This window comes from Chelmon rostratus, chromosome 16, assembly GCF_017976325.1.
Source record: "Chelmon rostratus isolate fCheRos1 chromosome 16, fCheRos1.pri, whole genome shotgun sequence".
NCBI lineage: Eukaryota > Metazoa > Chordata > Actinopteri > Chaetodontiformes > Chaetodontidae > Chelmon > Chelmon rostratus.
Genome location: NC_055673.1, coordinates 10,699,694 through 10,843,872, shown reverse-complemented (window position 1 = coordinate 10,843,872; position 144,179 = coordinate 10,699,694). Strand labels below are relative to the sequence as shown.

The window sequence follows — 144,179 nt, the reverse complement described above, 5'->3', positions numbered from 1 at the left end:
ACACCGGCCATATTACTGCACTCAGGCTATGTTTCAGCTTACAGTTTTTACCAAACATTATGATCAAATACTGGCAGATGTGCACATACACACACAAATGCACACATTCACACTCACACAACTCGCTAGACACAATCACTCCTTGTCAGCTTTCAGTCAGTGCTCCACAAAATAAACAGCTAGTCCCATCTCCTCACTCTCTCTCTCTCTCTCACTCACACACACACGCACACACTCAAGTGTGTAATAGATTTCCCCATCACTACTGCAGAAAATTGTCTATGGATGTACAAGCACATCCTTGATACACGATTATTACACAACAAATAGCAGACAGAGAGGTGGTGGAAATTATTTGGTAAGCAACAGAGAGAGGGCTGGAGAGGGAAACAGAGAGAGAGGCAGGGAGAGAGAGAGAGAAATGGAGAAGAGGAGGGAATGACTATGAGGTTGTATTGGCAAATGGATATTGCACAAATCATTCAGTAAATGACAGAAAGTGTAATATTTACCAAATTGTTGAATGAAAGATATACTGAATTATTCAACAAATGGGCTGGAGACGCAGAGTGAAGGAGCAGGGTGATGGGATAAAGACAAGTGAGAGAGAGAGAGAAAGAGAGGGAGAAGACAGAGCAATTTACCAAATGGTCAATGGGACACACGACAGATATTGTTGTCGCCCTGTCAAAACCGAGAGGCAGGAGGACAGGAGAGGACAGGAGAGAGGAGAAGGGGAGGAAGCGAGAGGAGGAGAGAGGGGAGGAGGTGTGGGAAGAGGAGACGAGATGGTAATTGGGCCATCATGACTGTCACTGAAAGCAAATAACCATAGCCATAATCACACCACACACTTAGAGATAAAATGTGTTTGTGTGTGTGTGTGTGTGTGTGTGTGTGTGTGTGTGTGTGTGTGTGTGTGTGCGTGCATACGCACATGCAAGTTTGTGCGTGTGTGTGTCGGTGTTCCTGGATGTGTGTGTGTGAAACATATTATTCACTGCCCATTTATCAATTACAGTTTCTGCTGCATCATCAAAAGAGTCTGGAATGGTTTCTTTGTCCTTTCAACACGTGTGTGTGTGTGTGTGTGTGTGTGTGTGTGTGTGTGTGTGTGTATGTGCATGTATATTTGCAGCTGAGTATCACCTCTCATACTTTCACTACTTATAGTGTCTGTGAAATGGAGTGAACATTTACCTTGAGCAAGAGGTAAGGAACCTTGAGGAAAGCAAAGCCACTAAAACACACACACAAGCATATATGCACGTGACAGACACACTAACACACATACACACACACACACACATATTAAGTGCATTAGAGTTGGCTAACGTGTCTTAATCCCACTATTAACAGAGACCTCTAAATCATGATGAAAAGATTACAGTGCAATTTCATATTGTAAAAGCCAGGCTTTTAACAAGCAGAAACATTATGTTATTTGTTAAATTTCATTCAAGTCAATTTCATTGTCATTATGCTTGGTAAAAGCTTGGTCATTCTTGGCACATGCAGTTACCAACCACTGAGCCCTCCACCATCTACACATTGTGACTTACAAGTGGTGAAGGGCGATGTTTGCAAGATGAATCTTCTGAAATCCATCACATACATAGGTAAAGCTCTGCCTTCGAGATGATTGCAGTGCAACTTCTGTGGCCGACTCCAATGACCAATTTCTCTGAAATTGCATGGACAACATATTTCATGCTGATGGACCATTAGGTGTGTTTCCAGTTATTTTCCGCTCATTTTTTGGGCTATTATCACAACATCTTAAAAAAAGTTTTTATGCATGACTGAGGTGGAAAGGTTAATGTATGGAATGAAAACAGACTTGGAAAATAAATCATGATGTACACGAAACATGTAACTCAAACATCAGCTGAAGCCTCTGTTCCATTGAAGAAATTAAAAATAGCAGCTGCATAAATCGTCAGAGTGTTGAGAAGGCTGTAACACTCATCAAACTAATACACAAAAAACAAACAGAAATTCCATATTTCTGTTGTATTGTTTTACATCATTTTAGGTTTGACTGGCGCTCATTAAACTACATCTCTTTGCACCATCTTCTTCTGCAATGACATAATTATACTGACTGGAGATTGGCGCCACCTACTGCTTATCTCCGTGAACGAACTCCTAAAAATGACGTGGTAGTGGAATGAAAACCGCATTAATTTGCATTTTCTTTTGCGGATTTTCTCAAAATGTTGTTAAAATTTGCTATATATTTTTTATGTTTTGCAGATCCTCACATATGCAGTGAAATTCATTCTCTGCATTTAATGCACCATACGTATTAAAAGCAGTGCGCAGCCACTATGCGGCACCTGGGGACCAACTCCAGTTCCAAGCCAGTGCCTTGGTCAAGGGCAATGACAAGAGAATTTACAAGCCATACATGTTTTTATGGTGGTGGAAACTGGAGGAAACTCAGAGAAAATCCACACAAACAGGGGAAGACAGGCAAACTCCACACAGGGAATCAACCAGACAGGGCCCTCTTGCTGTGAGCCATGGTGCTGCCTAATATTCACAAAATTATCATAACAAACAATCCTTTAAACTTCACATCCATCACATAAAACCATGTGTGCTCGTCTTACAGGCATGCATTTCCTGTGCTCTGTGGAAACGGGCACATAGCCGCTGACTACACTTTGCTAACTCAATCTGCTACTCAGCAGCTTCAACGCTACACACTGACCAGCTACAGCAAGGGTCAAAACTCAAACTCAACCAGGTGGAGATACTGCATGTCAGGATAGGGCAGCACATATACAGTATATTATTCTTATACCATATATATATATACACCATTCTTATAGCTTAATGGTGGTTAAATGCAGCACTTTACTTCGAAAAACACATTTTTTTATTAATTTCTTTATCACTTTTATGTGTAGTCAAATATTCAGGGGCTCTATTCATTTTGGAAAACCATCTCATTTTACTTAAGTTCTTCGTGAGCTGCAACAGCTAAATGCGGCAGTTTATTTCAAAAAGTATTTTTAATTTGCCACTTTTATATGCAGTATAGCAATGATGCTGTAAAAATAAAACTTTGTAAGACCTTTTGGAAATACGGCTCACGACATAAAGTCTCTAAAAGTGTAGCTATTTCCTGTTGTCTAGTAAAAAGCAAACAAAAACCAAAATAAATCAAAACATCGAATCAGAGAAAAGGTGTGAGTGGGATCACTGATGAAAAAGAAGGACCAGTAGAAATGTCCAGTGAAAATCTATATACTCTATGTACCTACACATAATTAATAATTCACATTAAAAATATCTATTATGAATTAAAATAATTAAAAAAGTAGTTTCTTCAAACTCTAACCCCACAGTTAAACCTGTGGAAACAGGCTGGTTTAACATTGTGTTTTAAAGCCCTGATTCTTGTTTACGCAGTGAGTTCTGACATTTTCTGCTACACAATTTTGAAGAAGAAACATCGCACTTACCGCATGCACTCACAAAGCCTCGCTGTTACTAAGTGGAAGCCAGTTCCATAATTATGTTTCCTCTCTGTCTGTCTGATTACCAAAATAACAATTTCAAGATGGAAGCGGTATGCAAATAACGCAGCGTGTGTATCTACGAGTATTTTTTCTGTATTTGTATTTCTGTGTGCGAGAGAGAGATAATCAGATGCCAACTGAGCTATGAAAGTGATTGCCATGGAGCACAGTGTAAGAGAGGGTACAATCAAAGAAACAATACTTATCACACTCACACATCCACACACAACACACAGTGGGACGCGACTAATACAGGAGTTTTGGAATCAAAGATTGCAATTTGGGAAGTAATTATGATTTGCTATTTTTCTAGCTTTCACATGACTATCAGATGTGCTTTTATCCCCTTACAACATATCAACAACGTAATTGCAAAAGTAGGAGACGTAGATCATGAATCACAGCAGCAGCGGCAGCAGCAGTAGCAGCATATCTACACTCCATGTAATCCTTGTGTTTTTAATTTTGACATTTTAATACTGCCAACATTTCTTACTCCCTATACACGCACACATTTGCGGCACATGTTGAAAACTGTAGGTCACTGCATTAACTGTGATTGAAAACAAAAAAATCCCACAGACGAGCAGGCAAAGCACACAGCTCTGCCTTGTAAAGACCAGCTGCTTTGATTTGCCGCCTGCGACTGGAAAACAGAACCTTGCCTGCATGTTTTTCTTCTTCCTCTGTGTTGCTTTGCAGTGATGTGGCTAGCCAATCACAAACAAAACAGGGTTTTGTGATTGAAAGTGCAAGTAAAATTCAATGACAGTTTAACACCTTCACTTGTGGTTTGTGGCGCTTTTCATCTGCAAAGGTTTGAATATACTGTAAATCAAATATAGCTACCATGTGGCTAATTGCGGCACACACACTCTTGTTTTCATACTACATAATTAATTCATAATCCAGCCCTGTCTCTCATTTACCATTCTGCCTCTTTCTCCATAACAGCCTCTTCCCTCTCTTATAGTTTCTATTTTTCCCCTCAATCTTCTGCTTCCCCATTCTTCCACCATGTTTCTTTTCGTTGCTTCTTGTCTCTGCTCTCATTCTGTCTCTCTTAGTGTGACCTCTTGTGTGCTACCTTTGACATGCAGAGATCTGACTTGACCCATGCATAATTGCACATCTGTGTGTCATTATGTGTCACTGTGTGTGAATGTCTAACATGGGTGTCTTTGCATATAAATCTGTGCACATAGCTTCTACATCTTCTTCTTCTGCTCATTCTTTCTGAGTGTGTGTGCATGTGTGTGTGTGAGGGAGAGATCACTCGAAAACACCCCGGGGAGCTACAGTGTCATAGGTCACACCCTCAACACCTCTCCTCTGTTCTGTCTTCCCCTCCTCGTTAAACACCGGTTTAGAGGTCCTCAATTTAGAGGAGATAACGAGCACAGGTCAATTAAGAGGGGAGATAACAAGGCAAAGTGTGATAGAAGGACAACACCTGGGGGCTGCTTTACACAATAATGAGACATCGCAGACAGAGAGCGAGAGAGAGAGAGAGAGGAAGTGGGGGGGGGGGGCGTTTTGGTTACAGATTCAGATCTTTTGCCATACAGTTACTGAGTGTGAAAAGAAGTTTAACAGAGCTTTATTATCTCATCAGTGTCGACTGGTGCCTACCAAACCTCAGTCAGCCAACTCGTGAGCTGTTACAAGAGTGCAAAATATCTTAAGAGTTGATATTTGGTATCTCGCTCTGGACCCGCCATTCCCACGAACACAAAACAAGTACAGCACAGAGGAACTTTGATTCAGAGCCTGCAGGTGGATCTTTTTGTGGAGGTTCGGCGAATGAAATGCTATATGAAAAGCAGCAAGCAACAGCAAGTAGCAGCAGCAAATGATCACAGCACGGACAGAACAGCTTTGAGGTGAGCAGAGCTACTGCAGAGTTCATCAGAGCTTGAAAGATCTAATATACCGCCCTACTGGGAAGACAACATTGTATATACAGGTAGTATGCATAGGGCAGAGTAAGTCGTACGAATATAACACAGCACTTGAGTTGTCAGCCTAAACTAGCGTTGCTTATTACTGGCAGTGGACGGGGATGTACACAAAACGCACACTGACCCTAATAAGAAAGAACAAGTGTAGTCACGCAAAGCTTCATCTCATATTTCCTGTAATTTGTTCAAAAAGGACAAACTTGCAGTGTATTACCACTAAGGTCCTGCTGTAATGCTTTGCCCCACACTTGCACATAGCAGAGGTGGGATCCAACAAATAACTTGTGCTGATGCAGAATTTCTGTATTAAAGCTGCTAGGGCTGCAACAAACAATCATTTTCATTGATTTATCGGTTGATGATTTCTTGGTAAACTGATTAGTTGTTTGGTCTATAAAATGTCAGAAGAACATGGATTCCCGTTCCCCAAAACCCAAGATGACGTCCTCAAATGTCTTGTTTTGTCCACAACTCAAAGATATTCTGTTTACTGTCATAGAGGAGTTAAGAAAGAAGAAAATATTCAAATTTAAGAGGTGGAATCAAAGAATTTAGATTTCTTTTTCTGGTTGGCAACTAATTTAATAGTTGTCAACTAATCAATTCATTGTTGCAGCTCTGAAAGTTGCAGACATTTATTTACTTGAGCCAAATTAGGGTTAGATTATTTTGACGATTAAAAGGATTGTGTTCCCTTAATATTTCAACCTTAATCAGACAGCAAATTACCCAATAATATGATAAAATTACTTAAACTTGTTAAAAAAAACTAAAATGAAACATAAATGCTCAGTGGTCAAGGAAAACCTTTATAGCCCCAGTGGTGGACAACATGATCAGGCTGACGTCTGATAGGGCCAATGTCAGCTCAGTTTAACTTACCGTGTTGTAGAGTGAAGTTGGATCATTACTGAAAGCTGAAAGACAGACAACTGTAGGCAGACTATAGATAAATACGAGGTGTTGCTGCATGGAAAGCACTGTTCTCTTTCTGATTCAATACCATGCACAGATACAGGGAAGGTTCCCATATAATCCGCTCTATATGATGAACAATCCCACAGCAGTAACACGAAAGGAAGCCGTTCTATTGTTCTGTCTTGATGTATGCCACTTTGATCATAAGATCACATGACTTACATATTGCTTCCAAGCTGTCCTCACGCTGACATCGACATCAGTCTTTATCTTTTTGCTTTGCTGAGCAGTCTGCTGGCCATTTCATGCTGGCCTCTGAAGAGCCGTGGACTATTCCTGTGTGTAAAATCGTATTCTTCCCATCTCAAACATCCATGAAAATTGCCACATCTGATGACAAAGATCCAATGTAACAGCCTCTGATGAAGAGTGTCAGTGTCAAGCGACTTTTTTTTCGGAAACATATCAGTCAATCACAGAAAACTGACCTAGATATTCCCTCCAGTCAAGACTGTTTTTTATCGATATAGCTGAATACCACGACACTGCATGACCAATCAGCAGTGCATTTGTTGAGTGGCTGTTAGAGCTGCTTTTCCACTGTGTGCCAAGTTTGAGGAAAAACTGGCAGGATGATTATGTCTAAACTGGTAGTATGCTCTCCAATGCCCCCATATTGTTATGCTGGCCTAAAATGGAGGGTTGGCATATTTACAGCCATGGAGGTAGCAGATTCAGCAACCTCATCTAATACATGTAGTGCAGTAATTGTACAGTAATTTATCCAAACTGAAACAGTGGGTAGTGTTTTTAATTGTGGTTTGTGCACATTTCTGTTCACTAAACCTGCAGTGAAGCAGATGGACAAACTGTATCTTTCACTGTCACTTTTTGTAATTTGCTCGTGATTGTATTTAAACTGAATATACGTTCCAGAAAATCTGGCATGTCCACTTAGAGAAGGGCTGCAACAACTAACAGATCCTAAAAAGAGTTGGCAACAAATTTCATCATTGATTAGTTGGGTCTATGCTATGATGCACTGTGGGAATGTATCCTAATGTGCAGAGGCTAACATTGTTACAGCATAGGAGGCAGAGGCTAATGTTTGAGCAGAGAAAAATGTATTAACCAAGTCATACATTTTGGGAGCACTTTACATCAAAGCCTTCAAAGAAAAGTGCTGGCTGCAGAATGTGCAAAGCTGATCACGCACGGTAGTTTATCACAACATCAGAGTGTGAGCACCAGAAGAGGAAGCATGTTGGAGCCATGTGTGAAGGCGAGTTGCAGTAAATTAGTAGAATGCTAACTGTAAAACCCTTAGCACGGCTACACTGATGCATTGTGTCTGTCTGTCTGTTTTTAGTAATTTTTCAGAGAGTAGCCAGGGTTGACTCGACTGATCTATCATAAAACAGACAGAGAGGGAGCAGACAGAAGGTAGTCTGCAGGAGATGGTAGCTAATGCTAATTAGCAGAAATTAGGCTGAAGAGACACTGGAGAAACTTGTTTCTGATCAGATGTAAATTAGCTACATTTTCTTGTTATTCACAGTGCATGGCTGCATCCCCAATGATCATTTACTCAACTTCATTTCCTTATTGTGGCGGCCTTTTCCGTATGCAATTATGTACTAAATAAACAAGGTACTACATTGTTTCTCTCACTTTAGAAAGAAACAGCCAAAAATAGTGACCACAGCAAGAAGGTGAATATGCTGGTCATGAGGCCACTATCAATGGTGGAGGATGAAGGATTCAGTAAAATGTTTCACATTGTCAATGCTTGTTGCACTCCTCTCTCAAGGACCCATTTCACCAAACTGATGGAGAGGAAGTACAAGGAGATATTCCAGTGAGTGAAGACTGCATAAAAGCCACCAACAGCATTTGTTATTTAAACCTTCGTTCAGCTCCTTTCAAACTACAGACTTAAGCAAGCTTTTGTTTTGAGAACAAATGTAAAGACCTGCTATTTGCTTTATAATTAACCGTACTGCTCCTTTCAAATGAAGACTTAGACAGGTTTTTCTTTGTACTCTTGATGTAGCATAGATTTGCTTTTTTTTATTTGCAAATGACCAGAAGACAAGTTTTGTATTCTCAATAAAATATTGGAAATAATAAAAATCAGCTTTTTTCACCATATCCGATTAATAATCGCTTGTAATGATCAACACATTAACTAAATATCAAAATAGTTGTTAGTTGTAACCCTGCTCAAAAGAACAAACTGCACCAGATGAAAGGTGTCAAGTTTAAATTATTTCGAAACGTTTTTCTAATTTTCAGCATTTCTACTTAGTTTACTTTCATCTTTGACTCTACCTCTTCACTTTCTACCCCCTACCCGAACCAGGGTTTGTATTCCCACCCCGCTTTTATTGGCGCAGTTGGTGAGAGGCAGGGGTAGATGATGATGGATTGGTAGTGTGGCAATCAGCAGTTACATGTGGCATCTAGGCCTGTGGCCTGTGGTAGCATTGTAGTAGCTAACAATAGCTAAAGTGGTGGTAGTATGATAGTATCCTAGCAGTTAGTTAGCAGTTAGCATTAACAGTATAGGTGAATCTAGCTTTATTGTCTTCTTCTGTTCCTCTTAGCCGGTAGCGGTTAGCACTTAACATTAGCTAAATGGTAGCATCGGAACTGTATTGTCTTCTTCTGTTCTTCACATGGGGGCAGTTAGCATTAGCATTAGCAATAGTTAAATGGTAGCATCGGTGCTGGCCACTACCTGGAGCATCTCTGGGTCAGTTGAACGTGGCAGTGCTGTTTGGATTGTGTAGGAGCGTGAACTGGCACTAGGGGGGGTGACTCTGGGACGCCAGAGTTCACCGCCTAGCCTCCTGAAGGTGTAGTGGGACTAAGTAGGCGAAACACTGTTGAAGGGAGGTTTCCACCTGATGACCCCCAGAGAGGTGTTAGGAATCACTGCTCTTTGGCATGTATAGAGGCAGATTGGGGCTCCAAGGTTCTTCACTGAGAATGAATCCTCTTTTTGAGCACAAGTATCTTGTGTTTAAATTAACTTTTTAAGGCTGAAATTGAAAATGCACAAAAAGAAAAAAAACAAAATAATACCTGGATGGAAAGCCATCATCTATGGCCTCTAGAGGATGAATCCTTTTGACCTATTGACTTTTCTTCTAGTCCTACCACGAAGTTGAAGTTTGGGGTAAAATGCTCTCGACAACTTTTGGACAAACTGAAACATGGTACAGACAATAATTTCCCGCCTCAAGATGAACTTTTAATCACCACCATCAGTTCAAAAGGACACAATACTTTGTGTTTAGTGAGAATTAGCAAATGTTAGAGCCACCAGCATGGCTGTAGAAAACAGAAAACAGTGTTATGGGAATGTGATTAAAAACAGTGAAAATAAAGATAATAAAAAATACTTATCCTGAAGATTATATTTTAGTTTGATAGCTCATGGACTAAAGAAATACAAATAATAATACTATGTTGTGAGAAACATTGGTATATTTGTGAAACGAAGGAAGCACTGATGATCCCCACAAACACTTTTCATGTGTTAATATTGTACTCTCAGAAAAAAATAAACGAGACCCACTATTCACACAGGCATGCGTATGTTTAGTGAAAAAGCTTATTGGCGGTCAGGTTTTCAAATGTGCAGCCATAACGCCTGTCTAACTGTCCTCTAAAGCACTTTGGTGTTATCATTTTTATATTTAAATGTTCATACAGAGACCAGCTCGAATTAGACAGCTAATACATCAGAAACAGTGAATTTCAGAACTCATTATCTCGGCTGTTTCAAAAAGGCCATTTCACAGGTCTTCTCATGCCCACTGAACTGTTCTCATATCGCGAATCCCTGAAATAATTAATATTCAGATTTAAGCCTTTTTAATTGCTCTAACAGCTCAATTTCCACTGTTCAGATTTCTAAGCCACAGCCAAAACATCAGGGTGTGGTTTGTAAGACCTTCTGGATTCGTTTATTTCTGGCTTTTTACACTTTTCACACAATTTCATGTGTAATTACCTTGAAACCAGGCTGAACATTTCACAAGCATCCTACTAAGGAAAGTAGGGAACAACAGGGCACTGAGCTGCAGGTCTGAGACTTGCTAAAGGGAAGCCACAGTCAAAGTGTGCGAGTGTGTGTATGTGTGCGCGTACATGTGTTATGGGACTGAGATTTCTGCACTGATCATTAAAAAAACTGTGTGTGTGGAAGTGTGTAACACATTTAAATCTTGATGACATATGTAAGAAAGAGAGAGAGATTGTGTGTGTGCCGATGTGTGTTTGTCATTGTGTGTTATTGCTCCCTGAGATACTTGATATTTAATGAGGGCAGGGAAAGTAGAAAGGAAAGGCCATCTGGGCTCTGAGTGGCTGTTTTCTCTGTGCATTCCTGAGTTTTGTGTGTGAAATGTGTAAGTGGATGTTTTCCCTCCTGTGTGTGTGTGTGCGTGTGTGTGTGTACCTATAATTGTGTCCTATAGTCATGGAGGCTTAGGTAGTTTATTAATCAAGCCCAGTGTGGGATAAGTGATTTTGGGGTGTTACTGTGATAAGTTTTAATATATGCTGCAAATGTCACGTTTTGAGGCAATTCCAGAAAAAAAAACTGACAAACACACACACACACACACATACACACACACACTCACACCTGTTCAGTTACTGACGAGGAGGAACGTGCAGGTCCAGGTGCCAAAAGTAAAGAGACCAGTGAGGACAATCAGACTCAGTCCAGATCAAATCCAAAAGCACGGATAGGACACTTACACTGGCAGCAACGCCCTGCTAATGATCCGCTTATCACCACAGTGCTCCATATCTTGGTTGTGTATTTCATTATTCCGTTCCTGTGTGTGACATCTTTGACTGGTCCATAGACAGCTACCACATGGGCCTTGACAGACCCAGGTCCTACCTACAACATGGGCTCCGTGACAGCCGGGAAAATGCCTCTGCTGCATCCTCCCTGCACATTACTACACGTTTGTGGTGCACTGTCCCAACTGCTGGCCAACCCCCATCTTCCACCTGCTTCACCACTGTTTAGACAAGATAATGACTCTCCAAAGAATACGACTCTCTTTCACCAGAAAATGGCTAAATGCATTGCGTTGTAGCTTATATTGAGGACTCAGCCAGGCCATGAAGTAACATTATTCATGTATGATTTCACATTTGAAATTTCCAGAAAACAAGTGCCTTCATCTTTAAGTATTTTACATGTAAAGTGGTATTTCATATGTGACAAATTCACCTGCCTTTTTCACATCGCAATACACATACACAAAGAGAAACACAGTAAGTTAAAAAAAAAAAAAAAAAAAAAAAAACTTGACCTATATAGCTCCCTACCAGTACGGAGTAAATCCACCGAGTTGGGATCTTTGAAATCAACTTTGCTCGGCTCACTGCATTCAGCTGTCATTCTGGATCACTCATGCATCTGCAAACAAACACACACAGACAAAACGTAGCATGAATAGGTGAAAATCGCCCAATGTAGACATTCATAAAAGTACACAAGTAAACACACTTTACAGTAGATCAAGAGAAAGTTCAATTTGTGAACAGCCATCTTCTTTCCTGTCTTTGCTTTTCTTGTTGTGGTACCATCGCCTGCAGATCAGTGGAATAGTGTGAAACAACTGTATCATGCATGTGCAGCTTTGTGCCTGTGCACAAGTTAAAAAAGATGGGTTCCCACTGATAGACAAACAGCTCCATAGCACCACCACTAACCCTAACCCTAACCCATCTTGATCATTATTTATTTATCATTTAATGAAGACACTGTCTACACAACAAGTATAAAATTTACAACTTGTCTGTGACATGTTCAAAGAAATAAAATATCCTAAGCACCAGAAGATGGCATTTATGATGCAGAACTCAAGAGCCACTGATTTGGTCCAGAGAACCAATAACATATTTCAACGTGTTCACCTTTGGAGAACCTGTGTCTGTTGTCAGCCAGCAAACATAGGGTCAAATCTGTTGTACCGTGGTCAGTCATCTCCTGGGACTCATTAGATCTGATGATTGTTCTAAATGGTTGTGTAACAGCTGAGGAATATGAGGCCATTTTACAAAACCAGGTGCACCCAGTGGAGCAGAAACTCTTGCCATGTCCCAGGATGAAAATGGCCCCATACACACTGCTAAACAAAGCGGCTTCATGATAACCTGGTATACAAGAATTTTAAAATTAAATGAGCACAAGGTCATGACATGCAATAAGGATCTAATGAGTGACAATATACGCAAATGTTTTAAATCCTCAAGAGAGTACAGGGGGAAGACAGTGTGGAAGATACCACAGGCGGTACAGCTAAAATGGCATACTCGGACACTGGTCGCTTCAATAAAGAGGAAAATAGAGAAGGGATACCCTAACGAATAACAAGAGGAAAAGAAAGAAATGTAAAAATCATTCAAGGGCATGGCAGTGCAATTATGGACAATGGCTTTTCAGACCTGAGTGATAGGTACACTTTTGTGCCTCCATTTAGAAATAACATGAGTGACAGAAACCTGTGATTTGTGTTCTAATGCAGGAATGAAATAGCATTGAAAATGGGCATGAGCATTTGCCTTTGTCAAATAGAAAGTCTAATATATCAATGTCTTATCATCGGAGGTGTGTGACAAGACGAGACACAATATCTTAAGACACAATATCCTAAGAGCATGCAATTTTAATGATGAAAAACTTAGTTTAAAATTTGAGCGAGACAAATTATAATGTATATCAACTAATGGCTAACATCTATGACTGAATCTAATTGTACAAAATAAAATTTGGTCTTACATTCAGTTTTATTTCTTTCAGTTTTACCTCTAATGGAACATATGATGTGCTTAAAAATCTGATTCTGATTTACAGTCTAACTAGTTTTTCCTGCAGAGAAAAGACCCCTTTCCAAAACACAGTATACACCATATTCTAAAATCAAAAAATGACATATTTCGATATAGCAATCGAACAGAAGTACGTTTTCACCAACTCAGTTGTCTGTTTGTAAACCCTGAGGGGGACAGATGAAGAATATATGATACATATGTCATTACTAAAACATTATCTGACTGCATTCTGTCTACTATGAGCTGCATGGATGAAAAAGTCCAGGGGCAGTGCAGAGTGGGGATATGCACAGGTGCATCTGTCAAGATTGTCCTTGAGCAATAAAAATGACTTCAAAGTTCAAAGTTCACCAAATAAACACAAACTTATCATCAATTCCAACAGGAGTTTTCAAACAATGTCTGACAGCCTAGCACCAGAACTTTGTATCAGCCTACCCTCCAGTTTTTGCAACTGCAGTCTTTAACATTCTTGTACAATAAAATTTAAATTCACTTCTTAGAACTGTATTCTTGTCAGGTCAGAAGCCTCTGAAGCACTGTTTAGTCCTGCCCCTTCCTTCATTCTTGAGATATATCATACAGCTCCTTGAAGAAAAGGCATCTGATCCGCTCAGCAGTACAAACAGCATGCTGAAGCCTGTCCTTGGAACAGGAGGAGGTGCAGCTATATCAGATAAGTTAGGGGGATGATGAAGGCTTGGAAAAGGGTTGACTGTGAGGACTGATTAACAATGAGCTTCCTCAGTTGCCACTGGAACAACTTTCTGTTCGGTTCCCTTCATGAGTCGTTAAATAATCTCATTTCACAGGAGGGGAATGATGACAGCCTTCAACTGAGGCTTAGATAATTTCACTTTTGATTTTCAATTTTGATTGTGTTTTGATTGTTTTTACGTGTTTTAAACTAATAATTAAAATAAAACGAAACATCACTTTAGTTCAAAAATATTCAATAAAATTCCTAAACTTAAATTAGTGGATACTGGTGAGGTTATGTGAGAAGAGAATCAGTAAATTATTACAATTACACACAACAGGGAGCAGACAAAGCCTGGACATCTCAATATATATATTATAGGGCAATGTATTGCTACTGCAGTGCACAGCTAATCAAATAAAGGGGAAAAAGACACAGTCCTACGAAAACAATTCTCAGTGTTACGAAGTCCATAAAAAGGTAGAGATTAAATTAGTTTCAAAGATCAAAAGAAACAGAATGATTAAAAGATAAAAGAGACTGAATGATAAAAAAGATAGGATCAGCTGGGTCCAGTCGTTATAGAAATCAACACTGAAATTCATCTGGCTTTAAAGAGACTCGTCTCCAGTCATCAAGCTCAGTGTCAAAACACATTTAACGTGGCTCACACATGTCCTCAAGTACGCCTTCACTGGACCAAATATCATCTCACTATATTCTGCAGAAAACCTCAAGGTTATATAGCCCACAAAATATTGCCATAATTACCTATTGTATGTTGATGCCAGTTCATGAAAACCTAATACTGACCTATGGATTACAATCGGATCTGTCTGATTCACGACAATATCAACTTGGTTTGCCAAACCATAATTTAAGATAAGGTAAAAGCAGTGATAATAGCAGGATTCAAATGAGAAAATGCTAAAATTACAGTAAATGAGGAGTATTAAACATAAATCAAATTAACGGCATGAACTTGCAAAACGCTGAAGCAGTGTTGTTTTTGGTGTTTCCCTCGCATACATTTCTTATAGTGTTATCTTTGTCAGGGACAAGACAATAGTCTTCAAAGCTAAAGAAAAACAAAAACAGCCTTGCAGTCTTCCTATCATAGGCTTATTTAGAAGAGGCCACTGAAAGAAACAGATGCACCTGAATGACGAACTGGACCACCTACGCTCAAACAACCTTTCTGACAACATACCCTCACCCCTTTACATAGGCCACCCAGGCCTCTGCTAGCCCCCCAGGTTCATTTCTCTCAGAGCAGGCATTCCAGAGGCCCAGCTGTCCCAGACACCACTGCACCTTCTGTCTAATCGCACACTTTTCTGGATGGCCATGAGCCTAGCCCCACAGGTTTGCACTAAAATGCAGGAAATGCACCGATGACGTATTCTAACCAGGCAGTGGCATGTGCCATTAGAGTATCACACCCAAAAGGAGGAAACGCATCCGGGACAAAGTGTTGGAAGGTACGTATAATACATACCGAAGGTCAACATCTCCCCAGCACTACCTGACCTCTGAGTACTTGGACATCACAGTTGTATACTACGTTCATCGAAAAATAGTCCCACATCAAACCATGTGTCTTCAACAAGGATTAAACAAGCACAATGGTGGGACTGCAGCCACTGTGGGTTCTTCTTATTCCCATTACGAGCTAAAAGATCTTTAAACCCTTGTTTTCAAGCAAAACAATATTGTTAGGTCAGCACTTCTAACCCAGGTGTGGTGTGTGCACGACATCTGTGAACTGTGGCTGGGGCACAGAACCTCAGCAAGGCTCTGCAATTGGTACCTCTTCTTTGTAACCAAGTGTTAGATGACAATCACTAAAGACCAGCTTGTGCTATGTGGCAATTGGTTGAAAACTGAACCTGGGGAGAAATACAAGCACTTTTTCTCCGCTGTGAAAATGTTCTCAGTTGTACAAAATAACCCACCGAGTTGAACTTTGTTCGGGTTGTTGAATTACATTCTCAGTGGCCAGACTCTCCTCCGAGCTTTATCTAACTGGGTCCAATACAGCCCTATGATACAACAGGTTAAGGTGGTGGTGGGGAACCAGATGTATGCTCTGTCATGCTTTTCAGTCTAGATCAACTGTGAGTTTGTACTCATGAACAATTGTCACTTGCCATTTAATTAACATTTTCAATCATCCAGTTAGTTATGTCCTTGTACTTTGGCCATCTGAGAAAGCGTAAAATCAGAGAACATTATTAAATAGAGACATTTCACAATTAAATAATTCTTGGTAGGTCATTGTAAGTTAAGAGATGGCCTCAGAGCTTTTTCACCACATCATGTTAGACTAAAATTTGGGACTGAAATCAATTAATGTCAACAAAGTCGGATGGAGGAACCTAGAACTGAAGCTATTGTATTTCCTGTGATGCACAACCTTTCCTATCTTCCTTGTGGGGAACACCTACTGTCGAAAGCTTTCCATGTCAATCTATTTTGCCCGGAACAAAACTGGCCACAGCCGATGCAGCAATGGTAGTTCCTAGCAAGGTGTTCCACTTTCTGTTGTGTCTGGGCACTCAGTTAAGGTGCTGCCAACCAAAACGTTTGCTGATGGGCAACACGCCATGGCAAGAGTTAATGCTGCCAACACAGTGAGTACTACCTCTCACGAAAATCAATACAGCAGGGGTTGATCGGGTATCAATGTTCATCACAAAGGCAGTGTCAGTCCCCACCTTGCATGTGCCGGAAAGCTTGTTCTTCAAAACCCAACTCTCAGCCCAGTATCAAAAAAAACAAAAGAAGGAGGAAGCATAGAGGAATGCATATTCAGTGACCTGAATATGTCCTTTGCACTTGACCACACATTCTAAATTTCACACCATAAGGATGTGAGAAAGACTCGATAAGCTTTTTGCTCGCAACCTATGCTTGCATCTGACAATGAGTGTGACTGCTGGTAAAAATGGTAGCTTCACTGGTCCCAGCATGGCCTGTGCACTGCAAATACACAACAAACTCTGCTATGCAAATGCTGACAATGTTTTATTCATAACAGTCTTTTTTAAATCTAGAAATTTGGACATATGCTGTATTTACAAAATATGTGGTGTGAAAATCCTTTAAGGTTAAATGGAAGGGCATGTAACCAGAGGCTTGCCCTGGTTGAGTTGCTAATATTGATGTGCCCTTGAGCAGGACAATTAACCCCTTACTGCTTCAGCCATCTGACATTAAAAGACTCTGAGTCTACAGGGAAGCTTTCATAGGGTCAATGTGTGTGGTAAGAAGGTCAACGAGAGTGCTGCTAAAAAAAAGCATGGATGCTTTGATAGCAATCCCTGGATTAATAAATGTTTAAATATAGGCACAACAGGCAGTCTGGGGTTGGCACAAATACATCAAAAATATCTTGTTACAATTACAAAAACTTGCTCATCAAATGTACCAAGATAAAATACAAAATACTGGTATGAGAAAAGTAATTTGTAATTTGAAAATACAAAAATGCCTTCTAACTGTCGGAATATATCAAACTGATATCACACTCTAGGCATTTATTAGCTTCAATATGGGTCTGACCCCTGTACATTGAACCCCTCTGAACTGCCCCGGTGTGTGCCATCCCAAGATTTTCTGTGGCCCCACCTGACCACCTCTATGAAATGTGTCTGGGACTTCCACTGGTGCATGCTGGGTGGTTTTGTCAGTCAAAGCAACCACTGACTGACTGAGTGAAGAGCCAATTGCAGTTGGAGGAAGTGAACAGTCAGGTCCCAGTGATGCACTAGTACTTTCAGATGATATCAACACTGGGCATTTAGCAGATGCCTTTTTCAAGAGCGATAAAGTGCAGTGGAGCAAGTTTATGTCCAAAAGATCTCCAACTGGCAGGCAGTGCAAAAGACACAACGCAGTACCATTACAACAGTACAAAATAGTACTGACAACCTAAAAAAAGGTTTTTTGCCTTCCCTCACAACGCAGTTCTTTTATGACAGATTAAGTTGTTTTTCCGCACAATTAAAATGTTTTTTTTTAATTTCAGCTTTCCGATCTAACCAACACAAAAGTCCACCGGTTACACAAAAGTTGCTCGCTAGTAAGCATAGTTCCCAGCTAATTGCTCCATTTAGGAAGCTTCCACTAGCATGCAATATCTGATCATATTTTGAATGCATACCTTTATCTGAGGGGAAATTTGCACAAAATGTTGAAGCAATTAATAAAGCAAACAATCAAATATGTTTTTTTTTTTGCTCATTTCTGACCAGAGCAGACCCGCAATCCCATTTATTTAGCTTTTGGCTCATATATTCACACACAAAAAACGCTCTTATTAAAACTGTGTGTGTTTAACATGAATTTCTTTGCTCTTGTTGACAGAAGAAGGGAATGAGAAAATAAATACAGAGGACTGACATTTGAGACAAAATGATTCATAACTCAATTCTGCGACCCTTGCTGGGTCCAGACCTTTGAATCCACCAAGTTCAGTTGACTGATTCTATGGAGTCTGGCATCGTGACAAGAAACAGAGGTTTCTCTGCTGAAAAAGCAGATGATCAAGAGGCCGCTGAGGGGGGATGATGATTAGCCAATTAGCACTACGGGCGGGGCTAACATAGCTGTTATGCTGCTGTGCTGCTGACAAGATGTACACCGGAACCAAGGACGAAACTGTCAAACTAGGAAGTGCTAATAAAATATGATTCCAGGCTCTATTTCTTACCTCATTCCTCAAATGTTTACAGAAACATATTTTACTGAACGGTCACTAGTGATTGATAAGGGCAAACTGAATCCCCCTCCCTGACTGAAATTGCTTTGACTGAAGTTGGAAAAGGCGTGTAAAGAGCTGACCATTGTCTGATCAACTGATGGGATGGGAAGATGGGATGCTGCATAAAACATAAATAAAAGAGAATGTGATCATTTGATAATTCTTTTTGACAAATATTCAATTGAAAACAGCACAAAGACAATGTATTTCATGCTTTCCCTTCATCAGCTTCATTGTTTTTTGTAAATATATGCTTATTCTGACTGGGAAGGTACTTTGGTGAGGTATAATGTGAGAGAAAGCTCAAAGTGAATTTTGGGTTCAAGTTTAATACTTATGCCTGCTAACCTCTCTTTTGCTGTTCATGAATTTAACTTCATGTGTTAAAATTGCCAAATGCAAATATTCATACAGTCCCGGTTTACTATACTCTTGGAATCTCCTGCTGCAACAATGCATTCCAGTTGACTGTCTGAAATGATTAAGCAAGAAGCCTTTCTCAGTATGTGCTGAGTGGTGTGAACCATGACATCTTGGATGGGTCACCAGCCAATCACAGAACCAACACAGACTGACACAGATCAACTCACTTTGATGCTAAAGGGCAGTTTGGAGTGTCCAGTTCACTTGACTTGCATGCTTTTGGAATGAATGAGTATTTCCACAAAAACACAGGGAGATCACGCAAACTCAACAGGGAAAGGACCAGAGATCAACAAATGTTGTTGTAAGGTAACAATGTTAGACACTGAAACACTGCTGCTATCACCAAATATTCAAAATGTACCAAGCAGTATATCTAGTTTTTTTTTATTTTTAAAAAGAAAGCTCCACCTTTACCAGCTGCAAAAATTAAAGGAATGTTTTTATTAATAAATAAATAATGAAAATTCAACAATATAACATTCATTATTTGGAAATGGGCCATTCTGCATAGTACTTTTGCTTTTTGTACTGTAAATACATTTTGATGCTAATGTTTTTGTACTCTTAATCTGTTTTCACTCAAATTTTGAATGCAGGATTTTCATTTGTAGCAGAGTATTTCTACACTGTGGTATTGTTACTTTTACTGATCTGATTAGATCTGAGTATGTCTTCCATCACTGAGCTACAATATCTAAGCCTCTGCAGTCATTATTACTAACACCCTAATGTAAAGACATTCACATAAACATATACAACAAGTGAATATCAATGAATGCCAGCAACTGCTCAATTTAATTAATTATTTTACTTAAATTTAAATTTCTAGTAATTTCAATTTATCAGTTAAGTCAATAGTGCAAAATAAACAACCAAATGCATTCAACAAATCACTTAATTGTAGAATATATCTAGGGAGAGGGATATGATTCTGCTCTGCAGGCAGAGTAGATACCCTTTTCTTTCAATGGGCAGTATTCAAAGAAACCCATTCAACCTCCTACAGGGAGAGAAAGATGGCAGGCCAGGAAAGGCAAATGTGTTCGAAAGAGCCATTGCATTTTCCTACAGCAAAAGTAGGAAAAAAAGGAGACCTGGACCCCTGACCGTTACAGTTCACTAAACTTCGCTGGATGATTACTGCTCAAAACATCTCCAGACACACACGCAATAATCACAAAGTCAAAGGCTTATCCACACAATGATACCAAAATATTGAAACTCCACGCCACAAATAATGCTACAGTTACTTAGCCCCAGAGGAGACCAGGTTATCGCTACTGGAGAGAACTTGGAAAGGTGAAAAGAGAAGTTAAGATGAATACACTGACGGACACAGATGAAATACACATCAAAAGCCAATGTTTTCCAAACATTTTCATCAGGTTCAGATTACAGAAGTGAGAGTAAATGCCTACAAATAGGTTCATACGTATTTATGGGTATTTTTGATGACCAAATAATAAATACCCTCATAATAAAGATGAAAGTCCATACTTTTGACTCATAACTGTTGCTATGTATACAATGTGCTGGAGGACAGAAACAAAACAGCCCAAAATGGTGTCACTGTCCAAATACATACTGACCTATCTGTATGAAACCCAAACCACCCTCACACCTGTAGGCTGGCCCAAAACTAAACTTCTTCTTCCAATAATTACAAGGTTTCACACATGGTAGACATGGGGGGTTAATCCCTGGCAACAGTTCATCAGTTCCCTCTATGCATGACCCCAACTAGGCAACACCATGTGGACAGGTCAGGTGACAAGCAATCTCCTTATTAACACAACTAACAAAACAGACACACTCCTTTATACATTCTGTGGTTCCATCACTTTAGATCTGCTGTAATTTAGGTAGAAGGTTAGTCCAGTGGTTTGAGTGACCACACTCACAACCACACATCCCATGGGGGCACAGGGCAATCCTTGATTTGAGTCTGTAGAGATATACACTCAGTGGCCACTTAAGCAGGTACAACAGTACTATCTAACATCAACAACTTCAAAAGTAGAAGTAGAAGTAAAAATCATGGCACAGCTGTTGAATTACATTAGATTGTACAGGTGTACCCAATAAAGTGCCCACTGTTACAACCTCCTTGAGCTGAGGATGTCTCATTTTCCTGGTCCTGTAATTTACTGGCCTCTCTGTCACAGAAGTCCAGGGAGAGACAAAAGGGGAAGACAGAGGTGTGACATGGGACTACAGTATTGGAGATGCAATGAGACAGGAGGGATGAGAATATTGATTATTTTGGAGGATAGAGAGAGTTGTTTCCAACAATTACGTACATACCTTGTTGTTTTTTGGATCCTTTGTAGATAACTGGCTTGCTTGGTCATTAAAGTCGGTCTCCCGTGTACGTTACCCCCGGGATGTGTGGTTTAGAGGCCCATACGTCAGCTCTTCAACGGAAAAATATAATAGATAATTAGCTATCTGCAGTTATACTTTCTTTTTAAACCTACTGTGATCATCCACAGTTACAATGCTGAGCTTTTCACCTATCTCTAATGCACTGTCAAACAAACGATATGTGCAAAGACTGAAGTAACCATGGAGCAACCTTCCTACATACAAGCTAGCCATGTTATCTAGTTGAGCAAGCTACGGTTGAGCATAATCAGGTCTACTAATATGCCCACAACTAAGTGTTGCTAACATTAACAAATCGAATAACTGAAGCTAAACTCTGGATGCCAACAAGATGCCTATAACTGCGATTAATTAGCAGTAAATGTAGGCTACCTCTCATTTGGTTATGGTAGTTGGTGTTGTGTTGCCCACATCCGCTAACTGCAATTAGAATCGTACTAGCTATTGTCAACTACAACAGACAATGTAATTGTTGCAGCTCTCTACAGCAACTGTGCTGGTAAATGCAAGGTTGATGCCGAAAAAGGACAGTAGGACCTTGGCAGAGCAGTGTGTATAATTGTAATACTATTACTAACATCCAACTAGGTGTTATAACTATGTGTCATATTTCTTTGTTACTGCAAAAAGTAAGATATTACTATAATGTGTTAATTTTGCAATGCATTACAGTTATTTATTACCCCAATGTTGAAGTAATGCATTATTTAATGTGTTATGCCCAACACTCCAGACAACATATACAAGGCAACACATTGTGATTCTACTGGGACAGTTCAGTGTGTCAGCTGAAGAGGCTGTCAGGGCAGTTATAGTTTTGTTAACATGTTATGCTGTGTCATGTACTACAGTCTAATGGTCCATTTCTTCCTTTCATCCTCACTCCTCCACGTTTAGATTATTTATTCATGTAAAACGTAGTACTGTTACAGTTCATGTCACCTGTCATAGCAAGTCAAACTTATTTTAAAAGCCCAAACTCAGAGAAACTCAAAAATGAAGGGAAGCAAGAACTGTTTCCAGCTTTAAGGATGATATTAGATGAGTCAGTGTGAGTTAAGAATATAAATATAAGACTTGAGTCACGACTGGGCATCTGACAGATCAACACTGCCATTCTTCGAGTACCACGCTCCAGCAGGACTAAAATAGCTTTAACATGGCTGACAGATTACTTCCTCTGCGAGCACGAGTGTGTGTGAAACATTAATTATGTAACAACCAGAGGTAGATGCATAATCAGGAACTCTGATGCCATGCAATAAATTTTATGCAGAAAGGCAAGAATACAAATGGATACGCATGCATGCACGTGCGCACACAGAGAAATTACAGTAGCCGCTGGCTCTAGCCTCAAAGGGAAAGGATATTTATGACATTGGCCAGAGTAATGGAAAGGGATTTGTAATTTTTGATAGATTATGAGTGAAAAATAATTCAACAAAACCTATTTCAAATCAGAGATATTCTAAAGTAACCTACTGTGTCAATGCTTTAACAATTTATGACTAATATTTTAACAAATAGCAATATCAATACTTTCTAATCAATGACTATCACTATCACAAGCAACACTGGCTATGCCTCATTAACTGCAAGGTTTTCGCTTCCTCATAACTACCCACAAGAACTGACATAATTCCCATACCAATCATGTAGTACATTAAGAAGCTTCAAACACAAAAACATTTTTAAAACATTTTTGTCTCCTACAGCATCCATATCTGCTCTGTAAATCATTATTCTGTGTTCTCATTTCCGAAAAATCAGAAAACCAAATGGGAGAATTTTAGATTTTTTGGTTTCATGATGGTACACCCTATTTTGCATTAAGTCAACAGAATCTAATTTACAAACATGAACACATCTTTTCCCGCACTACTGCTTGTTGAACAAGAGACAAAACAAGTATTCACTGGGGAAAAGTGCACTGCTAACATGTAGGTTATATAGCCAATTAAGTGCTCAGCTGCAGCACATTATACAGCATGTTAACATACTTGTAATTGCAATTTTCACACCGGTCTACTTAAATGCTGTTGTCGTCCTTCCCCTTCAATACCAAACCAGAAAATAATCACATTTACGTTTGGACGAGAGAATTTTGTTTTTGTTTTGTTTTTTTTAATTACGTAATTTTTACGTTTGTTTAATCTATTGACACATTAATTGGCAATTAATTCTCTGGCAATTTTTCTGACTAATTGATTATGTTGCAGTTCTTATCAGCAAGTCTACCCCTTTTCGGTTTGGTTATTAATTCCTAGCTGGGGAAATTCGGGTGGTACAGGCAGCAGACAATAGCATGGAAATAGTAGGAAAATAACACAATACAGGAATACAAAATTCAAAACAAAAGCTGACTGTTTATGTACATTTTATGCAAAGAACTACAAAAAATGTAATATATTGCCACAAGGAACTTTAAAAAATATTGCCATAAAAATATGACACCAAAAACAGCCAAAAAAAAAGCAGTATCAGATCAGATGCCGGCCATCTGAGAGAGCTTCAGGGTCAGATCAGAAGACTCTGCCCTTAACATACAGACATCACAATATATAGCATGGTGTTTTGTCTTACTCCACCCATACCTTTCCTAACTCAAAAAACAGATCATGTTCTGGGCATATGTGCCACTAAGGAATGTTTTCCTTTGCGACAATCTATATCTCTTTGAGAGGTTTACGTCCCAATAGCCCCTCTATAAACTTAACCACCTCTGTTTTTCCTTTTCCTGACCAGACCTTACGTGGCCTCACATACCACAACTAAAAGTTGTCTCCATTCCAGACATCAGTTTACCCCTGATCATGCTTGATCTGACATATATTTGATATTTGGTTGGTCTGATCATATACCTCACTAACATCCTCTTCTCAGGACAGAGCCAGCTCTCCTGACCAGTTTGTTCAGTCTCTTTCTGTCCCTCTCAGAGCTTCCACAGCCCAAACTGACCACTGCGTAAAAAGACTGCAGATGCAGCCACAGAGTCATAAAAGGTTTTCAACAGTCTCCTACATACTCCAAAGGACCTCAGTCTTCTCAGCAGACGGAGACGACTTTGGCCGTCCTGTACAGTTGAGGTGGACACCTAGGTGTTTGTACTCCTCCACCATGTCAATGTCCAAACCCTGGATACTCAACGGTAGAGTCTGCAGCGCTTTCACAGTTCGGAACTCATTCACCACCTCCTGAGTCTTGCAGCCATTGATTTGCATGCTATTTAGTCCACACCAGTCGACAAAGTTAGTGATGACTTCCCTGTATTCCAAAACGTTCCCCTGTGATATACATCCAATAATGGCCGTATCATCTGAAAACTTCTGGAGGTGGCAGCTGTCTGTGTTGTGTCTGAAGTCCGATGTGTACAGTGAGGAAGTGAAAAGGAGAGAGTACAGTACCCCGCGGAGCCCCGGTGATGCAAACTACCACATCCGACACACAGTCGCGAAGCCTCACATATTGTGGTCCGGTCTCCAGATTCAGGGTCCCTGCTGCTGTCACCGCTGTGGCCTGAGATAGTTTTCAGGCCCCTACAAACCTATCTGGCAAACATCTCCGGTGGAGATCTCCAGTCTTTCTGGTGGGAGTACCAGTGGAGCCGTGGCTGAATGGACAATCGCACAATCCACTGAGACTAGCAATGGAAAATATACAAGGAAAACACAAGAAAACACTAAAACAAAGAAAAGAGGTCAGAGGTGCTGTACCAAGCTGCCACTTGTGCCACTTGAACACGATGCAGATAAATGCAGACAGAGGTTGTATACTCAAATCACTACATCATGCTATGCTATATGATTAACCTCAGTACAAAACAGCATCACCACATCAATCTGCACCTACAACAAGCTATGTTAATGCTTAACTGGCACACACCTACAGTATAACTCACTTGTCTGATGTATACAGGCCATTCATTTACTTACCGATTTGTGGGTGATGCTACCAGTCCACCAGTCTCCATGCCCATTTACATTCCAAAGCTATCAGTTCTCTTTTATCAGTTCCCTTTTCCCAGGCTGCTGACAGTTGAGGCAGCAACATGTGTAAGAGTTGACATGGTTGACGCTATGACATGCTGACAGAAACATAAAAAGATGTTTAGATGTGGTCTGGAAGGGAATCAGCAATGCTTGCGTCGCCAAAGCCCAGTTTCTTGTCCCCACCTTCCCAAATGGACCTACTGTACTGGCAGTTCTTCCTTCCTAAGAATACTTCTAGAACATGCACGAGACAAATTCTGTGAGCTGCCACATTAGCAGGCAAGCATGTACCGGCAAGGTCAGTTATTAGCAACAGCATCATTTATAACTATTGATTTGATTCAAATCCATGCCTCCAGCGTGGCAGTAGTGATGGCAGTTTCTGTTGGTAGGTCTAACAGAGTGAATTAAAAAGGACCATACTAATATGCTAAACGTAACATGTTAAACATAGTGTTTGCAAACCAAATGCATGTCATCACATGTCAGCATCCTAATATTAGCATTCGGCTAATAAGGCTGACAAAGTAGTTCTTAGATGGATGAAAGTTGACTGATAGGTCCACTTATGTGGGTGTGACTAGAGTTTCAGTTTTATTTTAGGTTGTTTTTTTTTTTTTTTGCTTTTTTTAAGCTTTACTGTCTTCTGTGTAATTTAAAAAGTCTCTCAACTCTCTCTTAGAGTCAAAAGGCAGCAATTTCTGGAGGGTATAAACTCAAAATTTTGTTTTTGTGTGTGTATGTGTGTGGATCACTGTAAATGTGTGTCTGGATGTTAATTTGCAAACTCAGCAGAAAGAAACAAAAGAGGGAAAAACAAAGGTGGAGATTGGCTTTAGGCAATGTTACAGCATATATGGCCAGTGATCTCCAGCTGCAGCGCTGTGTCTCTGAGAACTTATGTGTATGGGAAGAGTTTTCAGCACCATGCAGGGTCCAGATGTCCCAGCAAGAACAACAAAACTGGAAAAAGGGTACAAATAACTTTTGTTTGTACTTGCACTGCTATCATACTGTTTTAAGTCCAACATATAAACACATATCGGTTGGAAGCAGCCTAATTGCTGTTTGCATGGATGGTCAAGTACACAGCATCTTCTGTCCTGTTGTGCTTTCTGTAGAAATGTGAACTGCTTTGCATTAAAACTGTAAGTTATTTTTGTATATTATAAACAACAATAGCTCATTAGAGGACATTTTATGAGTATGAAACAAGTTACAACAGCACATTATTTCAATAAAGTCTTGCTACTGCAGTATTTATCTCCCTTGATAACTACAGATAGCATTCGCTAATGTCAGTGCCCTTCTGGTAACATTTTTTTGGTCATTCTTTCCCCTCCTGTCGTCTCACCATCCAGTATTCTGAAGCCATTTAAAACAGAACACAGTAGCATAGAACCCAATACAAAAGATCTTGCATCTCTATGCAAGCACTTTTTTGTCTGCTATGCCTACTAAAACAGAAGATCAGCTCTTGCATATGCTTGACATGCAACTATCCTTGGGATGGGTCATAATTTTCGAAATTTTGAATAGTGATTAAGTTATAGAGAATCAAATATTTTATGCAACTATCGCCTTGTCTTTAAAAAAATATATTTTCTCTTGTTCTTTTTTCTGCTTCGCTTGAAATGCCCATCCTTAAACTATACTGAAATCTAGTTTTGTCTCCTGACAAAACAATTTGTGTGTGTGTGTGAGAGATTTTTCTGAAAAATTAGCCAGGAGCTGTCCTTTCAGCACCACATCTCTGCTCAGTTGCTGCCAGTTTACTTTGAAAAAATAGGAATTGGCATCTAGTCAGTGAACAGAAGTCAGAGTCGATATGTACTAGACTGAGAATTCCTCGCAAAATAAGTCCCACTGATGTGTTACAACTGGTGAGAAGTCGGAGTAAGCTGCACTTGGCAGGAGACTGTAGTTCTAAAAAGACTGTTTGAATCACCAGGGTTCAGAAATCATCTAGCATGGCAACATTAGACTGCGCACTGCCTGCTTACTTTTCTTTGTATTTCTCTTTAAACTGCTCAGTTCTTTTGTGCAATAGAGTGTCTTCCCAGTGACCACACACAACACCAGAAATTAATTTAAATAAATCAAGCAGCGGCGCACCATCTCAGTTAGATTTAAACATTGACCAGTGTGTGACTTTTTCTTTAAAAAAAAAAAAGCAAAAACAATGACAACGAGGAAAAAACTTGTCCAGTGGAGCTTTAAAAACAATGTCATCAGCTGTATTTTTGGCATGTCGTTTGAATTTCACCACTGTTCAAAGCACTTGTCAAAACGCCATACATCTCATACGAGGTTTGTGCAGGATTTAGGTGAGCCTTGGTGACGAGCCCCCTGACAGCAGAGCGAATATTCCAATCACGCCCTGCCTGTAATCAATGACAGAAGGTCACACATACACCTCAAAACATTCACGACATATTGATACACAACACATTCACACACACACATGCAGCAAAACAGACTTGTGTCTACTGCCTTGCAAATTTTACACACATACACATACACATGCAAATGCAAAACAGATGCAAAACACACAAGCACACACAGACTCACATTCTTGGATCAATACATTAGGCCATAACCCCAGAGATGAACCATATGGAACATCAATTGGCTCATCAATCACACAATCACCTAAAATGGCAGGGTCACTCAGTGTGTGTGTGTGTGTGTGTGTGTGTGTGTGTGTGTGTGAGAGACAGAGTGAGTTTGTCTGTAGTGTGTCTTGCATGTCAGCTCACATTTAAAGGTTATGAATACATTTCCTAGATCAACCGAATGTATGGGTTGGTTCCAGTGAAACTGTGTGTCACTTTGGCTAGTGTGTGTGTGTGTGTGTGTGTGTGTGATTGGGTGTTTGTGGGTCTGTGCTCAGATCTATAGCAATTGATTACAGGAAGCAGCAGTATGTGTGCCTGTGTGTCCCTGTGTGATAGGCTCATATTTAAAGGTTATGAATAGGTGTCAGATATTGACTGTGTCTAAGTTAGTGTTCTTGCTTGCGCATGTGTGTGTGTGTGTGTGTGTGTATGCGTGAGATATGGACAACCTGTCCACTAAACATCTGAGAGCTGTAAACTTTTATTTTAAACATAAAGACTATAATTAACACTTTGGCCTTTAATTATTCTTTTGACCCCTGAAGCCAGCAGTAAATGACCTTTCTATTAAAGGGACATTGGCCCTAATCAAAACAACACCGCTCTGCAATGAGAAATGAAGATGACTGGTAGCATTTCATTGTGAAAGGTAATTTTGCCTGTGATCTCAGCGGTCATTGGTGAAGAAATAAGGAACTGATGAAGAGCAAAAGGCTATCTTATAAATCACAAATTCTTTAAAAGGTGCATTAAGGAAAACACTTCATTTCTGTAAGAGGCTGATATTATTGGTATTGAATAATAACTTTTGCAAGTGCCTTGGTTTCTGGTTTTCTTTTCTGTCCACATTCCCTCTCCAGGGTCCCATCACCCTCCACCACCCTTGCATTATCACCTGCATTATCATCAAGATGATTCTAAACATAGGCACCAGCATAAAGGACTGGTCCAACCAAATTTAGAAAAAAAGCATATTTTCTGACTTACATCTGGTGGTATCAGCAACGAGCAGTTTTGATAGGGATTATTTATTCTGTGTACAGGAAGTAGTGCTATTGACAATTTTAATGTAAAATTATTCAATGCCATGATCACCATAGACAAACTTCCAGCCGCCTGTAATGCACAGGATTGGTGGCAGAAATCCAAGACAGGTATCTTTTAAAACCTGGAAAGTATATGCAAAGAATCTCTCAACTTCAGATTCCAAAGTCACGGAATATATAAGAGAGATGTAAAAGCTCTTTTGCATCTCAAAACTTACACATTTTTAATCAAAGATTATGATTTGTTCTACTGCATTCCTGTTGAGAAAATTGGTGTATGACATCTTAGGCCCAATTGAACCTCTAATGACAGGAGGATTTTTTCATGAGTCTGAGCCCCTGAGCGATGGTCATTAGCACACTGTAATAATGTAATTTTACCATACAAATATTACTTTACAAAATAAGATTTTTTTGTTTTGCAAACTTGCTTTTTTCTCTGTCACCTGGGTAGATGTAGCTCAGGAGTTAGGGCTGGTCGTCTACTGATCACAGGGTTAATGGTTCAATCCCCACCTTCTCCTGACCACATGATGTTGATGTGTCCAAAGACACTTTGATTCAAAGACACTAATACTTAAAAGATAATTTGATTCAAAGACACTTTGATTCAAAGACACTAATACTTAAAAGACACTTTGATTCAAACACACTTTGATTCAAAGACACTAATACTTAAAAGACACTTTGATTCAAAGACACTAATACTTAAAAGACACTCTGATTCAAAGACACTTTGATTCAAAGTATTCAAAGTATTAGTGTCTTTGATTCAAAGACACTAATACTTAAAAGACACTTTGATTCAAAGACACTAATACTTAAAAGACACTTTGATTCAAAGACACTTTGATTCAAAGACACTAATACTTAAAAGAACTTTGATTCAAAGACACTAATACTTAAAAGACACTCTGATTCAAAGACACTAATACTTAAGACACTCTGATTCAAAGACACTTTGATTCAAAGTATTCAAAGTATTAGTGTCTTTGATTCAAAGACACTAATACTTAAAAGACACTTTGATTCAAAGACACTAATACTTAAAAGACACTCTGATTCAAAGACACTTTGATTCAAAGACACTAATACTTAAAAGACACTAATACTTAAAAGACACTTTTATTCAAAGACACTTTGATTCAAAGACACTAATACTTAAAAGATATGTAATAACATATTACATTATTGGCAAAAAGTTATTACGTTATTGGCTCAAAGGTTTTATTACATTATTGGCAAGTTATTACATTATTGGTTTTATTACATTTAAAATTGCCAAAATTATTACGTTATTGGTAGTTATTACATTATTGGCCGTTATTACGTTTTTGGTTGCTACAAACCCGAACCCTGGGTTACACCCAAGCCACTGGGCATGCAATAGCTAATGCATTCCTAATCGGCAGGATAAATTGGGTGGGTTGCATCAGGAAGGGCAACCGGCATAGAACATTTTAAAAAGCTGCCAGAAGAAGAATGAGCTTTATTTTCAGTCACCGTCTATCTGGCCTCATCTCATGTTGGATGCAGGCAGCGTTTTACACTGCCAAGTGTACCATTACACTATACACTATTCAAGCGTACACACTCAACCACACAAACATGGCTGGCTGTAAACTCAGTCAGTCTACACAGCCACAAAAACACTCGCACACATCAGAGAGGTAACTCTGATTCCCACAGTCTGAAGTGGACAATCTGCTGTTCCTCAGACCTGACACATTCCGTCATTTTTGTCTGTCCTCCTCTTCTTAATGTCTCAATTACTTTTTTCCTCTCCACTTCCTTTATATCACAGAAACTCCAGCCAAAAGCTTAACCATATCACATCAGCCTCGATGTGAAACACAAGCACGCTCCTCATTGATATCTCCTCTGAACAAACAAACACACACCAGCACAGAGTGATCATTCATTTCCCTTTGAGCCCCTTGGCCAAGCTACAGTGTGGGTCGCCATGGTAACTAAGTACTCTTCAAATGATGAGTTGTCTGGTAATACCACTTCCTGGGGTAAAAATCATTGCATGTTTGTGTACGTGTGTGTTTGCGTCCTGATTATGGGCACAGGTGCATCCAAGGGATATGTGCATACTCCCCCTGCTCCAGGCTCCTCAGAAATGATGGCCCCTCCAGTGCCCCCTCTGTCATAGCACTCAAAATCACTGATGACACCACATGGCCATTGATGCGAGATGGGTCGGCCGGCTGTCATCGTCGAGTGCAGACATACAAATTGGAGCTTAATGTGCAGAAAACAATAGAGATTCAGGACTCACACTTTCACAGACACTCGCCTACTCATCCCCTCCTGGATGTTATAGACAGCAGGGTGGCTCAGTTATTAGAGAGACATCACTCAGACGAGGAGACTGTTTTTTTCAGCCCTGTGCCCTGACCTGAATGGTGGTGGAGGGCAGAGGGACCATATGCTGATCAATAAAGCGTCACATTATTATAAAATAATAGGCACAGTGGTGAGGGTGGGAGAGTTGTTCAAGTTCCCAGGCATCATTATCTCCAAAACTTGAAAAATTCTGCCCACCATCCACCAACAACAAAAAAAGGCAACTGAGGGTTTTTTTCTGTCACAACTGAAAACATTACATATGTTATAACTAATACTTATCCAAGTGTACAGATCTGTTTTAGGAGCATCAGCACAATGTCCATCACTGTCTGGTCTGCTCCTGTCTTCTACCAACTCCCAGAAATATCTGCAATGTCATCTGTCCAGCTGCAGGACAGAGAGTGTACGAGAGTCAGTGGCTGTTTGCTTCTCAACGACCTGCATACTGTCAGAAAAGTGTGTCATAGATTGCCATGACCCTTCACACTCAGCCAAAGACTTGTAGAGACAGCACACTTTGGAAGACAGTACTTGTTCTTCACTACTGCTCCTAGAAATGCTTTTTCCTACCTCTTTACAAGCTGCCTTAAGACTGTGCCCCATGTCAGCTTGTCCTCAACTGCCAACATGTCTCTAAAATCACTCAATCGGCTGATTCTGTCATTATGTCAGTGGTTACAACTTTGTTGGTGAAGTAAGCAATTTTTTTACGATGTGGTTCTTTTCTCAACAGCACATTAAGGAACCACTTCTACCATTTAGGAGTCCTGGATAAAGATCTTAGCCCAATTTCCACTGTAAATCGTAGAATGGGTTGCTCCACTGATTATTGATCCTGTCTGCAGTTGGTGTTACTTTATACCCTTAGCCTCCGACCATGGCTGTCAACATTGGGGTTTGAAAATATGGGAAATTTTCCGGTGCCTTCCCTGTGCCATCCCACCACCCTTACCACTGTCCACATACCCCTTATAGACAAGGGGACGCAAAGTGAATCCCAAAGTCACTACTAGGCAACCACTTGCTTTAAACTATCAGAGCAACAAGGATTGGGTGAACTAGTTCCTATATTAAGTGACTACAATTAGGTGGTCAGAATTAGATACCTGGTTGAAAATGAAATGCTGTGAACATCCCTGCATTCTATAAACAAACACACAAAAGGGCAAATTAATTCAGCACTCAGCAGTTTAAATATTCATTAATTCCAGCATATGTACTTACATGTTAGGCTAAAACTGTGATTTTGAGAGAGGCTACTGGCAAGCGAGACAATTGGTAGGAGAGTGACAATAAAAATAGATGGGAGAGATCACGTTTCTGCACTTCTTGGCTGATTTGTCATGTTTGTTTAATGTCACCCCCCCGTGATATGATAAAATATGTGGCATATTTTACAAAAAGTAAGATCTCAACTGACATACATGCAAGGCTCCTCCCATTTGTTGATATACTTAGACAAACCTTTAGCCTTTTTGGCAGGGACCCCATCCCTCTCATGTTCATATTTCTTCTTCTTGTTTTATTGGCGAGTGCCATTTGAGTGAATGACTCTTCATCAACAAATGTTACATCTAAATTTCTACCTACTGCCACCTCCTGTACCAGAGGGGAACAAACAAAACACACCAAATAGAAGGTGTTGCCACCCATTAACATTATGGTATTTTTTATTTTGCAGTTTTTAACTCATCTTTCCTCCCAGCCTCTTTTTCAGCACTGCAAATCCTTACAGTCATGTCAAACCTCCTTTACAGAAATGAAGACCAAAAAGGTGAATACAGTCCTGATTTGATTGTGGAGTATATCATTTGAATTGTTATATACATTGTAAAGTAAACCATAGAAAGACTTTTTATCATCAACATACTGTGAGTTTTTACCGTGATATTCAGTCAGTGCATTGTCACCTGTCACTTATCACAGCTTCATGATAGCAAAACAACTTTTTGACGCATCATAAATGCAGTATTAAGTCTTTCAGTCACAAAGCCATTCAGTTTGAAAACCTCTGAGGCCCTTTGCTATGAAAAGGGAAATTTTTATGACTCAACACAAAGTCAACACATTAAAGATTAATTGCTGCAGTATATGTAAAACATGGGTATGATTGTTGTGTTTTAAGTGTGTGTGTGTGTGTGTGTGTGTGTGTGTGTGTGTGTATGTGTGTGTGTGTGTGTGCTTGTATTCTGCAGCACCATGCTGCTGTGTGAGCAATAATTTAAACAGCTAGATTTTATGCTCGGGCTAAATTGTCCCTCCAAGATACAAACGCGCACATGCGCACACACACAGAAGATAACATATTGTGTTATCATATTTATTTAAAGGCCATTTGGCTGAGAAGTGGCACGATCCACTTTACACAGAGGACCACAAAGAAAGCAGTCAGTAAGGGTTTGAGACAGCTCACGGTCATAAAGCTATAACAATACCTGATACAAGCCCTATGCAGACAGGTAATACCACAAGCAACAACGCAGCAACATACTGTTCAGACAACACAAATAACAGCAAAGCCACTGTTTGTGTGTGAGAGACTGAGTACGAGAAGTGCTTTGGGAAAGAAGGGATAAGTAAGAGTGAACATAGCATCCTGGGCTATTTGTGTTGTGTTGTGGTTACAGGGAAAATTGCAGAACATGCTGCAAACAATAATGACAATCAAAAGTTATTCAGTGGAACAGACCAGCAGGGACTGACTCAGTGTGTTGAGATGAGGCAGGAAATGAGCATTATGCCAGCAGCAAAGAACATTGTAGAGAAGAAAACAAGGGTGGAGCACTACAGAGGTGACCTGAGGTTGAATATCGAGCCTAGCTGGATAGAAAGCAACTTACCGCATGTCTACATATAACTCTATTTATCTGCTGTCTTCTTTGACATTGTTCAGCCAATCTCTATCTTTCTTTCCATCCTCCTCTTCTCATCCTGTCTTTCGCTGGTTGCCTCTTCATTTATCTCTCTGGAATTGCTTCACTGATATTCAAATACGCACTTATGCACACACACACACACACACACACCCTGACACACGCACACAGGCATTCACAGTTTGAGTTAGCTGCAGGTGGGACTAATTGTCCCAGCATGGGTGCACTTCTCCTCTTGTTCATCCTCATTTTGCCCCTCTTCTCTCTCCAGCTCCTATCTGGTCTTCACACTTCACCTGTTGTGAACTCATCCTTCCTCCCGGCCTCTTTTTTTCCTCTCCTCCCGCTAATCTGCTCTCCTCTCTAACTAGTTTCACGTCTTTCCTCTATCCTTTTCATCCTGTCGGTCAGACCATCTACAACCAAGCCTGGCTTTGCTGAGGACACACATACACACCTCAGACTTGGAAGCTGCACTGCAGACAGCAAACTCATTCATTTTTTTAATGAGAGATTATGGTTAAATCGGACACTGCTGAGTCTGACTGCAAAGCAGCAGGAGATGAACGAGTAGTTGGTTTTAACAGTTCCAAATTTTAACCATCCTTTGCAACAGATTGTCAGACCAGATGTTTGGTGGATTGGATGGTCAGTGTTCTTTTCTCTGGTTTATCTAATGTTCATATTGCAAATCATCAGCTCCCACAAAATGCTGCTCCCAAACTTTCAATCAACAAAAAAACTGACTGCAGCTCTAGTCACACAAGATGTCACGAAAGGCCCACACAAATGTGTTAAAAAAGTTCCAGGAGTGTTAAACTGTCAACTCATCTTAAAATTACCTATAGTTTTTTTAATTTGTATATTTAGTCATTTTATAATAAATGCTCTTTGTGTAGCAGGTCTCCAGCAATTTTTAGTGCTTTAAAATACAAACATCAAGATCAGAGTAGTTCATTTAAGGACAGGTGCTTCTGTCAGTCTGGAAAATGTAGAAAAATAGTATTATGATAGACCATGATATGATCATGTTTTATGATAGACCTAAGACAATCAAAACATCATGTAAAAGTGGGTACTTACTATCATTTTTTATGTTGTTTCAGTTGTACGTACAGCATGCTAAAAAAGGATATTTTTCTGGGTTCTTTATTTGTCTAAAGGTATCTAAGGTGACTGTCTCAAACTGAGGTACCATGTCGGTGGATTGGAGGGCAGCAGAGCCTCAGCGGGCAACAAAACAATAATCTCCTCTGTGATATGGTCACTGTTGTGATTAAAGACCTCTGACACCTCACACAGCGGCATCAGTGGTGAGCACCGAACAGCTGACTGAAGCAGCAACAACTCGCAGCAACCCTTTTCTATGCAGTAAACAATGGCAGTGGTGGTGCAGGCTATGATCTAAAATTACACAATATTTTGACATTGAGCAAAAAATGGCCTTGGTAAAGAATAGAAATAAACACACTACTACTTGCCAAAGATATAAAAGGTCCTTTAACATGTATATTGTTGTTTAAAATGCTGGAAATAAAATAAGTGCAGTTGTTTGTCTATTCTCTGAACTCCTTTTCTCTAAATCTCTTGCTATAGCAGAATAGACAAACTTAATTTCCTGCCTTGACAGAAGTTGTAAATAAATTGGTATTTGGTACTATTTAGTTAGAAAATGAGCAACAATGTTTTGCTGCTGTATTTCTCAATCCAACTAAATTTATCCTCTAGTGTTTAAAGTGGTGGCATCGTTTAAGGCCAATTCTCCTAATCAGTTAAAAGATAATCCAACCCATTCTGGGCTTCTTTCTTGCGCTCCTTCAACTCATACGGCAAGCAGCATGTTGTAAACATACCTTCTCACAAGTTCTCTCAAATGTTAAACAGCTGATTTGCAGCTTGTTAGAAAATACTTAAAATTCCCATCTGCTACATTGTACTTGGAGTGTCTGGGTGTCATCTTTCACTTCTGTGTACACTGTTGGAAAACTGCTGCAAATAGATATGTTCACATCTATTTCCCTCTAAAAATGTGACTAATGAAACTATACAGGTGATATATAATTGATTTGTATTTGGTAATTTCTGAATAAATTAATTAATAGAGTCAAACTATGCTTAGTCACCTCTCACAGGCAGAAATCTTCCTCTATTTGGAAATCACAGCAGACTGTGATTGCATTGTTGGCTCCCACAGTGATGGATGGTTTAGATGTCTGGTGGTCGGTTTTTGGTGGAAGAAGGAAATGAAACGTGACACAGAAACGTGACATAAGGTAAACTTATTCAGAGCTTAGCGGTGAGCAGCAAAAATGGTGGACCACGCTGCTGAGCAGCCCCAGTCAGTAAAGAAACATTTTTTAATAATTTTCTTTTAATTAGTCTCACCTTAGATAACAAAAGACATTGTCACTGTTTGCTTTAGATAACTGAGTGCTTTGATTACAGTTATTAGTAGTAGTAGGATTATAGTATTAAATGCAATGTGTTAATAATTTAACTTTCAAATTATTGGCAAAATACAAAGATCCTTTGCACAGCCTAATACTAAACAAGTCCCCTAAAAAGCAAATGAATACCAGTGACAGCTTACGTCCTCTTTGACTAAAAGTCTTGGTGTCATTTTGGACCAAAACAGCTGATTTGAAAACTCCAGCTGATTCAGAAATCTGCCATCAGACTTTTAATAACTAAGAAAAGAAAACACACTACTCCTGTTTTTAGCTACCCTTCACTGGCTCCCTATTTCTTTCAGAATTGATTTTAAGATCCTTTTACTCGCAAACAAAGCTCTCTGATATAGCACCTTCTTACATTTCAGGCCTTTTCACTCCTTATCAACTAACGATGCTGGTCCTCTGATGCTGGTATTTTAATTGTTCCTAAAGTAGCCCACAAAATGAGTGGAGAAACTGCTTTTAGCTACTACGCTCCAAGACTGTGGAACAGCCTGCCAAGTTGCATTAGATATGCTAGCTCTGATGACATTTTAAAAATCAACTCAAGACCTTCTCATTCAGGCATTTTGTTAATGCAGCACGTTGTTAACTCTTTCTTACTACTATTGTTTCTCTGCCTTTTTATTGGAACTTTTATTAACTTATTTATCCTTTTAGTATTTTTTCTATTGTGTTTTGTTTTTAATGCCATACTGTAAAGCATTTTCAGCTGTATTTTACATATTTGCTGCCTTTTTATTGGATTTTTTATTCTGTTTTAATGAAGTTATTTATCTTTTTTATGTTTTTTTCCATTGTGCTTTGTTTAAATGCTTTACTGTAAAGCACTTGTGTGCTATATAAAAAATTATTATTAACATTATCATTAGGATCACTTCGAGCCAACGCCCTTCGGAACGTGTTTTAGCCTGTATGTGAAACAAATGGAAGAAAGTTTGGTTTTACTGAGGCCATTAAAGTTGTCAACAGCCACAGTACAAGAAATGGCAGTTTACCTTGAGCATAGTTTGATAAACACACCTTGACACTTCTTGACATAATGTGCCTTTGTGGTGTTGGATGTTGTTCCCCAGATCAGCCACTGCCACAAATCCTTTTGTATTTCATCTCTAACATTGTCAGATTTGTATTTTTAGATTGTTCTTTTATGTGTCCAAATGAATTGTTTATGTGTGCTTGTGTCTGCAAACTCTCTTGCCTCAAATATGCTCCTTGTGGGACGAATAAAGTATTTTGAATTGAACTGAATACCATACATCAGAGCTCCAGGGGAGTTTAAAAGGCTTTTATACTGAAGAATGGAAGAATTTTGCAACCTGACAATCCACATGACACATAGAGTATGTTACCAGCTCAAAACTGCATCTTTTTTCCCTTTTATTTTGTCTTTTTTTTCACCTGGTACACCCTGCTCTTTGAAATTGGACTTTATGTTTGTGAGACAAAATGTATTACTGGCTAAACTAGCAGGAAATTAATGTCTAAAAACAAAGACGAAAAGGGAAGCAGGAAGGCAGAAAAAGAAACTGAAGGGAGAGATAAAAAAATGAATAGTCGGCCATCAAGACAGGTAAGGCAGGAGAAAAGAAGCCCTTGAACGATGGGATGACAGTGAGTGATAAAGTATTAGAAAATGAGGAGAGAAGAGAGGCAGGGAAAGTAAGACCTCCACCTTTCTATCTGTGTTGTCATCTTGTCCTCACCATTCATTTCCCACTGTTACCCATTTCTCTGACTCTCCCCTAATCTGTCATTCACCCTATCTCCACCTTGCTCCTTCCTAATGCTCTCCCCCTTAACTCCTCAAGGATCATTATCATTCCCTGCTTTCTCTTGCTGCTTCATTTATTCACTCTTTAACTCCCTCTGATGCATTTGTTCCCTATTTCTCTTGCCCGGCCTCTCTTTCCCTGCCTCATTCACCATCTCTCTCCGTCTCATTCACTCATTCTCTCTCCCCCCCTCCCCTCTTTGCTCACTTCACTCATCAGCTCTCTGCTGTATCTCCCTCGCTTGTCTAAAATGCCTTTAGTGCTGGAGAGAATCTACGGTCAATTTATATCACTTGGTGGGCGCTTTCATTTTCTTTACAATTCATGTCCCTCGCTCTCTGTCATGCAAGCTATTCCATTCGCTCCATAATTTATGTTCCTCCTTTGTCTTTCTCGGTCTCTCTCATCCCACCTCTTCATTTTCCAGACCTCCTCTGCTTTTCAGTTGTCGTGCTAAATTGTCTTTTCCTTAATTACCCAAGTATTCCATTTTAATCGCTCATTCACTCCACAATTGCTGTCTCCCCAGTTTTACCTCACCTTACAATACCTCTCTGACACTCTCAGTGTGTTTTATCCGGCCAACTTTTTTCATTAACTTAAGAATTTAAATATTTTATCACACAGCCTCCATTCTCTTAAAATGTAATCATTCAAGCTTCTTTCAGTCAGTTGATAAAAAGTTTTCTCCCTCTAAAAAGCCTTTTCACACAACACAAATGTTATACATATGTATTTATGTCATGACTGCCCCTCAACCTCAGTGTCCTGTTTAATGACTTTCAATATCATACTGAGATCATCAGTGCTCTCATTACCTGCCCTTAAAGTAAGTTGTTAGAGTGTGACACAGGGATGTCAATTGTGAACCATTAATCGGTCAACCACCAAGAATATTTTTGACCTGTTACACGCATCAGCTGCAAACACAAGGAGGGATTGCATTGCAGCCCTTCTGCGGCTGATGGCTGCACCGTTGATTCAAAGATAATCAGTCAGCTACCACTTAGTGAAGAGATTAATTGTTTGATTTTTGAATCAAGCAAAATGGCAAAGTACTAGTTCTACGTACTCAAATGTGATGTTCTGCCGCTTTTGTATCATTTACATGATTTGAAATTTATTAAGGTCGAGTTTTGAACAGCTGGTTGATCAAAAATACATTTGAAGAGGTCAATTGTGATGGGCATAATTTTTAAACAATACATTGATTAGTCAAGATCATAATGGACAGATAAATCTATGAACCAAAGCTATAGTTACCGTTGTTGTAGCCCTGGCTGTCCCTGTATAAGCATCTAATCTAATAACTGATGAAATTACGCTCTCACATTAATGAACAAGTGGTGATGACAAGTGGTGATCTCTATACCAACATGTCCTTTGGTTTTGTTGTTTTTATACAGCATTTCTGTGTTTAATCATACAATGAAAGAATCTAGCTCAGGTATTTTACCTCTACAGAATAATCATATAGTAAACCCTGAGGGGGGGGGGGGGGGCTAGAAGAAAACTTGTCCTAAGATGTCCTGATCCAAGGACGCTTGGGGCATTTCTATTTGATGCAAATGAAATCCGTAAGACCACATAAATAATAGAGACTACCTCAAGGCAACGCACAACAATTATTCCACTTTGCTTTGGTTGCTATGGCAACATGTGCCATGGCATGGCGTAAAGGTAACAGAAATCCAACTGCCACAAACTGGATGGTGTGTTTAAGCGTTTTAACAACCTGAACCACAAAACTTTACAAAGCAGCCTCGTATTGTCCATCAACCCAACAAGAAGCAGAGTGGGAAGTTTTGGCTAGCAGCCGATGGCGTATGAATACACCTGAGGCACCAAATCCTTTGAACACAACGTTATAACCGGCAACTTTCACGCAAAGCCAGCGCTATTAAATGTCAGACCTTCGCGCAAAACTACAGTTGTAACAGGAAAATACGTGTAGGCTACACTAGCACTGCCTATTTATAATTCAATTAGGAAGACTCACCTGTTAATGGTGCCCAGGAAGTCGCCATGTCCTGTATTTGCATGTTGTACAATCTCGATTAGCAACCCAGTTTGTTCTGTATCCACGTCTGGCTGAACGTGTCCTCATTCGTCCGTACTTGGAAAAAAAAGCTCCTTTGAATTTTTGTGGTGAAATATCAAGCCCAAAGTGAAAGTATTTTCCTGCGGTGGTCCTTGCGTTGTATCAATAGTGACAGACGCCCGTCTCTCAACTCCAACCTGTATCAGCTAATTAGGCTAATCAGGCTAACGAGCCACTGCTGTCCAGAGAGCGGTGTTTGAGCCTCTTCTTTCCGTGATGAAACAAGGACCTTTATCCAGCTGTCAAAGCTGACTGCTGTTCACACACAAATAAGACACAAGAGTAAAAAAAAAATAAGGAAATGAAGGAGCAATAAACAATAAGGAGCTCATGCCAACACAATTTACTCCTGTTTAGGCTGGTAATAAAAGAAAGGTGAATTGTACTTTTCACACCACTATATTTATTTTGACAGCTTTATTTACTAGCTACTTTGCAGCTAGATTATTAATGCAAAATAGGCATCACCTAATAAATTATGTTGTATTATTATAGATTAACATTCATCAAAATAAAGCAGTCTAAATAGAATTGGCTCCACCTTTTAGTGGATGTGATGAACACATGAATTCCAAAATAGCTATACTTCAATAATATAATAACCTATGAATTATTCTGAAAAGAGCCATACTGCATAACTAGTATTTGACAATATCAATCAATCATTGATAGAGTAAATACATTTCTGGCGTTTATGTCGTTAATGTTACTAATTAGCAGAAGATTCTGTCCTACCCCTGGTTTCAGGTTATATTTTTGTGATATATTCAGCAGTCCTACCACCTGGTTGCAGATTCATTCGGTGTTCTTTGGGGAAAAAAAGATGGTGAAACAAATAAAAAATGAAATAGGGTTAGAGGGCAAGAGTGTTGTGTGTGCTTGTGTTTATGTATGCAGGGGCTTTACATAGGTCCTGCATACTGTATGGCATACTGTATGTGCATAATGCTTGCAAGTATACCCCTTATAGCAGAGTGTGAGTCAGGACATGCCAGCAAAAGTCCCAATTTTCTCCCAAAATGAAATTCCATTTTTATCTGTTATGGATATTCAGTAAATAGTTCTATAAATGTACATTAGATTATATTAGAGAAATTGTTTGGTATGTTTGCACCAATCATGAGTTTTCAGCCGTGTTCTAGAGGAACACAGTGACTATGTGATAATCGGATGTATTAAAGCATTTCTTGAAGAAAGCAAATGTTTAAAATTCAGGAAGTATTTGCTGAGGTGGAGAATTGATGAAAATGAGAGAAAGTAGGGTCAAACAGGACATGTGAAAGTGAGAAATGAGGATTTGAAATGGGAGCCACAGTGACACTAGACTGCAGAATAAGGCTGAAATTTAGCTGTCCTTCTACTTTATATTTTACAAGTACAAGTACTGTAACTTGAATTCAGTCTTGGCAGTCAACTCTGCACTTGTGAATAGAAGGCAGGAGGAGCCTCCATCTAAAGCGACACAAATCTTTTTGAAAAGATGCACAGTTGCCATGACTTTTACCTGGGAAAGAAAATCAACACTGGAGGCTGTTGTAAGGAAGCAAGGGGTATAATCGGTCACGCACGTACACACACACGCGCACGTAAATGCCAATACTGACTTTAAAAGGAATTTACGAATTAAACTCAAAAAAGCTGCTTATGAATAAAACCTGACATTTACAATTTGTAGGTGGCCCTCTTCCGTGCTTGTGCTCCTGCAAAAAAAAATGGCATCAAGCCCTGCATGTGTGCATCAAGAGAGGAGAAGAAGTAGAGAAGAGAGAGAAGAGCAAGTGACAAAAAACTTTTCTTTACTATCAGGAACTTCTACCCTTCAAAAATCTATGTGCATACGCCTATAATTAAAACCCTAAAAAAAAAAAAAGAAAAAAAAACATCAATAAAATTCTGACATTTTACAGCTAGGTCTCTCCTCCCTGAGGTCATTTCTGGGGAATATGAAAGGGTGACAGAGAAATGGAGAGAGGAAGATACAGAGAGGGGAACAAGGAGTGGGAGATACAGTATGGAGGAGAAGGGGGAGACGTCAAGAAGACACTGAGAGTTTGACCTGAAGGTATACTGAATAATGGATGGGTGAAGTGGAGGGTGGGGAGGAGAGGTGGGAGCCGCCATCACCTCATTCTGCCTTTCTGCTTCTCTTTGTCTAAACTCACTTTCTTACTTCTTCTTCGTCTTCTTGTTCTTCTTGTTTTTCTTCTCCACTCTCCTCTTTTGTTGACACTACATAAACAGTTGCTCACTCACACTGGGATCATTTACATGCACACATTTATTAAAATGATCCGGTTAAGGCACTTTTTTCTCATTTTTGAGCATATAATCAGTGTAAGGTCATAATCAGATGAAACAGATGATAAAATATGAATATTTTTCTCATTCTATTCATAAAGAATTGCTTTATCAAAAAGTGAAAGGTCAGTGTACTTTGACCCATGTGTTGTACTTAAGCAAATCACATGCTGCAGTGCACCACAGTCATGAGCAGTACACCAATTAGTAAATGGATCCAGGTTAACCGAGCTGTTGGAGAAATTGTACTACTTTGACCCATGTAAACACTGTAATCGAAATACTGCCTGAAGCTGATAATTCTATAGTAATCGAGATATTGCTTAACATACTCAATTAGCGGAACACAAGAATAAGCTTAAACTCCTGCATTACAAAGATTAAAAGCAGGCAACACTGTGAACGCAAGGGTCAGGGCAGCAATGCTTTGACAGAGAAAGAGACAGACGTGGGGTTCTTGGAAAGTAGCCACTAGCAGCTTTGTTAGAGCTTTCGAACATTTTCGTGTCTTTGTGCTTTTTCAGGTGGCCGAGGGAAAGACTGGGCTAGTTAACGAAGAGAAGTAAGAATGTTTTTGCAGCAACTGGTAGCAGAAGAAGATGTTTTAAGATTTGAGCTCAGCATGGTTCTCAGTGGCTTATCCTAATACCTAGCAATACATCACTGGTCCTGTATTTATACTGACTGTAACATATGAATTACAGTCAAGCTAGTCTGAGCATATCGTAGCTGCAGTTTGTTCCAGAGTGACTGGTTATGACTCACCTTTTCTGGAAAATACCAGTTCTGTTCACTTTATTTCACTTGTGAAAAACACTCATTTTAAATCCTGCTTTCTAGGGTACTTATATTAAAAACAATTAATTACCTTTGTATCTACAGAGGGAGCAGGTCCTCTTCCACACAGTCTGCCATGTTGTACCACCATGTTTTTACAGTAGGCCAGAATGGACAAATGAAAGACTGGCTCTCGAGAGCCTCTTTCACTGTTTCATAAATAGGGAGGTGTGAGGCGAGGGGTATTCAATCTGCAACCTCACCACTAGATGCCACTAATCCCCCACAATGGTCATTAAATACACATCTCTACGTTAGCTTTGATCAAGTGTACTCACTTCCTATCTGTGTTTTGCCCAGTTTATTCCCAGCTGTTTCCAGAGAGCGCCACCACAATACTGCAGTGAGGGTTTCCAGGATATGTGGGGCCCACCCGTCCAAAGCTGTGCTTGAGCCTGCGAAAGTTTAACATGCTATCCACACAGGGCATGCACGATATTGTACCACAAAGTTAGGTTATTGTTCCCAACTTGAGAGTCAAGTTGTTGAGATGACTGACATAGACTGTAGGAAAGCCTAAAGATCTAATCTTTGCTTTGTGCTTGTGGATTACTAGATAATTTTACCTCTTCAGGGCCCTCAGAATTACTCAAACCTTTGTGACAAGGAAACATTACTCACTGATAGAATGGGTCGCAGACTACTGATGTACATTTTCAACCTGTGATGGCATAACAACTTCATTTTTGACCTAATTATGAAAAAAATTAATGGAAAGCAAGTCACACCAAATAAGCTTAAAATGTTATGGTGTTTGCTGTTGTTTATGCAGTGGAGAATGATCCAGCTCTGTGGTAGTTCTTGATGCAATTGTAAGTCTTTTTAAACAAAACATGGTGTTGCAGAAGAGAGTTCATGCTACCTGTCAGGGGAGCTGCAGGGGCCAAGTGGATTTTAAATCTTGAAAACTTTAAGTAGGACTTTACTCGATCTTATCTTTCAGCGCGGCGTTGCTGGTGCGTAGGGCTGGACCATGGCCTGGAGCTGGATGACCCCTTCACACCCTTATTCATAAGCACCATCCCCCTGTAAATTTCTCCAAGCTAAGCCACCCCAGGAGGGAATGCATTAATAAAAATGAATTTTTCCTTCTTTAGTTTAGTTTTTTTACTTATCAATAAGAAGCTCTTCACTATCCCCGAGGAGCTATACATTTCCAAGCTTCATATTCCTCACTTATTGAGCTTGAATATATTTAAAGGACTTGCTGTATTAGTGGTTGTTGATGTGAAATGTCAGTAGCCTAAAGACAAGTGAAGATGTATATGAACTATTAGAATCACCGTCAAGGAAATTAGTGAGCCATGAAGAGAAAAAGTAAAATTGCCATCGGCTGTGATTTTTAAACCGGCACATTTTTCCTGTAGGCGCAGTAAGAAGTCTGATAAGCATGAGGAGAAGATTAAATCACCCCAAAATGTCGATCATTACAATATTTTGTAGGGCTCTCATAGCGCTGTGGAATAAACACATTCTCCACTGTTGTTAGAGGAAAGGTTTATCTTATTCATGCGGCCACAGTGAAAAACACTAAGAAGACTTTTGTCTTCTCATTTTTCGTAATTAACAGGTTAAATTCTTATGTGTGGTCATACATGGGTCCAAGGCAAGTTTTATTGAAGCCAAATACTAAATTAATCAATGTGTAGCATCTTCTTTATTAAAGTGAAACCAGGCTGTGCCCAAACCCTCATCCGTAAACACAAAATTAGGTTTAATCTCTCCAGTAAGTTACAGCTACACTAATAAAAAATGGCAATATGCTGCATAAAGATGCTTATTAACATTTCATCTATAATTTGCCTCAGACGATACTTTTTCATTTCTGTGTTTCATCATGCAGCGGTTTAGTCTTTGTGTGCTTCTTGCTTTTTTAATGATATATGAGATGTTTTAGGGCACCTGAATGCTTCTTTAGCTCATATCTCTACAGCTCCACTTCCCCAGCAGTGAGGACTGTAACTGCTGCCTTTGCAAACGGTAAAAGTTGGTTGCTTATAACTATGGTGATACAACATTTTAGTTGTATTTTCCTATTTGGTTTGCGCTTGTTCTTCCTTGTAAATGTGCAGTGTTACTGCAGACGGGGCATCAAAGAATCCGGGAAAGGCGACAGTAATCGTTTGTCTCGAATGCATGATGCATCCTGTTTTTGACTTGGGATTGTAGCACTGTTTTGCCTAATCACTTCAATTTCGAGGATGCCAGAATGCAGCGGTGAAACACATCAGTCTCCCAAATTTGATCAAATTCCAATTGTTGGGGAGACATTGCCCTATGAGCAGACTGATGATTGGACAGGCAGAGACTGTGGGAGATAATAAAGCAGAGAGGAGCAGAAGCATTGATGCTGCGTGAGTGTACATCACAGCTCTGAGGGCACAAATCCAATGTGAAGAGTTTGACAGGAAGGTGCTTCTTTCCAGACTGTTAGAAGAAAAAACAGAGTTTTTCTAAGCCTCGCAGCCTGAACACTCCCATCACAAACAAAATTGCAAATAAACAATAAAGAAATAAATGAAAAAATTGTCTTTCCAGAACAATTATAGTATAGTCTCCCTCCTGCTTAATTCTGCTTCTGGTGATAGCTGAAGAGAAAAAAAAAATTAATTAATGCTTAAACTGCACATGCAAACACAAACACAAACACACACACACACACACACACACAGACAGCCTTTCTCACATACAAAAAACACAACGCAGATAAACACTCTCTCACACACATGAAGAACTCGATTAAAGTTTAATGTACAATGCAGAATCAAAAGTAGAAGTCGCACAGTCTGAAAAGCAGAACGGGGGGGCAAGGATAAAGAGGATAAAGACAGCAACTAGTAAAAAGAGATGAAAAACAAATCTAGCATCTAGCAGAAACAGAATGGAAAAGGTTTTTATTGTCAGCTGGTCTGACTGCTTGCCCTGATGTCCTCTCATGTGCTGCGGAGAGAATTAGAATTAAAATGCATTTTATTAGAAAAAAGGGGGGGGGGGGGTGTATAACAAGGGAGTGGTGAGTTGCAGGTGTGGAAACTGAGCAAAAGCTTATCAGAGAAATTGAAATAGTCTTTCCACACACACACACACACACACAAAGGCACATACCATTATCAGTGTTATTGTGAAGATGTTATTAACGGAATTATTATTAAAGAAATTCTGAGCCCTAATGTGAAGGACAGGCCAAGGAAAAGCTATGTGCGGGTGACCGTGTGTGCATTTGAGTGTGTGTGTGTGTGTGTGTGCATGCATACATTTTCTGTATATATGAATAAATGTGTGTATTCTACTTCTGCAGCAAAACACTGTGTATTTGCATACTGTTGGTGTGCATATATACACAACCTTCTGTGTGTGTGTGTGCACTGGTATCTGTGTGTAGTATTCTGATAAGGCCTACTCTGCTCATAGATGTCTGATATGACGGAAAATGGAGGACAACCTTCTGTCTTTTCAGACCTGACTGAGAGAAGAGGCTTTTTAAATGGAAAAGTCTGGTGGTTCTCTACATTTTCCATCATTACCATCATATCTTTGTCACATTGCTGTCCTGTGAGAACCAAATATCTCTCAAGTCTAAAGTCAAAAGAAGCCCTGTTTTCAGCTTTGTGACAATGCATTTTCCAGCTAATGCATGAGAGTTTCTGTATACTGTAACTAGTTTAAGAAGTAGGAGAATTTTCTCAATGCATGAACGAACATCTGGGAAAAAAAATTTAAAGCAAAATTTAAGCAGTCGGACAAAAGTATGGGAGTAAAAATACAATATTTGCCTGTGAGATATAGTGAAAGCACAAACATAAAGTTGCATAAAATGCAAATATGCAAGTAAAGTACAAGCACCTTAAATTTGTGCATAAGTATGGTACATAAGTATGGAGGGATTTGATCATAACAACAAAACTACACAATATGGCCAGACTTTTCTTTACCTTTCTCTCATGCTGCAGTATGGTTACATTTGAACGCTGGTGACCGTTCCCATTCAAAGCTTCTTTGTACGGTAATGTAAACCACACCCATTTCAGCAGCGGTCCTCTCCTGCCATGCCAATGATGCATGCAATTTGAGTTAAAAAAAAAAAAAGAATAAAGGAGACAAGAAATAAAGTGTAAAGTAACTAGAGAGGAAATAAAAGGCAGGAAGATTACACATCAAATCCCTCTGCAGTGGACCTCACTGTGAAGCTGATGATACTCAGTCGACATACTGAGGCGATGTAGAGCTGTAATTATACCTTCAGCAGCGGCTGGGCTTGGTTAGACGCAGAGATCCAGCACATATTACAGGGGCTCATTTTGTTATAAATGATTGATCTAATGAATCTCAACCTCTCCTTCTCTATCACTTCCTCTCTCTCTCTGTCTCTCTCCCTCTTGCTATCTTCCTATCTATCTATCTATCTATCTATCTATCTCTCTATCCTGTTTGAGGGCTTTATATCCCAATATGAATATGGAATCAGCTCACAGACCTCACAGCAGTCAGTGTTGGAGTCATTCAATATTCAATACGCCTTGAAGCTAGATCATCTCTCTCTCTCTCTCTCTCTCTCTCTCTCCTTCTCCTGTTGTCTACCTCCACACTTCTCTCTCACACTGTCGCTCCCTTCTTCTGTACACGCTTGTAGACTATCAAACTTCACAGCTGTCAACATGAAACACATTCATAATTCAAAGAGATCTATCTATCTATCTATCTATCTATCTATCTATCTATCTATCTATCTATCTATCTATCTATAACAGCCGTGAAAGCACATCTCAATCGTCCCACATGAAGACATGACAACAACATCACTGCTTCATACACAAGTACCTGCAGACCTTCACTCTTATACCTTCTTGTTCAGTTGCTGTCTCACACACAGGCGCACAGAGTCAAACCCTCTGTCAACAGTGTAGGTAACTCATACATAAACATGAATTACAATAAACAGAAATGATGCTTGCAAGATGTTTAAACAGCGAGACAGGCAGGCTGACAGACAGACAGGCAAGGGCACACGACGCATACTGAGAAGTTATGCAAGGGTGACGCTGAAAGCCAGAAGATTTCTGCGTGTGCAGCCATACATGTGCCACCAGATGAGTTCGACCCTTTTTAGCATACATAGTATGTAAACGTGTCCACGAATTACTGCATGCTGTTTTCACTTCCATTCTATTTGCTTTGCCTTTTATTCATTTGACGGATTTTTCTCTTTTGCCTTGAACAGGTTCATAATTATGTGCAGCTGCATGTGTCTGTGTGGTGACCTCTCCAGTAGACACCAGGGTGTTTAATATTCTAGTCTGACACTGACTTTCTGTGGCCAATCATCACACCAGTCACAACACACACACACACACACACACACACACACACACACACACACACACACACACACACACACACACACACACACACACACACACACACAAACACACAGTTGTGTTTCCATCACTTTTGGGGACATTACATAGACTTGCATTAAATTCCTGGAGACTCACCCTTACCATAACCACAACGACTGCTTAACTAAACCCAAACCCTAGCCCTGACCTTTACCTTAACCATAACCCAAGTCTTCACACTAAAGTTGAATGATTAACATCATGGGGACTTGTGTTTTGTCCCCAGAACAAAGACGACAAGTCCCCACAATGTGACTGAGTAAACAGATTTATGTCCCCACAACATACTGTAAGTAATACACACAAAAAACTCTCATTTAAATGATGCCCTGCTGTGACAGATTTCCACTGCAGGCTCTGAAGCAGAGTTAATCAACTCAAATCAATGTTCATATTCTAAACGCAAAGATAACCTGATAATGCTGGACATAATAGAGACCAAAGATTAGCAGCCTTTGTCTTCTGACAAATAACGCTGCTGACTTAAGTTCCTGTCAAAGTTCCTGACCCAAAGGAGAGTTACGGGTAGATTAGAATGTGTGTCTCAGAGTGTTTCTGCATGGTGTGTGGTGGTGAGAAATTAATCTGGTCAAGTTTAGTTCAGTCAGTGAGATGTTGATACTGTAAATAGTGAAGGTTCAATATGCTGTTCATTATACCCCAGAACTGCCATTTGAATCTTAACATTTCTAAGAAAGCAAGTCTGTCTGGAGGGGAAGGCCTTAGCAAAGATGACGGGGTCAGTAAAATCAACATCATTCATCACTCATCATTTTAGTGATCAACAACATGACAACATGTAAAGCTGACATTTTGACCCAGCAGTGGCTGAGAAAGAAAGCTCAAATATTGTCCACAGACTTCAATAATTGTTGTCTGGGAATTGAAATCCTGGCTTGGTGACAGCCTCAAAGGAAAGGTCAGAGGGGTCACAAACAAAATTACAATTTCATCCTCTAACAGCTATGAATGTTCAGAGCAAATGTCATTAGCTTACAAGCTCCCCTGTCAAGGAACAAAGTGCTGATCATGCAGGAAGTTTGAGCTTAGCATGGCACTAGATGAATGGTCACAGGGTCGCAGAAACCATATGGAATCATCCACTGGGAACCATTAACGGCTCGACAAAATTTCACGGCTATCTCACCAGCTCAAAAGTTCAGACAGAAAGAATGATTAAGGTTCATTCACACATTTTATTCAGAGCCAGTTTGATTTGGAGAGTATGTATATTACATAAGTGACAAATAAATCATATATATACTACCTACTAGTATCAGCAGGAAAAGCAAGCGAGTAAAATAGTAAAAGCAGGCAGGCGGCAGTGAAGAACAGAAATATATGATGGCTGTGGAGCTCCTGGCTGCATTCAGAGAGCACAGCAGGAGGCATGTTTGCAGGATCCACTTTTTTATATTGCAAATCTCTTCTGAAAAACCACACCTGACTCAGTATGAAAGCTTTATGTTAAAAATTGCATCTGTCCGGCCCACAGCCACCACATTTGAGGCTTTGTGATCCCAAAAAGTCTGCAGTTTGTCTCAGAAAGAACCTACTTGTCTCACATCTGAAGATGGTGGCTTTACATACTATAGCAGCCTGTGTTGTTGACTGAAGGCTCACAGAACAAAGCCTTTCTTCTTGTGTCATTGTCGCAATAAATCACTCATGAACCAAACATCAGTTGTCCATTTTCGGTATGTTTGTTATTACTTTTATTAATTATTATCATCATCATCATCAACATTATTCTTCAAGTTTAGCTGTGTAACAAACTTTTTCTTGGCTGTCAAAATATGCTGTTGAAATATCATTTTTGCATGAAATAAACCTAAAACAATAACGTACAGAAAGGTAGCAGAATAAAATACAACATGAGAAAGAAAAAAAAAACTAAAAAAATTCCACTTTTTTCTATAAAAGCCATTCAACTGAATAGAGTCAAAATTCTACTAAAATATATTGGTTAAATGTACACAGTTGATGTTTGTGTGTGAGTGTGTGTATGCATGTGTGTGTGTGTGTGTGTGTGTCTGACCATTTATAAACTGGCCTTTAGCTCCCTTGTCTCCCATTGTTAACACTGTACAACCCATAATGTACACTCAATCCGTACCACTGCTGCTGTGTCTTTGTGTGTGTGCGTGTGTGTGTGTATGTGTGTGTTGTCCCTTCCTTGGCAATAAGAACATAATAAATGGAGTGCAAGCAACAGCATCATTTTCTATAACACATTCTGACAGAGACAAAAATTAAAACACTTGTTAAGGCTCCCCGATGTAAACGCTGATGTGAAATGCCATCAAACCTAAAACATACACTCATTATTGAAGGAAAACAAGGTCAAGTCATGTGTGTCCTGCAGAACCTTATTTCTTACCAAAATCGCCTATTTTGAAGTATAACTGACAGCTGAATTGCTCTCCCAAAATCCCTATCAGCATTAATATCTATGGTTTATGGTTTAGATGTACAGTATCCTTGACTCCTAGGAGGAAATATTACACCGGCAAATACACCAAAGAAGGCATTTAGATAGGAAAGGGTTCTGCAGAGCACTTACAGTACAAACAAAAGTGTGCATGAGCAACATTTTTTATTTTGAAGGCGGTGTTCTTTTTTTTACTTTCAACTCAGTAAGTACAGGGGAACAGATTTTCTTTCAAAAGCTAAACTACTGAAACATTTTGGCATCAGAATTTGTCTCCAGCTCACTGAGAAATCCTTGTGGTTCATCAAGATGAGATGTGCACCCAGATTGAACAAAAAGAAAAGGAGAAAAAAGCAAAAACTATTTGATCCTTCTTTTTTTTTAAAACATACTCTTTGTCGTACTGTTTCCTAGAAATCCCATGAAAATCTGTACCAAAGGACTTCACATCTTTTAAAAGATGAAAATTTGTGTTGAATTTCCTTATCAAATGTGAGTCCCGTTGGCAAAAGAATAAACCCAAATCTGAGAAAATCCACCCTTTGCTTCAAGCATGCATTTGAAATTTCTACTGCTGGTAACAACCTAAGCAGCTCCTGTCAGTTCTGGGTTAACTGAGTCGACCTCAGCTCAACTCGATGTGGCATGACACAATCGCCTAACTCCCATTTAAAGCCCTGCGACCTGTCTACCAGCTGAGATTACCTTTAACAAAAGAAGGGATTCGGGAAAGAGGAGGAATCCAGAAGTGATGAGTGGCAGAGGGCAGCTGTGACGGGTGGAGGGATGAGAGGAAAGAGAGGTGGACAGGTATGTGTCAAATTAGACAACATAGGGGAGAGATACAATGTTGAAGGGAGGGACGAACAGGAGAGGCGATGAATGGACGCACAAACTAAACCCCTTTATCAGAAGCGTCATTCGATCCCATATATTCTTCAAAGGCACCCATCTATCCATCTCAGCAGGTATCCCTCACTCCTTCCTTTTGTTCTCTTTTAACAAAGATCCTTTTTTTGCTACATATGCAAATGTAAACATTTTTATTTTGCTAGCAGCCCCTTAAGAGATGCCCATAACTAAAAAAAAACAAAAACAAAACAAAACGTAAATTCTAAAAACTTTACACATTAGCGCAAGATATTTTCCTAGAATAAAGCCAAAGAAAACATTTTGTTTTTTGAATTAGCTTCATCGCGCCTCGCAAAGCGTGATGGAACCTATTCAGCAAATCGAAGGGCAAAGTTCAGAATGAAAGTATTTTCAAACCATGTTACCGCATGCAGGTCATAAGCCTTTAATTGACAGGTGTGATATGGATAGTGGAGCCATACATGGTAAAGGTGTTAAGCAAACTCTTCAGGGGCCCTGCACTTGACACCAGAGTGAGACGTATGCCAGACACCAGGGTGGCAATATGTGCCATCCTAAATAGTTTGATTTCATTGCATTTATATGGCAGCAGTGAGAAGTCTTGACTGTGATAAGCCAGACTTCCAACGCTGATGTAAATATATTGCACCAATAGTTTGAAAGGTTTCTTAGTGTTTTTATGTGACACTCAGTACTGTGTGCAGTGCTGGGTAGATGGCCTTTTTTTGGCTGTTAAGGAGTAAAGGCATAATGGAAATGCACTTCAACACCTTCAGCATTTTGCTCCTATTGTCATGATCAATTTTTCAAAAATTGCAAAATCTACACGATATGCCTCGACATACAGAGTATACAGTACTCGGTCCTCCTGTGTAAAAGAATGCTTTCAGGTCTAATGTCTGTTTTAGAGCTATTATCCTGCAAGCAGCACTCCACAACACACTGATTGCTCAGGTGAAAAGTTCAGTTATTTCATTTTGTTCTGACTAGAGTCAAGAATTTGCCAGATTTTATATTTTGTTGTTTTGCAGTCTTAAGGAAGAAATCTAATCTCACTGCTCTTTAGCACAATCACACCTTGACCATGATATGGCGACATGACCGCATGCCATAATTAAAGGCCCTCATACAAACGTTACAGAGGCACATGTCTCAACATCTCTACAAAGTCGTGTACGTACATGCAAAAATGAAAGGTGGTTAACTCGTGACTGACAGATAGCATAGCAAGCTTCATTCGTTAAAAGCACATGTGGGTCTTTCTCATGGGCTGAAACCACCAAGTGTGAACAACTATCTGACTAATCAGACAGCGAGACTGAAATCAAGAATCACAGTGGATGACTCTGATAACTTGGTACATGGGAATTCATATAGAAGTCTGTTTGCCTGACTCATAACTTACATAACTTTTTGACACAGATAAACACACCTTTTAGAAAATCTGTACAGGTTATCAGGCACTAGGCGGAATAGTTTCCATTCATTTCTTTTGGATAAGCATAGAAAAATAACTTTTTCTCATTCTTCCTTCCTTCCTTCCTGTCTTTTATTGTCTTTCGACCTATTATTACTTCCTTCAAAGGAGTCCCTTGGTGGTTTGTTTTGTTTTCTAGCAACTAAGGCAGCAAGGCTGGAGAAGTGATTCTCTCTTTATAAAAATAAACACGATGGCCACTGTGTTGCTCCATTCTGACGCACAGGAGGGCCTGACTGTCACCACTCTTTCACTGACCAAAAATAAATGATGAGAGCTGTAAAATTTGGTTTAAAGAGAGACTCGGTTACGGTGTCAGGTGGGTCTTTCTCTGAAGTGTGTTTACAAGACTGATTTAGAACCCAAAAGAGGGCATCGAATGGTAGAAAAGCAGGATGAGTTAGCTGGACATGATCATTTCACTTCATTGCATTATAAAATGTAACTTAACATTGTCATCTTCTTTCTGTAATATTTAGGTCTAACATGTAACAGTTCCCATCCATACAAAAGGCGACTTATTTTGCAGATTTTATACGATGCTAACATGCTACGCAGATGTAACCTACCAAACTCTCAGAAATATGATAGGCTGAATGAAACACTGTAGGCAAGAAGCTCTGTAGACTCCGTACAGAGTTGATACAGTTAACCCAAGTAATTGATCCTTATGATAAAATTCAGGGTTTATCTCCCTAAGTTCCTAAGTCTCTCTATAAAACCATGTAACCTAACATGTGAAAGACATACAGAAAAAAAAGTTACATAATAAGACCATTTTGACCTGTTAACAAATAAAGAACATGATACGAACATATATATCTATATATATATATATATATAAGAGAAAATCATGTAACATGCTAAAACCATTAGACCATTTAACATGTAAAAATGATGTGTCACATGCTATGAAACAGGTGGGTTGGTGTGCAACACGTGTGACCCCTGAGGACTGAAACACCGAGCGCAAGCCTTCATTATTTTACATCATCGTTTGGGGACGGACACATCCTTTGATCCTTACACACAAAAAAGCAATTACACAAATGCACACATACACACAACCCCCTCTTCTGCTGTACCATTTCTGTTAGACGGCTGTTATCAATGTAACAAGTGTCCGTAAGAACACAAACAAATAGCCCGAAAGAAAAAGAAAAAACTCAAAAAGACTAATTTTTATAGTACCATTTCCTGCAAAAAAGCATTGTTTGTCTTTACAAAATAACATATTATATATAGGAAAGTGTAGCAAATTGCATGTTTTGTACTATAACATCATCATAATTATTATTACCATTATTATTATTAATATAAATGTTAAGCAGGTTAATAGATGGTTGTTCTATTAGGCAGGCAGCCAGGCACGTAGCTAGTATCATGGCACGGAGGAAGATAGAAAATAATGTCACTTGTTTCGATCCAAATGGATGAAGAGAACACTTCGGTCCGGAGTCACTCCGGTTTAACCAGCTGAAACTGGTTTTAAGCAGTTCAAAAAGTCCCCGTCGAATCAAACCCAACCAGTCTCTCATTGTGGGCCACATTGCAGCGGTGGTGATTTTGCATTGACAGTTTCAGAGAGGGCACGGGTGAACGAAACCAACTGATCCTTTAGTACCAAGGTAACACCGGCCGAGCCGGAACAAACTGGTTTAACACTGACCAGTTTCAAAGAGCCGAAACAAGTTTTGGTTTTGGATCCATTTGCACAGCGGTGAAACAGTCACAAACATGCTCTGGACCAGAACAAAGCAGTTATAACCAGATCGGATCTGGTTGTACCAAGATAAAACAGTTTGAGTGGTGCATCAGGCTGGGTTGGACCAGCCGGGGTTCAGTTTAGCATGGTGCAGACCAGCTCAGTTCAGTTAAAGTGTTTCGCTTGTAGCATTTTTTTTTTTTTTTGCTCTGCTGTATGGTGGCTGTGCAAGTGCTGAGCTCCTCAAACTCGTTCTAAATGAGACCAGTCCAACTTTCAGTCCAGCTTCCAATCCTCTTGTTTGGAAAGCACATGAAGTGGCTGTTTATTAAAGGTGATTTCAGCTGCATGCCCGGACTGTTGTTGAATACTTGCCACAGAGCTGTCAAGTGACCGTCACTCAACACAGGATTCAGGCTATTTCTCCAAAGTGTCCCCGCAGCAGTTCAGCGGGATCCTACATTGATTTTTGACCATTTTGACAGCCGAGTGCTTCCAGCATAAGGATGTGTTCCATTTAGTGCCCAGGATAGGCCCATTTTGACATGAGCTAGCCTCCAGAAACGTGGAGACATAACAGCTTATTCATCCAATAAAACACGTTCTTCAAGGTTTGTGTGAGTCACAGGCATCCGATTAATTACTCTCTGTGTTCTCATCTAAGTTTTGAGACTCAGTTGTGACCTCTGTGGTTTCTGTGATGGCATCACTACTATCTGACACCATCTTGTCTCCCAATTCCTGGTGTGTTACCTCATCACCCTCTCCTGTTACCTCCTTTTCAACTCCGCCCTTATTGTCAGCAGCATCATTGCCTGCAATTTCCTTTGCTTGGTTGTCATGACAAACTCCTGCGACATCATTGCTTTCGTCTGTGACCTCACTGTGGTCACCTTTTTCCTCTGGCGTCGCGTTATGACGCTCGCGCTCTGACATTGTTGTGATTATGCCGTCTTGCGTGTGACCCCTGTTTTGTGACGTTTTGTCTGTGTACCTGTGCAGCCCCCTCTGTATGTGTGTGGTGAAATCGTAGCGGTCCGCACACACGTGGAGGCAAAAACTGCATTGGTATGGTCCCCGGTCGCCGTGGCAACTCATGTGCAGGGCATACATGACCTCGTCTAGGAAGTAGATCCCACAGTGGATGCAACGGTTGGTCAGGTCATCCTGCGTGGCCACTTCCACCATTGCGCGAGTCGATGGGATGCTCGACCGACTTTTTGTCAAATGATCCTTCTCTTCCTTTCCCACCTCCTCCTTCTGGTTCCCTCCATCTGTCCTCTCCCCCTCCTCTTTCTCCCCTTTCCAGTTGTCTCTCAACCTCTCGGCCAGGGGCGACTCTTGCCTTCTCCTCTCCGCGCCATTTGTCGACACGTGTGCATTAGCGCTTGTATCTCTCTGTCTTATTGCAAGATCCAAAGGAGCGTCGTTTTCTAATGATGACGATGAGGAGGTTTGGGAATGAAGAGGAGGAGGGGGATAGTGAGGAGGAGCTGGAGGAGGAGGAAGAGGAGAGTAGGGAGAGGCGCAGTAAGGCACCGTGTAGCTTTGCTGAGGATGCTGGACCGGAGTGACCATTGCACCAAGATAATGAGCGTTATTTCCAAGGCTACCAGGGCTGCTTAGATTACTGATGCTACCAGGAACCCCAGAGGCGGCTGCCATCTTATACTTGGTCCAGAATCTGAGCCAGTCTGACTCAGGGGTCAAATCAGGTGAGAGGGTTAATGGTAGGGGCAAGGAGAAAAGGGGATATTGATATTTTTCAATGGGCGAACCAGGAGGCGAATAACTAGATGGTTTGGATGGACGCATGTACTTTTCAATCGGACTGCCTCTCTCTGATCCCCCTCCTCCTTTACCTCCCTCTATTTTTGATATGATTCCCCCTTCGGCGATGCCCCCGTTGCCCTCTGCTACCAATGAGGAGGGGGGATGTGAAGGGAGGAGCAGAGGAGGCATGCGTCGGTGGATCTCCAATGTTTGATTGGCTAGGAAGGCTTGAGTGGATCGGGGCGAGCGCGAGCGAGGGGACGGCTGCTGGTTTTTGATGGATGCGCAGCTTCTGTCGGACTCCTCGCCATTGATTCGCTCCTCACTGGTGATGCGCTGTTGCTTGGGGGCGGGGGTTTCAGATGACAGCGAATCGGGGTTGAGGCGTTTTCGGGTTCGCCGTCGGATAATTTGTTCACCGTTGTTCTGCTTTATGATGTTTAGAGGTCTGGGTGTCTACGAGACAAAGGAAACAAAGGGTTAGAAAACATTTTGGAATAAATGTGAGCATCAGTTTTCCTCCACTGACATGAATTTTTCCATAAATTATTATTTCATGTGATCTGACCACTAATGGCAAGCATACATTGGCCCACATTATTTGACCATGATGAAATGAAATTCATCATACTACAAAAAAGAAATTGTAAGGTTGAGTCAACACAAAGTATTTATTTGAGCTTATGACCAATTAATTGCCTGATATTTGGTGATTTTTCAGGAAGGTTGCACTAATGCTGAAGATCGACAGCTATGGCTACTGTTTCTAACAATAAATGCATTGTAGGACTGTCAAATAACATGAACTTGCAAAAAGTCTCAGTTTATATGGTTTTCGCCCACATATAATGAACTAACATGCTAAAAATATTCAGCACTCCTAACCCTGTGGTTTTTGCCCTTGCCACAAGGGGGAGTGCTTACATCTGATGTAAATAGAGTTTGTTTTGAAGATTCAACTTTTACTTCATTGAAGTAAAAAACATGTGAACATATGGCTCCATTAATGTCTTATCCACTTGATCATCAAGTAATCACTCCCACTAAAAGTATAACAAACTATTCAATCAAAAAAACAGGTTTTATGAGCCTGAGAGAAACTCAGAGCAAATTACAAAGAATTAAAGCTGCTCAGTAACATCTACAACAGAGTTTGTGAAGCTCTTTCCCACTGGGATTTCTAAAGTAAGCTGCTTGATGATTGAGGAAACTTTATTGATGTTTCATTCCTAATAAATGCCAAAGAAAATCAAAACAGTCAAAAGCATTTCCAGACAAATTAGCAAAATGTTTTCTTTCCTGGAAGTATAATAAACTGTACAGTTTAAAGTGTCTTTTAAAGTGTTCACACTTCAACTCAAAACTAATGACTTTTCTATCCTTTCACTATTGAAGAACCGGCTTCATTGAAGCCTCCTCTCTAAAAACACATTGTGAAAAGTGACCTCCACACAGCATTAAGTGACAACAAAGTCAAATTCAAGTGGCAAAAAGGAAAGAGCTTTTCAAGCATCAAGAAAACTTTGTTTCAGGCAATGAAAGGAGCCTCGTTCTGGGCGTGTATGTAACTCCTGTATGCCACTAGAAACCCCCTCCTGTGTCTGTACTGTATGTCTGTGAGTGATGTCGGGCTCTTGACACACACGGTGGCAGATGAAAAAATGCACAGAGAAGGACCATATAGGTGGGAAATGATGATGGCGGAAAATGGATAAATGAAAGAGGCGTTTAAGTGGATGGGAGGAAAAAAGTAATGCCCATGCTTTTGTCATGTATTCTGTGTCCATGCTGGGATCCCCTTAGCGTGATTTATCCCTCTGTGTATGTGTGGATCGCTCCATGTCTGCGACTGAGAATGTGCACCTCGAAAGGTCTTTGCATAATAGCATGCTCGTGTATGTGTGTGACATGGTCAAAGGCAGTGTGATCCTCTGTGTGGGGTGTATCAGTCATTGTCGAGCTGACTATTTAAGGAGGGAAGAGTCATTTATAGCAACAAACCAGCGCCCATTTGAGACACCTGGATCATTCCACACCTCTACAGCCTCCACATTAACAACATAATGTCAGCCATCATGTCAGTCGTCACAATATCGAGCTCCTTTGTCAGCTGACATTTCTCTTCTTCTTTTCCGGTTCTGTGTTTCCAGCTAAAGAGGACTGAGGGCAATAAGAGAGCAGGAGGCAAAGACAAGAGTGGAAGGGGGGACAGTCGCGAAGGAGGTGAGATAAATGAGGAGGGGGAGGGAGTAATATATGGTGAGCAGAGGAGGAAGAGGTGGCGGGAGGGGGCATGGAAACAAATAGGTGAAGGAGGGAGGGAGTGAAGCAGGGAGGGAAGACGGGAGGAGGATGGCTGAGGAAAAGAGCGAAGAAACAGCGACCCCCTTGGTGGAACCAGTCCAAAGCTGTGCCCCAATTCCACCAGTAAATACCACTTCAAGGCAGGATTTGATCCATTCACATGAAGTGGAGTCAGTATGACAACTATAACTATAGTTGAACTATATACTTGATTTCTGAGTGTGCTACTATAATAACTACTACCTTCTTGAAAAGGCATGCTCTGTATATTTAAGTGTACTTGGTGGTGCCTTTGCAGTTTGTATGTGCTATGGGATTGCATGCATGTGTCTTCTCTCTTTCAGCCTGCTACACTTCCCCTGTCTTTTACTGATGCTTTGGAGAGAAGTTTTAAAATGCTTCGCTCGAGCCTCTGCCTCGTTGCTCTTCCTCCCCGTCTGCCTCTGAACGTCCTCCTCCTCTTTACCTCGCTAGTTTACATTCAAGTGACTCGGTCAGGGTGTGTAACTGCGTGATGTCTGATGTGTTTTGCTGTGGGAAATGCATCGCTGGTCTCTAGATGAGTCCGTTATTTATTCTTTCATTTCATTTATACCGTATGTTTTGCAGTTAGCCTAATTGATTGGACGTGTACATAAAAAGGGAGATGCTCACCATTTATAGCATTTCTGTATCTACAACCCTGCGTCACACACAAACACACACAGACACACACACACGATATCTGTGATGCTGTATACCTTTATGGTTGTGGGGTTGGTTTGATTGAATGCTTGGGCTGAGTTACTGCTGGTACACATAATTCTCCCTCCCTCTATCTATCTATCTGTCTTTTCATCTCTTTCCTTCCCTTCGTGGATGTCCCCTCTGCATCCTCCCCTAATCTCTGAGTCTCCCCTCCATCTCTCACTCCTTCCCTTCATTATCTCTGTCCTCAGTGTTTACCTTAATCTCCCCTTTCTTTGTCTTCGTCCCTTTTCTCTCTCTTTGTTTTCCGCCCCCCCATCCCCTCCCTTGACGTCTACCTTTTTCCTCCCTCTTTGTTCATAACTCTGCCTTACCCTCGCTCACTCTGGAGTGTTTTACTAGCTGCTATCCTCTCTAATAATGTGTGTAGAGCGTATAAAACTTTTATTATGGGATATAAAATACGGTTGTCGTGAAGATTGTCAAGAGAAGAGGGGGCTAGAACGTGATTGGAGCAGCAGATGAGTTGAACGGGTTGAACCAAGGACTACTGCAGGGGCAGGAAGGAGTAAACTGCCACAGCTTGTCATCCTCTAAAAGGTCTTTAAAGATCCATTCGATAATTGCAGCACAGTGCTCTGGGTTGTAACACAGTCAAGCCCCTGATGCATTTATTACCACTGTGATTTACGACACTGAAACAATTTTGTGCACTTAAAAATCCAATATGTGAACATGAATCTGGCATATCATATATACAGTATATATGTCAGGCCTTGAAGGCTTGTTTCACACTCATAATATTTGTAAACCCTTGAGTTAAATAGGTATATTCAAGTGTGAAATTAGCGTAAGCTCCGTAAAAACATATCTGAGGTGAGAAAGCGCAATATTCTGAAGTCAACTAAATTCCAGGCAGCTTTATCTCATCTGTAATTCATGCAGTCTAATTAAATTTGGGATTTCCATAGACTTTCCTCAGGCTTAGATGGTAAAGTTGATTCATTCCATCATATTTCTCACTCCATGGAACTGGCTCGCTGTGACTGCTGAAATGGTCTGTAACTCCCAGCACCCACCAAATCAAATATACTTTATCCACAATATTACTTTCACAGTGGGATTCACAGAATATATACAAGAATTTTACTGCAGTGCGCTCCATTTAATTTACCTCATATGCTAATCGGCCAACAGGAGGAATGATAATTAGTGGTCAAAACCACCCATGGATGTACTGAAACACAGCACAGAGTATATAAAATAGCCTCAAGTACTGGGTTCCTGGTCCTTTATGGAGTGAGCACATGTAGGCCTCCTATGACTGGATATGAGTCCCGCACTGCAAATTAACTTTCGTATGATGATACACCTGATTTTCACATCACTTGCAGGTATTAGTTTCCTCGCTGTCTCTCTACATTTAATAAATTGGTTTTGAAATTTTAAGCTTCTTTCTTGTCTCACTTCTAATTAGTTTGAAAGGAAATGATAATAAAGGGGATCACAGGCACTGAAACTAGTTTGGCTCAAGTTTTGGACCAAGTGAAAAAAAGACCCATTGTTGCATTTTAGTTGTGAACCATGAAGTAATGCAGACTGACAGGGAACTCTGTGATTGGACAGTTTGGTGATTGTCATCCAGCATCAATGGGACCCACGTGGGGAAATTCAAATTATGGTGATTGACCCCAGTTTATGCAGCACTTTAATGCTTGTGATGTGCTTATATATTTTTTATGGTGTAACTAATTACAAGAATTATTATATATATATCATTATTTTATATTATTATAGTACAAATCGACCACATGTGATGAATAATGACCAACAGGTAGAGACAGGAAGAAAAGCAGACATCTTGCAGGTCTACACTCAATACACAGGAGTTTTAACAACTTACGACCTATCAATGAGGGAAAATATCCGCGTTTACGTGCACATGTGTTACCATGGCTACCACGTTTGTCTTTAATATATCTATGGCTTATACAGATCAGTTATAGAATCGCTTCCTGAACAGATTTCATGTTTAGCAGATGGATTTTTTAGTAGTTTAGCTTCTGAAATCCTGCTAAAATCACATGTCTGCTATCAGAAATCCTGTGGTTTGCTGTCTCACTTGAACACCACAAACAAACCACACCAGAGTCGGTTTGAAAGTGGACTGTAACCCACCTTTTCAACTGGTCTTGCTCTGATTGGTTGGTTCACATGAGGGTTAGACTGACCGTGCAAACGCACCAGGGTCTATTTTAACCGAACTGAACAGGTCAGGTGTGAGTACTGTTGATGAACTACATCTGGTACAACTTTTTCTATCTACCTCAGTACAATTTGTGTAGAATAATGTACAGTATACTACACAGCTGATGTTTGCATGCACCTGCACATGTCTGTGTGTGACCTACCGAATGCAGTTTTTGGTATAAACCACATGCGTTGCAGACGTAGCCTCCATTAGCGTTCTTCCTCCACAACGACGTCTTGGTGGTCAGACAGTTTGCACAGAAGACCCCGCTGCCTCTGCGCCGCTGCGGATGCAGAAAGACAGAAAAGATTTGAGAGCAGAGTACATATATGGACTGGTAAAGAAAATCTGGGGGGGATAAGATAGATGCAAAGTTATAGAGAGAGAAGCAAAAAAAGAGGAAAAAAGACAGAAAATGTCGACTGACGTTTTGATACCTATTTAATTTTCACACCACTCAAGAACAACGACTTGGTAGTCAGGTTAGGAGAGAGAGAGAGAAAACAGATTGGCTTGGTGGCACAGAGATGATGTGCTCTCATTTATCATGCCTAATAGGAAATCCTACTGAGAACACTGTTCTCCTCTACGCTGATTTTCTCAGAGAAGAACAAGGTTAATAAAAACACCAAAATATACTTCATTGAAAAGAAAATGATCTGGTCGAGCTGAATAAACTGTGTGTTTTTAAACATGGAGCCTCTGAGAGAGATCTCTCGTAATGGAGGTGTGAGATACTGCGGTAATTCTGCCAAGTGCTCCTTGACAGATGTGGAAGGAGATGAGTTATGCTTTCACCTTGTAGCATAAAGTGTTTTAGTGTTTATCTGAACTACAGGAGGTACTTTACAGGCAAGTGTTTGACTTTAACTGTATTAGTGTGCGCTTTCACACACACACACACACATACACACACACTTCTGCAGTTCAAGGAAAGTTGTGTGTGCAAGGAAGGGTGGGGGGGGGGGGTGAAAAGGCCAATTGTCGTGGCAACGTGCTCCATCACAGTAATGAGCCAATCACAACGTTTCTCCATCCCATTAAGTCTCTGGCCCCATTCACCACCTTTATGACCCTGAGAGGACAGCATACCTCATCTTTCTCCACCATGACTGTCTGCTCCTCTCTCTCTCCGCCCGTCTAGTCAACCACTTCCTTCTCTCTCTCTCTCTCGCTCTCTCTCTCTCTCTCTCTCTCTATCTCTTCTTTAAGTTTCATCTCAGCCTCGTTGCTCGTCCGATCTTCATTTTCTCCTCCTATCGTTCCAATCCTGTCCCGTCTTTGCGTCTCGGTTTTGGTTCACTTTTGCTTTACATTTCTTTCAGTGTGTTTTATGGATATAAATATCCGAAAAACGAGCATGTTATTCTTCTTTTTTTTTTATCCCTCACTGACCTGTGTGTTATGTGCATATCTTTCTCTGGCTCCTTACAGTGGCACCATCACACCTCACTGATTCTCTCACTATGGTTGTGAATGTCTGGACCTATGGCTATGGTTTACTAAAATCCATAACACACGTCCTGTGTATCTGCCATCTTTCCCCCTTCTCTCTCTCTCTCTCACTTTTGTTTTCTCACTGTTATCCCAATCTGTTTCTCCCCCTCCCTCCATCATGGACTTTGTGTCCACCGGGGCCTTCTCCTTTCAGTGCTGGCTTCTTGTTGTTTTATGTTCATGACAGTGCTGAGAGCTCAGCATATTTCTTTCGGGCTCAGAGCATCCAGTCCTAGAAGTTTAAAACGTTTCAACTTTTCACAAAACAGCGCTGCACTTCAATCAGGCTTTCCATAGTCTCAGAGGTACAGATGGAGCCACTACCAGCACTTCCACCGAGCATCTGCTTCGTGCTGCCTGCTGAAAGCAGAAGAGCCCAGTGGGCACGGTGCTGCTCGGTGTATTTTTGCAGTCTAGTGTACCAAGAGGATCACAGCACAATTAACCACTTAACATTTGTCTGGGAACATACGCCACACACAGACATGCACACACATTATGGTTGGAGTGACACAATGCAGACACGTTTGAAGAACATCATTTGTCAGATTGCTGCACTTCTGGTAAGAATTAATCAGTCAGCAAGTGTTCAAACACCTTTTAAATGTAATAGCAAAAGTCATATTGAACATTTAAGGCAAGAATCCAAAGTTCATTTGCCGCTCTATGCAAATATACATGGAAGGTCCCCTAAGAGGAGGAAAAAAAAAAAAAGCAAAAAAAAAAAAAATTATGTTAATTATGTGATCAGGAACTACATAAACATCTGTACTAGACATGTTTAAGGATTAAACATCAAATTCTACTGCCAGTGAAACGTGGTTTAATAGCTCTTTTGTTTCGCTGCTGTAATTTTAGCTCATAAACAGACATTTACGATGACATCCTTCATTCTGTCCGAATCAGCCTAAAATATCAAACTTTTAGATTGTTCAAAGATTTAATACAAAGGAACGCCGTACATGTGTTTATTTATACTGGAAAAACTGTGTCTCTCAGTCTCAAAATGTGTGCAATAAAACATCCTGTTTCCTCTGATGTTGTATGCAATAAACACCTGAGCTAATATTAGAGTCTTTATAGTACATGTGTTTTCGTCCATCTGACATCAGACAGCAGAACACTTACATGATCTGATCCTCTCAATGGCACACTGAGCCAGAGTGTGTGTGTGCGCACGTGCATGTGTCTGCCTCTGTGTGTATGTTGAACTCACCATACGGTTACCACATGTAGAGAGACAGAGCCAGGTGATTGATTGATGTACACTTCCTGTGTCTGTGTCTGAGTGTGTGTGTGTGTGTGTGTGTGTGTGGTGTTGCAAGCCAAACACTGCATCTGTCATCAGAATTCAGTTTCCCTCTGAGCGCCCAAATCACTCACATATGGCCCCACAGCTGCCCCTCATTGCAACACACACACACACACACACACACACACACACACACACACACGTGCACAGCTACACACATGCACGCACGCACACACAGACACAGCACATGTACATGTACATATGTACACACACACGCGCGCACACACACACCTGAAAATATTTGCTTCCACTGGCTAATGAAGGCATGCACGATTTGGATGAGAGGCCACAATCCAAGAAGAGTGTGTGTGTGTGTGTGTGTGTGTGTGTGTGTGTGTGTTGGGGGTAACTTGGCTACTCCAAAACCACGGTAAAAGGATAGCACAGACAGTGTGTGTGTGTGTGTGTGTGTGTGTGTGTGTGTGTGTGTGCCTGTGCAAGAGAGAGGTTTAAGTGTCAATTACAAAGAAAAGTGGAGAAATAGCCCCCACCACCTTCCAAAATGCACATGTCCACACACACACACACACACACACACACACACACACACACACACACACACTCTTTTGGCTCATGATCTCTCACTTCCTTTTCAATCATCAGCTGGTTGGCTTGACATGCGTGGAAATGTGGGTGCGCACGCGCATGCGCGCACGCACACACACACACACACACACACACACACACACACACACACACACACATAACTTTAACATAGGTTTTAATGGGAGGACATCTCTTGATGGCCTTTTTGTGACCATGTTTGTGTGCTAGGTGTATTGGTGTGTGTCTACAGAATGTGTGTGTACCGGTGCATGTTTTTTCTGATTGATTACTGATACCTGGCCTCTCCTGCTCACCGCAGCCTATAGAGGGGGGCTGCAGGTAATTAGAGCTCAGGGTCTTAATGGCATCTATTTATCTGCGGCCTATGATACCGTTCAATTAGCACCACCAGCAACGCCCTCTGACATACACACACACATACATGCAGCACAAGCATGCAGAGGCACTTACACACAAACACATTTATTAGTCAGGAAATTAAAGCTTTTTTACAACTTCCTCCTAAACAAGCTAAATCCATGCCAACAAATAAAAATTCAAACTTAATGTTTATTTACAAAGTTAAGGAAGTGCATTTCAGTAGCCAGTGCAAACACTGCTCTATTATCCCCAGGCCTTACTCTGAGTAATTCTCTGAAGCTGACAGGTGTCCAATTTGAATCTTACTATTAAAAAAAACAGGCAGGTGGAATTTTCTAATTCCTGTGTACTCAAACACAGACATAAAAGACATCAGATAATTTCATCTCCTGGTGACAATATCAGTACAAACAATGACTGTACATCAAAAACCTAACAAGGACTAGATATTTGCCGATTTTATCAGGCTCATAGTGCTCATGAAGAGGCCAGCAGACATTAAGAGTACAATCTACTCAGTGGCAGGCTGCACATAAAACAACATTTATTGGTTTAATAACTTTCACAATCAGTGTGGTAAGTCTCTCTGCTCTGATGCACAAACAGCTCTAACAGGGAGCCTTCCTTCCCTTGCGCCAGTAGATTTAATACGAGAAAACATGAAAGAAGCTACATGACCTGACTGTTTGTTTGGGAAAACAGGCTACATTTTATATTTCATGTACGCCTCCCTTCCGTGTCGTTGAACAACTCCAACACTCCAATTTAATTTTGTTTTGAAACTTTTGTGGGTCTGCACTGCGATGCCAGCTTTCCATTAAATGGGTTAAAAGTGATTGCTATCCTTTAAATCCGAGCAGAATTATGAGCTGTTTCTCTCCGACTTTTTCGTGACTCTGCTCATAAACTGTACTAATAAATTATAACTTCATTCTCGAGAATCTGATTTTTATTCAACATCAAAACATATGGTGTAACCACACAGTGGCTGAACCCTTCAGCTGTGGCTTTGAGGTCCACTCTGAGATTCTCCTGAAGCCATAAATTTACAGATGTTGTACAAACTGTTTACACAGCACGGTCTCTCAGATCGTTATGGAAGACTTGGCCGAAACAGATAAGCATCCGCTGGTTTAGGTTTTGTAGCAATACTGAGTCCCTCAAATGTATTTTAGCTTCCATCTGCAACCAATATGTGGTGGCATCTTTAAACTCTGGTGGTGTAGCTTCACTTGAAATGATTTGGTGGGGCAGACTGATGGGCCTACACAAGAGCTGCTGCCTTTCAAAATGCTTTACACCATTTAAAAAAATAACACTCAAGTTAATTCTTGCCTTGTAGCTTATGAAAATATCTTGTTGTCAAGGACTTACTAAGACAACAATCCTTTCTTTGCTTTGTATTTGTGAAGACGCTTTTTTTCTATCAGGGTCGCATTTTTCTTATGGTGCGAATCTCATGTTGCAACAAAACACACTGATTTTTCATTCTGCGTACCGAGAGCGGCGAAAGAAAACCAAACACACCAACATTTCAAAAAGCAAGGTGCTGCTATGCTTGAAGTTGTGTGACAAAACAGAGAGAGATACATATAGATGGAACTGGAGAGAGAGAGAGAGAGAATGTGAGAAAGAGGATAAAGAAACAGACTGAGGTGCCCTGCGGTCTAGAATAAATTTAAAAAGAGGGCTTTCTAAACAAAGTCCTTCAAAATGAAATTACATTTAATTCACTTACGCAGTAAGTCAGCCCTGCTCTTTAAGCACACGCACAGAAAGAGACACACGCTTACACACCTACACACTTACACTGATGCACGCACTGACTTGCATTAAATCAGCGATTATTTAATCAAGCTAGAAGACTAGCTGGAGGAATTAACTAAATTCCATACTGCCAAGTCCAATATCCTATACACTGGATCAGTCCCTCGCTCTCTCTTTCTAATGCACACACACATGCACGCATGCATGCACACACACACACACAAGACGGGAAAAAAAGAGGAAGAAATAGATCTGCACACAGGGATACAGAGGTAGTTTCAGATAAAGATTCACCAAATGCACTCTACCCACACACACACACACACACACACACACACACACACACACACACACACACACACACACACACACACACACACACACACACACACACACATCATCGCTCAGCATCTGGGACCAATCTAACAGAGACCCCCCCCACACATGAGCGTGTGTGCATGTGTGTAGGTCTGCGTACGTGTAAAGCATATGGCTGCAGAAGTCTATCTGTGTGGTTTACTCCAGACTACTGTGTGCATTTAAGTTGCTTCTCCTAATAGAATAATTGGGTTTGAGTTGAATGAATTTAAGTTGAGTTGACTTGAATTTATTCTGCTGGTTTATTCTTATTCAATGTGGAGAAACGAAAACAAACAAACAACGACACTTAGAATAATAATAAATAATGTACAGTATAAGAGTATGTATCGAGACGCTGAGGCACAAATGGTACACAGCCACTTAAATAATTAAACAGGCTAGTTAGAGAATGTTAGAATCAGCAGGGAGGACAAAGATTCAAACAATTTCTGATACTTGGAAAAAAATAATTAGGAACTGAACCTCTGATTCATTTTAAGCCGAGCACAGCTCTGTTTTTCAGTTGGAAAAATGGACACAGTCCAACTGCGACCTGCAATAGAGGCTGCATTTCCTGCTCATTATCTACTCAGATGACATTACCAGTGAGGCGGGGAGAAACGAGTGCAGCAGCAAACTTCCAAAAATGCCCTGCCTATGGTAACTCTGTGAAGGTTTGCAACCAAACGACTAATTATCCCTTCAGGAATCAACAGACATTTTTTAAAAAAGCATAATGATAACATACTGTAGCAAAACAAATCTGCTGTGTTTCTAACCATGCAGAGTCCTCCCACTGAATTCTCACAGATAAAGTTGAATGTCACTATCAGCAACCGATTTTTGCTGCTGAGTATCAACACTGTATTAAAATGGCATCCAGATTTCTGTGGTAGTGAAACTGTAATGCTTCGTGTAAAGAAAGGAGGAAAGCTTGAAAGACATTTGGCACAGAGGAAACTGTTGCTCGACGGGAAATGGCTGGTCTGCGTCCTAACACAGCACCTCATGCCCGAGCACAGGGAGCATGACCTTCAGCTCAGTGTGTGGCTGCTCCGAGCTCCCCTCCTCACACGCCCTGCAGCTCTCCTCTAACGGTCCGCTCCTGCAGCCCTCGCACTCCCGGCACTCCCATATCAGTGCAGCACACTCAGCAGCGTCTCCCCTCTTTATAGGCCGCAGCGGCAAAACTTGAAGAAATCAAATTCCAGGACAAAAAAAAACCCAAAAAAACCTCAGCGATGATGTGAGACTGCTTAAAAAACAAGGCTGGCGGTTAGGGGCAATCACGAACGAGGCTCACTGGATGAGATCTGTCCTCAGACATTAGCTATGCAGAGTGAGCAGCGGCAGAGGAGCTGGAAGGTTCTTGCGCTGAGTTAAGATGCTGGATTTGCAGTCATCTACTGCAGTAACACTGGCACTGGTATTACTCTGAATAAATGCAGTACATATACAGTGATGATGCAACGGTGTTTGAGGCAAAGCCCAGAGCTGACAGCGTTGATACTGGCTGAAAAGTTTTCTTTAAGCAACCATAACTCCCTCTGCACAATGTGAAACAGATCAGGATAATGATCAAACTTATTAACATTTGTCGCCTCGCTGTATGAAAAAACAAATAATTTACAGGCTGTACAAGCCACATCTCTTCATCTCTGCAACGACAATAAGGTGTAACGACCACTTTATCCCTCCTGTCTTAGGCTACTACGTAATGGTATAAGCAGGAGGAAAGAGATCGCTTGTCATTGACTGGTTTTGATGGCAGTGGAGACTTTGAAATCAAAGACAATTCATCTTATCTTGCTGGCCTGAAAGTCTGTATCAACACCTCGAATAGGTGGCTGTCAGCTGTTATGCCTCTCTCAGCTTTATGGAAGTTGCTTTTAATAGCTGCTGCAAAGCCAATTGCCCAGTGGGACAAAATAAAGTTGAAACTGAAACTTGATAAGTGTGTTATATGCTTGGTTGTGATAACAGTTTGTGCAATGAGAATAGTGTAAATACACAGTTGCAACTGCTCCATAAATATAAAAAAAACATAACAAAAAAAAACAAAAAAACAATGATAGTCTCTGCACAGCAGAGGGGCTGGATAAGGGAGCAGAAGACACGACAACCCAGATCCTTTGTTAATAAGATACTACACACACGCGCACGCACAGCTCTTTGTGAGAGTGAAATAGAAGGAGTCAGCTTTCACAACAGCCCTGTCATTCTACCTATGCATGTGTGTGTGCCTGTGTGTATCTGTGTACATGTGCGTGTGCGTGCAGATGAATTAGGAACCAAGAGTGTCAGCTGAGTGCCTAAAGAAAAGCAGCAAAAAACACCGGAAACAAGATGACATCACTATGACACACACACATCCCTACTTGGCACAAAAGGAGAGTGAGGTCAATCTCTTTCTCTCTCACCACACACACACAGACCCACAAACACACAGACACACACACGCACACACAAACAGACAGACAGACAACACGAGCACATGCACACACACATATACACACAGATGTGGCCCACTTCCCTCCTTTCAACCTCCTTTCATTCTTTCACCCTTTGCTATCAGTCCTTTCCGGCCCTTTCTCCCCTCTCTCCACTGCGGTCTTTTCATCCCTACTGTTTTCAGTTCATACAGTAGTTGCTACCTTCTGTTGCAGAGCAGCCAGGGGCTCAGATTCTGTGCGGAAAATGTGCACGCCGACTTCGTACACAAACACAGGCTGGGCTGCACTTAAACAAAATCCTATTTTCATTGATCTAATTTTGATAAACGATTGCAGTTGCATCGACTTCGCAGTTATGCGTTCTGGGTAAAAGCCTGATAACCAGTGAACTCTGTGTGTGTGTGTGTGTGTGTGTGTGTGTGTGTGTGTGTGTTTGTGTGTGTGAGAGAGAGAGTGAGAGAGAGAGAGAGTGCAGGAGAAGCACATTAGCAAACAGAGAAAAAAGGAAATCGTTCCACGTTGATCTAATTTTGATAAACGGCCTCAATGCATGCAGACAGAGTCCATGGACCTGGAGACCATGGTTGTTTATGTGTGTGCTTGTTGATCTGTACCAGCGTGTGTGCAGTAATGTGTATTTAAGTGTCTCTTTTCTGTGTGTTTGTATCTGGACTGCTGATACCCAGTTACGTAAGTTTGTGTTTATCAAGCAACTGATTCTATAAAGCTAAAACGTATCATTTTGATAAGATAGCATAAGATATACAGTGTGTGTGTGTGTGTGTGTGTGTGTGTATTTTTCTTCCTGTAATAGAACTGATTCAACCTTGTACTTTCTTTGTGCAGTTACAGAGCATGTGACACACTGGGAGGAATGAAAAACAGAGGGCAAAGCCTCAGAGCTCATTTCTCCTCATTTCTTTCAAGTTCACATAATTCATATGAAACAGAAACCAATCAGCATTGAAACTGTTTGTGTTCACACCTTCTCAAAAGATAGCAAACTGAAAGCTTCTTTACTTCTGCAATATTCCATGATGTCACCTCCTCAGGTGTTTAAACGAACTACAAATGAATCACAATTTTGTGAAACTGCTCACAGCTCATGTCAAACCTGTGATGGGCGGTCAAAAGTTCACAGTGCTTCATTTTAAGCAGTGACGAGCTCAGAAGTTTCCTCTAGTGCATGTGAGATTCAATATAGAATTAAAGGCAATTAGGCTGAATTTCCATTATGAATAAGAAACGCTTTGCTTCTTCCACTATAATTGATTATAATATATAATAATATAATATATAATTTGTGTATTTTTTATCTGGTTCTATGGAATTCATGTTCTTTATTAAAAGCTACATGTGCATCTCCTTGGTTAGAAGTTATTTCCTTATCTAAAATTATATTTCCTTCCTTCGAAAACTTTTTATATTTGTGTCTGGAGAGCAGTGACCCACTTCACACTGACCAGCAAATCACCATGTCAGTGTGTGTGTGTGTGTGTATGTGCGTGCGTGTGTGTGTGAGTGCGTGCATGCGTGCATGAGCGAGTGAACGAGGGGCGATAAGAATGTGAGTGTGTGTGTTAGCATGCGTGCGTGTCTTCATGGGAAGGCCCTGTAGGTTGACATTAACACACTTTGCTGCTGCAGCACGCACACACACACACATAGACAACTTGCACATAATCTGGTGTGGAAACCAGGACACTGAAATCTTAACTCACCCCACTGCCCAAAGGGAGAGAAAGAGAGAGAGAGGGAGAAAGAGAAAGAGTACGGGGAAAGAGAGAGAGAATTATGATAATGTGCATCCTTAATACCTGTAGTCTTATCCACTGGTATTAAGTATCTTATTAACTGTCTTAGACTGTATTTTATTGTTTATCTGAGAATAGTTCAGTGGGCTGCTTCCCACACCACTCAGACCCACATGACCCATTCAGGTACTCGTGGGCTAGAAGCTAAATCACTAGTATTGCTACACAACGAAACTGTGTGTGCAGTGTTTGAAATCAACACTGCCAGAACACTGAGAGTTGAAATGAAACCCAAAACACCAAACTGTGCCGTCTGATTAGGGAAACGTGCCCTTCCAATCGGAATGCATGATCGGCTGAGGACTCTGACTCTGCGTTTTGTCTCCAAGTAGGGATAACAGGCCACATCCTGGCCAAAATCTAGGACAATCTCCATGCAACTTAAACCAATGCCAGACATACAAGATATCCATATACAGATTTCGTATCATTATCGTCTTCATGTTCTTCCTGGTAAAGGAGGAAGTTCAGTGTTTGAAAAGTGGTCTCTTTAATATCCAATCAGCAAACCTCTGACCACAGGCTCCAAATTTCAGGTATGTATGTCGAAAACCTTGGATGCATTTGCCAAAAGTATGTCTGTGTGTGTAAAGAGCCACCGCTCTAAAGCCGTAGAGTTAAAAGCGACATTCGCCATTAATAAGTAAAATCCTCCCACTTGCATCACTGTAGTAACAAGATAATGACTGTGGGGTTTATGTGAATACATATTTTTCAAAAACAATTAAAAATGGGCGGATAATGGCCTAAAGACTCATGATACAGCAGGGCTTCATATTAGGCAAATACCCTTTTCAAGTAAAACTGAGCATTACGAATGGAAATTGTAAATGACAAGGTTTTGGTTTCTTTGCTGTGTGTGCAGAGCTGCTTGGACTCAGCTGAGGTTTGTAGGAGCATCATTATCATGAAGAGCCTCCTGTTGATACCATCTTTTTCAGTGAAATAAGTCTAACTCTCTCCTGATTAAAACAAAAAGTTAATTACCAAAATGACTCATTAGAAGCAGTAACATCTCTAAAAGTTGTAATCTCAAAGATTTCCCATCTATTTAAGTGTCTATTGGTCATGATCTGTTACCGAATGAGGTAACACAATATTGATTGAGCCAATGGCCCACTGATGAAAGTACTTAAATTTTTATATAACTGCAGTGTTATGAGCTGAGTGTCTGTGGTCCACTTTTATTATGAAGCAGTCACACGAAATGCAAAGCGAGGAACAAGAAGGAGCAGCCACCGTTAGATAAGGAGGTGCAGGCGAGAGGCTGTGCACCTCTAACTTCTCACCGACGTCACAAACCCCTGACTGATGGAAGAGCACAATTAGTGCCTGACTTCTTTATCAACACGACAATATTTTGTTTTGCTGGCTCCAGAATTCTGTGATCTGTAGCATTAAACAGTGCTTGCTGTTACCACCAGTAACCACAGGTGGCACCAAATCAACCAGGACTGAAATCTGCAAAGGCTGCCACTTCAATGATGCTGTTCAAACTATCATGGCGCTAACCTGCAGAGAAGTCTGATTTTGTAATGAGTTGAACCATTGTACTCTGGTGATTACACAATGACCACCAGCAAATTTGCTCTTCAGAGAGGAAGAAATCACACATGCACAAATAAAAATGAGACATTAAATTAGATGCAGTGAACTGAGCTGACAGGCAATAAACTGTATGTTGGTAAACATTTAAAAACGCATCAAATAAGACACAAACCTGCACACATTTCTCTCTGTTAACACTGCCACACACAAAACCTGGTTTCTAATTTCCTAAATTTCCATTCTGGATTGATGGTAACAGCTGTATCGCTGAATGTCTTTAATTGTTGTAATTGAAACAAGGCGAGGATGCGCGCGCGCGCACACACACACACACACACGAAACGGCAATGCATCTTAATTGCCGAACGACCTTGGACAGGAAAGATTTCCCAACTTGAGGAGAGGAAGAGAGAAAGATGGAGAAAGAGACTGTCAGAAAGAGGAGGAAGATGTAAAAAAAAATGACTGAGAGGAAAAGAAGGAAAGAAGAGAGAAATAACAGGAGGAGCAATTCCAACCAAACTGCAGAATGGATGGCACTTTTAAGTACTACACCTCCAAATGACCTCACACACACACGCACACGCACGCACACACGCACACACACACACACACACACACACACACACACACACAAAGCCTTGCTAAATGACTTTATCTCCCCAATTAGCCCTAGTGGGGAAGAGTATGGAGGGGAGAACAGGAGGAGGAGGCGGAAGCCGGGGTGGAGAAGACAGACTGGTGAATCCAGTGGAGAGGGGAATTTTCACAACATCGCCACCATTTTTATTATTAGGAATTCCACACATGTCCTTAAAGGAAGCTCGTCTTGATAGGATTTCATTTCCCGCACAGCAGCGTGAATTATTGTCTGTACTTTTCCATTCACCAATCACTTTGCCTGAATGTCGTTCAGTTGAGCTGTTCCTCCACTGAGCTGTTCCTCATCCACCTGCTGACCTGCCTGTTTGATTCTCTGTGTGCTGTCAATAACTGTATCGACGAGTAAACACAGCATTTTATGGCCATGGCAAAAGACAGCAGGGTTCTTTTTCCAGAGTCTCTCTCAGCCTCACACAGTATCAGTGTCAGAGGTCATGGTAGTGGGAGATGAGCAACTCTGGGTGGGCACAGAGGTCAAGGTGAACACTGAGCAGTGGAAGATATGGGGAAACACACGTTCTATGAAAGCGCGCACACACACACGCAGAGCAGGATGCCTCAAACAGTACAACTGGGGCTGAATTCAGTAATACACACAGACTTGATAGCGCACGCACACACACACGCACGCACACACACACACACACACACACACACACACACACACACACACACACACACACACACACACACACACACACACACACACACACCCTAAAATAATATAAGGTGAGCAACAGAACTGAAATTCACTGTAAACTGTTATTTAGCTGCCTTGACATTTTTCTAATCAATTCAGTTATATAAAGAATAGGTATCACAGTGGTTTTCCAAAAAAACGATTAAAAAAGTATTTAGCCATCCAAGCAAGAACACTAAACTTTATATTAAACAAAGACACAAAATGATGTAAAAGTAAAGAAAACGCATACAAAATAATAATGCTGTATGCTCCAAAACCCACTGGGCAGTTCAGCAACTTCAACAATCAAATTGAAGGCAAAAGGACAGATGATAAGGCTAGCGAGCTCATTAAGACCTGCTCATCAAAATGCAGAGGCCATATTGGACTCCCAGCAAAACAAATGAATAATACTTTCACAGCATAATGAGAGAAGACACAAGCGTTTGCATGAATGCGATTGTAAAAAGAGTCCTAAAAGAAAATGATGAATTCAGTAATCAAATTTCCTCAGAGGGGTCGTGCCAATATTTATATGTAATTGACTTTAAAATTGATAGAAGCATGATAAAAAAGCAACGGCGAGAGCATCTTTTTCTACGTCTTCGCCGTGTCAATTCAGATATCTTCCTCTCCATCTCTGTCTGTCTTCTGATGGCTCCATCTCCAGCTACCCGCCCAGCTTTTCCTCCGTCCGTGGCGGAAGCAATTCAAACCGAGGGCACTACTGCCCGTGATAAAGAGTGCCTGAAATTAATGAAATACTGTGACCTTTAACCATCATTACTGTGGAACTGACAGCGCTGTGGCATCGCATTATGCAGGCCTCAATATGACTGCGCACTACCGTCAGCAACCCTTCAGAATATTGTAGAGTGCTGTTGACTGTATGCTGACATTGTCCCAGAGCAGAGTCAATGCTGGAGAAGTCAGTTTGTTGAGATTATTATTAATGGGGAGGGACTTAGACCTGGCGACACTATTACGGTTACTGAGAGAGACAAACAGCTGTGGATATGTTCACTGTATGTTACACAGACAAACAAGTGACAACGCACACAGCAGGTCTCAGTAGTTTAAAATGCTCCAGCATGAAAAGCTGCTTATCATAAATTGATCGTCTCAATTTAAATAAAGGTTTGCCCCCAGCCTCTACAGCAAAGAATGAGCAGGAGGAAACCAGCCGTTTGCAAGTTTCACAAAGTTACACGTGACGATTAAAACAAAACTTTGAGCGCAGGGTTACAATTATTCACAATTATCATAACTGATTAATCTGTTTTTTATTTTTCAAATTTATCATTTATTCTATATCTACATTATGAGTCTAAATTCAAACATCAGCATCATAGCATACTCACAATGACCATGCTAACATGCTGATGTTTATTAGGCATAATGTTTACCACGTTCATCATTGTAGTTTAGCATGTTAGCCTGCTGACGTTAGCAAGTTATCATTTAAACAAAGTACAACTGAATTGGATGGGAGCGTCATCCGACAAAGTTTTGACCTGATAACAGAAGTAGATAAAAAGTCAGAGGATCACCAACGTGCTTACAATTCTTCCTGAGGCGGATGTGAATGTCTATATGACATTTTATGGCTATCTATCCAACAGCTGCAAAGACATTTCAGTAAAAAACACAAATGTCAACCTCATTTTTGGGACTAGATAAAAAGTGAGGGGATCATTAAGATTCACTGAGCCGTGAATATCAAATGTGCAAAATGTTTTGCTAATCCATTCAGGAGACACTTTCAATACATGAAAACTATGACCAGCTGGTGGCGCTGCAGGAAGTCCAAGAGACCATGAAAGTTCATCCTCTGGGCACCAAATTTCAGGCCAATCCATCCGACAGTTGTCAAAATATTTCAGTTGTTTATTTTGATATTTTCATCCTTTTACTCGTTGAAAATCTGCCATATGAGTGTGTACGCAGGTTGTGTGAGGATGACTTTTCAGAGTTCATGTGCTTCTGTACGTCTGCATATTTTAAGATATGACTGAGTGGAGTTCTTTCTCACTGTGATTGCACTTGCTCTGTGTCACCACTGAGGCTCCCAGCGATGCTAAGTGGTTGGTGCGACCAGCCAGGGGCCTGCGTGACATTTTCCACCTTGACAGGCCCTCAGGGTGGAGTTAGAGCCTAACACATCAATATCTGAATTACTCCAACCCCTTCTCCAGCCCCTCGTCCCTTCACCCCTCTCTCGCTTTCTCAAAGTCCTGCACACACAAAGACACACACACACACACTTGGGGTGTTGATGGTCATGCTCTAGCTGTCAAGAGGAACCGAGCAGATCAGTTACCCTCCAAGGAGTGAGTGTGTGTTTGTGTGAGTGTGTGTGTGTGTGTGTGAGTGTGAGTGTATGTATAATCGATGTCTCATCTTTGTTCCATTTGGTCTAGACTGCACCATGTGTGATAACCCTCATGTTATCAGACAGAGAGGGGGTACAGGGAGAGAGAGAGGGAGAAGGGGGAGAGAAGGGGGCTGGTTTCACAGGGAATGTCACCTGACGTCCTTTTTGTTGTGAGTTTTCATACTGTGCTTCACACAGCCCTCCATGCACCGAGGTAACAGCAAAAACACAAAAAGGTGTCCTACAGGGCCTCAAAACCTGGCTGTCACTTCATCTGAGGCCTTAATTGGGCTCAAAAGAAAAGGGATCTTTCCACACGTGGCACATGGCCACTGCCAAACACTCAGATCTATCAACAGGTCTGAAATCTGGCCAGGAATCAAGCGCCGCTCTCACACCTCCAAAGGCAGTGTGTTAAAGCTGCAGTCAAGGCCAGGTCTGGAATCCTGAGCTCCATTTGGATCTCTTGCTTATTGTATCTCTACAACCTTTTTGTCAATAACATGACTGCCAGAGGATACAATAGCTCCAGTTAATGTGCATTTCCTCATCTCTTAATGGTTTTAAATGCCTTTACATTCCTATTTTATGCCTCGGTGCAGAGTCAGTTCATGTGTTGTGCTGCAATAGTAGGATTTTAAAAGCCCATTTCAGCTCATATGACGCATACATGTCATAAATTCAGATTTTATGGAGTCTAATATGTGACATAAACTGTAAATTGTACAGCGCCGTTTTACTAATGTGTACGAGTGTTAAAAATGGGCCCGGTGATGCACTGGTAAATGAGTTGATATACTGAAAGTACCCATTGTGATTACTAGGGCTTAAACACCTACATGAGACAAAATAGACATTTTTAGAAAAGCATCATGCTTAACTGTTTTATGTCAGAAATGCTGCACTTAAATGCAACTTAATATTGACCAATCTGATAGCAGTAACCATGTAAGTCCTTATCCCAGATTTACCTCAAACACCGAGAAACATCGGCTGTTTGCGTCGCTCAAGGGAGGTAAAAAGAAAAAAGAAAAGCCAAACGCAGGAAAATTTATTAAATTCAAAAAACCAATAACAAAAATCCTTGTAATAGAAACAGCGGTTGGAGAAAACTACAAAGCAGACTTTTTCATTTTCAGTGAGAAATGGAACTGGGTCACTCAAGGACAAGGAATCTCAATTTTTCTCTCTGTCTATCTCGTCTTCTCTGCCACCCCTGCAGAAAGCAATCTGTCTGAGAGAGAGACAGAAAGACAGAGAGAGAGAGAGAGCGACGAGGAAACTGGGAGGAAGAAACGGAGAAAGAGAGTCAACAAATTACTGGTAGTGACCAAGACTTTGCACTAACAGCTTGATATTATCCACACAAACACACACATCATTCACGTGGATACAGCCTGGGGGCTTGACTTTTTTCTCCACACGCTGCTACACACACTCTCACACACTCACTAAAGACACCTACAGCTGGCAGAAAGCGAGACCTTCAGAGCAATAGTTAGCACCTCGTCATTGCTGAGAGAAAGAATAAGAAAGAGGGGGGGCGGGGGACGGGAAGAGACAGAGGGTCATAAACATTCGCAGAAAGACGCAGAGGAGAGGAGATGCTTCTGTGAGCCCACAGCTTGTCTTTTTTTTTTTTTTTTTGGTGTTGTTTAACTTTCATTATTTTATCTGCCGCTATATCTTTTCTCCCATCTCTTCACAGCGAGAAAACAAATAAAAACAATAGAGATAATACAGGTCGGAGAGGAGTAAACAGAGAGGGAGTGGAGGAGAGATACTGATCATTTCCAGCAGTCGCTGTGCCACAGAAATACAACACAGACGGACGAGGTAATATCAAACCCAACGACAGCCTGAGATATGTTTTATACTTGGGCTGAAGTATAAACAGGCGGGCAGTTTGTCCGTTGCTGCTGGGGTCATGGGTGAGCAGGACATGAAGGAAGGAGCGCATCAGTAAAAGGGTGAGGGACAGAAAAGAAAAGACAAAAACATATCATGATGCACCTGAAAGCACCGAGTTCCCTTTACTTTCTCTCCATGCATGCAGTACGTGCAATTTTGCAAACATGGGAAATTAGTTTTATATAGTGAGCAGGAAGCCAAACTCATTGCTCCCTCTAGTGGTTAAAAACTTCATGAGGAGATGTGCTGTCACAGGTGAAGAGCCACCCCCTCCCACACACTTTCACACACACATTATCAAAGCGACTCTCTGATTTCCCACGCCCGTGAGTGTCCACGACTGTGTCTTGCGAGAATGCACGCGTGTGTGTGACTTTACAGCCTTCAAGGTGACAAACCTTAATTGAGATTAACTGCTTCTGTTAACAGCCAATGGATCTGCAACAAAGTTTGCAAGGCACTGCGTTTTTGAAGGATTATTTCCTGGCAGAGACTTTCCATTTCTTCCTGCAGGTGCTGGGTGATTGACAGTAAGCCGAGTGGGCGTTGTGGAAAGAGAAGAAAAACTTGAAACAAAACCACATTAAGGTTTCATGTGTTGAATAATTAGTCGTTACAAACTTTTTTTTTCATACGGAACATGAATGCAGGCTGCAAAAGGCGTCTTCTGACAGTCACATCTGTAGGCAGATATCAGCATGCATGATATGAAGAAGTGGGAGAAAAACAAGGCACTCTGCATGAATTTAACAATCATTTGTGATTTATTTGTTGCTTTAAACAGCATTTTGCATGACTTTTAAAGTATATATATTTCTCACCAATATTGAGAGTGCTATTTACGTTGTCATGATGATCATTTTCTATTAATTACACTCCAGGTCTGCCTTTGTCGTGTACAGTCAGCCAGAGAAAAGTCAACTTTCCAACAAATCAAACAGAGAAATCGAGATAAATCTCTATATGACATCAAGTGCTTTTAGTCACCTCTGGGTTAGGGTTAGGGTTAGGGTTAGACCGCTTCTCAGCTCTGAAACCTGGACGCGTCAATTCAGAGATTTTAAGGCGAAACGCTGAAAACACCATTTTCCGAAAAGAGATTCTGACTACTCCGAACATCATCTGTAAACTCAACAACCACCGGGCCGGGCTACCTACATGTGTGTAATTGCCATGAGGAGATCTTGTTAATGTACGAAATGACTCACCACTCTGTTTGCCTTTTACGAACGGCAAGAAGACACGACCCCCCTCCTTGTTGTTGAAAAACTTTCCCCACATCTTTCGCCAAAAATTGTTCAGCAGAGCGCAAGCCAATTAGGTGCAAACACTCTCGTCCTACACCAGTGAACAAGCAGGGAACGGATACCGAGTGTTCACCTGAATAATAAACTGGACTGGACTAATGCTGGTCTTTTGAAGTGCAGGAGGACTCCTGAGGACCTTTTTCTGCACTAATCCAGGGGGTGGTCTGCTGGGGAGACCTGACTGCTGACAGGAAGAGACTTCACACACTGGTTAAGAAGGCCAGCTCTGTCTCTGGATGGCCCCCTCAGTGGAAGAGGAATGATGGATAAGCTATCATCCCTGATAGAGAACATATCCCACCACATGCAGGACACTCTGTCAGCACTGGGCAGCTCCTTCAGTGATGGGATGCTTCACCCGCGGTGTGTGAAGGAGAGATACTTGTAAATTTCTCTTTGGAGATTAATAAAGTATCTATCTATCTATCTATCTATCTATCTATCTATCCATCCATCTACTGCAGGTCCTTCCTTCCTGCTGCTCCCAGTGGGCCACACACACCAAAACTGACAAAATATATATGGGAGTTTGGCCAACTTGCAGATTTATCATTTGTACACGACAGCTGAGTAAATTCAGCAGCGACAGTTGTCATTACAGCCGGTGAAGTTGCCAACTAAGCTTTTATATATTTACTTACATGCTAAACTGAAAATCATGGCTCTTTCAAATTTTGATATGAAAATGGTAAACTTCTCAGCCCTGTATGGCCCATACTGTATCTATCCTCTCAGACTGAGCCGTGATAAAAAACACAGTGCGGCTATTGATTCCAGACCACTGCCAGTTATCTTAAATCCACCAACACAGATGAGCAAATAGACCAGGAGCTGGACACCCTGGACACAGATGGAGTTAAAAGCCTGTAAATATCTAACGGAACAAATGACACGGCAGAAACTGACTCTTGTGTTTGCTCATAGAGCACGAGCATGTGTGTGAAGTGTGTGTGTGTGTGTGTGCGTTCATGTGTTGGCTCTCCATCAGCTTGGTAATAAAGTGCTAGGACGAAGACAGGAAGCAACACACGTGCACACGCCCACTAACCAACCAATCCTCCCATACACACACACACACACACACACACACACACACACACACACACACACACACACACACACACACACACACACACAGTGAGCAACAATGTTATGACAATAACTCTGAGTTTTACAGCCCACTGTAGCTGCACATCTGGATAACATCAGGACACACAGGCACAGATAACGACACACACACACACAAGCAGAGTAAGCGAGAAGTACAGGGATGATGTCGAAGAAGAGAGATTGGCCAAAAGAGAGAGCACACGCTCACATTCTGCCAAGAAAAAGGCAAAAATCTTGCTTTCCTCCCTCTCTCCCCCCTCTCTGTTTTACCCCTCTATCTATTTCCTCCTTGCTCTCCCTCTCTCTCCTTCTTCCCTCTGTTCTCTCTGTCTCTCCTCTAATCCTATACGACAGAGACACAGAACACAAATCTCCCTGTTGGCAGAGGAAGAAGAGCGTGTTTCTATTGAGAAAGAGAGAGAGAGAGACGAAAAGAGAGAGAGGGTGAGAGAGAGACAGAGATTGACTGTTGAACACCAGTTGAAGTGATTTATGAGGTTGGAATCTGTGCTGGAACATATGTAGACAATCCTTGTCTTTCCTTCGTTCTTTCTAGCAGACACACACATGCACACACACACGCGCACACACAGCGAGCAGATCACACTCTTTACCCAAACTGAGTGTGTCGAGCAAGCTGCAGGTTGTTAGTTGGTGTACAGTAGACAGATACACATTGTGCAGTCACACACTACAGCCTCTGTAAGCTACAGCCATTACACATGAACTGTACTGCACGCAAACCACACACACACACACACGCACACACGCACACACGCACACACACACACACACACACACAGTATACTGGCAGGCTGAGGCAGCTCAGCTCCTCTGGGGAGCCACATTTCTAAATCATTTGAGTTACGATCCAAAAAAACTTTTCTAGAAAAGCATCCAACCTAAAATTATCTTAATGAGAAAAATCAACCAAGACAAAGGAACACCACAGCTCTTCTCTGAAACTCGCTCAAAAAAATACGGCTGACCTAATTCTTTCGGGGTTTACTGTTTCTGTACTTTGATCATCGCTGTGTTTTCGTTACTTTTTTAAACATTACACAAGGACCACACCGACTTCAGCTCTTCTGCGAAAGTTTCTAGTCGAGCTTGCAAAAGCAATTTGCTGGCAGTTTCTGCTCTTCCTGATGTTTTTCAGAAAAGATACATGCAAAACCTGACACAGAGCCGACATGCAGTGTGTGTTAAAGCTTCTGTTGTGGACGATGCAATGCAAAAAATACAGCTCAGTCGCGCAGCTCAATACAGACATGCAAATCACACAACATTAAAACATTTTTATGGATAAGATGTTTCACAAAATGGAATTATCTGATCACCAAAATATTGTTCCATTGTGATTCCTACATCACATTTGTCTAACTAACAAAAAATTTAATGTATATCTTGGAATTAAATCTCTATCAGATGACTATACATTTTTCACTCTCTATGAAAAGCCTTTTCAGTTACAGCCTGACTCGGACTAATGAGGAAGGTGCATATAAAGGTTTTCCCAGCCGGGAATTAATGTACACCAAATATTTATGAACTGTTGAGAGTGACCTTTGGAGGCTGCGCTGTAAAGCACAGCAACATCCCTGAATATTAAATTAAAAGGCCAAACAAGCGTCTTTCAGCCAGACAGCACCTGGCAGCTGTTTAAAATAAATCTGACCATAGGTGAGGAAGCTCTGCAGTAAGCACTTGGTATGTGCGGTGAGCACCCATGATGACCATTAGAGCTGAGACAAGCAGTCAATGGGCAGAGAAGTTAACTACCAGAGTGACTGTTTATTGATTAACTGTTGAAGTAATTTATCAACAAAAAATGACAAATCCTATTCTTGCAGCCTCTCAAATGAAGATTTGGATGATTCCTCTTTGGCTATGATTACATACCTTTGGATGTTGAGATGTTGTTTGTAGAACTGCAGCAATGAGTCAATTTCCTGATTAGCCGATTAAAAGAAAATAAATTGATAATCGTTTAATCATGCAAAAATTGCAAATGTTTGAAATATAGTTCTCAGATGTAAGAATTTCCTGCTTTTATTTGATGTATTAACCGGTGTAGTAAATTATTATTTTTGGGCTTTTGAACAAAACAAGTCTAGAGTTGCAATGATTAATTGATTAGCTATTTATTATTATAGTAATTGCCAACGATGCAGTTAACAGGTTAATTTGTTTGAGTCATTTTGTAATGAGAAAAAGACAAAATTCTCTGATTCCAGTCTCTTAAATGTGAATATATTCTGGTTTCTTTACTCCTCTGTGACAATAAACTGAGCATTTCTTGGTCATTTCAGGACGTCATCTTGGGAAACACTGACGGACATTTTTCACAGTTTTCTGACACTGTAGAAAACAAACAACTAATCGACTAATCGAAGAATTAACCGTCAGATTGATTGACAGTGAAAATAATGGCTCGTTGCAGCACAAAACAAGACATGAGAAGATGTGAAATTTGGCTTTAGGAAGCTGTGATGGGCATTTTTCAGCGCACAGCAACACAGTTTTTTTTATGTTTTATTGACCAAATGATTAATCAATAACAAAAATAATCATTGGTCGGTTGCATAAAACAAACTGAAGATGTCACCTTAGGCAACAAAACCAATAATGGATTGATCCAAAAATGATCAATAAATCAACAAAAACAGTGGTTAGCAACAGTCCGAATGACCTCGAAATGCAAGGATGTCATTTTTGTGCATCTGCTCTATTTGAATCCACACCAGAACGAGCTAATGTGAATAGCTATTAACTGAAAGTAGAAAAATATCCGGCGGCAATATTGTAAAAAGCTCTTTAAAAAAAGCAGCTGTAATTAATGGCATTATTACAGAAGCACTGACGCAGAGACAGACATTGATAGGAAGGAGAGGAAGGACGGGAGGGGGCTGCAGAAATGCGGGAAAAGATGCAGAAATGCTGGTATTCATCTCCGAGATGAACGGACTATAAGAGCAGAGACAAAAGGAGAGGATGGAGGAGAGGAAGAGATCAACAAACACAAGCAATGATTCCTGGATTGTGCTGATGTGTAAGGATTCTGTAATCTGACTGTGTCTCTTTTCTTTCCCTTTCTCTCCCTCCATATCAGTCTCTCTCCCTCGTTCCCATAGTAATCATTCAAACCTGATTGCCCTGATCCCTCAATTCTATTTGTCATTAAATACAAGGCGCACACACACACACACACATTACCACGCATGGACACACATACACACCAAGAGACAGAAACAAATGCCATTTAATCAAATCGTATAAATAAATAAAAGGTTTTTTATTTCCCACAAGTCCATCTGGTCGCCTGCTTCTCATCACACACACACACACATAGCCTTCATCTGCTGGTCAATAAAGCTCACAGCCACAACCGCACACATACACACACTCCCAACTCCAAAGGCACGGATGACCACACACATTGGCCGGTGAATCTAAATGTAGATGAGTTCAGTCTGCTAGAACGACTGGCGGCAAGAAGAAACCTTTATCAAGCAAATCTATTTGTTTTCTGTTATTTCACTCGCTGCGTCCGGCCGGCCCATCAATCGCTTTAACAAAATGTTATCGACATGTGTGTTTCGTATTAATTTCACAGCACTCTGCAGTTTAGCTGAAATGTGGCTACAGTTCTGATCCGGTGCTTCAGTGCTGCACTATCGCCAAAGATTAAAAATACAGCAAAACTTAGGGCACCACATAAACACAAGGCAGAAGGAAAGCGCTTCATGCATGTATTTGCTGATTCTTCTGTGATGGATTATACCTTTCAAGCAAGCAGAGCAGCCGTCTCTGCTCTTTCCTTCCTCCTTCCTTTCTTGTTAGGAAGAGAATGGGATAATTTCAAGTCTGATGCGACACAGAGAACAGAGGGTAAAATATGTGTAAGTATGTGTATGTTGAAGCCACCTGTATTCTTACTTTTTCTACTAGACTAAACGCACACTGGTGGTTAACCAAAAGCAGACATGGCGTCGGTGCCGCTGTTCTTTTTCAGACCTGCTCCACAGTTACAATTTAGGCATGAATCAGCTTCCAACCCGTTTTAACTGAAGAGCTGCAGGTACTACGGAGCCACAAGAGCTAAACAAAGTCCCCTTCACGCAGTCTTCAACAACAAAGCCATTCTGCTGTGCTTCTGTGCTGTGCATGACCCTGAGGGTTTAATATATGTAATTAATGGATTAATAAAGAAACAGAGGTGGAAAAGAAGGTGAAAACTTGCTGTAGTCATAATGATGATGAAACAATGGGCGAGTTCTGTTACGAGATACAAACTGGACACCCGCTCCTCAGTGCTCTCTAGTGGACAGCCGAAGAAATGAATTTCAATTCCTATTTCAACATTTCACCACATTTTTCTGTTTCTTGTGACATATATACTGTATATGCCGATACTAACATATCTGTTATAGTCTAATATTACTAATATATCGGCCTAGGACAGCTTTGATTGAGCTGATTGAAGCAATGCTTAGAACTGATTTATGCATCGTCTGCAGAACTACTTCTACCTGAAAATAATGGAAGTGCTGAAAGACGTGTATTTACAATGTATAACCTTGTCAAACATTTACCTCACAGAGCAGCCGATGTCATCCATCATTCAAAAGAACTAAAAAAGGTATCATGTTTGTACGACACTGTGGATTTTTGGGATAATCTATGGCCTGAATATCACTGTGTTTGACATTCCAAAGGTTTGATTAATACTGAAGGGAGGAATGGAGAAATTCTGTCAATCACTGTCTCCTACACACACACACATACACATTCACACACACACTCCTCCCTCCTACCCCTCAACCCCCTCCCCTCTCTCCCTCTGAATGAATCGTTCCTTGTCTCTGAACTGATGGAGCGATAAAGTTGGTTTAAACAGCCGTAGACACACCGGCACACACTGCCGAGGCAGGAACATGTGTTTTACATCAAGAGCTCCCAGCTATACAAGAGCTAATGTTACCATCTGTATGCATGTGCATGTATGTGTGCGTGTGTGTGTGTGTGTGTGTGCGTGTTTCAGAACAGGAGTGCAACATGTCTTTGCAATCTCCTATCAGCTTTTAATCTCCATTCAGCAGAGAAGGGGAAACAGAGAGAGAGAAAGAGAGAGAGAGAGAAGCACTCAGAGAGAGAAAGTGATAACCACTCAGTGAGGGAGGGGGGGCACAAAATTAGGCCGTATCTCTCCATCCTCCCATTATTCATTTTGTTTTGCAAGGCTCCTTTGCTTTTTCCCTGCCTCAGGGAGGAAGGGCAGAGCGAGCAGGAGCTGTCTATGTTGGTTTACGTATGTGTGTGTGTGTGTGTGTATCTCTGTGTGTCTCTGTGTGTGTGTGTCTGTGATTTAATTTTTATTGTCTGAATACTGTGGGAGTTGACGATTTTCATTTTGGCTTCTTAGGTTACTTAGGAGGGCTGCGTTTCAGGCAGCAATGTCAACATTCATTCCTCACTTAGTGCTTGCTCGGGACTCAACAGCTATTATTTAGCTTGGAATGGTTGGCTTGCTAAGTTTGTTTAGACCTTCCACAGTATTGTTGCTGTCCAATTTGCAACGCTGCAGCCTCCATGACGTGCATGTTTGTTTTATCATTGTCTTGAAGAGTTATGTGTCCAAGAAAAACAGCAAGTGGATGCTAGAATATCATGCAAACATGGAAGTCCCGTGCGTCGGACCCTCTTGTCGGCTCATGAACTCATCATCCAGTTTAGCTGAAAATGCTGTGGAAAACACGGATACGGATCACCACTAAAACCTTTAATTCTTTGGCCAATCGCTATCTCTATGATCATTTTCTAATGTTTGAGACACCTAACAAAAAACACACAAACACAGAGGCAGTGAAAGCATAAACTAAACTTTGCACATTACAACATTAAAGACTTTAGAAGAGATTAAGAACTGCCTAATAACAGAGAATAACAGCTTTCTCTTGCATCTGGCCTCAAAACTAGATCACTACTTATTGCTCAGACCAGAGAATGTGATTTGTACCTGATTACGGAGCTGGTACGGTATGGGTTTCAAGCATACGTAGAACAGGTGTAAAATGCCGCCGGGGCTTAATAATGTTTAAACAGATTGGAAGTACTAAAGAGGGATTTAGGGAACTCAGTAGCAGAGATGCATCTTCTTTCCCCCTCAAATTCTCCAGTTCTGTGCAGTTCATGTGTTTCTGTGGGCGACTAAAGCATTTCAATCTATAAGCAAAAGATGGTTTAGACACAGAAAGACAGTGAAACAAGGACATTACACAGTGACAAAGCAGACACAGGAAGAGAAACAGGACCATTCATTATATAAAACATTGTTCAGCACAAGCTTAATCTGTTCTAAGGTTAAAAATTTATCTAACTTAAGGGAGTCCTGAAGCTTATTCCATCTATGAGGAGCATAATAGGTGAATGCAGTTTTTCCCGATTCTGTATTCATGAAGGGGATATCTGAGGTAATGCATTTGTGTGAATGGGTACAGTCACCCATATTTCTACATCTTAAAAGTGATGACAAATAACATGGTAGCTTATTAAGCAGGGCTTTGTACATTAAAAAAAAAAGACAGTGTGCTCCCTTCGAGTGGTAAGTGATGGCCACCCTACATTCTCACAGAGGATACAGCGGTGGGTCCTAAAGCAGTCACCAGAAATAAATCTAAGAGAACTGTGATACTCAGCATCAATGGGCTTGAGGCTATGTGCAGCAGCATGCATGTAAATTACACCTGCAGAGTCGAGCACTGATAGAAATGTTGCTTGTATAATATGCAGCCTCCTGCTAAAAGAGAGGCACGGCTCGTCTCTAAAAAAAGACACCCAATTTAAATGTAAGCTCCTTAGTCAGTTCCTCAACATGAGTTTTTAGAAATAATTTTTTATCACTTATTTTGCTGATAACAAAAATTGAAGGATTTTTCATTTGGGATCTGGTCAAGAGCATGTAATTACTTTTATTTGGATTTCGAAAAAAGCTTAAGTCTAATTCGGGTAAAAAAAAGAAATCTGCCTTTAAATTCTACAAGGCTTTGTCAATAGAGGGCGCTGATGAGTAAATACCTCGTCATCATCATCATCATCATCATTATGTCATCAGCATAATAATGAACTGCGTTGTTGCTAACCAATTAGCCCATGACGTCGGTTCGCTTCTTGCCTGGGTACATCGCCAAGGTAACTCATGCTGCACACATAACCTGCTCCTTAGCAGGTTATGTTCCAGGTAGCAGATCAATGCGTATAAAAGCAGCACCTACCAACCAATCAATTCTCTTGGAAAATGGTATCAGCATTCAGAGAAGATGCCGTGGAGCTGGGTGTGTGGATCGAGAGTGGGTCTCTTAGGAGGTCAAGAGACCGACAGAGCCCTTTGGCTTTCCCTATTTTTATATGAGCGATATAGCTTCTGTATACTGATATCATCCTACAACTGATTGAAGCACTAAATCCTTGTACTTGTTGGTACTTGTCGTACTTACAAGAGGTGAAAGTCAGCCTAGTTACAGCTTTGAGTTATGTTTTATATCAATTTATTATAGCCGCCAAGTCCGGGGTTGCAGCTGAAGGAATATGGCTAAAATTCTCATACACACCTTAAGAATACATCTCAGCAACATATTAATTTAATGCAGTACACCTGTTATTATAGTCAGGCCTACAAGTGCCCCAATGAAGGGGCAGTGATATTATAAGCCTTCTATATGACACATTCAGTTTGCCTACTTTGTACAATGTTAACAGGATAGGACCAGGAATTACAATATTCGTGAAGTAGTTGCACACAAAGCAGCAACATGGAAAAGGTTTACTGCATTGGAATATATTGGAAATGCTGCATGTTAAATGACACTGTTTTCAAACAGACAGCCTGTTCTCTCACTAAGACATTCAAAATCAAGGGGAAAGACATGTGCAACTACAGATCTACAGTCCAGACAATCTAGAGAAACCCTGAACGATACAGACAACAGACCACACGCACTGAAGGCAGAGAGGGAGACAGATAGCATCTGCAGCTCTGGCATGGCTTGGTAGATAGATAAGGTAACACAGCAAAACGCAGCAGACAGGATACATGCTGATGTTGCAACGCATCCTGTGACCATCAATGCGTGACTTTGGGTAGAACCTAAATGGAGTCATAACTATTTTCACTCTGTCAAATGTTCCACCTGCAGGTCACACATTTCCTCAAACACAGAACAGATACTGGTGGCTGGTAGTTGTAGATTGTGGAGGAGAGTAGACCGATTTTGTTCTTAAGGCGATATTAAATGTTTCCTTTTGTCAGAACAAAATGATTGGGGGAAAAAAAGGCTGGTTAGACAGCTCCAACAGTGCGATTCGACCAGACTTGGAAATCAGTCTACAACTGAAATGGCTTTAAATATCATGACGTGTAAGGTCACGAAAACTCCTCCACAAGACTTTGGTATTATGCATCACAACAGCGTTCAGCTCTGGAGGCAGATGTGAGTTACTGCGTACTGTTGCTCACTGCAGAAACAGTTTGAACACCAGCCAAGCCTGCGCGTACGTGTGTGTTTGCGTGTGCACACTTTCAGACCTTATTAGGTTGTACTTGTGGTGATGCTTAACCCCACTCAGAGCTTGGCAGCTGCTCCCTTTTCCCTCTCTGTCCGCCTTCATTTCTCTTCACTCGTTCTCCCTGCATCTTCTCTCTCATCTTCCTGTCTTCGTCGTCTCTGCCTGCTCTTTCTGTGTCTCTCGCTCCTACTCTTGTCTCTCTGGTGCACTCTTCTCTCTCTCTCTCTCTCTCTCTTCCTCCTCCTCTGCCAACTGCTCACTCTCTCGGTGGTCTTGAGGTAATGTAGCACTTGCTTCCTGGTTGATCTGCAAATACGGGGCTTTAAATAATGCTGATCTTTCACATATGCTCATCTGTTTGCAAGACGTGTGTGTGCATGTGTGTGTGTGTGTGTGTGTGTGTGTGTGGAAGCTATTCATATCTGTGCTTGTATTTAACGTCTGACTGTATGCAGTAAAAAAAAACATCTCAACTCACTCAGTCAAACAGTTTACTATGTAGCACTGTCATATTGGCAGTTAAGCCTATCCTAGAAGAACAATAACGGTCAGTGATTAAAGGTGGCATGTGGAGTTTCTGACTGAGTGCCACTATGGACTGATGTTTTTACAGACATTTTCTAATATTTTGAAAGTCCAATTTTTAAATTGGGAAAGAAACAACAAACAAACATGTTTGTTAAACCTCTACGCACGTTGTGGTTTGGTAAAAAAAAAAAAAAAAAAAAAAAACACAATGCAAACTAAACTTTTATATGTTTGCTGTTGTTTTCCACAGGGCACCTTTAAATTACTTTTACAGAGTAATTCCAGTTTACTGAAACTGTTTGTAATGTTCTGGCAGCTTTGGCGATCATTATGATCAGTAACGACAATGCTGTACTAGCTCTGAGAACACGGCGCAAAATCCAGGACAAGAAACACGACAGTCATACGGGTTGTTAACCAGCTGAGAGTTTAGCCAGATTAACTCCCTCATCGCACAGGAAAACAGTCTGTGGTGGGTTCAAGTCGAACCCAGCCCCTATAAACTGTGAGGTATGTTTATAACAGACAGTTTGAGCAATAATTACAGGTGTGGTTTGGCTAATCGGGGGCTTTGTTTAAAGTTCACAGGATCGTCTCACTGCTCATCTTTCCTGACCTGTTGGACTTCTATTCAGCGACGCTTCCACATTCTCAGATGTGAGGAATTAACTTGGTGGGCTGGTCCAGTGTTATTGTTATTGATAGAAACGGTGACCAAACTTCTGGAAATAAGATCCCAGTGGTAATAAACCCAAATTATCCTTGAAGTAGACTTTAAAGAGAGGAAAGAAATTCCACTATTTTCATGTCAGGCGCCTATTTATTGTCAGCAGAGTTCACAAGTCTCTTGGTAGCATCGCGCATAAAAGCTGCAACTCTCAGGTCGGTGGCTTCCAGAAAAAGAGAGAGAGAGTTGTTCTTAATCAGTGAGCTGTGTTAGATCAAAGGAATGACATGGATCCACTTTGAGAGAGGTTTTTCTCTCTGATGGCTTCGGTTATGTCAGTGACCTGAGCCCAAAATGCAGGAATAAATGTATGACTGGAAGTGGATCCTATCAGACTTGGCTTAAATAACAAAAGAATATCCTGTTACAGTTGGAAAAGATGGATCGTGGTTCCAACGTTCCTGAGAAGAGAGGAGATAACAGGGCTGGAGCCCTGTTCATCTGCTGCGAGTGGACACACGAGGCCAGTTGCTATGTTTTCCTCTGATGGGAAACAAACATCGACTACAGCCGCTCTGTGTGTGTGTGTGTGTGTGTGTGTGTGTGTGTGTGAGAGAGAGAGAGAGAGACCTCCATTTATAAGTTAAATCCAGTTGTTGGATGTTTAAGCAATAAAATCATAAAGAACTTAAAAAAAATGCTCAAGGACATGTGAGCACAGCAGTTCAGACACACACACACACACACACACACACACACACACACACACACACACACACACACACACACACACACACACACACACACACACACACACACACACACACACAGGGGCAAGCATGCACACACCCATTGTTTGGCTGCACCTGGTCTATTAAGGAACAGGATAGATGGGACTAGGGGACCTGACTGTGTGAATGTTTGTGTCAGAGCATGTGTGTGTGTACGTGTATTTGTGTGTGTGTGTGTGTGCTTGCGCGTGCATCTGTCTATCTGTGCAACCTCAGAAGCCAAACATCTGCAGCAATGACGCACTGCTGAGTACAGCACAAGTAACAGTACACACACATGCACACACAGACCATGCAAACACACATGCACAAATTACACAGTTATCAAACTGATGTTTAACAGCACACAGCACTCTCACCTTTCGTCTCTCAATCTCAATATAATCTTCACTCCTTCCACAAACTCTTTTCCCTCTTTTGATATTAAAAAAAAATGTGTGTGTGAGTCAGAGGCAAATAAAGAAGAGATTTCCAAGTAAAACACTACAGACATGCACCAATAAAAACAGGGCTTTAACAAACTAGATAATTCAGCGTGACAATATTGTTTAACGGAGAAAGGGAAAAGACGTGATTAATTAAGTGTATACTGTAATTTAGTTGGTTAAATGTAGTCACGTTCACTGCTTGAGCTTTAACCTCTCACAACCCAAAACATAGTCCAAATATTTCAATGTAAAAGTTAAAAATCACACTTAAAAGCAACTGAAAAGCTATTTTCATTTCTGTTACGTACTCAGACTCCTGTGTCAAAAGGTGATTTTAGAAGGAGCAAGTGTGTGTATCAGCTGTTGACTGTTGGTTTATTCACTTATTTCTGCTGTAAGTGAATCTTGTCAGCCTGCCTTCGAAATCAGTGTATCTGCTGAGTGCTTTCTCGCTTTTTTTTTTTTTTTTTTTTTTTTTTGCTCATGACACCAACACCTCTCTTTTGATTTGCTTCACTTTGTGATGACTGCTTGATCGTTCACCACTGCATCACGACCGTGGCGTCTTAAATCAGTGGCGCCTTCTGTAACTAACAAAAATAGAGTTCGGGCCTGGATTCCACATTTGACAACACACAAAGGTATAATTATGTACAATTTGATATGGAGGGAAATTAAGATGGCTCATGTGGCTTCATTTATTTTTGTTCCATCAGTGTCATCAACTCTTACAAACTTTGAAATAGTTTTTGTACATTGGTCAGTTTCCATAGAATTGTTAACTGTGTTGTCATCTTTCATGGATGCTAACCTTTGCTTTAAAAATTGCACATTTCAGGCTTGATTTTGTGCATTCACAATGTTTAAATGGAGTAAAGCTGCAAAATTTCTGAAAATGTGATGCGGCTTTGCACCTATAGGTACACTGAAGAGGCAGTGGCACAAATCCCAAAATGCAACTTGGGCAAACTCAGTCTCTCTATGGCTCTCATCTAAACATCTTTGCAGCAAAGACAGAACAAAAACATGGCTCTTACAGCACAACTGGACTATAATGGCTTCAGCTTTGGCTCTATCCACTGGACTACACGAGACCACAGGAACACAATACGAGTTGATATATATATATATATATATATATATATATATATATATATATATATACACACACTGGGAGCAAACAAGTCTCGAACAGTTGAAGCTGTGCTAAGTTGTGTCGGGCCCTGTTGTGTTGTACAGCCCTACACAGAGAGACTGAGAGAGAGCACAAAAGAGAAATGGTCTTAAGGGAAATTGGGTACAAGATGCATCATGCCAGTGGAGCAGAATTCATAAACACACTCGCAGGGAGACACACACACACGCACACACACACGAGTGGAGAATTCCTAATGAGTGAAGACCTCACCAGGGACACAGAGGGGGAGACAGGCAAACAGAGAGGGAGGAGCTGAGGGAGAGACAGACAGAGAAAACTGATGCATCCTTCTCAAGCTCTCACCCCATATCAAGAATGCATGCTGCTGTGTGTGTATGTGTGTGTGTGTATTATAAGTTGAAGGGTGGATGTGCATTTCCTGAGAGGAGTTAAAAGTGAAAATCTCTGCTCTACATTCCATTCTTTCTCTGACACACACACACACACACGGATGGCACAGTGCACCGAACGTGCGCGCACCCAGAGCCATGTTGCTGCCTTGCCAAGAGGGCCTTGGATCGCCAAGGTTGCTATGGCATTGCTCGCTCACAAACACACACACACATACACCAAAGCACGTTGTGACAAGATGTCCTAAGTGAAGTGGATTAAAGTGTCAAAATGACTGGCCGAGCCTGTGTGCATACACTGTATGTGAGAGAGTGTGTGTGAGCGCCTGTGTGTTGTGAATGTGAATATGCGTACTGCAACTTTCGATTCTTTACTAAATCTACTTTCCCGTCGCAGTGAAGGAGGGGTGCCGCTGTGATGACGGTTCCCATCTTCCACACTCGAACTTCAACGCAAGACACAGGCCTAAAGGTAATATGACACAGTGTTTCTCCAGGTCACTTTCAGGCCATTTTCAAACCTAAAAGCAGTAGGTCACGGCCTGTCTCTGTCAGAGCCATAGTTCAACTCTCTGTCCCCTAAGGATGACTGGTCAGTGCAGCTGCCCTGATAAGGCTGGGCTGTCAACGCTGTGTCATATTACCTCCAGGCCTGAAGAACTAAAAAGTGATTGGATGATATGAGCTTCTTGTCATTCATTGTTTTGCTGCTGTACTTCTCCGCTGGCCTTAACGCTACAAAGTGTATCCTTCCACTGAAACGCAAGTTCAAAGGCACCTTAGCTGCTATCTGTGAACAAGACCTCCTGTCCAGAAGAGAATAAAGGAAAAAAAAATAAAGGAGAGGACAATAGAAGGAAGGGAAAAATATTAAAGACAAGAAGCTCTTTAACGTATATGTTGAACAGCTGTATGTTGTTCTTCATTAGGTTTTTCTGCCAGGACATTTTTTCCACTATATGGCCCAGATGCACCGATTGATAAAACAGAAAAAAAGTCATTTGTCATCATTTTTTAATTCACTTCCAGTCAAGCAGTTTTATATTAACTATTCACCATCATTTCCTCCAGCCTCTTTTCTCTCGTTTGTCAAATCACATCAGTCACTATCGCCGAGGCAAAAAGCCTGATTGTGTGAAAGAACCTCAGATTAAAAGAAGAGATGAGGGAAGGAAGGGAAAGATGAGCCAGGAGAGCCTGGAGACAGAGGAAAGGGGGAGGGAAGCAGGGTTTTCAAATTAACCATTGGTCAGGGGTCAGATGGACATTTAATCTAACCAATCAGCTTCCTAATTACACAAGTGCTGCCAGAATGGTGTACCCAATGCTTTTCTGTGTGTGTGTGTGTGTGTATGTGGGTGTGGGTGTGTGTGTGTAGCTGGCTAGTGTTGCGTGTAGAGGTCTTGTTGTAGCAAAATGATCATCTGGCCTCAATATTGGTTCCATGTGTGAACACACACGCATCTGCATGTGTGCATGCACATGCGCATACACACATACATACACATACAGCCAGTGGAGAATTGCTCCCACCTTACACAAAAAATGAGGGAGAGATAGAGATAGACCAAATAGAGAAACATGCACTGGATTTGCAAGCCGTGGCAGAAAAACGCAGAAACACACACACTCACACACACACACACACATACACAGTAGTGTGTGTGTGTGTATAGGTTGATTGTAACAGTAATTGATGTAAACGTCTAAATTACAGCTAGGAGCTAAAATAACCACTGTGTTTTACCGTTGCCATGTCAACGTGATGAAAAACACCTGGCTGGTTCGCTGGCGGGGAGGGTGGAACATCTGTGTCATGGGCGCCCAGCTGAACCAATGAAAAGGCCTGGCGTGTGAGCGGCATGTGTCTAAACCAATGAAACGCTCACTGGAAAGAGAAAGTATCTGAATAGACGGCATGTTAGGCTCAAGTCAAACTAATTCTATCCTATTGCATGATATTATGATATATAAACGACTGCATCGTCCAGGAAAAATTAAAGCCGATTTGTTCAGATTTTTGTGCAAATGTACTTCAGATCACGACTCTTGTGTAATCATACTTAAACTGGATCTGCATCTGAATGCTTTTAATGGTTTTTCCTACTTTGGCACCAGATCGGTGCAGTTTGTCATAAATAGGACAATTCACCGAGTGCCAGTAAAGTTTAGACAATCACAGGAAAGTGTGTTTTAATACTCCGGGGATCCCAGAAGGAATAATTCCTCGTCTTGCGGCCTCTCCTCCTCGGGAAGGTCAGCAGCAGGGTCAGCTACCCAGCGGCAGCAGCCGTGGAGCAAATAGGGATTCAATGTCTTGCTCAAGGACACTTCAGCGGGGGAGCTACGTCAGGCAGAGGGGGTAGAGCCTCTGAGCTTTCAGTTCAGGGACATCTGACTAATCACTACACCACCCAGCTGCCAAAAAAGCAAACCAAAGAAAAACCACACTGCCGAATCCTTGGATTTTAAAGTCAATTTAGTGTACTTTTCGATGACTGATGACTGACTTTACACTTTCAGAAGTGGTGTGATGTGGTAAAAAGTCATGTTTCCCAAGCAGGTTGAGAGGGAACATTTGACTTTTGATTTTTTTTTTCTAACCCGAGTCGGAACCCGAGTCAATCAGAGAATTCAAAGCACACTTGAAAGGCGGATTAACATCCAAACATGAGCCAAGATATAGTCAAGCAAATAAGCTACTTCGTGATTAGCGTGAGCCAAAAATGCCAAGCTGTCACCTTCCCACGAGGCATGTTGTCAGCTGTGATGTGTGTGTGTAAGCGTGGCATGTGTGGAATACCTAAAATGGGTCTAAATGTGGTTAAATGGTGTAATTTGTTTTTCAAGCCAAATGTAATATTCCTAGCAGACAATGAGGCTGCTGTGGACTGTCACACAGCGTAAAGCCACACACGGGTCATAACTGTGACACACACACACACACACTCCCTTCAAGCAGATACACACGTAACACACACGCTCACACACACGCTCATCCACCACTATTTCCACAGACAGACGCACAAACACACACACAAGTCAAAATTACAGCAAACAGGTTGTCTGATTATGTTTCTGTTACACTAAACACAGCCTGGATTTTAAACACTCGGCACATTACCCCACACACACACACACACACACGCTACCACACACACGCACGCACTTCTTTTTCTTTTTTTTTTTCTTTCCAGCATGGCTGTGTTTATTTGAGTCTGTGTCCTGATGGGAAATGTGACTGCTACACAAACAAACTGAGTAGCCCAGAACAGGCAACTCTGTCTGAGAGAGAGAGAGAGAGAGAGAGAGAGAGAGAGAGAGAGAGTGTGTGTGTCAGCGTCCTCATATTGGATGCTAACAGTCTTTAGCAGAGCAGCCTCATCCTTCTGAGGACGTCTGTAGAAAACGTACCTTTTGTACTGCTGTGTTTAATGGCTGCAGGAGCATATTGGAGCTGTCAATATTTGCTGTTCGTACGTGGCATTGAAGGAGTAGGTGGCACACGCAGCTTACCGGCACATCAGCGGTTGCCTGCATTGTCAGCCTAAGCCAAATCTTATACAAAATAAAGAGATGAAGCAACCAAGATCAAAAAGACTCAATCATGGCTTGTTAGCTCTCATTGTGCACTGCCCGCATTGTGAGATGAGTGAGAAAAGGCCAATTTTATATCAACGCATAACATTTGAACACATTTTTTCATCAGGATCCCTTCATTTTGGTTTTATGTCACCAAGACAAGTAACGTGTGGGACATTTTACAGCTGAAAAATGTCTCTGACATGTTAAATGACTACAAGTTACTTAACAGAAGATTTAAAGAACAACAACGATATATCTGGGATAATAACAGCTGATCAGTGAGGCCTTTAAGTCAGCTTTTCAGCAAAGGTTTTTTTACATCACCTCAACAACTTTTCCAGCCTTTGAAGCAAATCCCTGTTTTACTTTAGTGCAGTTTTCACAAGGTAACACAGGAATCGGCCCACAGATGCAAGTATTTGAAGTGGTTGGCTTTATAGTTGGAGAGCAAAAGGTCGAGAAACAGACAGCAGATCAGTTCAGGAACACAATTTCTAAGTTAAATCAATTAAGTTTTTCCCTTTTTTTTGTCTCACACACACACGCACGCACACACACACACACAGAGACACATGCACACACACGCACACACACACACTAGACACACTCTCTTTCGGCATAAGCTCTATAATTTCCTGTAGCGGATATAAAGTGATGTTAAATTATCAGCACGGAAAATAAGTTCAATTCATGCTTTAATTTCCTCACAAAACACAGACACACGCTCTCACACGACCGTGCACGGGCAGAATGCAAATGCAGACACGTCGCACATAATCAAGTACGCAAGCAGTGGAGAGCACACACAGCCACACAGATGAACACTGACTCCAACGAATTTACGGGAGGAAAGAGGGAAGAAGGGAAATAGAACGCAAAGTAATGAGAGCTTTATGGAATGTAGCCGTGTGTGTGTCTGTGTGTTGTGTGTGTGTGTGTGTGTGTGTGTGTGTGTGTGTGTGTGTGTGTGTGTCTTTTAAACATAATTAGCTCCGTCGGGCAGAAATGTAAACGAGAGAAACTTTAATGAAACTCTTCTCTGATCTGCTGAAAGCACACATTCCCGTTTATCTCTTGCAGCTCGTCTCTCTATTTTCTCCCTCTGTCTCTCGACTCAAATGGAACTGAATGTCACGCATGGGACTTTTAAAGCCCCGAAGGGTCGCGTTTCAGTGTTGCATTATGACCACATAAGATGAACACAATTATATTGTGTTTGTAAGGTCACATCCGCAATGTCTTCCTCTCCCTGCTTGCGTCCATTTATCTGCTCCTCTCTGCTGTCCTTGAGGTGGAATTCCCTTTGAAAACACAGTCTGGAATGTATTAGATGGTCCACATTTTGGGTCCGCTCACATATGTTTGGGTATATTCACATGTGTTCACATATGTTTGGCTCAGAGGTGGATATTTCTCAGCCCTACTTAACTCGAAAAACCACCATTACTCAAAGTCTGTCTCATTCCATTTCTTAACTAAAACGTCAACCGGGCTTTTACTTTAATTCCATCTCTAAACCTCATACGCGTTCTATCCTTGCCTTGTGCAGTCAATCAAAACATCAGAAAATAAAATTTCAGACTGAGAAAATGTCTTCGATGTAATAAATCACTATGAAAACAAAGCCAATAGAGAGGCAATGTCTCAATGCTGTGCAGCAATTATAGATCAGGCCTTTCAAAAAAAAAAAAAAAAAAAAATCTCTCCCGTCTATAAAGCAAAAAGCCTCCCATACCAGAATATCATGAACCCAGTGTGTGTGTGTGTGTGTGTCTGTGTGTGTGTGTGTGTGGGCCTGTGTGGGCACCTGACAGCTTCTGTGTGCGTGTGAGGTGTGTATCGATCCCTGTGCATCAGGTGAGTTGTCCTTTTAGGAAAAGGAGGGAAACGAACGAAAAAGGATGAAAAGAAAAGGAGAGGGAGGACCGATCGATGGCGGAGAGAACGGGCGAGGGCGAGGAAAACACACGCCAGCGCGCACACGAGTTTCAGTGAGATTTTACTTTGGCTGTCTCTTTTTAATCCTTTGCTTCCTCCCTGCTAACCCACTCCCTGCATCCTTCCATCGTTGCTTTTCTTCAAACCCTCCAAACATCCTCTCCTTCCTCACTCCCTCACTTGCCATTTACAAAGAGTCAATCTGTATTTTGGGCGGATTCACCTTTTGTAATTCAGACTCTGCCCTAAACGTCTGTGCGTGTGTGTCCTTGAGTGTCAATATGTGCGTGTGTGTGTGTGTGTGTGTGTTCTAAGCTATTTCAGATGATCCTTTGCATTAGTGCCCCTCCCTTACCCTGCCCAGTGATGAGTCAACTTCAGCCTGTGTGTGTGTGTGTGTGTGTGTGTGTGTGTTAGACATGTCAGTGCATGCCATGGAAACTGAGAATAAATATTGTGCAGTGAGAGGAGGGAGATAGATAGCAGTAAAGGCCATATCTTATGAAGCTATTAAAGCAATAAGTCATGCTCAGTTTCCTCTTTAATAAATTGTTGAACTGTTTGTCTCTTCCCCCTCTTCCTCTTTCTTCCTCTCACCTTCCAACACTCACTGTCTTTCTTTTCTTTTTCTCTCTTACATAACCTCAAAGCTCTGATACACTGATTCTCACACACAGTGGTGGAATGTACCTTTTGAGCTTCAGCCCTTGCTGATCATTACGAACTCATGGCGTGCAGCCACACTTTGTTGAAACTGACAGAACTCTATTCTAAACTTGATGTTCCGTTTAGCTTAGCTAGCATAAACACGAGCTAACCTGGCCAATACGCCTCTTAAACTCACTCTTTCACATGATCTAACTCGTTTGTTACAGCCATTCACAAACAGTAATGTGAACAATTACAGCCTGTGATTTTAGAGGGAGTTAAATGTTGGTTACTCTTCTTTCACAAAGACGAAAAGCGTACGTTAAGGGGTTAACTTTTTTTTTGCTGTGCACTCTTATCTCCATCTGACTCTCCCTATCTTCCTCTCTTCATCTCAGTTTTCTCCCCTTCTCTCTCTCACCCATGTGCTCTCTGTGTCTCACAGACACACACTGCCCCACCCATGATAATGAGTAAACCTCTCGCTGCCCCACCCTGCCCTGTCTGCCAACTTACTGCCAACACCTCACACACACACACACAGACTCACACACACACGCAATAGACCAACCCACAACTTGTACAAAGACGCCATGCACTCAATTCACACAGTGATATGTGCATACACACACCACGTACACTGCTCTCACACTCAATAATAACAGTTATATAGACCCATGTCAGTGCCCTGACACTGCGCGCACACACACACACACACACACACACACACACACACAGTCTATTCTGATCTAATGTGATCATAGCCAATAAGCTCTGTGGTGCAGGCAAACCACAGTTTGTTCCTGCCAGTCCATGACATCACCGTGGAGTGAAATGCATTGTGGGCCACAAAGTGGGATGAGGGAACTGACTGACAGTTGGTATCCGTGGCAACTGTCAGTTTGCCCTCCGTTGCCGTAGCAACAGGCAAGTTTCTTGGTGTTGTGAGTTAAAATGTGATTTTTAAGAAAAGATGAGTGCAACTTATGGGAAGAGAAATTATGTCATGGAACAAACACACACAACATGCACTCAATTCACACAGTGATATGTGCATACACACACCACGTACACTGCTCTCACACTCAATAATAACAGTTATATAGACCCATGTCAGTGCCCTGACACTGTGCGCACGCACACACACACACACACATACACATACACACACAGATATATGAACACACACAAGCACTCACATGTTTTTAGCCAAAGGCAATCTGCATAAGTAGTCTAAATATGACGGAAGAGTTTGAGATTTCATTGTAGCGGCTCTCAGCATGAGGTCTAATCCTCACATTTGATTCAAAGGAAAAGAAGATGAAGGCGTATTAATAGAAGCACTTCGGCTGCTAATGCGCTCAGCAGGTAGCATCTGCTTTTAGAGCGCTAACTACAAACGTCTTCATTCAGAGAGTCAGAGCTACAAGCCAATATCAGGGGGTGAGCGAGGCAAAGAAGAAAGATGCGGCTAAATGGGAGAATGAGATGAATGTGAAACAGAGGAATATAAAGAATGAGAGGAGGTGGAGGGAGTGTGCACATTCCACCTTACCCGTAGAAGGGACTGTGACTCCTCTTTCGCAGCTCCTCCTTTGGTCTCCTGTCCTCCTCCTCCTCCACCTCCACTCCCTCCTCCTCCTCCTCCTGTGTACTGCTGAGGGGGCATCTGGATCTGCTTCTCCCCTCCGCCTCCACCTGCAGTGGCACCTCCTCCTGACCTCCCTCCTCCATACAGCTTGGCATCTCCCAAAAACGACTTGGTATCTCCCAAAAATGACTTGGTGTCTCCCAGGTAAACCATGCTAGGTGAAGCCACGCCTCTTTTCTGCTGCGAGGCCTCGTGATTGGCTGAAACGAACGACAACGAGAGCGGGGAGGAGAAAAGAGAAGGGCTCCCACCTCCTGTTCCTCTTTCTACTCCTCTTTCGGGTCCCATTCGCTCCTTGGGCACCCAGAGTAAACCGTGGGCCTGCTCGCTTCCTCTTTCTCCCAGTCCTCTTGTCTCCCCAAGAACCCAGCCTTTCTCCCGCTCTCTTTCTTTCTCCTCACCTCCCTCACTTTTTACCACCCCTCCTGCCTCTTCTCTGCCTCCCTCCGCCAACCGCCCCTCAGGCGGTGCAAGGGAGTAGAGGAGGCGAAGATCCCCCTTGCTTTCTTCTTTAATGGCTAAGGTGGAGGGGGCCGAGCAGCCATTGGACGAGAGTGTTAACGAAGGCGTCAGCGAGGTGGGTAAGGAGGTCGTTGTCAACGAGCTTAATGAGGGGGAGGATTCGTGACAGTGGGCCGAGTTAAAATGGTCGAGGAGGGCCGACGAATCAGGAGCCGTGAAGTCACAGCGTCGACAGCGGCAACACGCGTGGACACGCCTGCGGAGAGGGAGAAGAAGTGCAGTGAGTGGAGTATCCACACATTTCATGAGTTAGAACATATATAGAACATACACATACTGTAAATAGTGTCCCTCTAGAAAAATAGTGAGTCATACTAAAGCCAGCAGAGAAACACTAATGACACTGAACACAAGAATTAAGATTTAAGGACGTGGTTTGTTTTTATTTTAAGAGTAAATTCATCTTGAATTCCACTGATTTTTCATTTCTAATAGCTTCTGCTGGGCTGTATATGAAACATATTTACACCAACTCATTGATCACACTTTGCAGAAAACCCACTCCCTGAATTAACTTAATGTAAAGTGCATTTGTCCCTGCCTGGTTTCCTCCAACCACTCGGGTAGAGTTTCACCGAGCCGGTGGCCAAAAAGTGACCCGGTGTTCCACTACATCGCGATGAATTAAGACAAAACTGTGAGGAATGTAAATGAATCTGAATGACATGAAATGAATCACCCATCAACAAACCACCTTCATTTCCTGCTGGCAAGGCCCTGACTGACCGCCAGTATATACGATACACAACATCGGGGATTTTCCTGGCTCAGGAGACACTTCTTGTGCGGGCCAACGAGCAAAATCAATCGACCATCTATATCAAGAACTTGGACTCCTGTTTGCGGTGGCTGTTGGTGGGCCCACTGTAGGCAGTGGCTTTAAATTTAGGTATGAGGGAAAATATTAAACAGCAGCTGTCAAAGCATACATGAATAAATATATATGAATATGAATCCTCTGGAAAACAAACAACAGAATAACAATTCAGTGCTGCCATTTTTAATTATGTAAAAATCTAAATTAAATTTGCTGCAGTTTTTCAAACTAGTAACTTCTCATTACTGTCACACTGCAATGAGAGTGTTTTATAACAGCGGAATATACGCGAAAAATATCATTGAAAAAGTCTCAGAGCCATCAAATGCATGTAGAGTCTGCTCAGCACTGCAGGAAAACCAGAAGACGTCACGGTTCACATACAAAACAATGAGCAGCACATATAAGGAGCCAACATTAAGGATACACCCAGAAATATAACTTCTAGGAAAATATACTCACACATCTCCTTTTTGCATGATTGGCAGGGTGAGAAATGGTAATGGCGCGTGGGCTCAAACAAAAAAAACATAGATTTAAAAATGAATATAGTGCCAATGTGTGACTCTTCTACATCCCCAACACTTGATCTCTATCGGTCTTTCTCTGTAAACATTATCTGTCTTTGTTTATCTATTGCCGCTGAAGAAGGTAAATGGCCGTGGTAATGACAGACTTGAGTTGGGGCTTTAAACAGCATCTCGGGAACATCAAAATGATGCAGGTATCTGAAGAAAATTAGCAAAAATGTGTGTGTGAGTAAAGTACACATCGTCCCTCGTGGACTTAAATGTGTCCAGATGCTGAACAAAGATGCGTCACATCCATGCACACATGGACTAGAGCACTTACTGACTGATTAACTCACTTATTTTAGGACCGAAGAATAAAAAATATCAAAGCAGTCTGAATGCACTGGTTTCATGAGCTGTCTTAGATGCTGCTTGGATTCTTGACAAACTAAAAATGTATTTGTCAGATTTTTTTTTCCACTAAGTCATTTCTTTGACAATAGCCAGAAAAGCTGGCATCACAAAAGTATGAGGAGCTCGTCAGGAAACTGTAATTTTTGCCCTTGGAGGCACTTCTTTGTGAAGCAACATGGAGAAATGTGAAGGAAGGAGGAATTTTAAAAGCCCTTTTGAGAAAATGAATTTATCATATTGAAAAGAACGGTCCAAGAAATGTGTGTTGTATCTTCTCCATGTACAATGTACGGGGCGAAGCAAAAGGTCCTTCATATCTTTCATAACAACTCCAGAATTCATACTGCGATCTTAACACCATCATGTCAATGTAGTCTATGGAAGCAACACTTGTTAATGTAGCTATTAACAATATCAGTACAGCTTCACATTTGATTTTCGTCTCCCGTGTGAATGAGAGACTTTTTCCTCTGCGACTGGTTCCAAGAAAGTCAATCTAAAGGCATTTGATATGTGAGCAAAGAGCCTGCACATCCCACACCTTTGTGCCATCCACTTGGAGGGTCTAACAACCCAAAAGTCTCTCAAATAATGAATAAGTCTGGGTTGTGGGTCACAACCCCTGCGTGCTCTGAGGTCAACACGCAGCTGCACGGAACAAGTCCACACACACACACACACACACACACACACACACACACATAACAAATTTCAATTATCATCGTAAGAACGTGGCCGTATTTCTGCAATACCAAAACATTAAAGAACAAGCTTTTATGTGTGAGTACGTGTGATAAAATGTGTGCTGTTCTGTTTGTGCATGAATTTGGCATAATGCACATTTTCAGCTGGCACACTGTACGTTAGGAAGATCTTGTTCATGTCTGTCTGTGCTTGACAAATGTCACAACCTCAGTGAGGGTGTTTAGGTGTAAAAGTTATGAGGCAGTTTGACTGGTTTGTTTCAGCTGGTAATCCCCCCCTCCCAGCACCGTGGCCCTTTGTTCTGAGCACCCTATAATTAAATCCTGAATTTTGTTTTCTAAAGCTTGGCCTTGGTATCCTTTTAGGTTTGTTTGATTTTAGTGGTGGTGTGAAACTTTCTGGCTTTATTTCAGTTTTATTTGATTTGAGCTGTGAGATCCAGAGCTTAGATTTAGTTAAGGACGTGAGTGGACTGTTAAATCCCCTCGGCACTCTCTTTCTCACTCTCTCTGGCTTTGTCACCCTCTCTCCCCACTTTCCTCTCGGCCTTTCTCTCAGTTTCTCCCTCTGTTTTATTTGTCATTCCTGCAGTCTCTTCTTCTTGCCTTCCTCTCGGTCACTCCATCCCCTCTTCTCTTCTCTCTGCTCTCACCCTGAATCAAACTTTTTAATCTCTCATTGATTTGCAGCAGAAATCTTGATAAGATGGCTCTGTCAGAGTGTAATTGTGTGTGTGTGTGCGCAAGAAAACAAGATAAAGTAACTTGTTTTTGAGAGCATGTATGAAAAAGCAATCCAGATCAGCAACCTTGATCAATACATAGATGGCCAAAAAGATTCCACACAGCTGTCTTCAGTTCTGCGTATCGCTCTCAGTCTCTCTGTCTTCAGCCACAACTTTCCCACACCACCCCTCTCTCTCTTTCCCACCCTAACTTACTCTAGCTTTCTCTGTCATTTGCTGGCGCTGTCGCTGAAAACCCAGCAAACATGTGTGTGTGTGTGTGTGTGTGCGTTTCTGTGTGTGTTTGTGTAGGCAACAAATGGCTGTGGAGTCTAGTCTGACCTATGCAGGCTTTTAGAGGTCTGTGAAGCCGAGCTTATGGCTTATTTAGCCAGTGTACACATACACATGTATCATTTTGAAAGAAAAAGAGATGGAAAAATCTGAACTAAACACAAACTCTGCAGATCTTATATTGACAGGCTGATCCTCTTTGGGGAGAGTTGCCCCAGGAAGGACAGTTAGTAAAAATACTACTAGTGGTTAAAATCATGGGGGTACTCCATTTATTTTACACATCAAAGTCTGTGCACAAGTCTTGGATAGTACTACTGCATGTGCAAAAAAGTAGTTTCAAACCATTTAAGGCTCCAAAGGGAGATGCACGAAATCAAACCGCATCTAGAAAGACCAAATTTGATAATGTTTTAAACGTGTGGGCGTTGAATAAGTAGCCCACTCCTCATCTCTGCTATGCTTGAGACCATTGGCTCAATGCTGCATTAGCTGCTACTGGTATAACACACCTGAACTACAGGCCAAGCAAGCTGCATTGCGGGAAATGTAGGCACCTGGTTTTGATAAGGAAGAAGAATGAGGGTAATTAAAGACACGATACGTCTTAAAACTGTCCATTGTGAGTCTGGCAACGTTAATATAGGGGTGCAACGCTAAATCAGGGGAGTCTCTTTCATAGACTTTGTACTTGTAGTAGATTCAAAACATGGCAGTGCATTTAGCTAGAGTAGTTTCACAGGACAGCGATGGCTTAAAGAAGTGGTGGAAAGGCCACTTTCTAAAGGTTGTCAAGACTCTCACAGTTTCGTGTCTCAGAGTTGATGCCAAGATTAGATTAAGTCCTTGATCGCTCGGCAGGTCGGGGGACCTGGTGCTTGTAGTTCGGGAGGAATTGAAATGCACACTTTCATCTCCCGATCACTTTCAAACTGCCAGTAGAGCTCCAGAGGCCGATAAATAGCAAACAGAAGCTGGGATCTCTTGCTTCGCCTGCTTCCACGGAGCGTGGAAAAGAAGAAACAGTCTCAAAGCGTCTAAGCTCCAGCATCAGTTAAACAACTCTAAGTACTACAAAGAGCAGCTTCATTGTGAGATGCATTGCTGCTTGTGGGTCATTATAGAACATCTTACAAGTCAAGAAGAAGACTGTAAGCCAAAACATGTGGGTCTTACAAAAAATGTCATTCATTATATATATATGTGTGTTGGTGGATTTTTGACTGCTTAAATGAGAGTGTGGACACTCCACAGACCACAAATCTGTGCACATCAGTGAGGTCTGAGCTGCTTCCAGGTGTGGATGTCTGCATGGTGTCTTTGAGTGTATTGACAGTGTATGATTTCTTTAAATGGTTGCTGCTGAAACGGAGTGTGCTCGGTCAACATTTTCTGGGTAACTCGGAGCAAATAAGAGAATTAAACAGGTTTGAATGCCAGCACAAGCAAAACATTATCATTTTCCAGACGTGAGAATGGAAATTTTTTAAATACTCACCGTCATCCAGTTACTGGAACATTTAGTCATAGACTCTAACTGGAATATTGAGTCTCTGGATAACGTTCAACTTTTTAAAAAAACTTTATTATGTTGACTAAAATATAGACTTCCTGTGAGTCTTGAAACTTTAAAGCTTTTTAACACCCTTTTATGTATAAGAATCAACAATGTGAAAAAAACAATTACATGGAATACTATATAATATCTAATAATAATAATAATTTGTGATCAAAGTTATCAAATCCCATCTCTCTCTTACCTGTAGTGTCTAAAAATCTCTTCTTCCACTTCCGTGATGAAGTGACACTTTGTACAAGAGTACTCCCTTTCTCCTCCTCCTCCTCCTCTCCCCCCTTCCTTGTCTCCCCCAGCCTCATCCTCAGCCTTGACATGTGGCGGTGCCCCCTTTAGGTTGATCAGGGTGTGGCAGCTTTCGTAGTGTTGGAGCAACACATCGATGTCGGTGGTGGCAAACGCGCACTGGTCACACAGGTGGGTGACGCCTGGGAACGGAAAAACGGGACGAATCAGGAGTGAGGAACAAAGTGACGGACTGGGTTGGATCTACTGAAGAAAGCTAAAAATACTTTGACAGAACATACTGGGAGAAGTGCCTTTGAATACCTTGTGTGACAACAGGATGGGCAGGGTTAGACGGGTGAAAAGTGACACCGGGGTCACCTCTAGGATTAGGAGGGGTCATGCTGGGTGAGGTGGTGGTGGCCGGCTTCGAGCCCACGGTGTCCTGCTGTTTGGTGGGCTGAGGAAACTTGGAACAGCATTTAGGGCAGGTGGGCTTCCGACAAGCAAAGGGATGCGACACCTATTGAGACAAAACAGACAAACATTGCTGGAGAGCAGCATGGATCTGTTGCATGCTTTAGTTATTACTGACAAAATTGTGCATATAGGGTGAGTTCAGGCTTCTGTTGTTCCTCTCTCCTTGGTGTTGTGATGTGTTTGTCTATGCAGGTGATATCAAGGGGTACCAGTGTGAATGTGCATCATTAACTGAATGATGCCACCCCCAATTTTGGCTGTTAACCATCCTTTTTGCATTTTAAACAGCTGCAACGGCACTGTTTGGCAGCTGGCACAGAGGAGGGCGGGGAGTGCGCGTGGGTGGATTGGGGCAAGCAAGGGAATTTTAACTAGGCTGGAAATTGGAACAATTAGCTTTACACTTGTTCATATATTACATTTTATTTTCTTGTGCTTACCAAACAGCACTTTTTTTTTCGTCTTATAATTGCCCCGATAACACCACAAAAACAAGCAAATAAACATTTCAATGTTTCGTTAATCTCACCTCCCCCAAGTGTTTATGCGGCTGACAGAGCCCCTGCGGACAGTACATGCAGTGCTGAATGCAGCATCGGTGGATGGAGTGGTTGTGCTGGTAGTGGAGGAGTAACGGCGCGACTATGATCACATCTGCACTGTGGGCCATTGAGTAGCGGAAATCACACAGCTGACAGTTATAACTGGTCACGACTGCTTCTGAATCGCTGCTGTTTGGGTCTCCTAGGAAGCAGAAAACACAGCACAGATCTGTTAAATAAAAGAGTTCGGGGCGCTGTAAGAAAACAAACAGGGAAGGTCGAGTAGCAATTGCACCAGACACAATAAAAAGAAAGGGGTCAGGCAGTTTGTGGTAGTTGTAACAGCAAACAAGTAGAGGCCTGCAGAGTTTCTAAGAGCAGCAAAGTCGAGCAGTATTATAGTACCAGAAGAAGTAAAAATCATTAGACTGCTATTTAATTTTGTTACACTTGATCATTAATCTTGTGGCCCATTAAAGGAGCTACCTTCCACTGAAAAACACTCAAAGCAATTCACCGCCACATTTCACCATACTTTCTCCCATTTAATTACCTTGGCTGGTGCTGGACGGGTTGGATGATAGATCTTTGCGGCTTTTGGATGCCATGTGGTCTCTTTCTCCTCCTTCTCTCCTCCCTCCTCTCTCCCTCTCTCTGTCCATGCCCCCAGGATTGGAGTTGTTAGGGCTCATGGTGCCTCCCGTGCTCATTCTGTGTCTTTGTTCATAGTGCTCTAAAAGCTTTGCCGAGCCCCCCGACCACTCACAGCTCCAGCTACAGAATTTACACCAGTAATACGCCTGCAGAGCACCTCGACCCGGCTCCCCCGCCCAGCTCGAGGTATCTAAACACGCCCTGACTGGGATGGAGTACCCGACCAAGGAATCGTCTTCTGCTCTCACTGCGACTCTCTCCACCCCGTCTAAGATTTGACTCCGCTCCTTCGTCTGGTTGTCGTGCGTTGACAGGTTATTAGTCGCCAGCAGGGGCGTAGTTGGCGGAGTCTTGACTTTATTTGGATGTGAGGACAGGAAATGTTGTTCAAGTTCTAAGGAATTACTGCCCATGTACGTGAAGTTGCAGAATTTGCAGCGAAAGTACTTCGTATTCCCCTGGCAATCAGAGGTCTTTCGGCCAATCCCAATTAGCGTGCCACCCAGCGTCACCTGTTGGCAAGCAGAAAATCGAAAAACAGACAAAAAAAGATTTTGTTTTATCAAGATTAAAAATCAGAATCAGAAAGTTGTACATATGATTTACACTTGCAGCTTGACTGGTGCTTGCTTAGTGCTACCAAAGGTTAAGTTAACTTCCAACAGCTGGATCCATTTGAATCCATTTCCCAGTTGGCACAATACCTTTTGCTAAGCTCAGATGCTAACAAATCAGTTACAAACAACAATAATTCTCCTCCTGAACTTTAATGCTGATCAATTTGATTTCTTTACAACATTTCACCAATATTTCATATTAAATGTTCATCTTATTTTCAGGTTGTAGCTAAATGCTACTGAATCCCACCTCCCAACAATCATTTGTAATAGCTAAAAGATGGACCTTCTGAGAGTTATTAGTCATTCGACAACAGTCGTGTGACACTATCTTGGATCTTAACTGTTTGAACCTGTGATGTGCATATTTGGGTGTACTGTGCCTAGTGTACCTTGTCCTTGATGTTAACAAGTAACACATTCACCATCATCATCATTTCAGTGCCTATGCAGCCGATATTTGAGGAACACGTGACATCAGCCTGCAAACTCAGAGCAGCGCTGCTGCAAACATGGAAAGTTACGTCTCATCTGCTCTCAGCACGAAGCTCGCAACAAACGTAATCCATTATTTTTCGTATGTAACTGTAGACAATTAAAAGGCTGCAGAAACTGACCAATAACATATCCATCAGGCTCGGCTGTTGTATCCAGTGCACGAGGCCAAGATTTTGCATTACTGAGCGAGCAACCTGACACTCGTCTGTTTTTTATTAGGTTAGCCCCTCGACTGGAGGTGATTATACTTCACTGCTGCTTATACTGGTGAGCAGGAAACCTGGCAAGTCTTACAGTGACATTAGACTCACTACTGCACAATAAGGATTTGTCTCTTTACGGATCTGTGGTCTGATGCCGATTTTTGGCAGTCTTGTAATGGAGGTTTGGCAAGAGCACAATGCAGTTCTTAAGATGCATTTTAAGTGTGCAAAGGTGTATGGTTTCATAATTTTCTCATATAGCATTCAGCTTGATTTTTAGATTGCAAATGTCAATGAGCATGCATTTTGATTTCAGATATAATCACTGTATTGACTTTGTTGTTTTTTGAACTTTAAAAACTTTGTATTAATTCATTCATTGTCATCCAGATCATCATTTTGTGCTTGGGGGAAAACATTGCCAAACTTGCTTTGTTTTCCTTTTCTTGCATTTAAAACTTTGTCATTAAACCTCTCGCTGTCTCTTTTAGTGGAAAAGACAAAGACGCTGAATTTATATTCATTAACAGCCATTCCCTGAGCACACAAATGTAAAAATGGCAGAAAAAGGGCGAACTAACGAATCAGACTGAGGAGCTAAGACGAAACATTTATACGTGCTCCAAAATGGGCAAGAAAAGCTATTTAAAATGTGAGATGGTACATTTCAGCTCCATTGAAGAGAATAAATTCAGGAGGCTAAATGAGATCTATTACTGTTTGTGATCTCACGACAGCAATCATCCAATCCTCACGTCCTGCAGACCCTGCCCAACCAGTTAGAGAAGAGCCAAACATCAAGTCATTTTTACAAGTAGAACAGATAGAAAGGCTCAAAGGTGGGACCTGATGGGGGAGAGAGAGAGAGTACGGAGGACAAGTGGGACAAGTTGAAGGAAGGTGCCGAGGAACAGAGCGGGGGAGAAGAAGAAAGAGGTGAGAGATGGATGAAAGGCAAATTGAGAAGCAAGAGAAAAAAAGGAATCAGAGTAAGAACGAACAAACGAACGAAGAAAAAAGGCAGAGCTGAGGAGAAGGTGGAAGAGAGAGACGAGGACAGATGATGAGAGAGACAACTGGAGAACGCAGAGAGAGAGAGAAAGTTAAATGTGTCTGACAGCTGTTTCATTACGCTGCCTAACAGCCGATTATAACTACTGGTTTCAATGCCTTTCTCTCTGTCTGTCTCTTCCACTCCCTTCTCCCCTTTCCTCCTCCATCTCTCCCGCTCTCTCCTTCTTTCCCCTGTCCCTCTCCTCCACCATTCTTTTTTTTTTTCTTCCCTGAAATCTCATTGGTTGACAGGGCATCTCGTCTTAGCAAATGACAACATGGAATTTTCCAAACGTGGGCGGGAGAGAGAAAAAGCGAGTGAAGGATGGAGAGAATAGAGACCCCTTTCATTCGCTTTTTTTAAAATACTTTCACTTTTTCTTCATAATGACGACTTAAGCCCACTGGATTTTCTATTTCTGACTCGGTGTGTGTGTGTGTGTGTGTGTGTGTGTGTGTGTGTGTGTGTGTGTGCGTGGTGTGCTTGACTACTGTGTGTATGTGTGATTCTGTGCCCATTACGTGACTTACAGCCATTACAGACTCCTGGTTAAAGTGAAATGAAACTCCTTGACTATTCCCCTCTCTCTCTCTCACACACACACACACTCATACAACCACGCACTAAAATCCAGAAGCACACACATATTTATTAGATCGTCTTGTTTAAAGCTTTCAGACAAAACCCTACTGTTTACGCACACTCAAAATCCTAATCCCTGACCCAATTGTTACCAAATCTGGAAAAGTCCCAATGCTGAAAATGACAGTTAAGTAAGTCACAATTTAAGAACTTATTTTATTAAATCATACTTTGTTTGTTACCTTCAACTAGGTAAATATGGAAAATATACTATGAAATTTGAAATTATTGTACACACTTCCTCTGTATTTACTGTCAACTGACATACTGGACTGTTGAGAAATGTGATTTTTAAGGAATGTGACAGCCTCTCAAACACCTAAAAACTTGAATTAATATGGAATAAATAGCTTGATAATTAGGCTGCAAGATATGGACAGTCACAGTAAAACTTGAAATATCAACTCTGATGAGGTCAGAGATTCTTGCAGTAAGTCAGCACTTTCTGATTTTGGATTAATTTTCCTGCGGATAAGAGCAACTCAATGGCATTTCAACGTCTTCCACTGACTTTGTCACTAATGACCATCTAATTTACAAAAGGTGACCTGATAGAAGTCCGTCTGCCTGACACTCCCAGTGAGCACTATTTTAGCAAGTTCATTTCAGAATGAAAACTGTCCATTCTGCTGTTAAATACTGATATTAAAGCATGTATTCTAATATATGTGTTTAAAAAACTACAGCATATGTAGTCTTTTAAAAGTTGTTTAGACAAACATTAGTTAACAAGAGGTAATAACTAATATATGTGCATGCTGAAGAATGCCAGTTTCACAGCAGATACACAGAAGCTGACATGAAAATACTTGCCTGATGGTTTAATGTCTACAATAACAGGCGCAGTAAACCATACACAATGTTAGGCCGAGACTTTCCAGGACATTCAAACCAGTTTACAGCTGTTGATTTCACTGATTAGTCCTCCTTGATTTAAAGTGTAATAATCAGTGAAATAAAACTAAATCACAGATGACATGCTTCATCCTCAAACTGATTGGCTGATCCGTTGATGTCCAGATGGCAGATGCAAAATACGTCTGACTTTTTAATGCGTTCTGACGGTGTGTAATTACATGGTAAAATTCAATCATCTTTAAGTGCACGGACAACATTTATCTTGAAGGATGAATTGTGAAATGCACAAGGAAGTTTGCAGCATTCCTGTTTTTATACTGCAGCTTTTTAGCAGAGCACCAGATACTAGTCCTTTTTAAAATGGTTAGAAAGTGAGCGATGAAAAGGAGGGATGAGAGCAGGATATACATTTATTCACCATCATTTAAAACACAATGACTATGATGCATGCTGTGCAAGTGTATGCATATGCCTGTGTACATATGCATTGCCTGTAAGTGATTTGTAAAGCAGACCTGTGAATCTGTGTGTGTGTGTGTGTGTGTGTGTGTGTGCGTGTGTGTGTGTGCGCGTGTGTGCTTGAGCACGCATGTACACATATGTTCAGCCTGTCTGCCAGGTGCCCTATTTGTCTCCCTCTCTGTGTCTTTCCATCTGTCAGTCTATAAAGTTTTATAACTTGCAACACAATGCCTCACTGTCCAAATCACACACACCCTATGTCACAAATCGGTTGCAGATTGTGCAACCTAATAAATTAGTTCAGTTATGGGCCTAGATTTACAGATTTATGAGTAATGCTTATATTGAATTGTTAATTGAATCAACGTGTCACCTGTTTTGAGTCAAAGATTCTAACTGATATTTTGATTGCATAAAACCTCTCTGATATGCTGTGACAGGTTGCTCCATGTTGCAATGCGAATACTGCAACCTGCCCCTTCTTATGTAAGTTATTATTTAAAAATCTACAAAGTGATCCGTGCTGCTTGCTCTATTCATAAAAAGTTGGAAATATTACTTCAATCCAGTTGATGTTACTGTTTAATCAGTTTTTGAAGTCCCCAAATAAGAAAAATATGAAGATGATTTTCTTAAATTTCTCCTCAAGTTTAGATTTTAAATTAATGAAAAGAACGCTCCAGAGAGAAACGTCTGCTTTCAGAATTTTCACAGGGGTGCGTGCGTTTTTCTGTTAATGACAAGCAGATGCAAAGACGTGAAGCAAATGCAAAAGCAGATGCATCAGTGCTGCACTGCATGTACATCTGTAGATCCCTAATGCACTTTTTGAAACATTTTCAAGTTTCAACGCCCGAGCTAAAAGTAGACCTACTATAAAATGTACGACCTCTTAAACTTCAAGAAATTACAGGAGGCAGTTCACGGAGATTAGTGAAAAAGTAGGCAAAGACCATACACATATTCAAACAAGTGCAAAAAACTTCAGTTATGTTGAGCTCTTTTCAAGAGTGATGGTAAAGAGGATTGGGAAATTGACTGCTCTAATAATGCAGGCTTTTTATTAGACCGAGGAGCAACAACAGGACAATATAATTGCTGTTTATTTATTGCTTCTATGGTGTGTGTGTGTGTGTGGGTCTGTGTGTTCAATGTGCTACTATTACAGCTTCTTTATGTAAACATGTTTTTTGGGTCGATTTATTTTACAGGCACATACATATTTTTAGTGTATGTGTGACTGAATGCATTGATGCATTTATTGGAGTTGAATGAAATTCGTTCCGCATCATCACGTATGTTGAATCTATTCATTTGTATTTCTGGACTGAGGCTAGCGCTTACCTGTACATCATATGTGCCATTCATCATGACTGTCCTGTGCTGTTGATTGTGTACATCTGGTCTGGTCTTCCCCAACTCTTTGGCTTGGTTCCTCTGGCCCTGGCCTGCCTGTGTATCTGGGAGCAGAAATACAAGGAGGGGTCAGACTTGTAGAAGTGGATAAACAAACAGGGGTCGGGATGCCAGAGGCACAAACATCTAAGGACATGTCTGACTTCTGGGAAGAAGGAAAACTTTTAGGGTCAACAATCAACAAGTTGTTGTTGCAAGAAACTGCTGCACAGTGAGAATGCTGAAAAACATGATTTACAATAAGAATATCTGACAAAATCAAAAATGTGCCTTCATAAAACGATCTGAGTTTGTATGCTTGTGCATTTTAGGCTTGTTGTGACAGGCACAGCTTTTGCTTAAATTTCGTTACCTGTTGCCAATCAACCTGTTTACCTGTGGAATGTTCCACACAGGTGTTTTTGGAGCATTCAACAACTTTCCCAGTCTTTTGTGGCTCCTGTCCCAACCTGTTTGAAGCCTGTTGCTGCATCAAATTCAGAATACGCAGATATATTCACAATAAATCAATCAAGTTGATGAGGTCAAACATTAAATATATCATTTTGGACTCGGGGGTTGCAGGACTCTTATGCTTCAGATCTATTTACACTTACTAATCCTTGTAACATGTCAGTGTGTGCTCAATGGCTTGATCAGTGATGCTAACGTCATCATCTTGTGCAGAGATCCATGTTATTTCCAGTTTATTTTGCACACTGAGCATCAACACATGTCAAACACACTGAGCAGAGCTGGAGTTACCTAGAGGTGTGTGTTGGGGAGCCATGTTGTGGAGGGCCAGGATGTGTGTGTCGAGGGCAGCGTCCTGCCGCGTGCGGTTGTGCAGGCCAAGGTGATACTTCCTAAAGTGCTTCACCAGGTCAGCGGGGTCGTTGCCATAGTAACTGTAACCGCACACGTTGCACTTGAAGTCCTGGAGTTTCGGAGAGGGGCTGGAGGACAGTGGGGGGGTGTCGGTTGTCGCCTCCTCCCCTCCTTCCTGTCTGGGGAGGAGGTGGGCAGCGGAGAGGAGCGGAGCACTGAGGTGATCAGCCTCCCCCCTGTCTCTATCGCTCCTCTCTCCTTCCTCTACCCCCTTCTCCGCATCCTCAGGCTCCGACTGGCTCTCGGGTCTGTCAGTCAATGCCGCTCCTCCTTGCTTGGCCCTCCCTCCTCTCCTCCCCCCTCTCTCCTCGTTGCTGTAGCGGTCTCCGACGGATGAGGGAGAGACAGACGAGGATACGCACTCGCTTTCTCCCTCCTCTTCTTCCTGCTCCTCATCTCCTCTGATCCGGTCTGAGGACTCCGGCTCCGAGGGCCGGTTGATTCGCTCGGCCTCTGCTCCTACTCTCCCCTCCTCCTCTCCCTCCTCTTCCTCTTCTCCTGCTGGCCTCCTCCCCTCTTCTTCCTCCTCCTCCTCACCTCCCACACTCCGGATAGGGGGATTCTTCTTCCTCACCATCGCTGATAAGATGAGAGACAGAGACAGGAAAAGTTTTTGTGTCATTGCTCCAGTGACATGAAAATGTCAACAACAAACCTGGACCACATGTTCATCATCCTTTAAAATCAAGACACTTAGAGAGACAAGGTGTGTGCAGGACTCTGATAATATACAGCTGATTACACACACACACACACACACACACACACACACACACACACACACACACACAAATAGAATTCTCTGACAATGATGCGTGTGTACAGAATTGCTTTGATTCAATTTACAAACTTCTTTTAAGGCTGAACACTGCAAGGATCCACAACCACAAACCTCGTCAAAGCAAAACAGCCCCAACAAATCAGAACCATGTCAGCTGGGAGAGGTTTGTCAGGGTTGTGTGTGTGTGTGTGTGTGTGTGTGTGTGTGCGAGCGTGTGTGTGTGCGTGTCAGGATGTTCGTTGCATCCTTACGTGCAACCTTAAAAAAAAAAGGGAGGGAATCTTTTTATCGTTATGGAAACCATCCGTGAGAATCTTCAACACGAGACCACATCAAAACTCAAACCATATCAGAGAGGCCGGGAGGGCGAGGGAGGGGAGGGGTGGTAGGGAGGGGTGGTAGGGAGGGAGGGAGAGGGTGAGGCGCAGTGAGAAGTGGGGGAGACAGAGAGAGAAGAGAGTGACGGGGAGAATGGCCAACAGACGACCACATCAAACCACACACCCCATATCAGAAAGATGGATGAGGGAGGCGGCAGACAGCAATTCATCCCCTCCGGCCTCTGAATTTCTCCTTCTTTCTTGACTCTCTTTCCGCATGCCTTTCGTTCATTTTCTTCTCCCGCTCTGTCTGTGTCACCTCCTGCTCTCCAGTTTACCCCCCCTCACCTCCACTGTCTCTCCCTCGACCCCTCTCACCACCATGCTCTTTCACAATTAGCGCAAAAAAAACCTCTCAAAATCGAACCTAAAAAGCGCTCACTTTGCTTGCATTTCGGCCATTTTTTTCCTCCAGTGCCCTCTTTTACAATTGCTACGAATAATTTGAGTAATTCCGTCATTAAAAATTCTCTCTCCGTTCCTGCCCTCTCCCTCCCTCTGTCGTTCCCCCTCTCTCGCCATCCCTCCCCCTCCCTCCCTTATAATCACTATACAAAGCCATCAAATAACCAACCATGTGTTTTATGTTAAACCATAATGTTTCTTTTGTTTGAAAAGAGAACAATTGTGGTCGTTCTGTTCACAACAGTCATGACAGAGAGACAGTGATATTGTGTGTGTGCGTGAGTGTGTGTGTGTGTGTGTTTCCCGAGCGTGTGTTTATTTGTGGTCGTTCAGTTCATATTCGGTCGTAAACACAGTCAACCCATTGACCCATACACTGTGTTTGTATGCGTGTGTGTGTGTGTGTGCGCGTTTGGTAATAAACACAGTGAACAGACGCCTGATAGACGCCAAAAACTGATCGCTTTTAGATCAATGCAATATGAGGGGGAAAGACACTGAATGTGTGTTTGTGTGTGTGTATGTGTGTGAGTAATGCGTGTTTGATGGTGCGTGTGTGTGTGTGGAAGCGATACAGCATGCGTGCGACCCTGTGACTAACTCTGTGTTAGCGTGCGCGATTAACGCTGATTGTTATTTACTGATAGCGGACTGCAAACAGTTAAAGGATGAGGGAGTCAACACACACTTCGAAAGAAAGGGAATTCAGTTGAAAACAGATAAACGAACATAAACAAACACATGCAGATGCACATAAACATATTGAAAAGGACCATATTTTAACAACCCTGTAATGTAATCTGGTGGATTAGGAAGAAAAGTGAAAATAAAACACACAAATAAACAGAAAGAGAGCAGAGAAATGACCGACAGAGGCCTCCTTTCTTTGTTGAATCCAATTTTCTCTCCATGGTCTTTCTAGCGTTTTAACATTTTTTCTTTCCCTCTTTCTCTACCATACAACTATTAAAATAAAGCAATTTATGTCTGCAAGGGCCCACGCCTAGACCAGCCCTGGCACTCTCTGTGTGTGTCTGCGAGTGTGTGTGTGTGTGTGTGTGTGTGTGTGTGTGTGTGTGTGTGTGTGTGTGAGGGAGAGTGAGTGAGTGAGTGAGTGAGTGCAGGCAGCAGAGGAAAATCTCATCTGATGTTCACCACACCCAGTTAGAATTCATCATTCACACACACACGCGCGCGCGCACACGCGCGCGCGCACACACACACACACACACACACACACACACACACACACACACACAGTGGAAAACTACAGATCGTTGTGGTAAAGCAATGAAGCTGAAATCCCGACCTAAGAAGCACTGACTGACCTAACTGTGTTTCCATCCGCCCCGTAAGATCTCCGCGTCGGCTTAAAAAGTTAATCGCCGCGATAATAAGAAAATCATGAATGATTCTGGCGAAGCCTGAAATCAACAATCAATCTATCATTTATTTGCACTGGCGTCACATATTCATTTGCTTACGTCTGATGTGCCGCTTGCATGCTCCAGGATGTGGGCAAGGAGGAGAGGTGTGTGTTAAAAGGTTGTACGTATGTTTCTGTTTCTGGGTGTCTGCATCTGTGTGTGTGTGTGTGTGTGTGTGTGTGTGTGTGTGTGTCGCAGTACAGCCTTTGTCTGCTTCAGGCTGTATACACAGACTGGAACCATTACTATCAACTACAATTAGGTGCAGCCCACCACAACATACCACATAACAACTACTGCTACTAGCTACAATTAGACCCTATACACCACAGTGGCCTGAATACCATCGTCAGGATAAATGCGTCAGTTAATCATTTCCATCAACTACAATTAGCCCAAACGCCAGTGAGGCTCTTTATCTGAAATTGCCAATAATCACGCCCAAGACATCTGTTGAAGGGTATACCGAGAGGGGTGTGGGACGTTTAGGTAGTAAATGTCTGGCCAGGGTAGATGAGCCATATTGGAGACTTTCAGTTGTCTTTTTTTTTATGCAGCTTGGTGTTAAGCGACTGGATTTGATCACATTTTGCACTATAAATGTAACGCAATTAAACAAAAAAGTCGAAAAAGTTTTGATTTCACGCCATGTTGCTTTCAGTTGGGCATGACTAAAATCGACTGACTAATGCTGCAAGAATCAATTATTTGCCTTATCAATTAATCAGCGGTCCCGTCCATTCATCATTAAAATAGCATAAAATAGTGAAATTGCCATAAAAAAACAAACAAAATCATGGTCGCCAGGTTCCGGAGATGTTGTCTTCAAATTGCTTGTTTTGTCCAAAACCATCCAAAACTTAAAAATACACAATTTGCAATTGTTTGATGTTGCTTGATTGATGACTTGGTGGTGGGACAATTCTCAATCACATCTCAGCGCCGTAAATGACAAAGAATGGATGTTAAAACCTCTACCGTCGCTCGTCACCCACTGAAAGGGGTCTTCGCGTTCCATGTCACATCTAAATTGCACGAACACACCAACGCGACCGCATAATGTGTTCCGGATTGTCACATGACACCGGACGACCACTACAATTAATGGAACACATCACAACAACCGTCACAACTCATAAGAAATCAAAGCAAGTCTTTTTGTGTCAGACAGCATTGATCTCGCTAATTGGAAAAAGAGATTACTGGTACTTCTCGACCATCTCGCCCAGCTAATTCTCCACATGCATATTACGAAGCGGCTGTAACGGATGGGACTGATACGAGATCTCAGTCACATATTTCTTCTGCCTTCAGATAGCTTTGTTCTTCCCCTCCCCGTGGGACAGCTGTAGTTGGCATCTCCATCTGTCATAAACAAAGGATTAATGTGCAACATATGAAGAAATGATGCTAAAGGCAAGGTCTTGTTACACAGAGAGATCTCTCTCAAGCTTTTCTTTTTGTTTCTTGATCTGCGTCATTCTGTCTCTTCATATTATTCTCTCAGTCTTTGTCCCTGCATTTCCTGCTCCTCATCATCTGTCCTCACTCTTTTCTTGTGCTGCCATTCCCTCTTCCTCTGTTCCATGGTGTCTTTTCTTGTTTTTTTTTTTTTTTGTTTTGTTTTGTTTTATTTAAATAAGATAGAGTTGAAGGAGGAGAGGAGGGAGAAAGAAGGTAGGGACTGTCTGTGAGTGAGAGGTAAATGGAGGGAGGGCAGGGGCATGGAGGGGAGGAGAGGTTTTAGACAGTAGAGAGTATATATTTTCTTCATTTAAAAACAGAAAAGGGAGATTGTCTGGGGAAACGGAGAGACAGATATAGGAGGAAGGGAAGGAGAGAAAAAAGGCAGGAGGCAAAGAGCAGATGAGCCCCACATACTAATGAGCATCCACAAAAAGTGGATGACTATTAAAACATCGACTTTAAAACTTCATCCAATCTCCAGAGTCACTTTAAGTTTTGCCAACAGAAACGGCGCAGTGTTTATTAGCCACAGTCGGGCTACATGGGGAGGGGCGTCACAGACTGCCTCTTCTCATCCTTCAGAGTAACTGTGGAACAACAAAAATAACGTCCCATTATTTCAGCCTTTCAACAGATCCGAGCACATTTTGGGCCCCGACAACATGCAGCATAACGGCTGGTTGATTTAAACCACAGCGAGGTTACTGGTTTATTTTGACTCATATAATAGAACAATTCTTTCCCAGATGTCCCGTTCTTTTTGTTTTTTTTTTTTTTTAAGGCTTAAAGCCACTGACAGTGAGTGACTGTGTGGACGTGTGGGGGCGAGCTGTCCTGGCCAAATGGCACAATGACTAAATTAAATTGATTCAGAAGAGGTAGAAAATACTTTAATTGGCTAAATTATTTCGAGAGCAAACTGATTTTATAACATATTTCTTCTTTACGGCTGGATGTGTGAGCAGAAAGGAACATTTTAGTTGCCACAACCCTGATTGCAAAGACGTTGGGATGCTGTAAAACATAAATTAAAACAAGTGTTCCTGAGCCCATGGAGTAATCTCCTTCATACAATCACATGTTCACAAAGCGCTGAACCTCGCTTCATCCTCGCTTGTGAACTTTTCCAGGATGCTCCTTTTCATACCCAATCATGATACTATCACCTGTTACTGCTCCAAAAACAGGTGTTTTTGGAGCATTGCACAGCTTTCCCAGTCTTTTGTGGCTCCTGTCCCATTTTGTATGAAACTTGTTGCTGCATCAAATTCAGAAAAAAGCAGATATTAGGAAAAATAAATGAAGCTGATGAGGTCAGACATTAAATATATTTTCAAAAAGGATCAGCACATTATTGCCTTCTGTTTGTTTTGTTTTACACAGCGTTCCTTTTTTAGTCTTTTGACATCAGTGTTGTAACTTCATATTCATATGACCATTTGCAAACTGTATTTTCAGGTCTGAAACATGTTTCAGCATCGGATGATTTCAGGGACTTTTCACTGTTAGATTTGGTGCAGTACGCTACATGAAACTGGCAAAGAGCTCCATCAATTTTGTCAAGATGTCAGAAACTACTTCAGTCGACTCAGGCTGCAGCCAACAAACATTTACATACCTTTCCTGAAGCCTGAAGTCCATGATTTTAAATTGGTAGTTTTGGTCTGACCAACAGCTCAAAACCCAAAGATATTCTGTTTACTAAATGTAAGACAAAGAGGATCAAATTCTGACATTTGAGAAGCTGGGATTTCTGCTGGGAGACTGCTGAAATGATCAATGGGTTATCAAAATAGCAGCAGGTTAATCTTCTGTGGATTGATTAATGGAGTAATGAACTGTTTCTGCTCTACACTCAACGTGTCTAATTATTTGCCCCCACAACAAAGCCGCTTTCATTGGATTTTCCATTAAACAAACCACTGTATGTACATTTTCTTTGTATGTTCAGCCATGGTTCGCCGGCCACGCTCAAATATTCTTTCTTTACTCCAAATAAATACCATTGACTCTGCTGCCAGAAACCTGAAACACATGACTTCCTGTCCGAAAAAAGGATTTTCCCTGGAAGGACCAGGCAGACAGCAGCTGCTGTTGTTGTCCTCAAAGCTTTCATGATTGTGTTGCATCGCTCAGCAGTCGTTTATTTATACGAAAATGTCACAGATTATTACTTCTAGGAAGGCCACTGATGCACAAAATGGCAGTCACGCTGAAATGGCTTGTAGCTTTAGGTTACGTGTCAGTGAGTGAAAGCAGCTGAGGAAAATATTAATGAAAGTGTGCACGTGACCGTTTTAGTACCCACACAGACAAAACAGATCAGTCCGTGAAACCGAGCCTATTTAGAGTGGTGGGATAATAATAGGAATCGGCCACAAGTGCACGCTGCTATGCGGCGCTTGGTTCGAGTGCTGGACGGAGCACTGGTGTGTCTGGCCTCTTCCAGAAACGAGGGGATAAGAGGGAAAAGAGATGGCTGAAGGGAGCATTTCTGGGTTTTTTTGTTAAAGGGGGTGGGGGGGCAGCTTGCAATTGATTTTGCAGAAGCAGGGGTCTAATTGAAGATAGGCAGGGGGGGTTGGGAGAGAAACAGAAGGAGGGAGAGAGAGGAAGACAGCATAAAATCACTGCGAGACAGAGTCCACCTGCCATTTTAAGACTAAAAGCTTTCAGTTGCCTGCTAGGCCCCTAATCAATGCCAGAACTCTCTCACACGCGCACACACACACACACACACACACACACACACACACACACACACACCTCATCTGTTGTGTAGCAGGGGCCCAATTCATTCCTGCCATGGATCAAGCAAATCTCCCACACACACACACACACACACACACACACACACACACACACACACACACACACACACACACACACACACACACACACACAGAGTCATTTGTAATAGGGTAACAGCATGCAAAATATGTCATCTTAAATGTCAAACTTAATCAGAGGTTCACATTTCAATACCTCTTTCTCGTACCGAGTCCCTCACTCTGTTTCTGCCCCTTCACTCCTTCCTGCTGCCCCTCTCTGCTTCCCACTCTCTCCACTGGTCTCTTCCTCACCGACGCAACACAGACCGACGATGCAAACACACCTCCCTCTGTCGGCTCCTGTCCCTATCTGTCCCTCTTTCATCTGGATCTCGCAATTAAACTCTTGCTCCCATCCACCCTTATAAATTCCCCTCCATCCTCTCTGCTGCTGTCTCTTCCTCGATCTCTACTCCTATACTCCCCTTACTTTGAGCTATCCTCACAGGAACCTTGGTGTGCTGGTGGTGGGTGTGTGTGTTGCTTGGTCCGTAGAGTCGATAGCACAACAGCTTCAATTACTGTACGTGACCGGCAGAGAGATATTTGTTCATCAAAGACGGCAAAGAAATGTTCAAAGCTCAGACTGTGTCACTTCTGTGGCTGATTGTAACTTTGGTTTGGGTTAGTCTCCAGGAAATGAATGCAAGTCAATGTAATGTCCTCTGAAATGATAGAAACACAGTTGCGCGCGTGTGTGTTAATGCACATGTGGGTGTAAAATATTTAAAAAGTAAATAATAATAATATATAAACAATATTTCATTAAAATCATACAATCAGAACAAATAGAAAACAACCACACTTATGGATTCTCATAAAAGCCAACAAATTAATCTTTTTTGTAGCATTTCTTACATGTTTGGATTTATTTCTACGTTCGGTTTAATGCATATTGGCATGTCTCTGTGCTGGGCGTTACGTGATTTTAATTCAGACACATCCTGTAAAGAGAGAGATTAGACAGAACAGCCAGTTAGCTCAGTCTCACAGCGACTCAAATGAGCTGTGCAGATCTGCAGATCACTGTTTCTTGTTTCTCGTTTCACTTGTTGCTCTTACTATTTATAGGATATCAGTGCTTTCATTTGGTAAAAGTAAGTAAGGAAACAATCTGGTGCACAAACCGTGTGCTACAAAGTGCTGCTGTGCCGAAAACACAGATTCAGAAGAGTGGGAGACAAACTACCTCGCAAAGACCAAACAGAGCCCCTGAAGATCACTGCATCCATCCTGCATTCATAGAAACACACTTACACAACCCCAGCCAGCCCCCCGCAACACAAACTTTATTAAAAGTCTATTAGAGGAGTCTGACCTCGAATAACTATGTTGGGTTTCTGCACCACACAGGGTCTGGGAAGCACTGTACTGTGTGTGGGTAAGTGTGTGTGTAATAAGCTTACTCCGTAGGAGGGCTGTTTACCCCTTTGGGGAGTTAAAGGCAGAACACTGGTTAACACCAGTCACACACAGACATGAACACATCACTGGGAGCTGTCCAGTATAACTTTGGTCTTCTGGCTACTGCACGGCGTCAGACTGCCGTTCAGGAGCACCTCCGAGAACCAAGAGAGCCTCTCGCCCCACCAAAGGGAGCGTCTCATAACTGGTCTACAAGTTAAAACAGCTGAAATTCTGCTTTCAGGCTTTGTTTTAACACGCAACACAAATGCTAAAAGGGACAGAAGGCCACTTTTCTGACTGGGACTTACTCAGCATGACACAACCTAGCTGTTTTCATCCGGAAAGGCAAATTTGAAAGCGCTACACAAGCGCCCTGGGACTCACGGTCTATGAAACTTTATTTTGAAGTGTATGTCGAGGCCCACAGGTGGATCAGGGGACTATAAAAGCAGGTCACCGTCCGCAGGAATAGATTTGAACTTATTATGCCGTCCAAGCATTCCTAGCGAAATTGGTGGAGGTTAGCAGGTTAAAACAAGGTACATTTTCTTAGATTAGTCGACACAATAGACCGTCTGTGTGCATGTTAGACTATTACAGCGAGAGAGCTGCCAAGAGGTTGCTGGTTCAGTTCCCAATGGGGCTATAAATGATGCTGAAATAAATCAGCATTACAACACACACGCATGCACGGATCCAGGCTGCTAGTAGAAATACAGGCGTACACACTGCATCCAAATCTTTCACACACACACACACACACACACACACACTTCTGTTATTTCATTAAATCGCATACATTTATGCATTTAAATACATGCACATGCAGGTGTGTGCTTCTATGTGTGTCTGGATTTCTGGGTCTTCTCTGCAATTTGTGGTGGTTTGGTGAAATAGTGAAACAGAAGACACACACAGGCGCAGACTATATATCTCTTCTGCTATTTCAATAATCTGTGACCTGAGAGTTTATAAGACTCAATAGTCTGGCCTCTGGAATGACTGTCTGGATTTTAACTTTATACACACACACGCACACATGCACACACACGCACATACACAAAGCTCCCCTGCTATGGTCCTTAGAGCCTACTCTGTCTGTGTGCGAATGTGTGTGTGAAGCATACCATGTGTGTGTGGTCACGTCTCAGAAAGCTCCTTTAAAAATGGATCTCGCTGTGTCTCTCTCTCTCACCGTCACTGGTGATGTCACCTTAACCAATTTTTGTGGTGAGTAAATTGTGGTCAACAGCCACACCGTGTGCTGCGTATGTGTGTGTGTGTGTATGTGCACTTGTGTCTGTGTGAAATCTCATGTAAAACTTTAGGGGTAAATCATACAATTGTCATGGGGAAGCACAGCTTCACACATGCAGGAGTAGGAAAAACACGCACACGCACACACACATAGACTGCGAGAGTGTGTGCATAATTAATTACTGTTGAACCGGCCGCCAGGAGACAGAGGTGGAGAAAAGACCTTTATGGATCACACACACGCGCACACACACACACACAGAAAGGGAAAACACACATTAACACACAAGAAGAAATTAATAATTTCAGTTAAAAACAGGACCAAACGTGCATCAGCACTCACATAAACATGTATTAACAAATCCTTCAATAACAGGGAAAACACAACACAAATACACACAATCACACAGCTCTTCAATAGGGATTGATCAGCAATTACATCTCACTGAATTCAACATGCTTGGAATTAATGATAAAAAAAAAAACCCCATTTTAATATGACCACATTAAAAGATCAGTTCCACCATTTGAATCTAATCACTGACATTATTTAAAAATAATCCAGCTTCAATTAATCCCCATTTAGCTTCTTCCTGCACATGAGCTGAGCGCCATACACACAGCTGACATTACACGCGTGCACACCCACACACACACTCAACAATCGGCAGTTTTAAATCTGTTGCTGCATTAAAACAAACAGAACCGACAATAAACTGAGATGTTTTTCAGGTGACATGTGTTGCAATTCTTCAAAAAAAAAAAAAAACCAAAACATTTTACGCTGCGATAAAAGTATTGAATCACCTCCTTCATCCCAAAGGAAACGCACTGACAGCACACAGAGATACGCAATACAAACACATCATATACACACACAAAAGATAACCACATCAAAAGCAGCGGCTGATAAATAATTGAAGGGCGTCCTCCGAATCCTAGAAATATTGTATTAAAGTGGCGTCTGTTCTGAAAAGCCTTTTTTTAACAAAGAGTCAAAAATACAAAGTACTGCATGAAACAAGAGAGGGAGACAGAGAAAATGTCCATGCTGGTACCACATCACTAAACCACAGCCCAAGAAAATATGAATGCTAAACGAAGAGCAACCCGCAATACCATCAAACTACACAACGGCTCAGGATTGACAACGATTACCCCTTTTTATGCAGCTCAGCTTCGGTCTGACGAATCCCCCCCAACGTGCGATGCATCTAAAACCCCTGAAACAACTGTTTGGGAGAGTAACCTGATATCTCTTCGAGCTTCGGAACAGAGGCCCTGACTTTCTGTGCTCCTGTTCAAAGACAGAACGATGGAGTCTGTCTCAGGATATTGATCTGCTGTGAAACTATCGCAAACAGTTTAACTCCGCGCGCTGAGGGCGCGCACGCCTCGTGAACGGCGACTCGAACGGTCAAAAAGTCGCACGCAGAGGACACGAATGCAGCACGTCGACCCGAAGCTGCAGTGAAAAGCTTTATCTCGTGCTTGCAGTGTGGGCTTTTCTATCTTCAACTGCAGTTCAGCTGTGGAAACTGGCTTATTTAGACTTTTCTTTTAAAGAATTAATTACTTAAAGATGCTCCCTTTGATCCCACCACATCGCTGTCAAAGCAATCACCTCCCTGTCCAGGTCTTTGTCTGTGTCCTGTATAAAGCACAATTAGAGGCCTGGTTAAGTGTGTAGTACGTGGCCACAAAATCAGGTTTCTCCAACTGAACTACAGCTTTGTTAACCTGGTTTCCTTTAATCCCTTCCTCCAGCCTCCTTAACAAGACGAGACAAGGCTGCCACAGAGAGCAGACAATAACCAGGGGCCTCATTATAGAAACTTCCTAAATCTGAAATCCTATCTTATCTCAGTTTAGGATGACATGTGGGAATTTTGCTATCCCAGAAACACGTTTCATAACTGCATTTAGGAAGAAATCCTATCTCGTCTTAGGATAAGAACATGAGTTTTACAGAAACTGAAGAGTTTCATAAATTAAAATGGCTCGGACCCTATCCTGATTTCTAAATAACATGGTACCATGGTTCTGCTTTAAATTTCCCAGACCATGTGTCAATGGGTATGTGTATCAGCTGCTGAGACGAGCAATTCTGAATTTGAGCAAAGTGCTGCATCCGGCTCTGGAGAGGCCTTCAAGGAGGCATGGGGCTCTGCCAGTGGTCAGACAGATCACAAATGCAGCCGTTTATATTATGCTCTAATCAAGGATCCAGGCGGTCTCGTGTACAATGAAAACACAGATACAGGCATGACTGGACGAGAGACGATTGCCGTGCTTAGACCTCTTAGGATTAGGATTTCCTAATATGCGCGATCTGAGATCGGACACAGCCGTGAGTACAAGAGCTGCTTCCTTCCTTTCATTCAAACTTAAGATAGGACACGCATTTTTCTGTAAAAAAAAAAAAAGTTGCTAGAACGTATGCAAACACTTTTTTGTGGTATGCGTAGCTCAAACTGTTCTCATATGGTTGCAGAGGTGGCTGATGGGTATTGTGGTCAGTGAGGCAGATACCTCACAGAGAAGGACAGTGGCGGAAAAGAAAGCGAGAGATGGCGGCGTAGAAACAGAGAGCGCCACATGAAAAAAAGACTATCACACCTGAACACCCCCCCCCCCCCCATCCCAGCTCCTCCTCACTCATTTATTTGCTCGCCACTACTATTTCTCCTACAAGCGTGAAAGCTTGGGAGGGGGTAGAAGTGTGTGTGTTTGAGTGCGGGTATGTGTGTATATAACGGAGACCTGACAACTTCCTCTCAACTTCCTGTGATCAGAGCTCGAGGGTCGCTGGGGGACAACCAGGAAATTAGACACACACACAAACACGCACAAACTGGGTCGCAGAAATGTGAGCAGACAGAACAATAAACTCTTTTTTGAGTCAGTGAACAGAAATTCGTTTCAGTCAAATACTGTTTAAATCATGACATTTTATTAAAATATGTAAATTACAGTATGCTGAAGCAATAAATACATGCACCTGCATGATGTAATACATTGTCCACAATGAAAGCTATTGTCAGTTCTAGAAAAGAGCGTTTAAAGCTGCACAAAATACACACATGTGCACACATAAGACACACAAATAGCATTAGTTAAAGAGCGAGCGCACGCACGCACACACACACACACACACACACACACACACAAAACAAAAAAGAGGAAGGAGAAGGCAGCGCTGCCCAATATTTCACAATAAAAGCTGAGATTCAATCACTTCCTTACACTGCATGCATACAGTACATGCATGTACGTTTGTGTGTGGGGCGTCTGTGTGTGCACATGCACGTGAGCATTTAGCATAACGGAAAGAGGCACAGACAGAACATGAGTGCATTCTTTCCTCATTTTCAGCACAAACTCATGTTTTCTCACACACTTATTTATGGGAGCAGATGTGCTCGTGCTCGGGCCCAGACACACACACACACACACACACACACACACACACACACACAGCAACACACAAACACATGCATGTGAAGGACACTGAGACAGTTTAGAAAGGCCTTGGGGCTCAGTCTGAGCTTTCATTTCCTCTATCCTGCATAACAACTGACAGATACGCACACACACACACACACACACACACACACACACACACACACACACACACACACACACACACACACACACACACACACACACACACACACACACACACACACACACACACACACACACACACACACACACACAGCGGATGGTTATGAGACTTTTGGCCTGCCCAGAGGGACTACAGAGGTAGACAACTAGCTCTAAGAGAATTACTACAGAACCCCATTCTGCATTAAAACATTCGAGAACCTTTTCAACAAGACAGACTGAACAATAATCATCTTGCCTGGGATGAAAATTAACTTGAGAAATTACAGCAATGGCAAAATGGGAACTATTTTACAGTAACAACAGGGGTGCACAATTACGGCTGAAACGATAATCCCAGCATCGGAACGATGATCATCCATCAGAGACGCTGAGGAGTTTCACCATGTATCCATTTTATAGCTTTTTGTCGCTAAAAAGGCGATACTTGAAGCGTTCCCTTTGAATTTCTATGAGTTGGAGAAGACACAGGCTGTAAGAGTGGGGTTAAAATGTCAGGCAAAGTCTGAAGGCGCCTGAAATTCTTTATTGAAGTGTCAAGTTTGTGTTTTAACTTCAGGCTATCATTCTTTCTACAAGAGCAGGTGTCACATTTTTCACAAGGGGGATACCTCAAGAAACTCAAAGGGAAAAGCTGCGTCTCTTTCTCTTAGAAGCGCTAAAAGTTCTTTTCCTAATTAAAGCTGCCGTCTTGTCGCCCGACGGTACAGAGATGGAGAAGGTTTGCCTGAAAAAAGTAAAAGGGAGGGGGGTGTGCGAGCTCACATCCATCTCTCCTGCATGAAAGCCACACACTGCTTTTCTCGCTCATTTTCAAACACACACACACACACACTGAGAGAGAGAGCCTTCCTGTGGTAGGGGAAGTTGCAGGTTGTTGCGACATCAGTGTTTGAGATAAAAGCTCCTTAATGCGCGAACACACGCACACGCACACACACACACACACAAACACACACACACTTTAGGTTTATCGCAATAAGGTTTTTAGGAATAAATTGAATTTTCTACGTGTATAAGGAAGCTGCAAGTGTGGAGTTCCTGTTTCGGCCTACAGTATATGGATCCTGCTGTGGTAGGAATTCCACTTGCACGCACATGTATATAAAAATGCAATGCAGTCATGAGGTTGCCTGGAGAGAATAAAGAATTTGGAGATGTTGAATAAAACCATCACCAATTAAAACATGAATAAATCCAAAAAGCTACAGAGATGCAGCGGCTGGTGTGCGTGTTTCATTCACAGAGCCAAACACGTCGGCCGTTAAGAGCAGACTGCTGCTCTGTATTTTTTAAAAAGGTGAAAGGTCCGGACAAGAGATTTGATTTCACAAATAAAGATACTCCAATAAATAATAAACAGCCCATTGCAACAAGAATGTGGCCAGAGTGGGAAATAATTTTTCTTGAATCTTGTTTTTCTCAGTTTCACTCTTCAGGCAGTTACTCCACTGCTCTTTGGCTTTAAAGGGCAGATAACATTCCCATTACAGTCGATATTAGTGGGTCACTTGGGATCGAAGTACCTTAATCTTTTACAGTTCTGGAAAACAAGATTGTGCAAGGTCTCATCATGTTGTAAAGTGCTGCCTTCTTGTTCATCTCTAGCTGTGCTACGAAAGAAAGTCACTACAATTGCACTCAGCTTTAGTTTCCAAAGGCTTGTCTTATCTTATCTGATTGCTGATTTACACTTTTAGGTATTCATTGGGGGATTTTTGCATTCATTAAATAATGTAGGAAACAGTAGCAAGCTGACAGCAAATGCAACAAATATCCTGAACCGGACTCAAGATGGGAATGCTGGGATTACACGATCAGCGTTTTAAATCCTCAGGTAACCAGGACATCACACCCCTGATTATGTATTTTGTTTCATGTATCTTATATTTGAGCTGTTTCCTGGCGTAAAACTACCAATCTGCTAAAATCACGAGGTTACAGCAGCCGATGCATCAAACTACACCGCTGCTTATACACACCAAGGAGGCAACTGTAATGTACATCGACCACATCTGATCCAATTCTGCATTCTTGACACCATAAACTGAAATCGATCAGCTGTGATTATCTGTCTCAGGGTGCTCTGGATGATTTTATGGGTCTTGATGCTGAAAATATCGACAGAATGTTATCAGTCTTTAATGGCGCGTTGTGGAGCAGGTGCTGACGCCCCCTCTGACATGCACTTTGGATAATAGCAGAAAAAAGAGCGAGCAGCAGCGTGTAAACAGAGCTCCTGTAAACACCTGCTGTGCAAATTCACTTTGACATCAGTTAGGCTGATTTTACCATATTCTGTCCTGAGGGCAGACACAGCGTTACACCTGACTTGTCTAATACAAGCAACATGCACAGTTCATCATGTAGGATTACTGGTAGCGTGTACAGATCCAGATCTCATTAAAGGAGCACAGCTGTGTGAGTGGATGCATGGAGCTGAAACATCCCACTGTACTGATTCCAGAGCGCCTAAAAGTAGGTGATGTGAAGGGTCACCTTCTCTTTCTGCTCTCTGATCGTCACTGAGCTCTTCCTTTACGCAAGGTCAAACCAGCCCTCTGTGCGTCTGCTTCTTTCAATGTTCCTACTTATTTCTTTTGCCTGTCAAAAGGACTAAACAGGACTGCGGATCATAAAAGATAGCGACGTAGCATGTCTGTCAGCTGCAAATGGCCAAAGATAAGTCTGGAAAAAGACTGATTCTATCACTCAGAGGATTGGGCAATTTTTACGGCCTATTTCCAAAGATATTGGCACAATTCTTGATCTCACCTCGGGAGGCCTTTTTGTCTGAGGGTGTGAGATCCAATGAGTGTCAGCTATCAGCTCACCAGGCCTAAAATAATGACAAAGCTTAACACACCCTATCTTGCCTGTTCCGTCAGAACTTATCAGCCTCATTTAAGTGCATGCTGCGGATAAGTCATGCGACCTCAACTAGATCGGGACAACTTAAGTAGGTCAAAGATTTGCGAGAGATTCAGGTGTGGATCAGTAATAAGAGCAAAGGTATGTAATCTTTAGTTCTCACACCCATCTAACTGCTGGTACACCCTTCAAAATCCACATACATACGCACAAATACAAGCATGGACGCGCACAAACGCATAAGGTTTAGTGCTTAAACCTATCTAGCTGTTACTACACCCTAAATCCTTTCATCTCTTATTTTATACCCAGCCCCTCCCTCTGTCTTTCCCTTCTTTTCATCTCTTTTTATTCTTCTCTCTAATCTCTCTCTGATCTATGCCGCTGATGAATGACAAAAAAAACACACACACACACACACACACACACACACACACACACACACAAAAACACAGCTCTGTGCTGCTGAGACTTTTCCTCCATTTCTCCATGTTCAACTTTTACTGAAATTGACAGCTGAAAGTATCTTCTGCATGTTAGAAAATGTTTCACAGCCCTGAGGCCAAACCACAGATTGTGTATTGTAAAATGTCAAACACTATACATGGGCATCAATGGGGAAATTAGCCAGAGGTATAACTGACTGTTATCCCCTCGATCTGCCTTTTGGCTATCTCCCCTGCCGTCAATCACTACCTGTTGCCTGTACTTATTATTTGTACTTGCACCACTTCAGTTACACATGAGTCAAACACAACCACAATTCTGGCAACAACTCAAAAACTAGAAACTCTGCAAACGCTTGACAACTAAGATGGTTTATCTCCTGGTGTTGATTTCCACAGAAAACATCAAGGCTATTCGGCAGCTGACCTGAAGGTTTCTTAAGTCGAATCAACTCCCCAAAATATTCACCAAGTCTGTCCAACGCTTGGCAGACTCCATGATGTTAACTGACAAAGTGACGGGGGAGAACATAAACTCCTCTCCTTGTTGGCAAAGTTATCTTTTATCTTTAAACCTGTCAAACCTGCACCTCTGCATGCTTCTGGATACATTTTTACAGCGGCATAATCTCTACAAACAATACAAAGGACACGCAAGTGTGGGAAAGATAGAGACAGATAAATGCAGAGAATGAACAGATAGAGTCAATTAACTGGCGTTAGGGAGAAAAATGAGAACGTTGGAGTTAAAAAAGAGAGTATGATTTATATTTCACACTATTTCATTTTATGTCACACAGGAAATTGAACACCTATTAGTCACATTTTGTAGTTGAGAAAACTGACAATAAATGTTCTCTGACTTTAAAGAAAGACAGTGAGCGAGAGAGAGAGAGAGAGAGAGAGAGATTAACACACGAGAAGAGACTGGGGGAGATTTAGAAAGACAGCGCGCAAGGCAAGAGACGGGGAGACAGAAAGAGGACGAGATGTGAATTCATTGCCTTAAAAGCAGCTCTGAGTCAAACAGTGTGATAAGAATCAGACGGCGAATGCACACGTGCACACACACACACACACACACACACACACACACACACACGATCTGTGAATCTTTACTTTGAACCTTTTTGGACAGATAAGTAGATAAGAAGTGTTCAATTACTGTTCAATTATGGTGTGTGTGTGCACATGAAAGTGTGCAAATGTGTTCGAGAGGGAGAAAGAGAAAGCCGGCATTCGACAGGAGCAGGGATGAGATTCTTTCCACCTATGTGTCATTTCCTCCCACTCTCTGTCTCTCTCGCTCTCTCTCAGTGCATTACCCCTCTGTGCTCTCTCACCATGGTTTCACTGTAACAAGACTTTCGATCAATCCCTCTCCTCTGCGGACCCTACCTTTCTCCATCATCCTGCCATTCATGGCACATCTCCCTGAAGCAATAAATTCAACCATCCTCAATAAAAGAAAACGGATGAGCGCTGTCAAATTGAGTTAACAACAAATACATTGTCGATTTCCAGCCGTCTGACAGCGTGTCACTCGGTGATCAAATGAAGAGTAGTCCTGTCTGATGTGATACTCTCATCTCGGTAACAGTGCTGTCTTTTCTCTTGCTGCAGAATAAAAGGAAGGTCAGAGGTCAGGATCAGCTGTGAGGAGCGCCTCTGGAGCCAGTCCAGACTCTGTGACCTACTCCCTGTCATGCTGAAAGCTGACACCTAACGCTGGTGTAGTTCTGGTCCTTTAAAACTGTGGTTTCCAACCAGGGGGTTGTGAGATGATTAGTCCTCACGGTTCAGAGAGAAATATCAATATCAAAACAAACATTCATGGTCCCCAGAGGATGACTCCCAATGATTCAGAGGTGGTCCTCTGAATCTGAATCAATATTTATTTTTTTTCTTTTAGAGAATAATCTGCTGACTTTGCTTTAACAATGACTTCATGATTGATTGACGATGAAAGTTGTGGCAGATTAATTTTGTTTTCGGGGGTTTGGGAAAGTCTGGGAACCACTAATACGAAACCACCTCTGCATGCATAGTGCACAACCCCGGCACCTTTTTCTGTCCTGCCCTACAGAGTGAAGAGGAGGGAGGAGACATCGGTCCCAGAGGTGTTTTTTCCACACTGGAAATTTGTCAAGAGTTTGCCCAGATAGGGCAGCGTTCAAGCACACAAGCCGAGGGTAGCAGGGCAGGGTGGCCGAGAGACAAAAGCATCCTTCAGCCACAAGGCCAAGTCATCTCCCCGGTGACTGTTAGAGTCCAACCTGCCAAAGTGTCCTTGAGCAAGACACCGAATCCCTACCAGTCCCAGGGGTGCCATTCTGGAGCGGAGGCTGCAATTTAAGGGGCGATATTAGAAGAGAAATCTCACAACAGGGGATCAATGTAGTATCACAAAAAGCCTGTGAGCTAAAGCCACCAAAGTTCCATGCCTCACCTCACCATAAAACACTCCTGTGGCAAATTATCTGCCTCCCCCTCCTTCTGTCTATGTGGCACTCTTTTCTCTTACTGCCTTCCTCTTTCTCTCTCCTCCTGTCCTATTATGGACATAGCAACAGAGTTGCTGTCAGGACGACTAAAGGTTTGATTCACCGTCTGTCCCTGTCTTAATGTGCGTGTGTGTGTTAGATAGCAGATAAGGGCCATATATAAACAGCACTTGAAAGCAGAAATGTAAATGTTTAGAAGCTACAGCAGAACACAGACCATATCAAGATACCAGAGAGAGCAAGAGAGAGAGAGGGAGAGATTAGAGCAGAGTTCACACCAGGAGAACTAGCAGGGTACTGCAGTCAAGACTGGAGTCAGACGGCGGCCATCAATAAGGCTTAGTGGAATTTAGCATCTCAAAGCTATGCATCCAAAATCCCTAATCTGAGTTTTGAAAAGACTGACCAGCTGGATGTATTAGACACCTGTGCAGCTCAGTCACTGCAGGGATTCATGCTAACAGGCATCATGACTTTTAATAATAACACACACGATGTTTTTGTACATAGCTCAAGTGAGGAACAATATATTCCAGCGCTGCCCCTCTGTTGTCCCCTCGGCGTCAGTCTGCATCATACACCCGTTGAAAACCGTCGGATTTTGCAGCATAACTTCTGAGACTGCTCCTCATTTATTTTTAGACAAACAAAATGATGTTTGTAAAGTGGGAGGAGCTGCTGGTCCCAGACATGTTTTCCCGATATGAACTCCCATTTCAAAATGTTCTTTGACTGATAACCACAAGCGTCTTCAACACAGAAACACAGATGTCTCTTGGATCATTTGACAGATTTATGTTATAACCACGGGTTTTAATTACTTCAGCTTTGTCTCTGAGCAATGATGTTTTTTTTTTCCCTCCACCATTTTTTCATGGTGTCTGGCTCTAAACACTACAATACCCATGTAGTCCATCCCTCTTTGGACAATCTGTCCTGGCAAACGAACTATGCTTTACGAAGTGTTCCTGAGCCCATGTAGTAGCATCCTTTATCCAATCATGTGTTCACAAAGTGGTGAACCTCGCTCCATCCTCGCTTGTGAGCGACTGAGCCTTTACAGGATGCCTCTTACCCAATCATGATACTATCACCTGTTACTAATCAACCTGTTTACCTGTGGAATGATCCAAACAGGTGTTTTTGGAGCGTTCCACAACTTTCCCAGTCTTTTGTTGCCCCTGTCCCAACTTTTCTGAAACATACTGCTGCATCAAATTCAGAACAAGCAGATGTTTACAAAAATCAATGAAGCTGATGAGGCACAACTGAATATATTGTCTTTTTGCTGCTTTTAATTGAGTGTGTGTCCAGAAGGATTAGCAAGTTATCTTGTTCTGTTTTATTTACGTTTTAACACAGCAACAACTTTTTTGGATTGTAGTACAGTGACATCTTGCATGTTCTTAACTGCTTTTACTCTTCAGGCTCTGAACACTTTTTCCTACCTTTCTTTGAACCATCAGGCTCTCTGTCCTTCCATTCTTTGAAAATAAAGAACTCATATTTCCTTTTGGACAGCTGAATTCATCTTTTTAATTGTGTTGCTGAGGTATTTCAGGATGAAGGTGTAGGTTTTCATTTCTCTACGTGTTACAGAAAAAGCCAGAACACATTATTTATTCAAATGACACCTTAGTCTAATTGGCAGTTTTTTCCTCCAAATGCGCCTTTGACTTAAGATCCAACACTCAAAACGAAGCTGTAAGCAAGCTTCATGAATCAGATGTGACAGCTTTCTTGCCATAATATCAATGCTTGCAGATTTTGTAGGGTCTGTCAGCGTGTGCATGTGTGTGTGCGTGCCTTTGAGTGTGCGTACTTGCATGAATGTGTTTGTTTGCGGGCTTACATCTGTGTACGCTGCATATACATGCCTGCTTGAGAGCGCGTGTGAGTGTGCGCTCGCCCGACAAGTATGTGTGCGTGCGTGCGCAAGTGAGTGAGTGATTGTTAGCAGAAGCTCGTTAACCTCAAAAGTCATTACCACAGCCCCGAGGTTTACGCCAATTAGACAAAATAAACGACAAGCAAAAAAAACAAAACAGACAAATGAAAAACAAAAAGAGAAAAGAAAGTGATTACCCAGGGAAAAATTAAAGTGATTATTTTCACCAATTTGAGGACAAAAAAACGGATTCAAATGACAAGAGAGTGGTGAAAAACAATTGCTGAGAAGAAAGTAATTATGGGAGTAAGAACAGAAAGTGATCACTGGAGTAAAACAGCACATTAGAGTCAATAATCAGAGTTAATACCCGAATGAAACACAAGAAAAAGCAAAAAAAAAAAAAAAAAACAAAGAGAGGAAGAAAGAACACTATTATCAAAAACCAGAGGAAATAAATCATAGGAGACCAAATGAGATCAAGAGATAAAAGATAAAGACGAGTGACTGTGTGTGTGTGTGTGTGTGTGTGCGCGAGAGAGAGAGAGAGAGAGAGAGAAAGAGGGAATGGTGTAGTATTTGACATCACTGCTCCTATGTAGTCTCTTTTTTCAACCTTTCTCAAGACGTTTTTGTTTTTACAGCTTCACCCTGGGCAGACCAGACCGCTGTACACACATTCATACACACAAATACACATATATTCTTTCTCTCTCTCTCTGTCTCTCTCTCTCTCTCACACACACACACATATTCCCATATACACAGACCCCTAAAGGGGCCTTTTTCCACATTGGGCCATATGGTGCAGACAGGCGCACGGAAACAATTCTCTAAAAACAACACACACTCTGCACTTAGAAACCTGCCACACAGCCGCACACACATCTTATACTCAGATTTTCTCTCTCTCACACACACACACACACACACACACACACACACCGGACAGTTAAACCTGCAGAATGAATTGCTGCCTTGTTCAGTAGTGCACTAATGGCAAGGAACCTGCCATGGAGATTAACACACACACACACACACACACACACACACACACACACACACACACACACACACACACACAGGGGGCTCAGCATTAAGCATTCTGGGGCACTTATCCATTAAAGAGGCTGGTTATTTTCCCCATCTAAAAGTAGGTATTCAACTTCATATTCCAACAGAGGTTGTAAATCTCCTCTGTTCAGCAGCTGGTGCAGACGTCTTCATCTTCAGCACCACAGAGCGGTCCAGCAGGTAATATTACAGCTAATATTCGACTTATCTGGCATCTGGCAATGGTGATATCCATAATAACAAGTAAAAAAAGTGAACGGCATGTCAATCAAAACCTGACTGCTGTGCTCACAGTGATCTAGACTGCAACAGTGAAATGTATGTGCCTAACACAGAAGCTTAGCTAACAACTCTTAGGTGGAAAATGTACCTTGGATCAGGGATCTGCAGTGATTGGCTATGGTTGGGCCAAAAATATAATGTAGGGAAGCCACCATGAGGAACTTTTCATGTAATCAGTGTGTGCCAGAACACTGTGTAACACCAGTGACATCAACTACTGTGGCAAGCCTAGAATGATGAATGACAGCTCATAGCATTTTGCTATAGCTCACACGGACTGAGAAAGCATCATGGAAGATATAAACCTCTATCCAGTCCGAAAGATTTCCCAAAAATATGGCTGACTGGCAAACAACTGAGCTTTGAGACAAGAAACAGCATCAACATATTCATTAAAAAGTGATATAAAGGCAGCGTGTGAAGTCAGATTTCACTCCACGACGACTGAACTGGTGGCATTTCTGAAGCAGAATCCCGTGCCAAACCTGAGCAGATCTTAACTAAACAAAGCACAGACACCTCCTTATTAAGTCAGCCTGGAGATCATCATAACGTTAATCTCATGGTTAAACATTCAGTCTTGAATCTCTCCCCCTGTCTTTTACTCTCAAATCAATTCAGTGCTGCCTTTCTGAGCGTGTCTATCAATATGTTGTGCTGCCAACACTCTGGAAGTAATTAACAGCGACAGTGTTTAAAGTAATATTTCTCCCATGCAATCTTTCGGTCGCAGCTTTATTTTCTGCTAAAGTATTTAAATCAATTTCTCTGGCAGTGTCTCGTTGTCCCCTTTTCCTCTTGTAGTCGAAGACACAGCAGGTCCTCCAATCTACTTAACGATATAGAGCATTTCATGTTCTATTACTGACAGCTGGCTCTAAGAGGATTCAGGAGTCAAATTCAACAGTGTTTGTTATTGCGGTCGAACGTATTCACGGGACTCAAAGCAGCTGGAGTCAAAAACGTCCAATTTTCCAGGTCGACTTACTCAGCACTGATTCGTTAAGACCAAAAAAAAGTGTCTCCTGTAAGACAGGAGGCAGAGAAAGAGAACAGCAGAGAAGAAAACTTCCTTTCATAAGACGAGAGAAGAAGCTACATATAACATATTATCAAACATAATATACTAAATACAGCAGTTTTCAGCGTTTTCCACTTTAGGCTTTTAAATACTACTGCAACAATTATTTTCATTTTCAGTTGCTCTGTTCATCTATTGTCAGATGTACCTAATACCATTAGCTGCTATTGTTGTTGCTGCACTAATGAATGGAGAGACATGTTAGACTCCTCTGACAAGTTCAACTGTCTATTGTGAGAGGCTTTAATAATTAAACAAAGTGAGTAGTAAGCGCAACATCACATGTTTCACCAGCCAGCTCTGCCCCAAAGTGCTGAAATCATTCCTATGTATTACAAAGGAACATCCAGCATTAGCAATTATAACACTGACAAATAATGCATCACTGAGACACATAAAACGCAGCATATGTTTATAGAAACACTCAGCCAGCATCTCTTTTGTACTTGCTGGTGATGCTCGTTTCTTCCTGTTTATCTTTGAGGACAATTTTGTGCCCACATTGATCCACGGACCAGCACTCCCTCTGCACTGGCATTGGCAACCCAGTCAAACAAGCACGGCAGTCTGCTGCGAAACTCACTGCGTCATGGTGACTGACTCCCTTGTATTTGGCTTTGATGGGCACCTGGACTTGAAAAAACTACCAGTTGGAACTATCTGCCAGCCCCCAGCTACTCTGCTTTTATTGTTCTGGCAAGTTGTTATGCTGCTGCCAGGCAGCCTGGCTGCTTTAGCTGGCTGCGCTGGCTGCTAGCTGCAGCGCCACCGCTCGCCACTAGCCTGTCAGCTCCCAGCAGCTCTGTCTTCATCGTCTTTGGTGGCGGAGCTGGTGCTGCCGAACTGGCAGCGGCACTATCAGCGGCAGCCTGAGCCTCTGTCTGCCTTTGTTGCATTTCCTCAGCAGTGGATCCTGGCTCACACATATCTGCATAGATTCTGACATGTTATAAAATGTGAAGCAATCCATAAAATCCACTCTGCATGTATGACTGAAAGTCGGCTGATCTCGGTAAAACTCCTCATATGACATCAGGACATACAAGTGAATGGTAAAAGTTTACACGCTGTTGGAGAGAACATCTTCAAGTACTGCCGGTAAAGGCTTGTCACCCCTATGACTAATACATGGTAAAAAAAAATGTTACCAGCAAAGTGCTCCTTTAAGCAAAAAAGTGGAGTTTTCATCAATATAAGCAGCCACATTGGAGCTGACTTGGCAATCATTTCTGTACCTCAGACAAGGCTGCGACTGCAGAGTGATTTTTCCTTCCAGACATACCAGGAGCAGCACACAGCTGTATAGTTCACCAGCATATGGATTAAATAAATAGAGTCTGCACAGAGCTTGTTAACACTTGTTCACTTGGCTACAACACACTGTTGTAGCCAAACTGAACAAAAAACACACACCCACATCTGCACACACCCTGACAAAAAGGCACACACGCAAGCTGCATGCACACAAACACAAACAGGTAGCCTCGAACACAGGCAAACCTCATTAAAGGGTAAATTAGCAGTTGAATGGGTGCAGCACGGGTTAGTGCGGGACCAAGCAGTGACACACACGCAGGTCTAATGGCTTGGGAAGCACACAGACAAATATGCCGAGATAAAGGGGGAAAGCTTTTGAGAAGCATTAAGTTGCGTGTGTGTGTGTTTGCAATTAACACATTTACAAGACTCAAGCAAGAGTGTGTGTGTGTGTGTGCGCTTGAGTGCTATCGTGGTACTACACCTAACCAGCTCTGATAAGCATTGTTGAATTGTGTTGGAGTCTCATTTATACACACAAACACACGCACAAACTCGCACACATATGCTCAGATGGATCTATAGACTTACGTACAACAGGCGCCTCAAACGCGCACGCACACACACACACACACACATATAAGGAACAGGCCTGGTGTGTAATCCTGCAGTATAATAACACTGAAATACTGAACCACTAGTTGGGGTCTGGTCCCCCTCTAGGTATGTGGTCAGTTGCTAACCTAATCTGATTAATGGATTTCAACCCCAATTCGGCTACAAATCCAGGCACAGACATCGAGGAAGATGAATTGGTAGAGGCTCTGAAAACTAGGTTGGGTCCATTGGCCCTGCTTTGCCTGGTTACCGGTCTTAATCTGATTAATGGATTTTTTCCCACCCCAGCCTTGAAACCAGCAGAGAAAAATGAACAAACAACACAGCCAATAAATGCCAGTCAGATCTGGCTGCGTGAGCTTGTCCCTAAAGACAAAGAGCACTAACAGGTGGATGAGGAGGATCAGGAGGAGAGTGTGAATTTCAGGTGAAAACTCTCAATAAAACCTCCACTTCCTGCTGCTGTGATAGTAGGGTTAAAGGGACACAGTGCTTAATATCTGATTGAGCATTTCCCACAGGGCAACTTCACTATACAAATAAACACTGAGTTAATGTTTTGTTTTTAAATTAAATGTAGGTGCTACTATTATAGCTTTTTTTCTTTACAATTACCTTTCAGTTCTTTTTACTGTGTATGTCTGGAAATGAACTCTGTGGTATGCGCACCATTGCCTGCATTAGTGCTGACATTTCATCTAGCAAGCAAAGTACCTTAATCAGGCCATGCTATAATAATAATAAGACATATTCTAAGCTGGAGGCTAATACTGGCAACAAGCTACTGCAACATTACGCTGCCTGATTATCAATCACAGAGCTAATCAGAAGCCGAGTTGGGCTGACTGCTCCGACGCCCACTTAGTCAACTGTTCCTCCAAATATGAGGCCGGTCGGGCCAATACACGGCTGCTAGATTTGACAAGGTTCAAAGGCTGCAAACCTGGGCTGTGAATGAGCTCCGGTTTAGTCTCCAGTTTGTGATTAAAACGCCCCATGGAACAGGCACGCATGCATATATGTGGACCAAGTCTTCATCATGAATTTGGCACAAGTCTGGGAACCACGCAGGCCAAAGCAAATTCATTATTGGGGGAAATAAATTTTATTACTTGGGTAAATCCCTTAACTTTGAGTGAAAAGTTGATCATTACTACGCATAGAAACAATGTAACACACTGTGACGAACACCACATACTGATCACTGCATTATGGTAGTAGTAGTTCAATAACTCACCCTTTGACTCCTGAAAGCATTGACACTGAGTTTGTTGTAAATGCCAAGTTTGGAAGCATATTGCTGATATATCTGGGTGGTCAGGCCAAATGTAATCAATATATTAGAGACAGCGCAAACTGAAGCAAGATAACAGTAATGCCACAGTAAAGCCTGCTGCCTCAATTTCCTGCTACTTACAAATAACTGTAATAAAGAATGTAAACAGACACACACTCCACACAGAAAGCCAAATCTGTCACTTTGATTTTTGATTGATTTTGTGCCCTTTAAACAAGTCGATCATTAACAAACCAACAAATTAAGTCATTAATTGCCATGACAGCTGGTGACACCTCCTTTATAAATCTATGTCTGCATAATTAATAAGCCTTAATTCGAATTAATTG

General features: G+C 41.6%; 1 protein-coding gene across 1 annotated transcript; it reads right to left on the bottom strand.

Annotated features, from left to right (window-relative positions):
- Positions 1–50,998: 50,998 nt before the first annotated feature.
- On the bottom strand, positions 50,999–117,572 carry trps1 (trichorhinophalangeal syndrome I). The gene is made up of 9 exons (XM_041955961.1): positions 116,828–117,572; positions 116,012–116,127; positions 110,233–110,845; positions 109,667–109,881; positions 108,982–109,180; positions 108,617–108,860; positions 102,773–103,586; positions 62,955–63,077; positions 50,999–58,008 (listed from the first exon to the last, which is right to left on the bottom strand). Exons 1-9 carry the CDS (start codon positions 117,570–117,572, stop codon positions 56,416–56,418), a joined length of 4,662 nt encoding a protein of 1,553 aa, XP_041811895.1. The 3' UTR covers positions 50,999–56,415.
- Between the last annotated feature and the right edge of the window lie 26,607 nt (positions 117,573–144,179).

What these genes read in the sequence shown, in the direction of transcription:
- trps1 (XM_041955961.1), bottom strand. Translation starts at nt 117,572, where the DNA reads ATGACACAAAAACTTTTCCTGTCTCTGTCTCTCATCTTATCAGCGATG. An exon ending in CGCATAAACACTTGGGGGAG is followed by an intron (nt 109,181 to 109,666) that starts GTGAGATTAACG and finishes TTGTCTCAATAG; the next exon opens with GTGTCGCATCCCTTTGCTTG. An exon ending in AGTCACAGTCCCTTCTACGG is followed by an intron (nt 63,078 to 102,772) that starts GTAAGGTGGAAT and finishes CTGCATCCGCAG; the next exon opens with CGGCGCAGAGGCAGCGGGGT.